This window comes from Toxotes jaculatrix, chromosome 20 (genome assembly GCF_017976425.1).
Source record: "Toxotes jaculatrix isolate fToxJac2 chromosome 20, fToxJac2.pri, whole genome shotgun sequence".
Classification (NCBI taxonomy): domain Eukaryota; kingdom Metazoa; phylum Chordata; class Actinopteri; family Toxotidae; genus Toxotes; species Toxotes jaculatrix.
In genome coordinates this window covers 4,639,803-4,783,981 of record NC_054413.1, presented here as the reverse complement: position 1 = coordinate 4,783,981, position 144,179 = coordinate 4,639,803, and the positions used below count along the sequence as shown (strand labels likewise).

Here is a 144,179-nt window from a genome sequence, read left to right as displayed (position 1 = left end):
CAATCCTTTTTGTAACTCTCTCCAATTTCGTTTGGATGTTGCTGCATCAATGATAGATTCATTTTGAGTTATTTTCCAGTTATTATCCTAAATTTCTCTTCTTTTACACCCTATTGCCCTAATCTTGCCACTTTGACCTACTTTTCCACTCCTTGCATTTCCCAGGCGCTCAAGGAGCAAGCTGTTGCACTCCCACTCACACGCATACCTCTCAAGAGAATTATTTATATTGCCCAGGTCTGGGACCAGTCTAATTTGGGTAGAACTATAGAGTACACAAACCTCTGGTCTGACATTTCTCTTGCTGAAGGCAGGCGAACTGTGAACGCTGCTGAGAGAGACAGAGAATAAAACATGGTGCTGCAGCGGCCTTTGATCTTCCTTTCCCTCCTTTTCTCTTTTTCAAAGGGCCAGTGAGGAGTCGTCCAGCTGATGCCGCAGCAGGGGCCCCATTTCTCTGCCACCAACAGGCACCCCAGAATGGACGAACAGACGATTATTTATTTTTATTTTTGTCCTGTGTGAGAGCAAGAAAATGGAGACAGTCTTCCTGGAGTTTTGTTTCATGCTGGGTAATTGCAGAAATAAATATTCACCTACACGCATAAATAGCCAAGGACTTAGTCCCCGGTTGGCTTAGAGCTAAGCTTATATTTCAACTCATTTCTCAGCCACAGTTCTAGATAGAAGAGCATATTATGCTTGAGGTGAATGTCTGAAACCCCAGCAGAAAGATATACCTAAAGCACATTTTTATGTCTCCGTGCCGGCCATAGCCAAGGCCGGAGGCACTGTGTTTTCGGGATGTCAGTTCATCTGTACCGGATTCTTCCATGCACGGTATCTCATGAATGCTTTGAGGTCTCCATGTCAAACTTGACTTTTCTTGGCCGATATTGAAGGCATACAATACTATGACGTTTTTTTATGACATTTTGAGGCCATACTAACGTATGACTTTTTTTGGCTGATTTTGAAGCTATTTTGAAGCTACATAGTATAGTAAGGCTTTTTTTTTTTAAATAAAAAAAATAACAGTATAGTAAGTCATACTTTATTATGGCCTCAAAATGTCATAAAAAACGTAATAGTATAGTAAGGCGTCAAAATCGGCCAAAAAAAGTCAAAAAATTTTTTGACCTCAAAATGTCATAAAAAACGTCATAGTATAGTAAAGCGTCAAAATCGGCCAAAAAAGGTCAAAACATTTTTTGACCTCAAAATGTCATAAAAAACGTCATAGTATAGTATGCCGTTTTTTTTCGGGCAAAAAAAGTCACAATTTTTTTCGACCTCAAAATATCATAAAAAACGTCATAGTATAGTAAGGTAACAAAATCGGCCAAAAAAAAGTCAAAATTTTTTTCGACCTCAAAATGTCATAAAAAACGTCATAGTATAGTGTGGCGTTTTTTTCGGCCAAAAAAAGTCAAAACTTTTTTCGCCCTCAAAATGTCATAAAAAACGTCATAGTATAGTAAGGTAACAAAATCGGCCAAAAAAAGTCAAAATTTTTTTCGACCTCAAAATGTCATAAAAAACGTCATAGTATAGTATGGCGTTTTTTTCGGCCAAAAAATTTCAAAATTTTTTTCGACCTCAAAATGTCATAAAAAACGTCATAGTATAGTATGGCGTTTTTTTCGGGCAAAAAAAGTCAAAATTTTTTTCGACCTCAAAATGTCATAAAAAACGTCATAGTATAGTATGGCGTTTTTTTCGGACAAAAAATTTCAAAATTTTTTTCGACCTCAAAATGTCATAAAAAAGGTCATAGTATAGTACGGCGTTTTTTTCGGGAAAAAAAAGTCAAATTTTTTTCGACCTCAAAATGTCATAAAAAACGTCATAGTATAGTATGGCGTTTTTTTCGGGCAAAAAAAGTCACAATTTTTTTCGACCTCAAAATGTCATAAAAAACGTCATAGTATAGTATGGCGTTTTTTTCGGCCAAAAAAAGTCAAAATTTTTTTCGACCTCAAAATGTCATAAAAAACGTCATAGTATAGTATGGCGTTTTTTTCGGCCAAAAAAAGTCACAATTTTTTTCGACCTCAAAATGTCATAAAAAACGTCATAGTATAGTATGGCGTTTTTTTCGGACAAAAACAGTCAAAATTTTTTTCGACCTCAAAATGTCATAAAAAACGTCATAGTATAGTATGGCGTTTTTTTCGGCCAAAAAAAGTCTAAATTTTTTTCGACCTCAAAATGTCATAAAAAAGTCATAGTATAGTATGCCGTTTTTTTCGGCCAAAAACAGTCACAATTTTTTGTGACATCAAAATGTCATAAAAAACGTCATAGTATAGTATGGCGTTTTTTTCGGGCAAAAAAAGTCAAAATTTTTTTCGACCTCAAAATGTCATAAAAAACGTCATAGTATATTATGGCGTTTTTTTCGGGCAAATAAAGTCAAAATTTTTTTCGACCTCAAAATGTCATAAAAAACGTCATAGTATAGTATGGCGTTTTTTTCGGCCAAAAACAGTCACAATTTTTTTCGACCTCAAAATGTCATAAAAAACGTCATAGTATAGTATGGCGTTTTTTTCGGCCAAAAAATTTCAAAATTTTTTTCGACCTCAAAATGTCATAAAAAACGTCATAGTATAGTATGGCGTTTTTTTCGGCCAAAAAAAGTCTACATTTTTTTCGACCTCAAAATGTCATAAAAAACGTCATAGTATAGTATGGCGTTTTTTTCGGGCAAAAAAAGTCTAAATTTTTTTCGACCTCAAAATGTCATAAAAAACGTCATAGTATAGTATGGCGTTTTTTTCGGCCAAAAAAAGTCAAAAATTTTTTCGACCTCAAAATGTCATAAAAAACGTCATAGTATAGTATGGCGTTTTTTTCGGCCAAAAACAGTCACAATTTTTTTCGACCTCAAAATGTCATAAAAAACGTCATAGTATAGTATGGCGTTTTTTTCGGCCAAAAAAAGTCACAATTTTTTTCGACCTCAAAATGTCATAAAAAACGTCATAGTATAGTATGGCGTTTTTTTCGGGCAAAAAATTTCAAAATTTTTTTCGACCTCAAAATGTCATAAAAAAGGTCATAGTATAGTATGGCGTTTTTTTCGGGCAAAAAATTTCAAAATTTTTTTCGACCTCAAAATGTCATAAAAAACGTCATAGTATAGTATGGCGTTTTTTTCGGCCAAAAAAAGTCAAAATTTTTTTCGACCTCAAAATGTCATAAAAAACGTCATAGTATAGTATGGCGTTTTTTTCGGCCAAAAAAAGTCACAATTTTTTTCGACCTCAAAATGTCATAAAAAACGTCATAGTATAGTATGGCGTTTTTTTCGGGCAAAAAATTTCAAAATTTTTTTCGACCTCAAAATGTCATAAAAAAGGTCATAGTATAGTATGGCGTTTTTTTCGGGCAAAAAATTTCAAAATTTTTTTCGACCTCAAAATGTCATAAAAAACGTCATAGTATAGTATGGCGTTTTTTTCGGCCAAAAAAAGTCAAAATTTTTTTCGACCTCAAAATGTCATAAAAAACGTCATAGTATAGTATGGCGTTTTTTTCGGCCAAAAAAAGTCTAAATTTTTTTCGACCTCAAAATGTCATAAAAAACGTCATAGTATAGTATGGCGTTTTTTTCGGGCAAAAAATTTCAAAATTTTTTTCGACCTCAAAATGTCATAAAAAACGTCATAGTATAGTATGGCGTTTTTTTCGGGCAAAAAAAGTCAAAATTTTTTTCGACCTCAAAATGTCATAAAAAAAAAGTCAAATTTTTTTTCGACCTCAAAATGTCATAAAAAACGTCATAGTATAGTATGGCGTTTTTTTCGGGAAAAAAAAGTCAAAATTTTTTTCGACCTCAAAATGTCATAAAAAACGTCATAGTATAGTATGGCGTTTTTTTCGGCCAAAAAAAGTCAAAATTTTTTTCGACCTCAAAATGTCATAAAAAACGTCATAGTATAGTATGGCGTTTTTTTCGGCCAAAAACAGTCAAAATTTTTTTCGACCTCAAAATGTCATAAAAAACGTCATAGTATAGTATGGCGTTTTTTTCGGCCAAAAAAAGTCAACATTTTTTTCGACCTCAAAATGTCATAAAAAATGTCATAGTATAGTATGGCGTTTTTTTCGGCCAAAAAAAGTCAAAATTTTTTTCGACCTCAAAATGTCATAAAAAACGTCATAGTATAGTATGGCGTTTTTTTCGGCCAAAAAAAGTCTAAATTTTTTTCGACCTCAAAATGTCATAAAAAACGTCATAGTATAGTATGGCGTTTTTTTCGGGCAAAAAATTTCAAAATTTTTTTCGACCTCAAAATGTCATAAAAAACGTCATAGTATAGTATGGCGTTTTTTTCGGCCAAAAAAAGTCAAAATTTTTTTCGACCTCAAAATGTCATAAAAAAAAAGTCAAATTTTTTTTCGACCTCAAAATGTCATAAAAAACGTCATAGTATAGTATGGCGTTTTTTTCGGGAAAAAAAAGTCAAAATTTTTTTCGACCTCAAAATGTCATAAAAAACGTCATAGTATAGTATGGCGTTTTTTTCGGCCAAAAAAAGTCAAAATTTTTTTCGACCTCAAAATGTCATAAAAAACGTCATAGTATAGTATGGCGTTTTTTTCGGCCAAAAAAAGTCAACATTTTTTTCGACCTCAAAATGTCATAAAAAATGTCATAGTATAGTATGGCGTTTTTTTCGGCCAAAAACAGTCACAATTTTTTTCGACCTCAAAATGTCATAAAAAACGTCATAGTATAGTATGGCGTTTTTTTCGGCCAAAAAATTTCAAAATTTTTTTCGACCTCAAAATGTCATAAAAAACGTCATAGTATAGTATGGCGTTTTTTTCGGCCAAAAAAAGTCTACATTTTTTTCGACCTCAAAATGTCATAAAAAACGTCATAGTATAGTATGGCGTTTTTTTCGGGCAAAAAAAGTCTAAATTTTTTTCGACCTCAAAATGTCATAAAAAACGTCATAGTATAGTATGGCGTTTTTTTCGGGGAAAGAAAGTCAAAATTTTTTTCGACCTCAAAATGTCATAAAAAACGTCATAGTATAGTATGGCGTTTTTTTCGGGAAAAAAAAGTCAAATTTTTTTTCGACCTCAAAATGTCATAAAAAACATCATAGTATAGTATGGCGTTTTTTTCGGCCAAAAATTTTCAAAATTTTTTTCGACCTCAAAATGTCATAAAAAACGTCATAGTATAGTATGGCGTTTTTTTCGGGGAAAGAAAGTCAAAATTTTTTTCGACCTCAAAATGTCATAAAAAACGTCATAGTATAGTATGGCGTTTTTTTCGGCCAAAAAAAGTCACAATTTTTTTCGACCTCAAAATGTCATAAAAAACGTCATAGTATAGTATGCCGTTTTTTTCGGCCAAAAACAGTCACAATTTTTTTCGACCTCAAAATGTCATAAAAAACGTCATAGTATAGTATGGCGTTTTTTTCGGGCAAAAAAAGTCACAATTTTTTTCGACCTCAAAATGTCATAAAAAACGTCATAGTATAGTATGGCGTTTTTTTCGGCCAAAAAAAGTCTACATTTTTTTCGACCTCAAAATGTCATAAAAAACGTCATAGTATAGTATGGCGTTTTTTTCGGGCAAAAAAAGTCAACGTTTTTTTCGACCTCAAAATGTCATAAAAAACGTCATAGTATAGTATGGCGTTTTTTTAGGCCAAAAAAAGTCAAAATTTTTTTCGACCTCAAAATGTCATAAAAAACGTCATAGTATAGTATGGCGTTTTTTTCGGGCAAAAAATTTCAAAATTTTTTTCGACCTCAAAATGTCATAAAAAACGTCATAGTATAGTATGGCCTTTTTTTCGGCCAAAAAAAGTCACAATTTTTTTCGACCTCAAAATGTCATAAAAAACATCATAGTATAGTATGCCGTTTTTTTCGGACAAAAAAAGTCTAAATTTTTTTCGACCTCAAAATGTCATAAAAAACGTCATAGTATAGTATGGCGTTTTTTTCGGCCAAAAACAGTCACAATTTTTTTCGACCTCAAAATGTCATAAAAAACGTCATAGTATAGTATGGCGTTTTTTTTCGGCCAAAAACAGTCACAATTTTTTTCGACCTCAAAATGTCATAAAAAACGTCATAGTATAGTATGGCGTTTTTTTCGGCCAAAAACAGTCACAATTTTTTTCGACCTCAAAATGTCATAAAAAACGTCATAGTATAGTATGGCGTTTTTTTCGGACAAAAAAAGTCTAAATTTTTTTCGACCTCAAAATGTCATAAAAAACGTCATAGTATAGTATGGCGTTTTTTTCGGCCAAAAAAAGTCAAAATTTTTTTCGACCTCAAAATGTCATAAAAAACGTCATAGTATAGTATGGCGTTTTTTTCGGCCAAAAAATTTCAAAATTTTTTTCGACCTCAAAATGTCATAAAAAACGTCATAGTATAGTATGGCGTTTTTTTCGGGCAAAAAAAGTCACAATTTTTTTCGACCTCAAAATGTCATAAAAAACGTCATAGTATAGTATGGCGTTTTTTTCGGACAAAAAAAGTCTAAATTTTTTTCGACCTCAAAATGTCATAAAAAACGTCATAGTATAGTATGGCGTTTTTTTCGGCCAAAAAAAGTCAAAATTTTTTTCGACCTCAAAATGTCATAAAAAACGTCATAGTATAGTATGGCGTTTTTTTCGGCCAAAAAAAGTCAAAATTTTTTTCGACCTCAAAATGTCATAAAAAACGTCATAGTATAGTATGGCGTTTTTATCGGCCAAAAAATGTCAAAATTTTTTTCGACCTCAAAATGTCATAAAAAACGTCATAGTATAGTATGGCGTTTTTTTAGGCCAAAAAAAGTCAACATTTTTTTCGACCTCAAAATGTCATAAAAAACGTCATAGTATAGTATGGCGTTATTTTCGGACAAAAAATGTCAAAATTTTTTTCGACCTCAAAATGTCATAAAAAAGGTCATAGTATAGTATGGCGTTTTTTTCGGCCAAAAAAAGTCAAAATTTTTTTCGACCTCAAAATGTCATAAAAAACGTCATAGTATAGTATGGCGTTTTTTTCGGCCAAAAACAGTCAAAATTTTTTTCGACCTCAAAATGTCATAAAAAACGTCATAGTATAGTATGGCGTTTTTTTCGGACAAAAAATTTAAAAATTTTTTTCGACCTCAAAATGTCATAAAAAAGGTCATAGTATAGTATGGCGTTTTTTTCGGGCAAAAAAAGGCACAATTTTTTTCGACCTCAAAATGTCATAAAAAACGTCATAGTATAGTATGGCGTTTTTTTCGGCCAAAAAAAGTCAAAATTTTTTTCGACCTCAAAATGTCATAAAAAACGTCATAGTATAGTATGCCGTTTTTTTCGGCCAAAAAATTTCAAAATTTTTTTCGACCTCAAAATGTCATAAAAAACGTCATAGTATAGTATGGCGTTTTTTTCGGACAAAAAATTTCAAAATTTTTTTCGACCTCAAAATGTCATAAAAAACGTCATAGTATAGTATGGCGTTTTTTTCGGGCAAAAAAAGTCAACATTTTTTTCGACCTCAAAATGTCATAAAAAACGTCATAGTATAGTATGGCGTTTTTTTAGGCCAAAAAAAGTCAAAATTTTTTTGCACCTCAAAATATCATAAAAAACGTCATAGTATAGTATGGCGTTTTTTTCGGGGAAAGAAAGTCAAAAATTTTTTCGACCTCAAAATGTCATAAAAAACGTCATAGTATAGTATGGCGTTTTTTTCTGGCAAAAAAAGTCTAAATTTTTTTCGACCTCAAAATGTCATAAAAAACGTCATAGTATAGTATGGCGTTTTTTTCGGCCAAATAATTTCAAAATTTTTTTCGACCTCAAAATGTCATAAAAAACGTCATAGTATAGTATGGCGTTTTTTTCGGCCAAAAAATTTCAAAAATTTTTTCGACCTCAAAATGTCATAAAAAACGTCATAGTATAGTATGGCGTTTTTTTCGGGCAAAAAAAGTCACAATTTTTTTCGACCTCAAAATGTCATAAAAAACGTCATAGTATAGTATGGCGTTTTTTTCGGGCAAAAAAAGTCAATTTTTTTCGACCTCAAAATGTCATAAAAAACGTCATAGTATAGTATGGCGTTTTTTTTCGGGCAAAAAAAGTCAACATTTTTTTCGACCTCAAAATGTCATAAAAAACGTCATAGTATAGTATGGCGTCATTTTCGGGCAAAAAATTTCAAAAATTTTTTCGACCTCAAAATGTCATAAAAAACGTCATAGTATAGTATGGCGTTTTTTTCGGGCAAAAAATTTCAAAATTTTTTTCGACCTCAAAATGTAAAAAAAAACGTCATAGTATAGTATGGCGTTTTTTTCGGGCAAAAATTTTCAAAAATTTTTTTCGACCTCAAAATGTCATAAAAAACGTCATAGTATAGTATGGCGTTTTTTTCGGGGAAAGAAAGTCAAAATTTTTTTCGACCTCAAAATGTCATAAAAAACGTCATAGTATAGTATGGCGTTTTTTTCGGGCAAAAAAAGTCAAAATTTTTTTCGACCTCAAAATGTCATAAAAAACGTCATAGTATAGTATGGCGTTTTTTTCAGCCAAAAAATTTCAAAATTTTTTTCGACCTCAAAATGTCATAAAAAACGTCATAGTATAGTATGGCGTTTTTTTCAGCCAAAAAAAGTCACAATTTTTTTCGACCTCAAAATGTCATAAAAAACGTCATAGTATAGTATGGCGTTTTTTTCAGCCAAAAAATTTCAAAATTTTTTTCGACCTCAAAATGTCATAAAAAACGTCATAGTATAGTATGGCGTTTTTTTCGGGCAAAAAAAGTCACAATTTTTTTCGACCTCAAAATGTCATAAAAAACGTCATAGTATAGTATGGCGTTTTTTTCGGCCAAAAAAAGTCAAATTTTTTTTCGACCTCAAAATGTCATAAAAAACGTCATAGTATAGTATGGCGTTTTTTTCGGCCAAAAATTTTCAAAAATTTTTTTCGACCTCAAAATGTCATAAAAAACGTCATAGTATAGTATGGCGTTTTTTTCGGGGAAAGAAAGTCAAAATTTTTTTCGACCTCAAAATGTCATAAAAAACGTCATAGTATAGTATGGCGTTTTTTTCGGGCAAAAAAAGTCAAAATTTTTTTCGACCTCAAAATGTCATAAAAAACGTCATAGTATAGTATGGCGTTTTTTTCGGGCAAAAAATTTCAAAATTTTTTTCGACCTCAAAATGTCATAAAAAACGTCATAGTATAGTATGGCGTTTTTTTCGGCCAAAAACAGTCACAATTTTTTTCGACCTCAAAATGTCATAAAAAACGTCATAGTATAGTATGCCGTTTTTTTCGGCCAAAAACAGTCACAATTTTTTTCGACCTCAAAATGTCATAAAAAACGTCATAGTATAGTATGGCGTTTTTTTCGGACAAAAAAAGTCTAAATTTTTTTCGACCTCAAAATGTCATAAAAAACGTCATAGTATAGTATGGCGTTTTTTTCGGGCAAAAAAAGTCAAAATTTTTTTCGACCTCAAAATGTCATAAAAAACGTCATAGTATAGTATGGCGTTTTTTTCGGCCAAAAAATTTCAAAATTTTTTTCGACCTCAAAATGTCATAAAAAACGTCATAGTATAGTATGGCGTTTTTTTCGGGCAAAAAAAGTCACAATTTTTTTCGACCTCAAAATGTCATAAAAAACGTCATAGTATAGTATGGCGTTTTTTTCGGACAAAAAAAGTCACAATTTTTTTCGACCTCAAAATGTCATAAAAAACGTCATAGTATAGTATGGCGTTTTTTTCGGACAAAAAATTTCAAAATTTTTTTCGACCTCAAAATGTCATAAAAAACGTCATAGTATAGTATGGCGTTTTTTTCGGGCAAAAAAAGTCAACATTTTTTTCGACCTCAAAATGTCATAAAAAACGTCATAGTATAGTATGGCGTTTTTTTAGGCCAAAAATTTTCAAAATTTTTTTCGACCTCAAAATATCATAAAAAACGTCATAGTATAGTATGGCGTTTTTTTCGGGAAAAAAAAGTCAAATTTTTTTTCGACCTCAAAATGTCATAAAAAACGTCATAGTATAGTATGGCGTTTTTTTCGGGCAAAAAAAGTCAAATTTTTTTTCGACCTCAAAATGTCATAAAAAACGTCATAGTATAGTATGGCGTTTTTTTCGGCCAAAAATTTTCAAAATTTTTTTCGACCTCAAAATGTCATAAAAAACGTCATAGTATAGTATGGCGTTTTTTTCGGGGAAAGAAAGTCAAAATTTTTTTCGACCTCAAAATGTCATAAAAAACGTCATAGTATAGTATGGCGTTTTTTTCGGGCAAAAAAAGTCAAAATTTTTTTCGACCTCAAAATGTCATAAAAAACGTCATAGTATAGTATGGCGTTTTTTTCGGCCAAAAAATTTCAAAATTTTTTTCGACCTCAAAATGTCATAAAAAACGTCATAGTATAGTATGGCGTTTTTTTTCGGCCAAAAAATTTCAAAAATTTTTTCGACCTCAAAATGTCATAAAAAACGTCATAGTATAGTATGGCGTTTTTTTCGGGCAAAAAAAGTCACAATTTTTTTCGACCTCAAAATGTCATAAAAAACGTCATAGTATAGTATGGCGTTTTTTTCGGGCAAAAAAAGTCACAATTTTTTTCGACCTCAAAATGTCATAAAAAACGTCATAGTATAGTATGGCGTTTTTTTCGGGCAAAAAAAGTCAACATTTTTTTCGACCTCAAAATGTCATAAAAAACGTCATAGTATAGTATGGCGTCATTTTCGGACAAAAAATTTCAAAAATTTTTTCGACCTCAAAATGTCATAAAAAACGTCATAGTATAGTATGGCGTTTTTTTCGGGCAAAAAATTTCAAAATTTTTTTCGACCTCAAAATGTAAAAAAAAAACGTCATAGTATAGTATGGCGTTTTTTTCGGGCAAAAATTTTCAAAAATTTTTTTCGACCTCAAAATGTCATAAAAAACGTCATAGTATAGTATGGCGTTTTTTTCGGGGAAAGAAAGTCAAAATTTTTTTCGACCTCAAAATGTCATAAAAAACGTCATAGTATAGTATGGCGTTTTTTTCGGGCAAAAAAAGTCAAAATTTTTTTCGACCTCAAAATGTCATAAAAAACGTCATAGTATAGTATGGCGTTTTTTTCGGGGAAAGAAAGTCAAAATTTTTTTCGACCTCAAAATGTCATAAAAAACGTCATAGTATAGTATGGCGTTTTTTTCGGCCAAAAAAAGTCAAAATTTTTTTCGACCTCAAAATGTCATAAAAAACGTCATAGTATAGTATGGCGTTTTTTTCGGACAAAAAATTTAAAAATTTTTTTCGACCTCAAAATGTCATAAAAAAGGTCATAGTATAGTATGGCGTTTTTTTCTGGCAAAAAAAGTCAATTTTTTTCGACCTCAAAATGTCATAAAAAACGTCATAGTATAGTATGGCGTTTTTTTTCGGCCAAAAAAAGTCAAAATTTTTTTCGACCTCAAAATGTCATAAAAAACGTCATAGTATAGTATGGCGTTTTTTTCGGGCAAAAAAAGTCACAATTTTTTTCGACCTCAAAATGTCATAAAAAACGTCATAGTATAGTATGGCGTTTTTTTCGGGCAAAAAAAGTCAACATTTTTTTCGACCTCAAAATGTCATAAAAAACGTCATAGTATAGTATGGCGTTTTTTTCGGGCAAAAAAAGTCAACATTTTTTTCGACCTCAAAATGTCATAAAAAACGTCATAGTATAGTATGGCGTCATTTTCGGACAAAAAATTTCAAAAATTTTTTCGACCTCAAAATGTCATAAAAAACGTCATAGTATAGTATGGCGTTTTTTTCGGCCAAAAAAAGTCACAATTTTTTTCGACCTCAAAATGTCATAAAAAACGTCATAGTATAGTATGGCGTTTTTTTCGGACAAAAAATTTAAAAATTTTTTTCGACCTCAAAATGTCATAAAAAAGGTCATAGTATAGTATGGCGTTTTTTTCGGGCAAAAAAAGTCACAATTTTTTTCGACCTCAAAATGTCATAAAAAACGTCATAGTATAGTATGGCGTTTTTTTCGGCCAAAAAAAGTCAAAATTTTTTTCGACCTCAAAATGTCATAAAAAACGTCATAGTATAGTATGGCGTTTTTTTCGGACAAAAAATTTAAAAATTTTTTTCGACCTCAAAATGTCATAAAAAAGGTCATAGTATAGTATGGCGTTTTTTTCGGGCAAAAAAAGTCACAATTTTTTTCGACCTCAAAATGTCATAAAAAACGTCATAGTATAGTATGGCGTTTTTTTCGGCCAAAAAAAGTCAAAATTTTTTTCGACCTCAAAATGTCATAAAAAACGTCATAGTATAGTATGGCGTTTTTTTCGGCCAAAAACAGTCACAATTTTTTTCGACCTCAAAATGTCATAAAAAACGTCATAGTATAGTATGGCGTTTTTTTCGGCCAAAAACAGTCACAATTTTTTTCGACCTCAAAATGTCATAAAAAACGTCATAGTATAGTATGGCGTTTTTTTCGGACAAAAAAAGTCTAAATTTTTTTCGACCTCAAAATGTCATAAAAAACGTCATAGTATAGTATGGCGTTTTTTTCGGCCAAAAAAAGTCAAAATTTTTTTCGACCTCAAAATGTCATAAAAAACGTCATAGTATAGTATGGCGTTTTTTTCGGCCAAAAAAAGTCAAAATTTTTTTCGACCTCAAAATGTCATAAAAAACGTCATAGTATAGTATGGCGTTTTTATCGGCCAAAAAATTTCAAAATTTTTTTCGACCTCAAAATGTCATAAAAAACGTCATAGTATAGTATGGCGTTTTTTTCGGGCAAAAAAAGTCAACATTTTTTTCGACCTCAAAATGTCATAAAAAACGTCATAGTATAGTATGGCGTTATTTTCGGACAAAAAATGTCAAAATTTTTTTCGACCTCAAAATGTCATAAAAAATGTCATAGTATAGTATGGCGTTTTTTTCGGCCAAAAACAGTCACAATTTTTTTCGACCTCAAAATGTCATAAAAAACGTCATAGTATAGTATGGCGTTTTTTTCGGCCAAAAAAAGTCAAAATTTTTTTCGACCTCAAAATGTCATAAAAAACGTCATAGTATAGTATGGCGTTTTTTTCGGCCAAAAACAGTCAAAATTTTTTTCGACCTCAAAATGTCATAAAAAACGTCATAGTATAGTATGGCGTTTTTTTCGGGCAAAAAAAGTCAAAATTTTTTTCGACCTCAAAATGTCATAAAAAACGTCATAGTATAGTATGGCGTTTTTTTCGGCCAAAAAAAGTCAAAATTTTTTTCGACCTCAAAATGTCATAAAAAACGTCATAGTATAGTATGGCGTTTTTTTCGGACAAAAAATTTCAAAATTTTTTTCGACCTCAAAATGTCATAAAAAAGGTCATAGTATAGTATGGCGTTTTTTTCGGGCAAAAAAAGTCAATTTTTTTCGACCTCAAAATGTCATAAAAAACGTCATAGTATAGTATGGCGTTTTTTTCGGCCAAAAAAAGTCAAAATTTTTTTCGACCTCAAAATGTCATAAAAAACGTCATAGTATAGTATGGCGTTTTTTTCGGGCAAAAAAAGTCACAATTTTTTTCGACCTCAAAATGTCATAAAAAACGTCATAGTATAGTATGGCGTTTTTTTCGGGCAAAAAAAGTCAACATTTTTTTCGACCTCAAAATGTCATAAAAAACGTCATAGTATAGTATGGCGTTTTTTTCGGGCAAAAAAAGTCAACATTTTTTTCGACCTCAAAATGTCATAAAAAACGTCATAGTATAGTATGGCGTCATTTTCGGACAAAAAATTTCAAAAATTTTTTCGACCTCAAAATGTCATAAAAAACGTCATAGTATAGTATGGCGTTTTTTTCGGCCAAAAAAAGTCAAAATTTTTTTCGACCTCAAAATGTCATAAAAAACGTCATAGTATAGTATGGCGTTTTTTTCGGACAAAAAATTTCAAAATTTTTTTCGACCTCAAAATGTCATAAAAAAGGTCATAGTATAGTATGGCGTTTTTTTCGGGCAAAAAAAGTCACAATTTTTTTCGACCTCAAAATGTCATAAAAAACGTCATAGTATAGTATGGCGTTTTTTTCGGCCAAAAAAAGTCAAAATTTTTTTCGACCTCAAAATGTCATAAAAAACGTCATAGTATAGTATGCCGTTTTTTTCGGCCAAAAAAATTCAAAATTTTTTTCGACCTCAAAATGTCATAAAAAACGTCATAGTATAGTATGGCGTTTTTTTCGGACAAAAAATTTCAAAATTTTTTTCGACCTCAAAATGTCATAAAAAACGTCATAGTATAGTATGGCGTTTTTTTTCGGGCAAAAAAAGTCAACATTTTTTTCGACCTCAAAATGTCATAAAAAACGTCATAGTATAGTATGGCGTTTTTTTAGGCCAAAAAAAGTCAAAATTTTTTTGCACCTCAAAATATCATAAAAAACGTCATAGTATAGTATGGCGTTTTTTTCGGGAAAAAAAAGTCACATTTTTTTTCGACCTCAAAATGTCATAAAAAACGTCATAGTATAGTATGGCGTTTTTTTCGGCCAAAAATTTTCAAAAATTTTTTTCGACCTCAAAATGTCATAAAAAACGTCATAGTATAGTATGGCGTTTTTTTCGGGGAAAGAAAGTCAAAATTTTTTTCGACCTCAAAATGTCATAAAAAACGTCATAGTATAGTATGGCGTTTTTTTCGGGCAAAAAATTTCAAAATTTTTTTCGACCTCAAAATGTCATAAAAAACGTCATAGTATAGTATGCCGTTTTTTTCGGACAAAAAAAGTCTAAATTTTTTTCGACCTCAAAATGTCATAAAAAACGTCATAGTATAGTATGGCGTTTTTTTCGGCCAAAAACAGTCACAATTTTTTTCGACCTCAAAATGTCATAAAAAACGTCATAGTATAGTATGGTGTTTTTTTCGGCCAAAAACAATCACAATTTTTTTCGACCTCAAAATGTCATAAAAAACGTCATAGTATAGTATGGCGTTTTTTTCGGCCAAAAACAGTCACAATTTTTTTCGACCTCAAAATGTCATAAAAAACGTCATAGTATAGTATGGCGTTTTTTTCGGACAAAAAAAGTCAAAATTTTTTTCGACCTCAAAATGTCATAAAAAACGTCATAGTATAGTATGGCGTTTTTTTCGGCCAAAAAAAGTCAAAATTTTTTTCGACCTCAAAATGTCATAAAAAACGTCATAGTATAGTATGGCGTTTTTTTCGGCCAAAAAATTTCAAAATTTTTTTCGACCTCAAAATGTCATAAAAAACGTCATAGTATAGTATGGCGTTTTTTTCGGGCAAAAAAAGTCACAATTTTTTTCGACCTCAAAATGTCATAAAAAACGTCATAGTATAGTATGGCGTTTTTTTCGGACAAAAAAAGTCTAAATTTTTTTCGACCTCAAAATGTCATAAAAAACGTCATAGTATAGTATGGCGTTTTTTTTCGGCCAAAAAAAGTCAAAATTTTTTTCGACCTCAAAATGTCATAAAAAACGTCATAGTATAGTATGGCGTTTTTTTCGGCCAAAAAAAGTCAAAATTTTTTTCGACCTCAAAATGTCATAAAAAACGTCATAGTATAGTATGGCGTTTTTATCGGCCAAAAAATTTCAAAATTTTTTTCGACCTCAAAATGTCATAAAAAACGTCATAGTATAGTATGGCGTTTTTTTCGGGCAAAAAAAGTCAACATTTTTTTCGACCTCAAAATGTCATAAAAAACGTCATAGTATAGTATGGCGTTATTTTCGGACAAAAAATGTCAAAATTTTTTTCGACCTCAAAATGTCATAAAAAACGTCATAGTATAGTATGGCGTTTTTTTCGGACAAAAAATTTAAAAATTTTTTTCGACCTCAAAATGTCATAAAAAAGGTCATAGTATAGTATGGCGTTTTTTTCGGGCAAAAAAAGTCACAATTTTTTTCGACCTCAAAATGTCATAAAAAACGTCATAGTATAGTATGGCGTTTTTTTCGGCCAAAAAAATTCAAAATTTTTTTCGACCTCAAAATGTCATAAAAAACGTCATAGTATAGTATGGCGTTTTTTTCGGACAAAAAATTTCAAAAATTTTTTCGACCTCAAAATGTCATAAAAAACGTCATAGTATAGTATGGCGTTTTTTTCGGGCAAAAAAAGTCAACATTTTTTTCGACCTCAAAATGTCATAAAAAACGTCATAGTATAGTATGGCGTTTTTTTAGGCCAAAAAAAGTCAAAATTTTTTTGCACCTCAAAATATTATAAAAAACGTCATAGTATAGTATGGCGTTTTTTTCGGGAAAAAAAAGTCAAATTTTTTTTCGACCTCAAAATGTCATAAAAAACGTCATAGTATAGTATGGCGTTTTTTTCGGGCAAAAAAAGTCAAAATTTCTTTCGACCTCAAAATGTCATAAAAAACGTCATAGTATAGTATGGCGTTTTTTTCGGACAAAAAAAGTCTAAATTTTTTTCGACCTCAAAATGTCATAAAAAACGTCATAGTATAGTATGGCGTTTTTTTCGGCCAAAAAAAGTCAAAATTTTTTTCGACCTCAAAATGTCATAAAAAACGTCATAGTATAGTATGGCGTTTTTTTCGGCCAAAAAATTTCAAAATTTTTTTCGACCTCAAAATGTCATAAAAAACGTCATAGTATAGTATGGCGTTTTTTTCGGGCAAAAAAAGTCTAAATTTTTTTCGACCTCAAAATGTCATAAAAAACGTCATAGTATAGTATGGCGTTTTTTTCGGACAAAAAAAGTCACAATTTTTTTCGACCTCAAAATGTCATAAAAAACGTCATAGTATAGTATGGCGTTTTTTTCGGACAAAAAATTTCAAAATTTTTTTCGACCTCAAAATGTCATAAAAAACGTCATAGTATAGTATGGCGTTTTTTTCGGGCAAAAAAAGTCAACATTTTTTTCGACCTCAAAATGTCATAAAAAACGTCATAGTATAGTATGGCGTTTTTTTAGGCCAAAAATTTTCAAAATTTTTTTCGACCTCAAAATATCATAAAAAACGTCATAGTATAGTATGGCGTTTTTTTCGGGAAAAAAAAGTCAAATTTTTTTTCGACCTCAAAATGTCATAAAAAACGTCATAGTATAGTATGGCGTTTTTTTCGGGCAAAAAAAGTCAAAATTTTTTTCGACCTCAAAATGTCATAAAAAACGTCATAGTATAGTATGGCGTTTTTTTCGGCCAAAAATTTTCAAAATTTTTTTCGACCTCAAAATGTCATAAAAAACGTCATAGTATAGTATGGCGTTTTTTTCGGGGAAAGAAAGTCAAAATTTTTTTCGACCTCAAAATGTCATAAAAAACGTCATAGTATAGTATGGCGTTTTTTTCGGGCAAAAAAAGTCAAAATTTTTTTCGACCTCAAAATGTCATAAAAAACGTCATAGTATAGTATGGCGTTTTTTTCGGCCAAAAAATTTCAAAATTTTTTTCGACCTCAAAATGTCATAAAAAACGTCATAGTATAGTATGGCGTTTTTTTCGGCCAGAAAATTTCAAAAATTTTTTCGACCTCAAAATGTCATAAAAAACGTCATAGTATAGTATGGCGTTTTTTTCGGGCAAAAAAAGTCACAATTTTTTTCGACCTCAAAATGTCATAAAAAACGTCATAGTATAGTATGGCGTTTTTTTCGGGCAAAAAAAGTCACAATTTTTTTCGACCTCAAAATGTCATAAAAAACGTCATAGTATAGTATGGCGTTTTTTTCGGGCAAAAAAAGTCAACATTTTTTTCGACCTCAAAATGTCATAAAAAACGTCATAGTATAGTATGGCGTCATTTTCGGACAAAAAATTTCAAAAATTTTTTCGACCTCAAAATGTCATAAAAAACGTCATAGTATAGTATGGCGTTTTTTTCGGGCAAAAAATTTCAAAATTTTTTTCGACCTCAAAATGTAAAAAAAAAACGTCATAGTATAGTATGGCGTTTTTTTCGGGCAAAAATTTTCAAAAATTTTTTTCGACCTCAAAATGTCATAAAAAACGTCATAGTATAGTATGGCGTTTTTTTCGGGGAAAGAAAGTCAAAATTTTTTTCGACCTCAAAATGTCATAAAAAACGTCATAGTATAGTATGGCGTTTTTTTCGGGCAAAAAAAGTCAAAATTTTTTTCGACCTCAAAATGTCATAAAAAACGTCATAGTATAGTATGGCGTTTTTTTCGGCCAAAAAAAGTCAAAATTTTTTTCGACCTCAAAATGTCATAAAAAACGTCATAGTATAGTATGGCGTTTTTTTCGGCCAAAAAAAGTCAAAATTTTTTTCGACCTCAAAATGTCATAAAAAACGTCATAGTATAGTATGGCGTTTTTTTCGGCCAAAAAAAGTCAAAATTTTTTTCGACCTCAAAATGTCATAAAAAACGTCATAGTATAGTATGGCGTTTTTTTCGGGCAAAAAAAGTCACAATTTTTTTCGACCTCAAAATGTCATAAAAAACGTCATAGTATAGTATGGCGTTTTTTTCGGGCAAAAAAAGTCAACATTTTTTTCGACCTCAAAATGTCATAAAAAACGTCATAGTATAGTATGGCGTTTTTTTCGGGCAAAAAATTTCAAAATTTTTTTCGACCTCAAAATGTCATAAAAAACGTCATAGTATAGTATGGCGTTTTTTTCGGGCAAAAAAAGTCACAATTTTTTTCGACCTCAAAATGTCATAAAAAACGTCATAGTATAGTATGCCGTTTTTTTCGGACAAAAAAAGTCTAAATTTTTTTCGACCTCAAAATGTCATAAAAAACGTCATAGTATAGTATGGCGTTTTTTTCGGCCAAAAACAGTCACAATTTTTTTCGACCTCAAAATGTCATAAAAAACGTCATAGTATAGTATGGCGTTTTTTTCGGCCAAAAACAGTCACAATTTTTTTCGACCTCAAAATGTCATAAAAAACGTCATAGTATAGTATGGCGTTTTTTTCGGCCAAAAACAGTCACAATTTTTTTCGACCTCAAAATGTCATAAAAAACGTCATAGTATAGTATGGCGTTTTTTTCGGACAAAAAAAGTCTAAATTTTTTTCGACCTCAAAATGTCATAAAAAACGTCATAGTATAGTATGGCGTTTTTTTCGGACAAAAAAAGTCACAATTTTTTTCGACCTCAAAATGTCATAAAAAACGTCATAGTATAGTATGGCGTTTTTTTCGGACAAAAAATTTCAAAATTTTTTTCGACCTCAAAATGTCATAAAAAACGTCATAGTATAGTATGGCGTTTTTTTCGGGCAAAAAAAGTCAACATTTTTTTCGACCTCAAAATGTCATAAAAAACGTCATAGTATAGTATGGCGTTTTTTTAGGCCAAAAATTTTCAAAATTTTTTTCGACCTCAAAATATCATAAAAAACGTCATAGTATAGTATGGCGTTTTTTTCGGGAAAAAAAAGTCAAATTTTTTTTCGACCTCAAAATGTCATAAAAAACGTCATAGTATAGTATGGCGTTTTTTTCGGGCAAAAAAAGTCAAAATTTTTTTCGACCTCAAAATGTCATAAAAAACGTCATAGTATAGTATGGCTTTTTTTTCGGCCAAAAATTTTCAAAATTTTTTTCGACCTCAAAATGTCATAAAAAACGTCATAGTATAGTATGGCGTTTTTTTCGGGGAAAGAAAGTCAAAATTTTTTTCGACCTCAAAATGTCATAAAAAACGTCATAGTATAGTATGGCGTTTTTTTCGGGCAAAAAAAGTCAAAATTTTTTTCGACCTCAAAATGTCATAAAAAACGTCATAGTATAGTATGGCGTTTTTTTCGGCCAAAAAATTTCAAAATTTTTTTCGACCTCAAAATGTCATAAAAAACGTCATAGTATAGTATGGCGTTTTTTTCGGCCAAAAAATTTCAAAAATTTTTTCGACCTCAAAATGTCATAAAAAACGTCATAGTATAGTATGGCGTTTTTTTCGGGCAAAAAAAGTCACAATTTTTTTCGACCTCAAAATGTCATAAAAAACGTCATAGTATAGTATGGCGTTTTTTTCGGGCAAAAAAAGTCACAATTTTTTTCGACCTCAAAATGTCATAAAAAACGTCATAGTATAGTATGGCGTTTTTTTCGGGCAAAAAAAGTCAACATTTTTTTCGACCTCAAAATGTCATAAAAAACGTCATAGTATAGTATGGCGTCATTTTCGGACAAAAAATTTCAAAAATTTTTTCGACCTCAAAATGTCATAAAAAACGTCATAGTATAGTATGGCGTTTTTTTCGGGCAAAAAATTTCAAAATTTTTTTCGACCTCAAAATGTAAAAAAAAACGTCATAGTATAGTATGGCGTTTTTTTCGGGCAAAAATTTTCAAAAATTTTTTTCGACCTCAAAATGTCATAAAAAACGTCATAGTATAGTATGGCGTTTTTTTCGGGGAAAGAAAGTCAAAATTTTTTTCGACCTCAAAATGTCATAAAAAACGTCATAGTATAGTATGGCGTTTTTTTCGGGCAAAAAAAGTCAAAATTTTTTTCGACCTCAAAATGTCATAAAAAACGTCATAGTATAGTATGGCGTTTTTTTCGGCCAAAAAAAGTCAAAATTTTTTTCGACCTCAAAATGTCATAAAAAACGTCATAGTATAGTATGGCGTTTTTTTCGGCCAAAAAAAGTCAAAATTTTTTTCGACCTCAAAATGTCATAAAAAACGTCATAGTATAGTATGGCGTTTTTTTCGGCCAAAAAAAGTCAAAATTTTTTTCGACCTCAAAATGTCATAAAAAACGTCATAGTATAGTATGGCGTTTTTTTCGGGCAAAAAAAGTCACAATTTTTTTCGACCTCAAAATGTCATAAAAAACGTCATAGTATAGTATGGCGTTTTTTTCGGGCAAAAAAAGTCAACATTTTTTTCGACCTCAAAATGTCATAAAAAACGTCATAGTATAGTATGGCGTTTTTTTCGGGCAAAAAATTTCAAAATTTTTTTCGACCTCAAAATGTCATAAAAAACGTCATAGTATAGTATGGCGTTTTTTTCGGGCAAAAAAAGTCACAATTTTTTTCGACCTCAAAATGTCATAAAAAACGTCATAGTATAGTATGCCGTTTTTTTCGGACAAAAAAAGTCTAAATTTTTTTCGACCTCAAAATGTCATAAAAAACGTCATAGTATAGTATGGCGTTTTTTTCGGCCAAAAACAGTCACAATTTTTTTCGACCTCAAAATGTCATAAAAAACGTCATAGTATAGTATGGCGTTTTTTTCGGCCAAAAACAGTCACAATTTTTTTCGACCTCAAAATGTCATAAAAAACGTCATAGTATAGTATGGCGTTTTTTTCGGCCAAAAACAGTCACAATTTTTTTCGACCTCAAAATGTCATAAAAAACGTCATAGTATAGTATGGCGTTTTTTTCGGACAAAAAAAGTCTAAATTTTTTTCGACCTCAAAATGTCATAAAAAACGTCATAGTATAGTATGGCGTTTTTTTCGGACAAAAAAAGTCAAAATTTTTTTCGACCTCAAAATGTCATAAAAAACGTCATAGTATAGTATGGCGTTTTTTTCGGCCAAAAAATTTCAAAATTTTTTTCGACCTCAAAATGTCATAAAAAACGTCATAGTATAGTATGGCGTTTTTTTCGGGCAAAAAAAGTCACAATTTTTTTCGACCTCAAAATGTCATAAAAAACGTCATAGTATAGTATGGCGTTTTTTTCGGACAAAAAAAGTCTAAATTTTTTTCGACCTCAAAATGTCATAAAAAACGTCATAGTATAGTATGGCGTTTTTTTCGGCCAAAAAAAGTCAAAATTTTTTTCGACCTCAAAATGTCATAAAAAACGTCATAGTATAGTATGGCGTTTTTTTCGGCCAAAAAAAGTCAAAATTTTTTTCGACCTCAAAATGTCATAAAAAACGTCATAGTATAGTATGGCGTTTTTTTCGGGCAAAAAAAGTCAACATTTTTTTCGACCTCAAAATGTCATAAAAAACGTCATAGTATAGTATGGCGTTTTTTTCGGGCAAAAAAAGTCAAAATTTTTTTCGACCTCAAAATGTCATAAAAAACGTCATAGTATAGTATGCCGTTTTTTTCGGCCAAAAAAATTCAAAATTTTTTTCGACCTCAAAATGTCATAAAAAACATCATAGTATAGTATGGCGTTTTTTTCGGACAAAAAATTTCAAAATTTTTTTCGACCTCAAAATGTCATAAAAAACGTCATAGTATAGTATGGCGTTTTTTTCGGGCAAAAAAAGTCAACATTTTTTTCGACCTCAAAATGTCATAAAAAACGTCATAGTATAGTATGGCGTTTTTTTAGGCCAAAAATTTTCAAAATTTTTTTCGACCTCAAAATATCATAAAAAACGTCATAGTATAGTATGGCGTTTTTTTCGGGAAAAAAAAGTCAAATTTTTTTTCGACCTCAAAATGTCATAAAAAACGTCATAGTATAGTATGGCGTTTTTTTCGGGCAAAAAAAGTCAAAATTTTTTTCGACCTCAAAATGTCATAAAAAACGTCATAGTATAGTATGGCGTTTTTTTCGGGCAAAAAAAGTCAACATTTTTTTCGACCTCAAAATGTCATAAAAAACGTCATAGTATAGTATGGCGTTTTTTTCGGGCAAAAAAAGTCAACATTTTTTTCGACCTCAAAATGTCATAAAAAACGTCATAGTATAGTATGGCGTCATTTTCGGACAAAAAATTTCAAAAATTTTTTCGACCTCAAAATGTCATAAAAAACGTCATAGTATAGTATGGCGTTTTTTTCGGCCAAAAAAAGTCACAATTTTTTTCGACCTCAAAATGTCATAAAAAACGTCATAGTATAGTATGGCGTTTTTTTCGGACAAAAAATTTAAAAATTTTTTTCGACCTCAAAATGTCATAAAAAAGGTCATAGTATAGTATGGCGTTTTTTTCGGGCAAAAAAAGTCACAATTTTTTTCGACCTCAAAATGTCATAAAAAACGTCATAGTATAGTATGGCGTTTTTTTCGGCCAAAAAAAGTCAAAATTTTTTTCGACCTCAAAATGTCATAAAAAACGTCATAGTATAGTATGGCGTTTTTTTCGGACAAAAAATTTAAAAATTTTTTTCGACCTCAAAATGTCATAAAAAAGGTCATAGTATAGTATGGCGTTTTTTTCGGGCAAAAAAAGTCACAATTTTTTTCGACCTCAAAATGTCATAAAAAACGTCATAGTATAGTATGGCGTTTTTTTCGGGAAAAAAAAGTCACATTTTTTTTCGACCTCAAAATGTCATAAAAAACGTCATAGTATAGTATGGCGTTTTTTTCGGCCAAAAATTTTCAAAAATTTTTTTCGACCTCAAAATGTCATAAAAAACGTCATAGTATAGTATGGCGTTTTTTTCGGGGAAAGAAAGTCAAAATTTTTTTCGACCTCAAAATGTCATAAAAAACGTCATAGTATAGTATGGCGTTTTTTTCGGGCAAAAAATTTCAAAATTTTTTTCGACCTCAAAATGTCATAAAAAACGTCATAGTATAGTATGCCGTTTTTTTCGGACAAAAAAAGTCTAAATTTTTTTCGACCTCAAAATGTCATAAAAAACGTCATAGTATAGTATGGCGTTTTTTTCGGCCAAAAACAGTCACAATTTTTTTCGACCTCAAAATGTCATAAAAAACGTCATAGTATAGTATGGTGTTTTTTTCGGCCAAAAACAATCACAATTTTTTTCGACCTCAAAATGTCATAAAAAACGTCATAGTATAGTATGGCGTTTTTTTCGGCCAAAAACAGTCACAATTTTTTTCGACCTCAAAATGTCATAAAAAACGTCATAGTATAGTATGGCGTTTTTTTCGGACAAAAAAAGTCAAAATTTTTTTCGACCTCAAAATGTCATAAAAAACGTCATAGTATAGTATGGCGTTTTTTTCGGCCAAAAAAAGTCAAAATTTTTTTCGACCTCAAAATGTCATAAAAAACGTCATAGTATAGTATGGCGTTTTTTTCGGCCAAAAAATTTCAAAATTTTTTTCGACCTCAAAATGTCATAAAAAACGTCATAGTATAGTATGGCGTTTTTTTCGGGCAAAAAAAGTCACAATTTTTTTCGACCTCAAAATGTCATAAAAAACGTCATAGTATAGTATGGCGTTTTTTTCGGACAAAAAAAGTCTAAATTTTTTTCGACCTCAAAATGTCATAAAAAACGTCATAGTATAGTATGGCGTTTTTTTCGGCCAAAAAAAGTCAAAATTTTTTTCGACCTCAAAATGTCATAAAAAACGTCATAGTATAGTATGGCGTTTTTTTCGGCCAAAAAAAGTCAAAATTTTTTTCGACCTCAAAATGTCATAAAAAACGTCATAGTATAGTATGGCGTTTTTATCGGCCAAAAAATTTCAAAATTTTTTTCGACCTCAAAATGTCATAAAAAACGTCATAGTATAGTATGGCGTTTTTTTCGGGCAAAAAAAGTCAACATTTTTTTCGACCTCAAAATGTCATAAAAAACGTCATAGTATAGTATGGCGTTATTTTCGGACAAAAAATGTCAAAATTTTTTTCGACCTCAAAATGTCATAAAAAACGTCATAGTATAGTATGGCGTTTTTTTCGGACAAAAAATTTAAAAATTTTTTTCGACCTCAAAATGTCATAAAAAACGTCATAGTATAGTATGGCGTTTTTTTCGGGCAAAAAAAGTCAACATTTTTTTCGACCTCAAAATGTCATAAAAAACGTCATAGTATAGTATGGCGTTTTTTTAGGCCAAAAAAAGTCAAAATTTTTTTGCACCTCAAAATATCATAAAAAACGTCATAGTATAGTATGGCGTTTTTTTCGGGAAAAAAAAGTCAAATTTTTTTTCGACCTCAAAATGTCATAAAAAACGTCATAGTATAGTATGGCGTTTTTTTCGGGCAAAAAAAGTCAAAATTTCTTTCGACCTCAAAATGTCATAAAAAACGTCATAGTATAGTATGGCGTTTTTTTCGGCCAAAAAAAGTCAAAATTTTTTTCGACCTCAAAATGTCATAAAAAACGTCATAGTATAGTATGGCGTTTTTTTCGGCCAAAAAAAGTCAAAATTTTTTTCGACCTCAAAATGTCATAAAAAACGTCATAGTATAGTATGGCGTTTTTTTCGGCCAAAAAATTTCAAAATTTTTTTCGACCTCAAAATGTCATAAAAAACGTCATAGTATAGTATGGCGTTTTTTTCGGGCAAAAAAAGTCACAATTTTTTTCGACCTCAAAATGTCATAAAAAACGTCATAGTATAGTATGGCGTTTTTTTCGGACAAAAAAAGTCTAAATTTTTTTCGACCTCAAAATGTCATAAAAAACGTCATAGTATAGTATGGCGTTTTTTTCGGCCAAAAAAAGTCAAAATTTTTTTCGACCTCAAAATGTCATAAAAAACGTCATAGTATAGTATGGCGTTTTTTTCGGCCAAAAAAAGTCAAAATTTTTTTCGACCTCAAAATGTCATAAAAAACGTCATAGTATAGTATGGCGTTTTTATCGGCCAAAAAATTTCAAAATTTTTTTCGACCTCAAAATGTCATAAAAAACGTCATAGTATAGTATGGCGTTTTTTTCGGGCAAAAAAAGTCAACATTTTTTTCGACCTCAAAATGTCATAAAAAACGTCATAGTATAGTATGGCGTTATTTTCGGACAAAAAATGTCAAAATTTTTTTCGACCTCAAAATGTCATAAAAAACGTCATAGTATAGTATGGCGTTTTTTTCGGACAAAAAATTTAAAAATTTTTTTCGACCTCAAAATGTCATAAAAAAGGTCATAGTATAGTATGGCGTTTTTTTCGGGCAAAAAAAGTCACAATTTTTTTCGACCTCAAAATGTCATAAAAAACGTCATAGTATAGTATGGCGTTTTTTTCGGGCAAAAAAAGTCAACATTTTTTTCGACCTCAAAATGTCATAAAAAACGTCATAGTATAGTATGGCGTCATTTTCGGGCAAAAAAAGTCAACATTTTTTTCGACCTCAAAATGTCATAAAAAACGTCATAGTATAGTATGGCGTCATTTTCGGACAAAAAATTTCAAAAATTTTTTCGACCTCAAAATGTCATAAAAAACGTCATAGTATAGTATGGCGTTTTTTTCGGCCAAAAAAAGTCAAAATTTTTTTCGACCTCAAAATGTCATAAAAAACGTCATAGTATAGTATGGCGTTTTTTTCGGACAAAAAATTTCAAAATTTTTTTCGACCTCAAAATGTCATAAAAAACGTCATAGTATAGTATGGCGTTTTTTTCGGGCAAAAAAAGTCAACATTTTTTTCGACCTCAAAATGTCATAAAAAACGTCATAGTATAGTATGGCGTTTTTTTAGGCCAAAAAAAGTCAAAATTTTTTTGCACCTCAAAATATCATAAAAAACGTCATAGTATAGTATGGCGTTTTTTTCGGGCAAAAAAAGTCACAATTTTTTTCGACCTCAAAATGTCATAAAAAACGTCATAGTATAGTATGGCGTTTTTTTCGGCCAAAAAAATTCAAAATTTTTTTCGACCTCAAAATGTCATAAAAAACGTCATAGTATAGTATGGCGTTTTTTTCGGACAAAAAATTTCAAAAATTTTTTCGACCTCAAAATGTCATAAAAAACGTCATAGTATAGTATGGCGTTTTTTTCGGGCAAAAAAAGTCAACATTTTTTTCGACCTCAAAATGTCATAAAAAACGTCATAGTATAGTATGGCGTTTTTTTAGGCCAAAAAAAGTCAAAATTTTTTTGCACCTCAAAATATCATAAAAAACGTCATAGTATAGTATGGCGTTTTTTTCGGGAAAAAAAAGTCAAATTTTTTTTCGACCTCAAAATGTCATAAAAAACGTCATAGTATAGTATGGCGTTTTTTTCGGGCAAAAAAAGTCAAAATTTTTTTCGACCTCAAAATGTCATAAAAAACGTCATAGTATAGTATGGCGTTTTTTTCGGCCAAAAAAAGTCAAAATTTTTTTCGACCTCAAAATGTCATAAAAAACGTCATAGTATAGTATGGCGTTTTTTTCGGCCAAAAAAAGTCAAAATTTTTTTCGACCTCAAAATGTCATAAAAAACGTCATAGTATAGTATGGCGTTTTTTTCGGCCAAAAAATTTCAAAATTTTTTTCGACCTCAAAATGTCATAAAAAACGTCATAGTATAGTATGGCGTTTTTTTCGGGCAAAAAAAGTCACAATTTTTTTCGACCTCAAAATGTCATAAAAAACGTCATAGTATAGTATGGCGTTTTTTTCGGACAAAAAAAGTCTAAATTTTTTTCGACCTCAAAATGTCATAAAAAACGTCATAGTATAGTATGGCGTTTTTTTCGGCCAAAAAAAGTCAAAATTTTTTTCGACCTCAAAATGTCATAAAAAACGTCATAGTATAGTATGGCGTTTTTTTCGGCCAAAAAAAGTCAAAATTTTTTTCGACCTCAAAATGTCATAAAAAACGTCATAGTATAGTATGGCGTTTTTTTCGGCCAAAAACAGTCACAATTTTTTTCGACCTCAAAATGTCATAAAAAACGTCATAGTATAGTATGGCGTTTTTTTCGGCCAAAAAAAGTCAAAATTTTTTTCGACCTCAAAATGTCATAAAAAACGTCATAGTATAGTATGGCGTTTTTTTCGGCCAAAAACAGTCAAAATTTTTTTCGACCTCAAAATGTCATAAAAAACGTCATAGTATAGTATGGCGTTTTTTTCGGGCAAAAAAAGTCAAAATTTTTTTCGACCTCAAAATGTCATAAAAAACGTCATAGTATAGTATGGCGTTTTTTTCGGCCAAAAAAAGTCAAAATTTTTTTCGACCTCAAAATGTCATAAAAAACGTCATAGTATAGTATGGCGTTTTTTTCGGACAAAAAATTTCAAAATTTTTTTCGACCTCAAAATGTCATAAAAAAGGTCATAGTATAGTATGGCGTTTTTTTCGGGCAAAAAAAGTCAATTTTTTTCGACCTCAAAATGTCATAAAAAACGTCATAGTATAGTATGGCGTTTTTTTCGGCCAAAAAAAGTCAAAATTTTTTTCGACCTCAAAATGTCATAAAAAACGTCATAGTATAGTATGGCGTTTTTTTCGGGCAAAAAAAGTCACAATTTTTTTCGACCTCAAAATGTCATAAAAAACGTCATAGTATAGTATGGCGTTTTTTTCGGGCAAAAAAAGTCAACATTTTTTTCGACCTCAAAATGTCATAAAAAACGTCATAGTATAGTATGGCGTTTTTTTCGGGCAAAAAAAGTCAAAATTTTTTTCGACCTCAAAATGTCATAAAAAACGTCATAGTATAGTATGGCGTTTTTTTCGGACAAAAAATTTCAAAATTTTTTTCGACCTCAAAATGTCATAAAAAAGGTCATAGTATAGTATGGCGTTTTTTTCGGGCAAAAAAAGTCACAATTTTTTTCGACCTCAAAATGTCATAAAAAACGTCATAGTATAGTATGGCGTTTTTTTCGGCCAAAAAAAGTCAAAATTTTTTTCGACCTCAAAATGTCATAAAAAACGTCATAGTATAGTATGCCGTTTTTTTCGGCCAAAAAAATTCAAAATTTTTTTCGACCTCAAAATGTCATAAAAAACGTCATAGTATAGTATGGCGTTTTTTTCGGACAAAAAATTTCAAAATTTTTTTCGACCTCAAAATGTCATAAAAAACGTCATAGTATAGTATGGCGTTTTTTTCGGGCAAAAAAAGTCAACATTTTTTTCGACCTCAAAATGTCATAAAAAACGTCATAGTATAGTATGGCGTTTTTTTAGGCCAAAAAAAGTCAAAATTTTTTTGCACCTCAAAATATCATAAAAAACGTCATAGTATAGTATGGCGTTTTTTTCGGGAAAAAAAAGTCACATTTTTTTTCGACCTCAAAATGTCATAAAAAACGTCATAGTATAGTATGGCGTTTTTTTCGGCCAAAAATTTTCAAAAATTTTTTTCGACCTCAAAATGTCATAAAAAACGTCATAGTATAGTATGGCGTTTTTTTCGGGGAAAGAAAGTCAAAATTTTTTTCGACCTCAAAATGTCATAAAAAACGTCATAGTATAGTATGGCGTTTTTTTCGGGCAAAAAATTTCAAAATTTTTTTCGACCTCAAAATGTCATAAAAAACGTCATAGTATAGTATGCCGTTTTTTTCGGACAAAAAAAGTCTAAATTTTTTTCGACCTCAAAATGTCATAAAAAACGTCATAGTATAGTATGGCGTTTTTTTCGGCCAAAAACAGTCACAATTTTTTTCGACCTCAAAATGTCATAAAAAACGTCATAGTATAGTATGGTGTTTTTTTCGGCCAAAAACAATCACAATTTTTTTCGACCTCAAAATGTCATAAAAAACGTCATAGTATAGTATGGCGTTTTTTTCGGCCAAAAACAGTCACAATTTTTTTCGACCTCAAAATGTCATAAAAAACGTCATAGTATAGTATGGCGTTTTTTTCGGACAAAAAAAGTCAAAATTTTTTTCGACCTCAAAATGTCATAAAAAACGTCATAGTATAGTATGGCGTTTTTTTCGGCCAAAAAAAGTCAAAATTTTTTTCGACCTCAAAATGTCATAAAAAACGTCATAGTATAGTATGGCGTTTTTTTCGGCCAAAAAATTTCAAAATTTTTTTCGACCTCAAAATGTCATAAAAAACGTCATAGTATAGTATGGCGTTTTTTTCGGGCAAAAAAAGTCACAATTTTTTTCGACCTCAAAATGTCATAAAAAACGTCATAGTATAGTATGGCGTTTTTTTCGGACAAAAAAAGTCTAAATTTTTTTCGACCTCAAAATGTCATAAAAAACGTCATAGTATAGTATGGCGTTTTTTTCGGCCAAAAAAAGTCAAAATTTTTTTCGACCTCAAAATGTCATAAAAAACGTCATAGTATAGTATGGCGTTTTTTTTCGGCCAAAAAAAGTCAAAATTTTTTTCGACCTCAAAATGTCATAAAAAACGTCATAGTATAGTATGGCGTTTTTATCGGCCAAAAAATTTCAAAATTTTTTTCGACCTCAAAATGTCATAAAAAACGTCATAGTATAGTATGGCGTTTTTTTCGGGCAAAAAAAGTCAACATTTTTTTCGACCTCAAAATGTCATAAAAAACGTCATAGTATAGTATGGCGTTATTTTCGGACAAAAAATGTCAAAATTTTTTTCGACCTCAAAATGTCATAAAAAACGTCATAGTATAGTATGGCGTTTTTTTCGGACAAAAAATTTAAAAATTTTTTTCGACCTCAAAATGTCATAAAAAAGGTCATAGTATAGTATGGCGTTTTTTTCGGGCAAAAAAAGTCACAATTTTTTTCGACCTCAAAATGTCATAAAAAACGTCATAGTATAGTATGGCGTTTTTTTCGGCCAAAAAAATTCAAAATTTTTTTCGACCTCAAAATGTCATAAAAAACGTCATAGTATAGTATGGCGTTTTTTTCGGACAAAAAATTTCAAAAATTTTTTCGACCTCAAAATGTCATAAAAAACGTCATAGTATAGTATGGCGTTTTTTTCGGGCAAAAAAAGTCAACATTTTTTTCGACCTCAAAATGTCATAAAAAACGTCATAGTATAGTATGGCGTTTTTTTAGGCCAAAAAAAGTCAAAATTTTTTTGCACCTCAAAATATCATAAAAAACGTCATAGTATAGTATGGCGTTTTTTTCGGGAAAAAAAAGTCAAATTTTTTTTCGACCTCAAAATGTCATAAAAAACGTCATAGTATAGTATGGCGTTTTTTTCGGGCAAAAAAAGTCAAAATTTCTTTCGACCTCAAAATGTCATAAAAAACGTCATAGTATAGTATGGCGTTTTTTTCGGACAAAAAAAGTCTAAATTTTTTTCGACCTCAAAATGTCATAAAAAACGTCATAGTATAGTATGGCGTTTTTTTCGGCCAAAAAAAGTCAAAATTTTTTTCGACCTCAAAATGTCATAAAAAACGTCATAGTATAGTATGGCGTTTTTTTCGGCCAAAAAATTTCAAAATTTTTTTCGACCTCAAAATGTCATAAAAAACGTCATAGTATAGTATGGCGTTTTTTTCGGGCAAAAAAAGTCACAATTTTTTTCGACCTCAAAATGTCATAAAAAACGTCATAGTATAGTATGGCGTTTTTTTCGGACAAAAAAAGTCACAATTTTTTTCGACCTCAAAATGTCATAAAAAACGTCATAGTATAGTATGGCGTTTTTTTCGGACAAAAAATTTCAAAATTTTTTTCGACCTCAAAATGTCATAAAAAACGTCATAGTATAGTATGGCGTTTTTTTCGGGCAAAAAAAGTCAACATTTTTTTCGACCTCAAAATGTCATAAAAAACGTCATAGTATAGTATGGCGTTTTTTTAGGCCAAAAATTTTCAAAATTTTTTTCGACCTCAAAATATCATAAAAAACGTCATAGTATAGTATGGCGTTTTTTTCGGGAAAAAAAAGTCAAATTTTTTTTCGACCTCAAAATGTCATAAAAAACGTCATAGTATAGTATGGCGTTTTTTTCGGGCAAAAAAAGTCAACATTTTTTTCGACCTCAAAATGTCATAAAAAACGTCATAGTATAGTATGGCGTTTTTTTCGGCCAAAAATTTTCAAAATTTTTTTCGACCTCAAAATGTCATAAAAAACGTCATAGTATAGTATGGCGTTTTTTTCGGGGAAAGAAAGTCAAAATTTTTTTCGACCTCAAAATGTCATAAAAAACGTCATAGTATAGTATGGCGTTTTTTTCGGGCAAAAAAAGTCAAAATTTTTTTCGACCTCAAAATGTCATAAAAAACGTCATAGTATAGTATGGCGTTTTTTTCGGCCAAAAAATTTCAAAATTTTTTTCGACCTCAAAATGTCATAAAAAACGTCATAGTATAGTATGGCGTTTTTTTCGGCCAAAAAATTTCAAAAATTTTTTCGACCTCAAAATGTCATAAAAAACGTCATAGTATAGTATGGCGTTTTTTTCGGGCAAAAAAAGTCACAATTTTTTTCGACCTCAAAATGTCATAAAAAACGTCATAGTATAGTATGGCGTTTTTTTCGGGCAAAAAAAGTCACAATTTTTTTCGACCTCAAAATGTCATAAAAAACGTCATAGTATAGTATGGCGTTTTTTTCGGGCAAAAAAAGTCAACATTTTTTTCGACCTCAAAATGTCATAAAAAACGTCATAGTATAGTATGGCGTCATTTTCGGACAAAAAATTTCAAAAATTTTTTCGACCTCAAAATGTCATAAAAAACGTCATAGTATAGTATGGCGTTTTTTTCGGGCAAAAAATTTCAAAATTTTTTTCGACCTCAAAATGTAAAAAAAAACGTCATAGTATAGTATGGCGTTTTTTTCGGGCAAAAATTTTCAAAAATTTTTTTCGACCTCAAAATGTCATAAAAAACGTCATAGTATAGTATGGCGTTTTTTTCGGGGAAAGAAAGTCAAAATTTTTTTCGACCTCAAAATGTCATAAAAAACGTCATAGTATAGTATGGCGTTTTTTTCGGGCAAAAAAAGTCAAAATTTTTTTCGACCTCAAAATGTCATAAAAAACGTCATAGTATAGTATGGCGTTTTTTTCGGCCAAAAAAAGTCAAAATTTTTTTCGACCTCAAAATGTCATAAAAAACGTCATAGTATAGTATGGCGTTTTTTTCGGCCAAAAAAAGTCAAAATTTTTTTCGACCTCAAAATGTCATAAAAAACGTCATAGTATAGTATGGCGTTTTTTTCGGCCAAAAAAAGTCAAAATTTTTTTCGACCTCAAAATGTCATAAAAAACGTCATAGTATAGTATGGCGTTTTTTTCGGGCAAAAAAAGTCACAATTTTTTTCGACCTCAAAATGTCATAAAAAACGTCATAGTATAGTATGGCGTTTTTTTCGGGCAAAAAAAGTCAACATTTTTTTCGACCTCAAAATGTCATAAAAAACGTCATAGTATAGTATGGCGTTTTTTTCGGGCAAAAAATTTCAAAATTTTTTTCGACCTCAAAATGTCATAAAAAACGTCATAGTATAGTATGGCGTTTTTTTCGGGCAAAAAAAGTCACAATTTTTTTCGACCTCAAAATGTCATAAAAAACGTCATAGTATAGTATGCCGTTTTTTTCGGACAAAAAAAGTCTAAATTTTTTTCGACCTCAAAATGTCATAAAAAACGTCATAGTATAGTATGGCGTTTTTTTCGGCCAAAAACAGTCACAATTTTTTTCGACCTCAAAATGTCATAAAAAACGTCATAGTATAGTATGGCGTTTTTTTCGGCCAAAAACAGTCACAATTTTTTTCGACCTCAAAATGTCATAAAAAACGTCATAGTATAGTATGGCGTTTTTTTCGGCCAAAAACAGTCACAATTTTTTTCGACCTCAAAATGTCATAAAAAACGTCATAGTATAGTATGGCGTTTTTTTCGGACAAAAAAAGTCTAAATTTTTTTCGACCTCAAAATGTCATAAAAAACGTCATAGTATAGTATGGCGTTTTTTTCGGACAAAAAAAGTCAAAATTTTTTTCGACCTCAAAATGTCATAAAAAACGTCATAGTATAGTATGGCGTTTTTTTCGGCCAAAAAATTTCAAAATTTTTTTCGACCTCAAAATGTCATAAAAAACGTCATAGTATAGTATGGCGTTTTTTTCGGGCAAAAAAAGTCACAATTTTTTTCGACCTCAAAATGTCATAAAAAACGTCATAGTATAGTATGGCGTTTTTTTCGGACAAAAAAAGTCTAAATTTTTTTCGACCTCAAAATGTCATAAAAAACGTCATAGTATAGTATGGCGTTTTTTTCGGCCAAAAAAAGTCAAAATTTTTTTCGACCTCAAAATGTCATAAAAAACGTCATAGTATAGTATGGCGTTTTTTTCGGCCAAAAAAAGTCAAAATTTTTTTCGACCTCAAAATGTCATAAAAAACGTCATAGTATAGTATGGCGTTTTTTTCGGGCAAAAAAAGTCAACATTTTTTTCGACCTCAAAATGTCATAAAAAACGTCATAGTATAGTATGGCGTTTTTTTCGGGCAAAAAAAGTCAAAATTTTTTTCGACCTCAAAATGTCATAAAAAACGTCATAGTATAGTATGCCGTTTTTTTCGGCCAAAAAAATTCAAAATTTTTTTCGACCTCAAAATGTCATAAAAAACATCATAGTATAGTATGGCGTTTTTTTCGGACAAAAAATTTCAAAATTTTTTTCGACCTCAAAATGTCATAAAAAACGTCATAGTATAGTATGGCGTTTTTTTCGGGCAAAAAAAGTCAACATTTTTTTCGACCTCAAAATGTCATAAAAAACGTCATAGTATAGTATGGCGTTTTTTTAGGCCAAAAATTTTCAAAATTTTTTTCGACCTCAAAATATCATAAAAAACGTCATAGTATAGTATGGCGTTTTTTTCGGGAAAAAAAAGTCAAATTTTTTTTCGACCTCAAAATGTCATAAAAAACGTCATAGTATAGTATGGCGTTTTTTTCGGGCAAAAAAAGTCAAAATTTTTTTCGACCTCAAAATGTCATAAAAAACGTCATAGTATAGTATGGCGTTTTTTTCGGGCAAAAAAAGTCAACATTTTTTTCGACCTCAAAATGTCATAAAAAACGTCATAGTATAGTATGGCGTTTTTTTCGGGCAAAAAAAGTCAACATTTTTTTCGACCTCAAAATGTCATAAAAAACGTCATAGTATAGTATGGCGTCATTTTCGGACAAAAAATTTCAAAAATTTTTTCGACCTCAAAATGTCATAAAAAACGTCATAGTATAGTATGGCGTTTTTTTCGGCCAAAAAAAGTCACAATTTTTTTCGACCTCAAAATGTCATAAAAAACGTCATAGTATAGTATGGCGTTTTTTTCGGACAAAAAATTTAAAAATTTTTTTCGACCTCAAAATGTCATAAAAAAGGTCATAGTATAGTATGGCGTTTTTTTCGGGCAAAAAAAGTCACAATTTTTTTCGACCTCAAAATGTCATAAAAAACGTCATAGTATAGTATGGCGTTTTTTTCGGCCAAAAAAAGTCAAAATTTTTTTCGACCTCAAAATGTCATAAAAAACGTCATAGTATAGTATGGCGTTTTTTTCGGACAAAAAATTTAAAAATTTTTTTCGACCTCAAAATGTCATAAAAAAGGTCATAGTATAGTATGGCGTTTTTTTCGGGCAAAAAAAGTCACAATTTTTTTCGACCTCAAAATGTCATAAAAAACGTCATAGTATAGTATGGCGTTTTTTTCGGCCAAAAAAAGTCAAAATTTTTTTCGACCTCAAAATGTCATAAAAAACGTCATAGTATAGTATGGCGTTTTTTTCGGCCAAAAACAGTCACAATTTTTTTCGACCTCAAAATGTCATAAAAAACGTCATAGTATAGTATGGCGTTTTTTTCGGCCAAAAACAGTCACAATTTTTTTCGACCTCAAAATGTCATAAAAAACGTCATAGTATAGTATGGCGTTTTTTTCGGACAAAAAAAGTCTAAATTTTTTTCGACCTCAAAATGTCATAAAAAACGTCATAGTATAGTATGGCGTTTTTTTCGGCCAAAAAAAGTCAAAATTTTTTTCGACCTCAAAATGTCATAAAAAACGTCATAGTATAGTATGGCGTTTTTTTCGGCCAAAAAAAGTCAAAATTTTTTTCGACCTCAAAATGTCATAAAAAACGTCATAGTATAGTATGGCGTTTTTATCGGCCAAAAAATTTCAAAATTTTTTTCGACCTCAAAATGTCATAAAAAACGTCATAGTATAGTATGGCGTTTTTTTCGGGCAAAAAAAGTCAACATTTTTTTCGACCTCAAAATGTCATAAAAAACGTCATAGTATAGTATGGCGTTATTTTCGGACAAAAAATGTCAAAATTTTTTTCGACCTCAAAATGTCATAAAAAATGTCATAGTATAGTATGGCGTTTTTTTCGGCCAAAAACAGTCACAATTTTTTTCGACCTCAAAATGTCATAAAAAACGTCATAGTATAGTATGGCGTTTTTTTCGGCCAAAAAAAGTCAAAATTTTTTTCGACCTCAAAATGTCATAAAAAACGTCATAGTATAGTATGGCGTTTTTTTCGGCCAAAAACAGTCAAAATTTTTTTCGACCTCAAAATGTCATAAAAAACGTCATAGTATAGTATGGCGTTTTTTTCGGGCAAAAAAAGTCAAAATTTTTTTCGACCTCAAAATGTCATAAAAAACGTCATAGTATAGTATGGCGTTTTTTTTCGGCCAAAAAAAGTCAAAATTTTTTTCGACCTCAAAATGTCATAAAAAACGTCATAGTATAGTATGGCGTTTTTTTCGGACAAAAAATTTCAAAATTTTTTTCGACCTCAAAATGTCATAAAAAAGGTCATAGTATAGTATGGCGTTTTTTTCGGGCAAAAAAAGTCAATTTTTTTCGACCTCAAAATGTCATAAAAAACGTCATAGTATAGTATGGCGTTTTTTTCGGCCAAAAAAAGTCAAAATTTTTTTCGACCTCAAAATGTCATAAAAAACGTCATAGTATAGTATGGCGTTTTTTTCGGGCAAAAAAAGTCACAATTTTTTTCGACCTCAAAATGTCATAAAAAACGTCATAGTATAGTATGGCGTTTTTTTCGGGCAAAAAAAGTCAACATTTTTTTCGACCTCAAAATGTCATAAAAAACGTCATAGTATAGTATGGCGTTTTTTTCGGGCAAAAAAAGTCAACATTTTTTTCGACCTCAAAATGTCATAAAAAAACGTCATAGTATAGTATGGCGTCATTTTCGGACAAAAAATTTCAAAAATTTTTTCGACCTCAAAATGTCATAAAAAACGTCATAGTATAGTATGGCGTTTTTTTCGGCCAAAAAAAGTCAAAATTTTTTTCGACCTCAAAATGTCATAAAAAACGTCATAGTATAGTATGGCGTTTTTTTCGGACAAAAAATTTCAAAATTTTTTTCGACCTCAAAATGTCATAAAAAAGGTCATAGTATAGTATGGCGTTTTTTTCGGGCAAAAAAAGTCACAATTTTTTTCGACCTCAAAATGTCATAAAAAACGTCATAGTATAGTATGGCGTTTTTTTCGGCCAAAAAAAGTCAAAATTTTTTTCGACCTCAAAATGTCATAAAAAACGTCATAGTATAGTATGCCGTTTTTTTCGGCCAAAAAATTCAAAATTTTTTTCGACCTCAAAATGTCATAAAAAACGTCATAGTATAGTATGGCGTTTTTTTCGGACAAAAAATTTCAAAATTTTTTTCGACCTCAAAATGTCATAAAAAACGTCATAGTATAGTATGGCGTTTTTTTCGGGCAAAAAAAGTCAACATTTTTTTCGACCTCAAAATGTCATAAAAAACGTCATAGTATAGTATGGCGTTTTTTTAGGCCAAAAAAAGTCAAAAATTTTTTTGCACCTCAAAATATCATAAAAAACGTCATAGTATAGTATGGCGTTTTTTTCGGGAAAAAAAAGTCACATTTTTTTTCGACCTCAAAATGTCATAAAAAACGTCATAGTATAGTATGGCGTTTTTTTTCGGCCAAAAATTTTCAAAAAATTTTTTTCGACCTCAAAATGTCATAAAAAACGTCATAGTATAGTATGGCGTTTTTTTTCGGGGAAAGAAAGTCAAAATTTTTTTCGACCTCAAAATGTCATAAAAAACGTCATAGTATAGTATGGCGTTTTTTTCGGGCAAAAAATTTCAAAATTTTTTTCGACCTCAAAATGTCATAAAAAACGTCATAGTATAGTATGCCGTTTTTTTCGGACAAAAAAAGTCTAAATTTTTTTTCGACCTCAAAATGTCATAAAAAACGTCATAGTATAGTATGGCGTTTTTTTCGGCCAAAAACAGTCACAATTTTTTTCGACCTCAAAATGTCATAAAAAACGTCATAGTATAGTATGGTGTTTTTTTCGGCCAAAAACAATCACAATTTTTTCGACCTCAAAATGTCATAAAAAACGTCATAGTATAGTATGGCGTTTTTTTCGGCCAAAAACAGTCACAATTTTTTTCGACCTCAAAATGTCATAAAAAACGTCATAGTATAGTATGGCGTTTTTTTCGGACAAAAAAAGTCAAAATTTTTTTCGACCTCAAAATGTCATAAAAAACGTCATAGTATAGTATGGCGTTTTTTTCGGCCAAAAAAAGTCAAAATTTTTTTCGACCTCAAAATGTCATAAAAAACGTCATAGTATAGTATGGCGTTTTTTTCGGCCAAAAAATTTCAAAATTTTTTTCGACCTCAAAAATGTCATAAAAAACGTCATAGTATAGTATGGCGTTTTTTTCGGGCAAAAAAAGTCACAATTTTTTTCGACCTCAAAATGTCATAAAAAACGTCATAGTATAGTATGGCGTTTTTTTCGGACAAAAAAAGTCTAAATTTTTTTCGACCTCAAAATGTCATAAAAAACGTCATAGTATAGTATGGCGTTTTTTTCGGCCAAAAAAAGTCAAAATTTTTTTCGACCTCAAAATGTCATAAAAAACGTCATAGTATAGTATGGCGTTTTTTTTCGGCCAAAAAAAGTCAAAATTTTTTTCGACCTCATCATAAAAAACGTCATAGTATAGTATGGCGTTTTTATCGGCCAAAAAATTTCAAAATTTTTTTCGACCTCAAAATGTCATAAAAAACGTCATAGTATAGTATGGCGTTTTTTTCGGGCAAAAAAAGTCAACATTTTTTTCGACCTCAAAATGTCATAAAAAACGTCATAGTATAGTATGGCGTTATTTTCGGACAAAAAATGTCAAAATTTTTTTCGACCTCAAAATGTCATAAAAAACGTCATAGTATAGTATGGCGTTTTTTTCGGACAAAAAATTTAAAAATTTTTTTCGACCTCAAAATGTCATAAAAAAGGTCATAGTATAGTATGGCGTTTTTTTCGGGCAAAAAAAGTCACAATTTTTTTCGACCTCAAAATGTCATAAAAAACGTCATAGTATAGTATGGCGTTTTTTTCGGCCAAAAAAATTCAAAATTTTTTTCGACCTCAAAATGTCATAAAAAACGTCATAGTATAGTATGGCGTTTTTTTCGGACAAAAAATTTCAAAAATTTTTTCGACCTCAAAATGTCATAAAAAACGTCATAGTATAGTATGGCGTTTTTTTCGGGCAAAAAAAGTCAACATTTTTTTCGACCTCAAAATGTCATAAAAAACGTCATAGTATAGTATGGCGTTTTTTTAGGCCAAAAAAAGTCAAAATTTTTTTGCACCTCAAAATATCATAAAAAACGTCATAGTATAGTATGGCGTTTTTTTCGGGAAAAAAAAGTCAAATTTTTTTTCGACCTCAAAATGTCATAAAAAACGTCATAGTATAGTATGGCGTTTTTTTCGGGCAAAAAAAGTCAAAATTTCTTTCGACCTCAAAATGTCATAAAAAACGTCATAGTATAGTATGGCGTTTTTTTCGGCCAAAAAAAGTCAAAATTTTTTTCGACCTCAAAATGTCATAAAAAACGTCATAGTATAGTATGGCGTTTTTTTCGGCCAAAAAAAGTCAAAATTTTTTTCGACCTCAAAATGTCATAAAAAACGTCATAGTATAGTATGGCGTTTTTTTCGGCCAAAAAATTTCAAAATTTTTTTCGACCTCAAAATGTCATAAAAAACGTCATAGTATAGTATGGCGTTTTTTTCGGGCAAAAAAAGTCACAATTTTTTTCGACCTCAAAATGTCATAAAAAACGTCATAGTATAGTATGGCGTTTTTTTCGGACAAAAAAAGTCTAAATTTTTTTCGACCTCAAAATGTCATAAAAAACGTCATAGTATAGTATGGCGTTTTTTTCGGCCAAAAAAAGTCAAAATTTTTTTCGACCTCAAAATGTCATAAAAAACGTCATAGTATAGTATGGCGTTTTTTTCGGCCAAAAAAAGTCAAAATTTTTTTCGACCTCAAAATGTCATAAAAAACGTCATAGTATAGTATGGCGTTTTTATCGGCCAAAAAATTTCAAAATTTTTTTCGACCTCAAAATGTCATAAAAAACGTCATAGTATAGTATGGCGTTTTTTTCGGGCAAAAAAAGTCAACATTTTTTTCGACCTCAAAATGTCATAAAAAACGTCATAGTATAGTATGGCGTTATTTTCGGACAAAAAATGTCAAAATTTTTTTCGACCTCAAAATGTCATAAAAAACGTCATAGTATAGTATGGCGTTTTTTTCGGACAAAAAATTTAAAAATTTTTTTCGACCTCAAAATGTCATAAAAAAGGTCATAGTATAGTATGGCGTTTTTTTCGGGCAAAAAAAGTCACAATTTTTTTCGACCTCAAAATGTCATAAAAAACGTCATAGTATAGTATGGCGTTTTTTTCGGGCAAAAAAAGTCAACATTTTTTTCGACCTCAAAATGTCATAAAAAACGTCATAGTATAGTATGGCGTCATTTTCGGGCAAAAAAAGTCAACATTTTTTTCGACCTCAAAATGTCATAAAAAACGTCATAGTATAGTATGGCGTCATTTTCGGACAAAAAATTTCAAAAATTTTTTCGACCTCAAAATGTCATAAAAAACGTCATAGTATAGTATGGCGTTTTTTTCGGCCAAAAAAAGTCAAAATTTTTTTCGACCTCAAAATGTCATAAAAAACGTCATAGTATAGTATGGCGTTTTTTTCGGACAAAAAATTTCAAAATTTTTTTCGACCTCAAAATGTCATAAAAAACGTCATAGTATAGTATGGCGTTTTTTTCGGGCAAAAAAAGTCAACATTTTTTTCGACCTCAAAATGTCATAAAAAACGTCATAGTATAGTATGGCGTTTTTTTAGGCCAAAAAAAGTCAAAATTTTTTTGCACCTCAAAATATCATAAAAAACGTCATAGTATAGTATGGCGTTTTTTTCGGGCAAAAAAAGTCACAATTTTTTTCGACCTCAAAATGTCATAAAAAACGTCATAGTATAGTATGGCGTTTTTTTCGGCCAAAAAAATTCAAAATTTTTTTCGACCTCAAAATGTCATAAAAAACGTCATAGTATAGTATGGCGTTTTTTTCGGACAAAAAATTTCAAAAATTTTTTCGACCTCAAAATGTCATAAAAAACGTCATAGTATAGTATGGCGTTTTTTTCGGGCAAAAAAAGTCAACATTTTTTTCGACCTCAAAATGTCATAAAAAACGTCATAGTATAGTATGGCGTTTTTTTAGGCCAAAAAAAGTCAAAATTTTTTTGCACCTCAAAATATCATAAAAAACGTCATAGTATAGTATGGCGTTTTTTTCGGGAAAAAAAAGTCAAATTTTTTTTCGACCTCAAAATGTCATAAAAAACGTCATAGTATAGTATGGCGTTTTTTTCGGGCAAAAAAAGTCAACATTTTTTTCGACCTCAAAATGTCATAAAAAACGTCATAGTATAGTATGGCGTTTTTTTCGGCCAAAAAAAGTCAAAATTTTTTTCGACCTCAAAATGTCATAAAAAACGTCATAGTATAGTATGGCGTTTTTTTCGGCCAAAAAAAGTCAAAATTTTTTTCGACCTCAAAATGTCATAAAAAACGTCATAGTATAGTATGGCGTTTTTTTCGGCCAAAAAATTTCAAAATTTTTTTCGACCTCAAAATGTCATAAAAAACGTCATAGTATAGTATGGCGTTTTTTTCGGGCAAAAAAAGTCACAATTTTTTTCGACCTCAAAATGTCATAAAAAACGTCATAGTATAGTATGGCGTTTTTTTCGGACAAAAAAAGTCTAAATTTTTTTCGACCTCAAAATGTCATAAAAAACGTCATAGTATAGTATGGCGTTTTTTTCGGCCAAAAAAAGTCAAAATTTTTTTCGACCTCAAAATGTCATAAAAAACGTCATAGTATAGTATGGCGTTTTTTTCGGCCAAAAAAAGTCAAAATTTTTTTCGACCTCAAAATGTCATAAAAAACGTCATAGTATAGTATGGCGTTTTTATCGGCCAAAAAATTTCAAAATTTTTTTCGACCTCAAAATGTCATAAAAAACGTCATAGTATAGTATGGCGTTTTTTTCGGGCAAAAAAAGTCAACATTTTTTTCGACCTCAAAATGTCATAAAAAACGTCATAGTATAGTATGGCGTTATTTTCGGACAAAAAATGTCAAAATTTTTTTCGACCTCAAAATGTCATAAAAAACGTCATAGTATAGTATGGCGTTTTTTTCGGACAAAAAATTTAAAAATTTTTTTCGACCTCAAAATGTCATAAAAAAGGTCATAGTATAGTATGGCGTTTTTTTCGGGCAAAAAAAGTCACAATTTTTTTCGACCTCAAAATGTCATAAAAAACGTCATAGTATAGTATGGCGTTTTTTTCGGGCAAAAAAAGTCAACATTTTTTTCGACCTCAAAATGTCATAAAAAACGTCATAGTATAGTATGGCGTCATTTTCGGGCAAAAAAAGTCAACATTTTTTTCGACCTCAAAATGTCATAAAAAACGTCATAGTATAGTATGGCGTCATTTTCGGACAAAAAATTTCAAAAATTTTTTCGACCTCAAAATGTCATAAAAAACGTCATAGTATAGTATGGCGTTTTTTTCGGCCAAAAAAAGTCAAAATTTTTTTCGACCTCAAAATGTCATAAAAAACGTCATAGTATAGTATGGCGTTTTTTTCGGACAAAAAATTTCAAAATTTTTTTCGACCTCAAAATGTCATAAAAAACGTCATAGTATAGTATGGCGTTTTTTTCGGGCAAAAAAAGTCAACATTTTTTTCGACCTCAAAATGTCATAAAAAACGTCATAGTATAGTATGGCGTTTTTTTAGGCCAAAAAAAGTCAAAATTTTTTTGCACCTCAAAATATCATAAAAAACGTCATAGTATAGTATGGCGTTTTTTTCGGGCAAAAAAAGTCACAATTTTTTTCGACCTCAAAATGTCATAAAAAACGTCATAGTATAGTATGGCGTTTTTTTCGGACAAAAAAAGTCTAAATTTTTTTCGACCTCAAAATGTCATAAAAAACGTCATAGTATAGTATGGCGTTTTTTTCGGCCAAAAAAAGTCAAAATTTTTTTCGACCTCAAAATGTCATAAAAAACGTCATAGTATAGTATGGCGTTTTTTTCGGCCAAAAAAAGTCAAAAATTTTTTCGACCTCAAAATGTCATAAAAAACGTCATAGTATAGTATGGCGTTTTTATCGGCCAAAAAATTTCAAAATTTTTTTCGACCTCAAAATGTCATAAAAAACGTCATAGTATAGTATGGCGTTTTTTTCGGGCAAAAAAAGTCAACATTTTTTTCGACCTCAAAATGTCATAAAAAACGTCATAGTATAGTATGGCGTTATTTTCGGCCAAAAAAAGTCAAAATTTTTTTCGACCTCAAAATGTCATAAAAAACGTCATAGTATAGTATGGCGTTTTTTTCGGACAAAAAATTTCAAAATTTTTTTCGACCTCAAAATGTCATAAAAAACGTCATAGTATAGTATGGCGTTTTTTTCGGGCAAAAAAAGTCAACATTTTTTTCGACCTCAAAATGTCATAAAAAACGTCATAGTATAGTATGGCGTTTTTTTAGGCCAAAAAAAGTCAAAATTTTTTTGCACCTCAAAATATCATAAAAAACGTCATAGTATAGTATGGCGTTTTTTTCGGGCAAAAAAAGTCACAATTTTTTTCGACCTCAAAATGTCATAAAAAACGTCATAGTATAGTATGGCGTTTTTTTCGGACAAAAAAAGTCTAAATTTTTTTCGACCTCAAAATGTCATAAAAAACGTCATAGTATAGTATGGCGTTTTTTTCGGCCAAAAAAAGTCAAAATTTTTTTCGACCTCAAAATGTCATAAAAAACGTCATAGTATAGTATGGCGTTTTTTTCGGCCAAAAAAAGTCAAAATTTTTTTCGACCTCAAAATGTCATAAAAAACGTCATAGTATAGTATGGCGTTTTTTTCGGACAAAAAATTTAAAAATTTTTTTCGACGTCAAAATGTCATAAAAAAGGTCATAGTATAGTATGGCGTTTTTTTCGGGCAAAAAAAGTCACAATTTTTTTCGACCTCAAAATGTCATAAAAAACGTCATAGTATAGTATGGCGTTTTTTTCGGCCAAAAAAAGTCAATTTTTTTCGACCTCAAAATGTCATAAAAAACGTCATAGTATAGTATGGCGTTTTTTTCGGGCAAAAAAAGTCACAATTTTTTTCGACCTCAAAATGTCATAAAAAACGTCATAGTATAGTATGGCGTTTTTTTCGGACAAAAAAAGTCTAAATTTTTTTCGACCTCAAAATGTCATAAAAAACGTCATAGTATAGTATGGCGTTTTTTTCGGACAAAAAATTTAAAAATTTTTTTCGACCTCAAAATGTCATAAAAAAGGTCATAGTATAGTATGGCGTTTTTTTCGGGCAAAAAAAGTCACAATTTTTTTCGACCTCAAAATGTCATAAAAAACGTCATAGTATAGTATGGCGTTTTTTTCGGCCAAAAAAAGTCAACATTTTTTTCGACCTCAAAATGTCATAAAAAACGTCATAGTATAGTATGGCGTTTTTTTAGGCCAAAAAAAGTCAAAATTTTTTTGCACCTCAAAATATCATAAAAAACGTCATAGTATAGTATGGCGTTTTTTTCGGGAAAAAAAAGTCAAATTTTTTTTCGACCTCAAAATGTCATAAAAAACGTCATAGTATAGTATGGCGTTTTTTTCGGGCAAAAAAAGTCAAAATTTTTTTCGACCTCAAAATGTCATAAAAAACGTCATAGTATAGTATGGCGTTTTTTTCGGCCAAAAATTTTCAAAATTTTTTTCGACCTCAAAATGTCATAAAAAACGTCATAGTATAGTATGGCGTTTTTTTCGGGGAAAGAAAGTCAAAATTTTTTTCGACCTCAAAATGTCATAAAAAACGTCATAGTATAGTATGGCGTTTTTTTCGGGCAAAAAAAGTCACAATTTTTTTCGACCTCAAAATGTCATAAAAAACGTCATAGTATAGTATGGCGTTTTTTTCGGACAAAAAATTTCAAAATTTTTTTCGACCTCAAAATGTCATAAAAAACGTCATAGTATAGTATGGCGTTTTTTTCGGCCAAAAAATTTCAAAAATTTTTTCGACCTCAAAATGTCATAAAAAACGTCATAGTATAGTATGGCGTTTTTTTCGGGCAAAAAAAGTCAACATTTTTTTCGACCTCAAAATGTCATAAAAAACGTCATAGTATAGTATGGCGTTTTTTTCGGGCAAAAAAAGTCACAATTTTTTTCGACCTCAAAATGTCATAAAAAACGTCATAGTATAGTATGGCGTTTTTTTCGGGCAAAAAAAGTCAACATTTTTTTCGACCTCAAAATGTCATAAAAAACGTCATAGTATAGTATGGCGTCATTTTCGGACAAAAAATTTCAAAAATTTTTTCGACCTCAAAATGTCATAAAAAACGTCATAGTATAGTATGGCGTTTTTTTCGGGCAAAAAATTTCAAAATTTTTTTCGACCTCAAAATGTAAAAAAAAACGTCATAGTATAGTATGGCGTTTTTTTCGGCCAAAAATTTTCAAAAATTTTTTTCGACCTCAAAATGTCATAAAAAACGTCATAGTATAGTATAGTATAGTATGGCGTTTTTTTCGGCCAAAAAAATTCAAAATTTTTTTCGACCTCAAAATGTCATAAAAAACGTCATAGTATAGTATGGCGTTTTTTTCGGACAAAAAATTTCAAAATTTTTTTCGACCTCAAAATGTCATAAAAAACGTCATAGTATAGTATGGCGTTTTTTTCGGGCAAAAAAAGTCAACATTTTTTTCGACCTCAAAATGTCATAAAAAACGTCATAGTATAGTATGGCGTTTTTTTAGGCCAAAAAAAGTCAAAATTTTTTTGCACCTCAAAATATCATAAAAAACGTCATAGTATAGTATGGCGTTTTTTTCGGGAAAAAAAAGTCAAATTTTTTTTCGACCTCAAAATGTCATAAAAAACGTCATAGTATAGTATGGCGTTTTTTTCGGGCAAAAAAAGTCAAAATTTTTTTCGACCTCAAAATGTCATAAAAAACGTCATAGTATAGTATGGCGTTTTTTTCGGCCAAAAAAAGTCAAAATTTTTTTCGACCTCAAAATGTCATAAAAAACGTCATAGTATAGTATGGCGTTTTTTTCGGGGAAAGAAAGTCAAAATTTTTTTCGACCTCAAAATGTCATAAAAAACGTCATAGTATAGTATGGCGTTTTTTTCGGGCAAAAAAAGTCAAAATTTTTTTCGACCTCAAAATGTCATAAAAAACGTCATAGTATAGTATGGCGTTTTTTTCGGACAAAAAATTTCAAAATTTTTTTCGACCTCAAAATGTCATAAAAAACGTCATAGTATAGTATGGCTTTTTTTTCGGGCAAAAAAAGTCACAATTTTTTTCGACCTCAAAATGTCATAAAAAACGTCATAGTATAGTATGGCGTTTTTTTCGGACAAAAAAAGTCTAAATTTTTTTCGACCTCAAAATGTCATAAAAAACGTCATAGTATAGTATGGCGTTTTTTTCGGACAAAAAAAGTCAAAATTTTTTTCGACCTCAAAATGTCATAAAAAACGTCATAGTATAGTATGGCGTTTTTTTCGGACAAAAAATTTAAAAATTTTTTTCGACCTCAAAATGTCATAAAAAAGGTCATAGTATAGTATGGCGTTTTTTTCGGGCAAAAAAAGTCAAAATTTTTTTCGACCTCAAAATGTAAAAAAAAACGTCATAGTATAGTATGGCGTTTTTTTCGGCCAAAAATTTTCAAAAATTTTTTTCGACCTCAAAATGTCATAAAAAACGTCATAGTATAGTATAGTATAGTATGGCGTTTTTTTCGGCCAAAAAAATTCAAAATTTTTTTCGACCTCAAAATGTCATAAAAAACGTCATAGTATAGTATGGCGTTTTTTTCGGACAAAAAATTTCAAAATTTTTTTCGACCTCAAAATGTCATAAAAAACGTCATAGTATAGTATGGCGTTTTTTTCGGGCAAAAAAAGTCAACATTTTTTTCGACCTCAAAATGTCATAAAAAACGTCATAGTATAGTATGGCGTTTTTTTAGGCCAAAAAAAGTCAAAATTTTTTTGCACCTCAAAATATCATAAAAAACGTCATAGTATAGTATGGCGTTTTTTTCGGGAAAAAAAAGTCAAATTTTTTTTCGACCTCAAAATGTCATAAAAAACGTCATAGTATAGTATGGCGTTTTTTTCGGGCAAAAAAAGTCAAAAATTTTTTCGACCTCAAAATGTCATAAAAAACGTCATAGTATAGTATGGCGTTTTTTTCGGGGAAAGAAAGTCAAAATTTTTTTCGACCTCAAAATGTCATAAAAAACGTCATAGTATAGTATGGCGTTTTTTTCGGGCAAAAAAAGTCAAAATTTTTTTCGACCTCAAAATGTCATAAAAAACGTCATAGTATAGTATGGCGTTTTTTTCGGACAAAAAATTTCAAAATTTTTTTCGACCTCAAAATGTCATAAAAAACGTCATAGTATAGTATGGCTTTTTTTTCGGGCAAAAAAAGTCACAATTTTTTTCGACCTCAAAATGTCATAAAAAACGTCATAGTATAGTATGGCGTTTTTTTCGGACAAAAAAAGTCTAAATTTTTTTCGACCTCAAAATGTCATAAAAAACGTCATAGTATAGTATGGCGTTTTTTTCGGCCAAAAAATGTCAAAATTTTTTTCGACCTCAAAATGTCATAAAAAACGTCATAGTATAGTATGGCGTTTTTTTCGGACAAAAAATTTAAAAATTTTTTTCGACCTCAAAATGTCATAAAAAAGGTCATAGTATAGTATGGCGTTTTTTTCGGGCAAAAAAAGTCACAATTTTTTTCGACCTCAAAATGTCATAAAAAACGTCATAGTATAGTATGGCGTTTTTTTCGGCCAAAAAAAGTCAAAATTTTTTTCGACCTCAAAATGTCATAAAAAACGTCATAGTATAGTATGGCGTTTTTTTCGGCCAAAAAAAGTCAACATTTTTTTCGACCTCAAAATGTCATAAAAAACGTCATAGTATAGTATGGCGTTTTTTTAGGCCAAAAAAAGTCAAAATTTTTTTCGACCTCAAAATGTCATAAAAAACGTCATAGTATAGTATGGCGTTTTTTTCGGCCAAAAACAGTCAAAATTTTTTTCGACCTCAAAATGTCATAAAAAACGTCATAGTATAGTATGGCGTTTTTTTCGGGCAAAAAAAGTCAAAATTTTTTTCGACCTCAAAATGTCATAAAAAACGTCATAGTATAGTATGGCGTTTTTTTCGGCCAAAAAAAGTCAAAATTTTTTTCGACCTCAAAATGTCATAAAAAACGTCATAGTATAGTATGGCGTTTTTTTCGGGGAAAGAAAGTCAAAATTTTTTTCGACCTCAAAATGTCATAAAAAACGTCATAGTATAGTATGGCGTTTTTTTCGGCCAAAAATTTTCAAAAATTTTTTTCGACCTCAAAATGTCATAAAAAACGTCATAGTATAGTATGGCGTTTTTTTCGGGGAAAGAAAGTCAAAATTTTTTTCGACCTCAAAATGTCATAAAAAACGTCATAGTATAGTATGGCGTTTTTTTCGGGCAAAAAAAGTCAAAATTTTTTTCGACCTCAAAATGTCATAAAAAACGTCATAGTATAGTATGGCGTTTTTTTCGGACAAAAAATTTCAAAATTTTTTTCGACCTCAAAATGTCATAAAAAACGTCATAGTATAGTATGGCGTTTTTTTCGGGCAAAAAAAGTCACAATTTTTTTCGACCTCAAAATGTCATAAAAAACGTCATAGTATAGTATGGCGTTTTTTTCGGACAAAAAAAGTCTAAATTTTTTTCGACCTCAAAATGTCATAAAAAACGTCATAGTATAGTATGGCGTTTTTTTCGGCCAAAAAAAGTCAAAATTTTTTTCGACCTCAAAATGTCATAAAAAAGGTCATAGTATAGTATGGCGTTTTTTTCGGGCAAAAAATTTCAAAATTTTTTTCGACCTCAAAATGTCATAAAAAAGGTCATAGTATAGTATGGCGTTTTTTTCGGGCAAAAAAAGTCACAATTTTTTTCGACCTCAAAATGTCATAAAAAACGTCATAGTATAGTATGGCGTTTTTTTCGGCCAAAAACAGTCAAAATTTTTTTCGACCTCAAAATGTCATAAAAAACGTCATAGTATAGTATGGCGTTTTTTTCGGGCAAAAAAAGTCAAAATTTTTTTCGACCTCAAAATGTCATAAAAAACGTCATAGTATAGTATGGCGTTTTTTTCGGCCAAAAAAAGTCAAAATTTTTTTCGACCTCAAAATGTCATAAAAAACGTCATAGTATAGTATGGCGTTTTTTTCGGACAAAAAATTTAAAAATTTTTTTCGACCTCAAAATGTCATAAAAAAGGTCATAGTATAGTATGGCGTTTTTATCGGCCAAAAAATTTCAAAATTTTTTTCGACCTCAAAATGTCATAAAAAACGTCATAGTATAGTATGGCGTTTTTTTCGGGCAAAAAAAGTCAACATTTTTTTCGACCTCAAAATGTCATAAAAAACGTCATAGTATAGTATGGCGTTATTTTCGGACAAAAAATGTCAAAATTTTTTTCGACCTCAAAATGTCATAAAAAACGTCATAGTATAGTATGGCGTTTTTTTCGGCCAAAAACAGTCACAATTTTTTTCGACCTCAAAATGTCATAAAAAACGTCATAGTATAGTATGGCGTTTTTTTCGGCCAAAAAAAGTCAAAATTTTTTTCGACCTCAAAATGTCATAAAAAACGTCATAGTATAGTATGGCGTTTTTTTCGGCCAAAAACAGTCAAAATTTTTTTCGACCTCAAAATGTCATAAAAAACGTCATAGTATAGTATGGCGTTTTTTTCGGGCAAAAAAAGTCAAAATTTTTTTCGACCTCAAAATGTCATAAAAAACGTCATAGTATAGTATGGCGTTTTTTTCGGGCAAAAAAAGTCACAATTTTTTTCGACCTCAAAATGTCATTAAAAACGTCATAGTATAGTATGGCGTTTTTTTCGGGCAAAAAAAGTCAACATTTTTTTCGACCTCAAAATGTCATAAAAAACGTCATAGTATAGTATGGCGTCATTTTCGGACAAAAAATTTCAAAAATTTTTTCGACCTCAAAATGTCATAAAAAACGTCATAGTATAGTATGGCGTTTTTTTCGGCCAAAAAAAGTCAAAATTTTTTTCGACCTCAAAATGTCATAAAAAACGTCATAGTATAGTATGGCGTTTTTTTCGGCCAAAAAAAGTCAAAATTTTTTTCGACCTCAAAATGTCATAAAAAACGTCATAGTATAGTATGGCGTTTTTATCGGCCAAAAAATTTCAAAATTTTTTTCGACCTCAAAATGTCATAAAAAACGTCATAGTATAGTATGGCGTTTTTTTCGGGCAAAAAAAGTCAACATTTTTTTCGACCTCAAAATGTCATAAAAAACGTCATAGTATAGTATGGCGTTATTTTCGGACAAAAAATGTCAAAATTTTTTTCGACCTCAAAATGTCATAAAAAACGTCATAGTATAGTATGGCGTTTTTTTCGGCCAAAAACAGTCAAAATTTTTTTCGACCTCAAAATGTCATAAAAAACGTCATAGTATAGTATGGCGTTTTTTTCGGGCAAAAAAAGTCAAAATTTTTTTCGACCTCAAAATGTCATAAAAAACGTCATAGTATAGTATGGCGTTATTTTCGGACAAAAAATTTCAAAATTTTTTTCGACCTCAAAATGTCATAAAAAACGTCATAGTATAGTATGGCGTTTTTTTCGGACAAAAAATTTCAAAAATTTTTTCGACCTCAAAATGTCATAAAAAACGTCATAGTATAGTATGGCGTTTTTTTCGGGCAAAAAAAGTCACAATTTTTTTCGACCTCAAAATGTCATAAAAAACGTCATAGTATAGTATGGCGTTTTTTTCGGGCAAAAAAAGTCAACATTTTTTTCGACCTCAAAATGTCATAAAAAACGTCATAGTATAGTATGGCGTCATTTTCGGACAAAAAATTTCAAAAATTTTTTCGACCTCAAAAAGTCATAAAAAATGTCATAGTATAGTATGGCGTTTTTTTCGGGCAAAAAATTTCAAAATTTTTTTCGACCTCAAAATGTCATAAAAAACGTCATAGTATAGTATGCCGTTTTTTTCGACCAAAAAAAGTCAAATTTTTTTTCGACCTCAAAATGTCATAAAAAACGTCATAGTATAGTATGGCGTTTTTTTCGGCCAAAAATTTTCAAAAATTTTTTTCGACCTCAAAATGTCATAAAAAACGTCATAGTATAGTATGGCGTTTTTTTCGGGGAAAGAAAGTCAAAATTTTTTTCGACCTCAAAATGTCATAAAAAACGTCATAGTATAGTAAGGCGTTTTTTTCGGCCAAAAAAAGTCAAAATTTTTTTCGACCTCAAAATGTCATAAAAAACGTCATAGTATAGTATGGCGTTTTTTTCGGCCAAAAAAAGTCAAAATTTTTTTCGACCTCAAAATGTCATAAAAAACGTCATAGTATAGTATGGCGTTTTTTTCGGACAAAAAATTTAAAAATTTTTTTCGACCTCAAAATGTCATAAAAAAGGTCATAGTATAGTATGGCGTTTTTTTCGGGCAAAAAAAGTCAATTTTTTTCGACCTCAAAATGTCATAAAAAACGTCATAGTATAGTATGGCGTTTTTTTCGGCCAAAAAAAGTCAAAATTTTTTTCGACCTCAAAATGTCATAAAAAACGTCATAGTATAGTATGGCGTTTTTTTCGGGCAAAAAAAGTCACAATTTTTTTCGACCTCAAAATGTCATAAAAAACGTCATAGTATAGTATGGCGTTTTTTTCGGGCAAAAAAAGTCAACATTTTTTTCGACCTCAAAATGTCATAAAAAACGTCATAGTATAGTATGGCGTTTTTTTCGGGCAAAAAAAGTCAACATTTTTTTCAACCTCAAAATGTCATAAAAAACGTCATAGTATAGTATGGCGTCATTTTCGGACAAAAAATTTCAAAAATTTTTTCGACCTCAAAATGTCATAAAAAAACGTCATAGTATAGTATGGCGTTTTTTTCGGCCAAAAAAAGTCAAAATTTTTTTCGACCTCAAAATGTCATAAAAAACGTCATAGTATAGTATGGCATTTTTTTCGGACAAAAAATTTAAAAATTTTTTTCGACCTCAAAATGTCATAAAAAAGGTCATAGTATAGTATGGCGTTTTTTTCGGGCAAAAAAAGTCACAATTTTTTTCGACCTCAAAATGTCATAAAAAACGTCATAGTATAGTATGGCGTTTTTTTCGGCCAAAAAAAGTCAAAATTTTTTTCGACCTCAAAATGTCATAAAAAACGTCATAGTATAGTATGCCGTTTTTTTCGGCCAAAAAAATTCAAAATTTTTTTCGACCTCAAAATGTCATAAAAAACGTCATAGTATAGTATGGCGTTTTTTTCGGACAAAAAATTTCAAAATTTTTTTCGACCTCAAAATGTCATAAAAAACGTCATAGTATAGTATGGCGTTTTTTTCGGGCAAAAAAAGTCAACATTTTTTTCGACCTCAAAATGTCATAAAAAACGTCATAGTATAGTATGGCGTTTTTTTAGGCCAAAAAAAGTCAAAATTTTTTTGCACCTCAAAATATCATAAAAAACGTCATAGTATAGTATGGCGTTTTTTTCGGGAAAAAAAAGTCACATTTTTTTTCGACCTCAAAATGTCATAAAAAACGTCATAGTATAGTATGGCGTTTTTTTCGGCCAAAAATTTTCAAAAATTTTTTTCGACCTCAAAATGTCATAAAAAACGTCATAGTATAGTATGGCGTTTTTTTCGGGGAAAGAAAGTCAAAATTTTTTTCGACCTCAAAATGTCATAAAAAACGTCATAGTATAGTATGGCGTTTTTTTCGGGCAAAAAAAGTCAAAATTTTTTTCGACCTCAAAATGTCATAAAAAACGTCATAGTATAGTATGGCGTTTTTTTCGGGCAAAAAATTTCAAAATTTTTTTCGACCTCAAAATGTCATAAAAAACGTCATAGTATAGTATGCCGTTTTTTTCGGACAAAAAAAGTCTAAATTTTTTTCGACCTCAAAATGTCATAAAAAACGTCATAGTATAGTATGGCGTTTTTTTCGGCCAAAAACAGTCACAATTTTTTTCGACCTCAAAATGTCATAAAAAACGTCATAGTATAGTATGGTGTTTTTTTCGGCCAAAAACAATCACAATTTTTTTCGACCTCAAAATGTCATAAAAAACGTCATAGTATAGTATGGCGTTTTTTTCGGCCAAAAACAGTCACAATTTTTTTCGACCTCAAAATGTCATAAAAAACGTCATAGTATAGTATGGCGTTTTTTTCGGACAAAAAAAGTCAAAATTTTTTTCGACCTCAAAATGTCATAAAAAACGTCATAGTATAGTATGGCGTTTTTTTCGGCCAAAAAAAGTCAAAATTTTTTTCGACCTCAAAATGTCATAAAAAACGTCATAGTATAGTATGGCGTTTTTTTCGGCCAAAAAATTTCAAAATTTTTTTCGACCTCAAAATGTCATAAAAAACGTCATAGTATAGTATGGCGTTTTTTTCGGGCAAAAAAAGTCACAATTTTTTTCGACCTCAAAATGTCATAAAAAACGTCATAGTATAGTATGGCGTTTTTTTCGGACAAAAAAAGTCTAAATTTTTTTCGACCTCAAAATGTCATAAAAAACGTCATAGTATAGTATGGCGTTTTTTTCGGCCAAAAAAAGTCAAAATTTTTTTCGACCTCAAAATGTCATAAAAAACGTCATAGTATAGTATGGCGTTTTTTTCGGCCAAAAAAAGTCAAAATTTTTTTCGACCTCAAAATGTCATAAAAAACGTCATAGTATAGTATGGCGTTTTTATCGGCCAAAAAATTTCAAAATTTTTTTCGACCTCAAAATGTCATAAAAAACGTCATAGTATAGTATGGCGTTTTTTTCGGGCAAAAAAAGTCAACATTTTTTTCGACCTCAAAATGTCATAAAAAACGTCATAGTATAGTATGGCGTTATTTTCGGACAAAAAATGTCAAAATTTTTTTCGACCTCAAAATGTCATAAAAAACGTCATAGTATAGTATGGCGTTTTTTTCGGCCAAAAACAGTCACAATTTTTTTCGACCTCAAAATGTCATAAAAAACGTCATAGTATAGTATGGCGTTTTTTTCGGCCAAAAAAAGTCAAAATTTTTTTCGACCTCAAAATGTCATAAAAAACGTCATAGTATAGTATGGCGTTTTTTTCGGGGAAAGAAAGTCAAAATTTTTTTCGACCTCAAAATGTCATAAAAAACGTCATAGTATAGTATGGCGTTTTTTTCGGGCAAAAAAAGTCACAATTTTTTTCGACCTCAAAATGTCATAAAAAACGTCATAGTATAGTATGGCGTTTTTTTCGGCCAAAAAAAGTCAAAATTTTTTTCGACCTCAAAATGTCATAAAAAACGTCATAGTATAGTATGGCGTTTTTTTCGGGCAAAAAAAGTCAACATTTTTTTCGACCTCAAAATGTCATAAAAAACGTCATAGTATAGTATGGCGTTATTTTCGGACAAAAAATGTCAAAATTTTTTTCGACCTCAAAATGTCATAAAAAACGTCATAGTATAGTATGGCGTTTTTTTCGGCCAAAAACAGTCACAATTTTTTTCGACCTCAAAATGTCATAAAAAACGTCATAGTATAGTATGGCGTTTTTTTCGGCCAAAAAAAGTCAAAATTTTTTTCGACCTCAAAATGTCATAAAAAACGTCATAGTATAGTATGGCGTTTTTTTCGGGGAAAGAAAGTCAAAATTTTTTTCGACCTCAAAATGTCATAAAAAACGTCATAGTATAGCATGGCGTTTTTTTCGGGCAAAAAAAGTCTAAATTTTTTTCGACCTCAAAATGTCATAAAAAACGTCATAGTATAGTATGGCGTTTTTTTCGGCCAAAAAAAGTCAAAAAATTTTTCGACCTCAAAATGTCATAAAAAACGTCATAGTATAGTAAGGCGTCAAAATCGGCCAAAAAAAGTCAAAATTTTTTTTGACCTCAAAATGTCATAAAAAATGTCATAGTATAGTAAGGCGTCAAAATCGGTCAAAAATGTCATACTTTAGAACGGCCTCAAAATGTCCTCAAAATGTTCATAGTATAGTAAGGCGTCAAAATCGACCAAAAAAAGTCATACTTTAGTATGACCTCAAAATGTCATAAAGCATTCAAAGATCAAGGCCACCGAGATCTTTTCTAAGTTTTGCTTGTGAACATCCAACACTAACCTTCCTAAACATTGCTATTATCACTACAAAACACCCATAACCTCTACCTCTACATCTGCTACTAACAGGCACCCATGCCACCACCATGCTGTACGTCTAGTTTCACCTTAATAGTGCTATTGATTTCTTCTCACAATTAACTATCTACACTTAAAAATACTTATGTTTACAGTTGTTTATTCAATGCATGATATTCTGTCACAAACAGAAACATCAGATTCTCATTTATTTTTTACCTTTCTTAGAATTTAATGTTACAAAAAATACATCAGAATTTTAAAATTCTGCTGTTAATTGCTTGAAAATATGAACATTGCTGTTATTAACATAACACTGTACAGAGGGAGAGTAATTGTATGATAAATGATCTCAGACACCTGAGTTGCATGTGCAGCCAGAAGGCTACTGTAAAGAATGATTCCTTTAACAGGCATCCAAGAGGTCAAACTCTATTAGCGATGTTCCAGGGAACAATCTGAGGAAAAGAGTGTTCCTCATCTCACTGAGAGTCTCTGAAAATGGGCACCTCTTTGTCAGGGCAATTTGTTGATGATGCATGGTTATGATAAGAATTGAGTGAAGTGCTTGTAGTCGCCCAGGGCCTCCCCAGCCAAGGCGCCGGGGCCAACATGAGTAATCAACCAAGGTCCAGATTGAGCCCCTGATAGCAGAAGGTCCCTGATTGCTCATAAGTACCCCCAAGCACCAGGCATTTAAAGACACTTTCTGCTGATTTTGATAGACAGCTGGTCAATCAAAATGAACATCTGGTCGCAGCCACTATCGGCGCTGGACCAGAGATGTCTGTATTCGAGCCACTGTCTATCCCCTTATATAACTGATATCTTATGAACTCAATGTCATCTACAAGCTGTTTGCTATATCACTAAAACCTGTATTGCGTTTACTTGTGTTCCTTCTTCATAAAACTCTGAAAACACATGGCTTCAGAGGAAATAGAGGAGAATTATGTTTTGAGTTTTAAGTATTTAAGTTTCAAAGCGAGGCTATGTAATTTTTGCTGAACTGCAGCTAACGTGGCTGCAAGTGACAGGGTTAATGCTTAATGCTAAACTCAGACGAATAATATTGTTAGAGGGGGACAAATGGAATGTCAGTATTGCATTTTAAGAGTACGTAAGTTTTAAAGTAAGACTACGTAGGCTTTGAACAACTTCTGAATAGTGACAGTAATGAGATAATGCTAAAGGCTGTTCTGCATTAACTAAAATGTTGAAGTACTCTTACAAAAGCAAATTGAGCTTTAAACAGTTTTAAAGTGTATTAGTTTTAAAGTGACACTGTACATTTCCCTTTTCAGTGCTTTTTTCCCTCACGGCTAACACCTTAAAACCTCAGCAAGAAATAATTGTATATTTTAACTTCACCTGATTGCATGTCCATCAATTGTACAAGAGTTTTTCATCTATTGATTTCCACAAGAACCCTTCTCTTTTCTGTCTTGCCCTCACAAATGATCCTTGTGGCTATGAATATGTGATGCAAAAGGCTATCATGTATGTAAACCGTGAATGTGTAAGGAAGAACACTCAGCACGTCTCCTCCTGTAGATTTGTGTGAACTGCATCATAATGAGCAGACATGGTGACCTTGGTTACTCCTGATCCACACTTAAAAAATCTCAGATGTTTTGTTTTTGCCAGGTTCAAAGCTTTGGAAACTATGTCAATACCTGTAAGGAGACGACATATTTACCAAGCAAAAATGCATAACAAGTTCCTTGCAATCTCTTGCATCACCGTGAATTATACTGTCAGTTGTATTCATGAAACTCTGAGTGCTGTCGAGATGCAACAACAGCAAGAGACGCTGGTCGGCTACTGTTTTTAACTACAAGTTTACACTGTGTGGGTCACTGACACAAATAACAAAATGGAAAAACAAGTGTGATTTTATTCTGAATTGAGTAAGGACTCTTTTTTTTAAACATGTCATCTGATTTAATTCAGGGCAATCAAAGTTAAATACAAACATACCGTTAGGCGGTCTGTGTCCAAAAATGGTACCATGTCAACCAATGACAAAGCAAGACAAAGATATATGAGCCAATTTTTCTAATATTTTTTGTAGGTTTTTTTCCTAATTTTCTCCTAATTTGGAATTTCCAATCTCCTTCTCAGAATGTAGGCCAGAGCCCTCACTGGCTTCCCACCAGGGGCCTCAAATATTGTCAAAGACCACAATCTCTGTCGTCTTGCTGTTGTTGCAATCATCAACAAAAATGCTACAGAAATTGCTTTGGGGAGCAATCAGCAGGAAGATTATGAGTGGACCAAAACTAGAGAAACAGCTCTAACAGCTGCTTGTACTTAAACAGTGTACATCCACATGTTCTATGTTGTGATGTCTTAATGCAAGTGTAGTACACCCACAGAATTAAGGCTAGTTTTTAGAATTCTTAAATTATCATTTTTTAGGCCATAGTAAGGCGGTAAGGTGGTAAAATTTATATAATAATACAAATAATTCAACAATTTAATAACTATATAAAATGTAAAAAAAGAAAAAGAAAAAGTAATATTAAACATTTAACAGACATTTTTACTGTCATAGACATGTCTTTGATATGATTAAGGCTGTGTTTTTGTTAATATTTTTTCATTTAGCTGTTTCAAAGTCAAATTAAGGCCTTTAAAACAGCATTTACTACACTGTGGAAAGGTCACATTTACAGAAAATATAATTTATGCATACATACATGCACACTATGTATGTGTTGGCTTTGTCAGTTCTCACAACATGCAGTATTTGAACACACCTATAATGTAGCTTTCTCCGAATGCACAGCGCAGGCCCGGCCAACTTGCAAAAGGCTTCTCAGATGGCTGACGGTGAGCCTCGAAGTCATCACACATGCCTCGGTGGAGTGTCACTGCTTTGTCTTGATCAGGCCTTTCAACTACAAAAGCCTCATCAAAAAGAGACATGAAAAAAAGAAGGTTATCTTCTCTCCTCCTCCCTTTCCAACCCCCTCACTGGCTCCTTGAGTTCCCTAAATGCACAGAGAATGAGGCATCACCTTTTGAAATCATCGATCATTATTGTCAGATGCTTGCTGTAGTTTATTGTTAGAAATAACCTCTTTTTACTTACTTACTTCTCTCCCCGTGTTCAGATGGACTGAAAGAAATCCCTTCAGTCTTTTAAGGAACTGAATGTCAATTTTATTTTCAGCAAAAGGATAAAAACATCATTTGCACAATTCTGCCTCTTCAAATTAAATAATAGTACATATCGGTTGTACATGTCGACACCCAATTTTAACATAATTTGTTTAAGCTGGAAAAAAAATTGGCACAATATGATTATCATACAGTGTGTCCTTTCACCGTCAATAAACAAACCATGAACATTATTGGTTTCATTTCTGAATGACAATATATGCTGGACTCTGCAAACTACAGAAGCAAAATTCATTTACTTACAAACTGTAACGTCACGCAGGTAAGGACTGTCACTGTTCAGAAAGGAATTCTTTTTTCTAGTCTAGGTGGTGTGAATTTCGCAATCAAGCACAACGAGGATGGATCCTTCAGCAAAGCTTTCTGATGTAGCAGATGTCCCCCACCCCCAGTCCCCCCAGCTCAGAAATCATACATTGGACTTGGCAATAGAAAGGCGGAAGAAAAAACAGACTCAGACAAACACTACATTGCAACATCTGCAAAATGTATTGTTAGGAGAATAAGAGAAATTATATGCTTTCCTGTTTCACCCAGTGGAGACATCAAACTGACAAGATAGTCATTCTTATTATATGCACAACTTATGTCTTCACATCACTTCCGTAGCACATCTACTACTTGTTAATACTGTATGTGTGCAGTTGCACTTTTCATATAGTGTTGAGAGGTATGACTGAGTCCATGAATAATGTGGCTCTGTATCGTATGTTTATGAAAATCAGCCCCTCATTACCCTGCCCCACCAACCCGAAAAGGAAAAAAGAAAACCCATAGAAATTGTTGTCAAATTTCATATGAACTGTCAAGTGACCACTGATTAGCCACCAGGGACGCAGCATTTCATGAGAAACTTTTATGTTTTTTTTTTAGCACAAAGATAGCAAAGGAATGCATCAAAGCAAGAGTGCTGGGCCCGTGCCCATCGCTGGAATGAAAGGACGGGAGCCTCCCCGTAAAAATGCTCCAACATGTATGCATTCTGCAGTCAATGGTTGGACTCAAGCCCAAAATCTGAAACCTTTAATGTCTTTTGCACACAAGGTTTCCTCCTCGCTCAAGCCACTTTTGAAGTCTGTGTCAAAACTCACCATGGCACGCTTTTGAAAATCCATACAAGGAGGTAAACAAACCAAAAACCTTTGAAGTCAAAGTGTTTATCTTTCAGTCTCTCTTGTGCTGTCTTTGAATATTTTCCTCCTGTGCACTAAGGCAGGCAAAATCATTTTCTCTGACAATAAATTACTCCTATTTAAATGTTAAGAGAGACATTTAGGGGCTATGAGAAGACACTGGTGCCGTCGCTGTTGCCGTACAGATCGGCCAGCTTTTTGAAGCGTGGTCCCCAGTTGCTAAGATAGTCATAGTTCTGATCTGAGTCTGTACTTAGTGATTCCAGTGAGCTTAGTGACTCTGCTACTGAGCCGCTGCCTTCAAAAGCATATGTCTGCAGAGAGTCGTATGGGGGAGCTGATGGATCCACATCAGCATCCTTAAGTCGCTCCCAAATAAACTCTCGAAAGACCACATTGTCCGGCAGGGACTTATAGGACGGGCGACTTGCTGATGGGTAGTGGAAGAAGGTAGGTGTATCTGGTGTGACATCTCGCCGCACGTTGGGATCTCTGATGACGTTTAGGTTGCGGAGTGCAACCATGTCAAAAGCCTCTGTGTCCTCCTCTCCCCCACCCTCATCGTCGTAACGGACAATGTTCTCTCTGATGTCCCTCTCCTCCTCGAGAATCAGTGGCTCCTTCCTCCTCCGACGCATTGTCACAATTAGCAGAACCATTACTGAAGAGAAAGGGAGAGATGTCTGAGTCAATATTGACTGACAACAACCACACTTTCTGTGCCAGTCAGCTGAAAAAATGCAGAGATGTGTGGCTTTCCGAAGAGCTGAATACATTATGACAGGGATTCTCAACCAGGGAAAACTTGTAATGCAGAGGGTACGTGCACACTGGGTTGACTAAATGGACAAAATGTAAATTACACACTATATGCTGCATAGAAACATATAGTGTGTAATTTAAAATCTAGTTAAGTGAACACAGAGGTCTAAATAGTTAGCTAAGAGTGATGGGTAAACAGTTGAAATAGCTAAGAGTAATGGATAAATGGCTGAGACATCCACCTTCAGCCACCCATAGACAGTTTAAACGTAATTGCAGGCTGACAATATCCACCATTACATAATTAATGGTGTTAAATAACATCCAGTTAAAAAACAGTTAAAATGTAGACATTTAGAACATAACATAAAATGTCAGTGAAGGGGTCTTGAGTTCATCTGGCAGGGCTGATAAAAAAACGTTAAGAACCACTGCTCTATGAATCGAGTGAAGGTGCTCTGCAAATTCTGTCAGAGTTTACTAAACTAAACCTGCAATGTAATATATTGTGCCCCTCTGTGGTTTCTACCACCTACATTTCGCTTCAAGACTTGAACAAAACTCAACCAAACTAGAATTCGTGGCCCTCTGAGATCTTACCAGAAACCCTCCTCCAGACCGTGCTCCCTCTCCCATACATTATTGCTGAAAATAACTCTACGCCCAAGCAAACTGGCAAATGTCTAATGATCCTCTATCCATCAATGTCAAGCCGGTGCCAGTGAAATATCGTTCCGTGGGCCCATATTTCTTTTCCTTCTCGGCGTTGAGCTACTGCAGGCAGCAGAGAAAGAGGCCCAGGAACCAAATTCAAACACCACTTCACACTCTCTAATAAGGGAGCAAATGGAAGAGATGGAAGGGAGGAAAGTGTCACATGGAAAGGCTGCAGGAGATGAATGGGCAGCTCTCTGCTGGCTATTTGGTGACTGCTGGTACCCTTCAACAGAAGCACTAGTATCACCGCTCAACAGTTTTTTGTGGAATACTAGGAATGGTCCCTCCAGTCTAAATGCACTACTAATATCCATGACAATTTTTTTTGGTGCTTTGAGACAGAACACCAAATATTTCTGTGGAAGATTGTTTCCTCTGATTTCGGGAACTAGAGTCACTCTGAATTTTTTTCAATTCAGCGAGGCTGCTACAAAGTGAATTACAATGTGGCACGATGAGATGGAATATTCTCTGTGCTTTTCAGCAAAGCTCTTTAGGGTTTAATGCCTAGAAGGCAGCCGCGGTGCGTCGCAGACTGGAAACGGGCCAACATCCAATCACATCCTACGAGGATGAGCAGGTGGATGGTCGAGCATACAAATAATCAATCTATGTCAGGTACCAAGGGTCCTGTAAGAAATGATTTCCAGCCCAGACAGTTTAGCAAACAGAAAAGCATGATACGGCAGGAGTCCCCACTCTTCATAACACACTTACTGATGATGTACACTAAATGAAAAGCAGAAGGGAAGAAGATCAGTTTAGTGTTGCAAAGGCTTTTGCTGTAATTGAATTGTTTAAATGATCTACCTCGCACAATCGATAGTGAACGAGGTGAGTTTTCTGTGCTGCCCTTTTCATACCAGCATGCATCATTGAATGCACTTTCTCATTAGAGTATTTTTTCATGCGCTGTTTGATTCTGGTGAACCTGGGACTGATTATTCACTCATTTTGTCACCCACACGCTTCCTATGTCTTTGTGCTGCGGTGCCATTTCAAAGAGAGGTCTTAATCAGCAGCTGTAATGTTGTCTGAAGTGAAAAGAGGTTTTATGTTTAAATACATATTCCTGGGAGAGAGATCATGTTTAAAAGGCCCTAAAACCTATTTCCTTAATCAGCTTTGAGTATGTGTGATAATTGGTCCTACATAAACACAATGTTTTGCCAAATTTGGAACAGTTTTTGGTATTTTATTTGACTATGACTACTTCCAAAAACCTGTTGGGATTTAGTAACATTTATATTCACTTTTGTGTAGTTGCTCCCTCCTCCTAACAGGGGCTTCGTCAGTCTTTACACTATATCACCTTCTTTGCTCCCATCATAATTACTATGGCCACCAGAGGTCGTCTAACAATTAAACGTAACTGTGAGTCATAATAAGCTGCTTGCACAGATGAAGTATGGGGTCGTTTTTTTTCTTACATTGTGTTCTTGTGGATATGAATGACTTGTGAATATCCTTTTGCTTCTTTGTCTTCACTGCCCTTTAAAAGATTTGAGGCTACCATAGTGATTTGTAACCAAAACGATCTTATCTAATGTCCCTAGAGGGCCCTATTGTATAATTTAAGCCAATTTTCTCTAATACTGGCATATTTATTATTTATGTTTACAATTGTAAGAGCTCAGCATCGCTTTTGTTTTTGTAATTGAAGAACTCATTGACCTTAATTTGTATGCATACCAGAAAGTGTTGCTAGCGTCCTCTAATTGGCAGATTTTTCGTGGGTGAAAGCCAGTTGCCTTTGCCGTGTGTGGTGCTGTTTGCATAGTGCTGTTTGTCTGTATGAATTTCTGCTTGATAAAGGTCTGAGGACCAAAGTGTTGGACAGTGTGTGGGATTCTTTGGTTTTCTTTTCAAGTCAGGAGCTTTTGATCCTATGCACCTGTCACTAAGACTTTAAAATATGCAAGAACTTTTCTGAATGTCGACCTCAAAGTGCAACGGAGAACAAGAAGTATGGAGGAGAGCATGTACTGCAAGAAAATAAAGGTATCTGGACAAATTAACATGTGGCTCCTCAACAGCATGAGAGTTATCAGTCTCCTGCACGGATGACATTGTGCACCATGACTTGATAAAGGGCACAGAAACAACAAGAATCAGAATCACAAAACCTCCATGTCACTCTCTACATTTTATTCTTTATCAGTGATGCTGTATGTTTGCTTCATGATTCAAAGAGATGTTATGGCATCTTTGTTGTTGCTGATGTTATCTGTCACACCGTTAACTGTGTGTCTAGTTTATGTCCCTGTTTACCTTATCAGCATTTCTTTTTTTATTTTCTCTGTATCCTTCTGCCAGCTGTTAGCATTTTTCTCCCTGTTCCTTTACAATAGGTCTTTTTAGCTTTTGCCAGACTGTCATCATGAAGAAAAATCTGCTTTTAATTGACTTGTTCAGTTAAAAAACAAAAGGCTGATTTCCTTTTCTTCTTCTGTTTGATTTTTTTAGCACATCAACCAGTTGTAGTGATAGCAAATAATTACGCATTTCAAACACACAAATCCGATGCGGCCATTCTCAGATTACAATGTGCACAGTCGAGCTTAAAGATCAGATCTGAAGAAGAAACTGTCTGCTGTCTGAATACAGAGGCATAAATAAAGACACAGACGGGGTGCTAACATAGGAAACAGACAGTAAAATAAGAGACAGATGAATGGACATGGCGATTTATAGAATGTGTCTGATAAGCAACAGTCAGACAGAAATAAGTGTCTGGAGAATTGGGGGCTACGTAATGTCTCCTAATTGGCTCTCTGGAGGATTGAGCAATACCTGGCGTGTACCGGGGGAAAAAAGGGTCTGGGTCTTAATGAAATAATGATCATCTCAGTGGTTTGGATGTATCGTCCAAATGTGACTGGTGTCATTAAAAAAAAGCTTTTAAGTGACATTTACACACAAAAAAAAAAAGAGAAAAAAAAACTTGTGCCCAGGCATTTTCAGGAATATTACTGCAAGGAGAAGAGGACAAGCTCAGTAATTAAATCTAAAAATATCAACCTGTGATTAATGACCACTTAGCTCATGAGTATGTAGAGCCAAAGCTAACATGCACACAGCACTGTGTGTTTTAAAGGCAGGCAGGTGGAAACTGCACACTTTCTATCAACTGTTGTTCTCAGTAGAAGAGTGGCACTCTGACGAGTTCTCCACAAGCAGCATGCATTGTAGTTATTAGACAGATAACTAGAATCAGTGTTGCTGGTGGGAGTGTGTGTTCCTCTCATCTGATGAGAAGATGAGAGACTGATGGAGGACGGGGGGAAAAAGAATATGGAGTAGATCTAAGACTGACAGCACCTGAGGATGACAGCAGTGAGACGCAGCTCGGGTCTTATTCCGGCTCATGTCTCATCCAAAACAATACAATCACACGCAATCACAGCCTCAATTGCTACCTACAGATTGAAAGAGGTCTTGATGGAAGACCATCAAGGAAGATCAGAATAAAGGATTGCGCAGGGGCTGTTAATACAAGGGAAGAAGGAGGGGCTCTGAGGGGGGATCGAATATGCACAAAGAAGAAACAGAGAAAAGAAGCAAAGAGGCTGATCCGATTGAACAAAACAGACTGATGGGGACAGCTAAGGACACACTCACACACACACAGAGACAAGGCAACGTGGAGGTATATTAAACTGGAGGCCATTAGTTCTAAGCCTGTGGCCTGAGGCCATGCCGAGCAGAGTAGAGCCAGCTTTCATTAGCGATGCCGGGTTCAGGGTTGCGCAGCCACGTATTCCCCCCTGTTGCTCTTCTGAAGTTTTCATTTATCACTAAAAGTATTCTCTGTCGCAATAAAAGGAAGGCAAACTTCAAGGGGACTGGAATAAAAACCAAAGTTTGACCCCATCAAAGAACTCATTTCAGTTATTGTATATGCTGCTTAGATCCACCTCAGCTTTCAATGAAGATCATCTAAGCGTTAAACTATGACTCTGCCCTGATGGGGTAATGCTTTGTCTGTGGGTTTTATGAGCAATAATGCAGCCTGGAGGTGATGGCTCAGTGCTGCATCATCTTTAAGGGTATGCTAATGAATTCTCATTTACAAGTGTCTTTACTTACACCTTAACATATGGTGTAAAGCTAGAAAACAGAAGCAGCGTCTGTCCTTCAAACCCAGTATTCCATACAGTACTTATCTCTATGACCTCCATAAAATATTATAATTAAGTTAATAAAATACACTGACACGTAGCTTCGTGAGAAGGGAAAACAATGGAAAATCTAAATTCTCGTCACTGACTCAGGTTGCCTTCAGGCACTGCTTTCTCTCAATGAAAATGCATATCGCTGCACTCTGTTCTTTAGTACAGTATTCTCAAACACAGGAGGGGCTGGCTGTCATATAAATGACACATAATCATAACTGGCAACAAAGGGTTTTAAAAAAGTTGCTGGAGATTTAAACGTGAAATACAAGTACTTTGCGGGAGAAAACGGGAAAGACTCTTATGGTTATTTATGTGTCCAATTAAATGCATCAGAAATGTATAAATATCAAAAACAGATATTTTATATACAGTAATGCCATCACAGCCTGAGTGTCTCCTGAACAAACAATTTTACATCCCAGTGAGGTTAGACAAACAGAATTAAATATCTGACATGAAGTTAACTTAACAGCCTTGGGTGACCGCTTCCTATCAGCTCTTCTTAGAGAACAAGCCACAGAATGAATTTTACAATCCAATGGGTGCACTGAACACTCACAAAATAAAAATACTCCAAAATTTACCCAAAACCCAGCATTCCGACTGTAATTAATTGATCCCGCTGGAAGAATTTCAGAGGTATTTAACTTGTAAACATCCCTGCTGCTATTCAGAGCTGGCTGACCTAGGTCACGTGTATTTACCAAAGAGGAAATATGAGGGGAAGATATCTCCCCCCAGGTTTGACCTGTGCAAGACCTAAAGATGCAGATGTGTTTTAGCGAAGCTTCCCTCAGCTGCCCAACTGCTCAAAGCATGCAGAGCAGCTACGATAAGTCTGAATGGGTTATAAAACCTCCATTTAAATCTGAACTTATATTTGAACTGCACAAAGAGTGTGTTAACCCAAATACATCTTTGCTGAATCAATGAAAAAAAAAAACAACGACAAAAAAATGGAAAATGGAAAACAACAATGTAAAAATAGTAAAATGAAATGGAAATAGTCAAGTAAAGTAAAAGTACCTTAAAATTATACTTAAGTACAGAAACTGGCTAAATGTCACTGACATACTCTATGCCTTACAAGATATTTCTGGAACATCTTTTGCAATAAACTGGTTGTTTTAAGCTGTCAGTTCTGTGCTCACTGTGTTGATCTGCTAATGTCACGCAGCTGCTGCTGCAACACTGATTTGTTAACCCATATATAACACTGCTGCTGGTTATATATTCAACAACTCACATGCAAACAGTTTGATCATAACAATTGAAAATAGCTTTGTGTGTTGCGCTTTATGCTTCTACTTTCCTGCATTCAGTCATATTAGCAGTTACGGCTAATCGACTTGGCCACAAACACAAATTTCAAACTGAGAGCGTATCTTCTCTGCTCTGTTGTCAGATGCTTGTGACTGCAGTGACTCTTCACTGAGATGCCATGGATCACTGATTCACTTCACCAAGTTAAATATTTGCTGCTCGTGCTAATATGTACTTCGACAGTCAATGTCTTGGCTCTGCTCGGTTTGTGTTTGTGCACTTGGCAACATCAGTAGCTATTAGCTGCTGATACTGCTGCTTGTTTTATTGCTTTCCTGCAGATCTGCTTTTTGGATGAGATCTCTTTGCTTTTGCTTGGTGCTAATTTCTGCTTATATGCTGCTCCCATCTAAATGCAGACATTATTTGTGAACTCACTTTTTGTAGTCAGCTGAGGTCATTTTATTTTAGTTGTTAGTTAATTGCTGAGATCTGAGGACGTGGCATATTAGTTATTTGTTAGAACGGCATATTTGTTAGAACGGGCAGTGCGTAGTGGTGGATTGTAACTAAATGCATTTACTCATGCACTATAGTAACTTACTTGAGTATTACCATTATATACTACTCGATATTCAATACTACTTCATCACGTCTTGAGAGAAATATAATTTAAGTGCATTCAGCAGATGACACTTCTTTTACTTTAGTACAATTAGGAACGCAGGACTTTCACTTGTAATGGAGTATTTTTACATGGCTGTTTAGCTACTTTTGTCCAAGTAAAGACTCTAAATACTTTTTTTGCTGTAAACAAACCCTCATTTATATTGGTGAATAAACACAATTAAACAGTTAAATAAAATGTCATATCTAATAGGAAGAGTGACCAAAGCTGCAAAAATAAAATCCAGGTTATAAAAACTGCAGCGTCGCTGACCTCTACAAAAATGACAGACATCACTCTGAGCTTTATACCAATCTCTTCAGCTACAAAAAAAAAAAAATATCACTTGTTAGATGCACTTGCGTCTCTGACACTTCGGTCATATGGATCTTACCCAGAAGTGTGATGATGCAGCCTAAAATAGCCAGGAGGGCACCAGTGCTCAGGCCAGTCGCCGTGTAGGCCACAGCTCCGCAAGACACGGCCACGCCATCAGAGTCACAGTCACACACACGCACTGAGAGGGTGTTAGTGCTGCTGAGGGCAGGACTTCCACTGTCCACAATCAACACGGGCAGCCGATAAACAGGCTGCTCCCGCCTCCTGAAACCACCCCGCTTTGTCAGTATGGAAGCTGTGTTGTCTGCAAAATAGAGTAAACACACACATCGGTCAGACCTGAGAGAAAAAGCCTGAATTTAATTTGCATATCAACTTTATTGGCTTCAAATGAACAATGAACAATGATTTGCAGGAGGATTAACTTCTGTTCTGTAATGATGGCTGTACTTTGGTTGTGTAGCTTGAAATGATTTTACAGTATTATAAGCAGAAATGCCAACAGATGGTGTCATTAACACAATTCATTACATGACACACTGTGGCGTCTCTGCCTGGTCTTGACCACCTGTTGGCTAATAACAGCTTTGGTTTGATGGTAAGATCTTATATGAAATTTCAGCGTATGAGGCAGCCAGAGGAGAACAATGTGCCATTACAGCAGCTAAAAAAAGCTATTTCATGACAACTATATCAATAGATTGAAATGCACTTTCAAATTGAGCAGTCACAATTGAAATGTAGATTTCGCCTTGAAGGACAACTCCTTTGTTTTTCTGAGCGCTATTCAGATTGCTCTCAGAAGTCTAAGAACAAGATGAAAATGAATATAGAGATGGGTTCTTTTGTAAATGCCACATTAGTAAAATCAGCAAAATGTTCTTACGGGTGAAAAAACACACACACAGTTGGTTGATCACAGCTGCGGTGGGTTTCAAAATAAAACATTTAAAATGTTAAATAAATATGTTCTTGTACTAAGTGTGAGATATTTGGTTGTGCCTGTTATTTGTCCTCAAGGGACGTCTCTGTGCAGCAGAGCAGTAAACACATACAAGTAAAAATTAGACATTAAGACATTAAGCTACATGGTAAAAATACATAAGCACCAGAAAATAAACCTTATGTGACTGCTAAATAATTAACTCCAAAACCATGGGCTGGTGTAAATGCCTCCACTCTTCTGGTTTCAGGCTTTCCATAAGATTTTGGACACTGGCTGCAGGGATTTGCTCCGTAACTGTTTCTTTAAGGGATAGTTTGACATTTTTTGAAATACCTGTATTTGCTTTCTTGCACTGAGTTATATATGAAGGTGGTGCAGGGACTAAGCTAGCCAGTTCCCGGTTGTAGCTTCATACCAAACTGACAGATACAAGAGTGGTATTAATCTTCTCATCTAACTCTCGGCAAGAGCTATTTCCCAAAATGTTGAACTGTTCCTTTACTTCTAACAAAGTGTTTCAGTAGCCTAAACTTAATCACACTGTTGTTGACATGTGCCAATATTGCAGATAACTTTGAAAACACTAGCCTCAAATCGACACCACCAAACATAATCACAATGAGTACATTGCTGCCTGCTGATAGGGGTAAATATACAAACATACACATACTCAAACACAAGGTAGTGCATGTTCACAGAGAACCTTTCCTCGACAAAGTAATCAGAAACTGTCTTCCAGCCAAGTTGCTCTTAATCTGCTGAGAGGTTACCTAAAACATCCAGTACATCACGTAACACAGGTCTGCACTCGCATGGATTACTGTGGCAAAACCAGACTCTTCTTGCTACCTCTGAAATGTAACATGGCAGCCTTAACCGAACTCCCACATGTGTGAACAAAACACTAAGCATGGGGTATTACTTCAGAGAGTGTATCAGCTCTGCACATGTTTTTAAGGCACCGGGCATTCATTTAAGTAAGTGATGATGGAGTCAGGCACAATTTTCTTGTGTCTTTAAAGCTATATGCCAAACACTTAAGTTCTCCTATGGGAGAAGCTAATTTTCTTCATCCACCCACTGCTTTGAATGTAGGTGGTGAGCAAATCATTATAGTACAGAGGCTGTTTTCAGTTTGTGTTCTAAGGTTAAGTTATTCTGTGATCTAGTTCTCAGAGACCCCGCACTAAGCAGAACAAGGCTGTGACGTAGTGGGTTGATTCTCAGATATGCTCCAGTTGCAGAAGAAAGTTTGTTTTTGCATTCAGTTTTGATGAACAATTACCAAAAACAAGTGTAGAGCGGGAACTGTCATAGCAGAATTATGGTTTCATTTGGCAAAGCAGGGCACGCCGGGAGGCACCGGTTACTCTGCACTTCTTCTCCAGAGTCAGATTGCAGAGAAGATTGTGGCCAGATGCAGGGCAGATATAGAGAGACGGCGCGGGCAATGGCCAAAGTGTCAATTGCATTGCTGCCAGGCTCAATTCGAAGGAACTAAGCAGCAAATATACCGTATCTAACTTGACCGACACCTTTTACAGACTCCGAGGGCCACTGGCTTTTTTCTCAAGGTGGGGTTTGACTTAGCAGCTGCATGCAACAGGGCTGATCAGATTCTTGGAGATTTGACAAGAATGTATACGTTTAGTATAAGTTTAAATTAGTGAATAACTTCAGGGCTTCTGCATGGTTCACCAAGTTAAATTTAAGTCTCCATCCATCCATACTGTCCAACATACGTAAGTACTTAAGCTTTTTGCTAGAACTAACACTTGCTCACCAAGAAACTACAATGAGCTTCCTAGCTTTTGTAGCAAGCACTGAATAAACCAACTGAAACAATCTCACTTTTAGTTTATAGGTGTATAATATCTCTCGGCAGTCCACAATCTAACTAAACCAAACCGTCAAACCATTTTATAAGTGACATCACTTTTTGATTAAACTTTAGTCAAAGCATTGTGTTCCAGACCTGCAAATACCCCAGACTTTCAGACTTCTGTGTGAATATAGCTGAGAGACACTTCCATATAACCACAGATAATCTCAAAATATCAGTAAGAAAAGGCAGCCTGAAGACAGTATTAAAGCATGACATAAGGGTGTTGCACCTTTGTTATCTCGCAGGGTGAAGTTGAGGTTCCCAGCAACAGGTGCAGCAAGGGCGAAATAAAAGCGGTGACCACTCAGAGGTTCGTCCTTATCCACCGCACTGATGGTCTGGATCACCTGAACACAACAGGAACACAAAAAGACTTTCAAGATTAGTTACCATCCTGATCTTTATCCGATCTCACTGGCTGATTAGGTGTTAACTCAAGCTGTAAATTGTTTAATGTGTGCATGCAGTAAGAACTGGCTGTGATTGCCCCTCATGGTATCGCTTTGAGGAAAGCACTGTCGTCAAGCCTTTTGTATATGCATCACTTTTCACTCTGTCATAGATTTATATACACAGAGGTATAAATCTTTCTTAAAAGGCCAAGCAACAGTGTGAGTAAACTGGAGAAAATCAGCTTGATTTTGATTGATGGAAAAGATCTTATTTATAATGTTTGGCTGTGGTTTTCTGTCGTTTATCTCTTGAAGTACAGTAAGTGCTTATTTGGCAAGGGCTTGGAAACCTCTTAGGGATGAAGTGTTTTCTTTTGGGAAGTGATTTCTTCAAAACAAATCATTGTCCACTGGTTATGCTCTCAGTCCTAGTACCTAGACCATAACATGTATTTTCACCAAGGAAATGCAAACAGCAAAGTGAAAAAAAAATACACTTTTGAGTTATACATCTCTTTTTATGCTTTATTTAGGGGGTTTTAGTATGTGAACGAAAGCTTTAAAAAGAAAAATATAACATGTAAAAATGAAATATTTTTAAATAAAATGAATAATAGTCTTTTGGGGCAATGGATTCTCTTTTTCTGGCAAATATACACTATACACTTCAATCTGGACACACCCTTTGGCAGACTTTTGTTTTACTGAATCTTTATTACCATTATTACCACTATCACCCAGTAATTTAATTCATCGTTCCAGACAGCTTTTTAATCACCAGGAAATGACAGGATGTGGTCTGTTATGGACATGGACATGGTCAACAGGAGAAAGCCAAAAGCATTCCAAAGAGGGCATGGGAAAGTTTAAGTGGAGACACATAGAAAAAAATACTATGAATCTCAGTCAAAAATCACACTCCGTCATAACTCAGTCAAATCTGAACACACTGACATGAAACACATATTGATATCATTCACTCTGACATACACTTCCTGGGGATATCATTATCTCTGATAACCATCTTGAGTAAATGTCCATAAACCCTCTTAGAAATGACAGAAAAAAAAAAAAAGACTGCAGTTGTCACAGTGGTTTCTAAAAAGGCCAGTTCTGTATGTTGGTGTTAGAACGTTTCCAGATTAACAAAAACACGTCTCGTACATTTTCTCACAAAAGTCAATTTTACACTGACCTTATTAAATAAAGAAAAGAACAAGCAGCTCTTCCCATGGAAAAAAAAAAAAAAACTATTTTAAAATACAAGTATGCCACTCTGACTGGGGTTTAGATTACAGAAGGACCAGCAGGTTTGCTGAAAAACAGTAAGTAATTGCAGCTGTAATTATTACCGGGGTGAGAGTGAAAAAATAAATTTACTGACCAGGGCAGGTCAGAATCACCCCGCTTCCTCTAGTGAAATAAATCATGTCTGAATGGGGTTTAAGAGTGATTTTTCTACTGCTAACTTCTTGGAATGAAGTCACCTGAAAAGGTCTGGAAAACTGCTGTACACCCTGGGAATCTTTTGGCGTAACATGCTTCAATCAAGTGCTAGAGAGTTAGATTCCACAGCTCAAAAGGCACCGTGCTAAACATCTGAGAAGAAAGAACATTAAAGGGCTAATGCTTGTATTACACACATTATTCTTATCCTAATATCTAAAATCAGAGCTGCCTGCTTTGACCATATAAAAAATATATTCAGTGTCAGGTCAGTCCACTGAATGTTACACTGATGCTATTCAAAATAAATGCATATGTTATGCAGTGAGGCATTCCTACTTCATTATTACAAGTATGAAAATGACTCATGATAAGAACTGCTCTTGCTTGAGGCAATACAAGACAAGCATTCATATCTGTGAGTTAAAAAAGTGAATGCTATTTGTTTCGGCCCACTTTATTTTTCCCCTGCACCCAGGACTAAACAGAATCTTACTCCCTTTATTATATAGCAGTGTTGACAAATATAAATAATGCAGAAAATCAAATTACCAAATAAACCAATTTATTTACACCCACCAGCATGTGCTGTAATGATTTTTTTATTCATACAAACACGTTATCTGAAAATCAAGTTATCTCTTTTCAGCAAAAAAAAAAAAAGAAAAAAAATCCCTGAGCTTTAATTTCAGCGTCTTCTGTGCAGCAGCACTTGGCTGGAGCAAGAAAAAAAAAAGAGAAATCTCACTCAGTACATGCTGTACAGGAGAAGCATATCACACACAAACATGCCATATGGACGACAAATGATAGCCAACACGACGGCCATCAAAGTGGGTGTTACTGCAGCAGTGTCCTTATAAATTTAGATCAAGCTTCCTGAGTCCTTTGTAGGCAATCTAGAAACTCAACCCTGAGACAACTCACACCCGTGGACGGGATCCAAGAGATTCTTAAAAGAAATTCACACTAAATTATCACATATCCCAGCCCCAAACAGCTCTGTCTAACATCAAGACAAAAACAAAGTTAAAAAAATAAAAAAAGGGCAAGGAAGAAGGAAAAAAATAAAAGCCAATTATCTATCAGTGCTGAGACATGGATTATCAGTTGTCAGCTGTGATTAAATGCTGCTGGTTACAAGCTGTCAGGTATTAGGGGTTGGTGTAGGTGGTAAACGACATCCTGCCAATTATTAAAACTGGCAGGCGGGGTGAAAATTCATGAATATTTTACTCTGTTTCTTAACAAAATTAAAATAGTTGCTCTTTCATCAGCAAAAGTAATCACAAAGTATGTTTTTTTTTTTTTTTTGTTTACTGTTTGATATTGCAGCGCAAGGGAAATTTATATGGAGAGCGGAAATGCAAAAAGGTTATCTGCTCTAGTTCAAGAACATTTGGGATATCTTGTGTGTATAGAGACAGTGATGTTTGTGTCAGCTCAGATCAGTGACAGGTAGAAGCAACAATTGAGCACCTAAACATGCAGCGTACGCATGCTCGGCTGCCTATCATGAAAGCTGCCATTGATTCCGGGATCATAATAACTCACATGCCTCTCACTCTGTTATGGAAATTTCTCATCTGATAGAAACCTTTCTCTGCGGTTCTTACACCGATGATGAATCCTATACACAATTTGAACCCTTTGATGTCCTTTGAATATTGCAGATGGTTTTGGAGCTTATCTCTTTCCATTCCTCGCTGCTGAGGGAAAGGACTGTAAATCATCCTTAAATCAAACACTTTGTAATGTATAATGCCTTTCATTAGTGTGGCTCTGATGCAAGGCGTTCCAGAGAACCTTTGGTGGGGAATTCTCTAATGGTTTGAGTAGGGGACAGGAGGAGAGAGGCATGACTGTAGACATAAATTCTTGCTGAAAGACATTAACAGTGGCAGCAGACTGGTGCCTGTCGCAAGGCAAGACTGAGGAGGCCTATGAATCACAGAATTAAAGGTTTTTTGAGTTTACACACAGCGGTGTGTCAGATCAAAGAGGATATAAAAGGACAAAGGTGTCTCTATTTGTAGCTTTGGTGAGGGAAGAGGAGAACGTGCAAACAACAGAGGCATGCATACACACACACATTCCCATACACACTGACTGGCACAGCATTGATTGAAAACTCTGCAGAAGAATTAAGCCACTATGCAATGACAGTGGGCCCAACATTTCAACTTTTCACTCAGGATTTTTTTTTGTGTGTAAACAGATGTATTAAAGTTTCATTTCTTCAATTTAGACCATTTCTTTATTAATCTGTCTCTAAAAAAAAAAAAAAAACCCTTTATGTACACGACATACTAAAGCACTGGAGGAAACCTCTGAGGTAAAACTGAGAATCATTCACAAACCAACGTTCATGGCATTTCCAATGAACCTGAAACTAATGACATATGGTACTACCCAAATAAGACATGACAGGACAGTCCCATAAACCTGTAAATACAGGGAAACAAAACCCAAGCAAAAACTCAACAGACTGTGAAACAGAACTTTTCACAAACTCAAACTGCAACAAAAGGTCGCAGAGCCTTCACCTCGTAGTCATCAGCTAACGTGCACGATGAAGTGATGACTAATTTTAATGAAGTGATGACTATAGAAGACACTGACATTGCCAACTGGATAGGTGACACCTCACAAACAGTTATTAACACTTCTCACTGGCTTTCTAATTGGGGTAAATGCGCCATTTTTAATGTTGTGCCACACCACATAATGCGGATGCATATAATGCTATGAATAATTAAACATGAATACTTAAACACTTCTCATGGTGTGTATCTCAGATACATGTAGGGCTTTCAAAACAAAAATGTATTCCAACTGAAATAAGTACAAAGCATAGAAAAAGTGTTAAAAGTTGGCATGAAAAACATTACTTGGACAAAATCTCAGTCCTGTTTATTTTTTTAAAATGAGATATTTCCTGACCTAGAAGGATTTTTGTAGAGCTGTTTTTATATATTCGGTACTGCTAGTGATGTGAGCTAACGTAGCATGGCTTTCACTGAGGCTTTGGTGGGTGAAAAAATCGGAGCGATAACGAGCTTGAATAACACTTTCCTCATTTTGACACCAGCAGAGTAAACAGTACACTGGATTTTGAAATCTATTCCTTTAGTTCTTTAAAATCTGAAGTCTAGTTCCAAATGCTATATTTTTCTTGAAAGTGTCACAATTATCAGATTGTAAACTGGATATGACTAAATTTTTCATTTAATCCACTGAAAGCCCTGCTGGCAGATGAGTCACACAATAAGATCAAGCCAGTCACTTGAAAGTTGAACTAAGAGTATAAATAAGCATTGCATCAAATAGGTGGCACTCGTTGCCATGGCGATATGACAGCTGTCACCAGGGGTTGTGTTGATGAAGGAAATGGTGGGCCTGCGGTTTTCACACCCCTCACTCTCCGCTGCGCCGCCATGGCTTCCTATGACATAGACGCCCCAAACATCACCCGCATGTGACACCCGTAACTTTGTTCACCGAAAGATCAACAGCACCCGCTCACACATCCCACCCTGCTGTCATCACATGAACACAAACACACACACACACACACATACACATATATCAATTCTAATGGCAATCAATATGTGCCACACAACAAATGTCATCTTTCAGTCTCTTCTCATCTTTTTCTAAGTCGGATCTCTCGTTTCACATTGATTATCTGAATCGTTCGCTGAGACTGATCTGGTCACAAGCATGTTTGCTGGCATGATCCTGACAAGCCGGAACTGCTGAGGCTAAAGTGATCTCCTAGTGAGATCTGAGATTAAATTTGCTCCATGTTCTGTCTTTTTATAGAGCAGACAGAATGCTGCCACACACTAATGCTTTCTGCGTCCCTTGCGCCTTGACATATCTGTTTTCATCTCATACCTTGATGCAACACCTCTAATGACAACTGGCGGTGTGAAGATATTTTTTGTTGTTTGTGTGATGGATGCGACAGTTGAGGCAGTAGTTAAGAGCCGGTAAGTAAGGCAGTTTTGAACTGGGGGGAGGGGGGCTCAAATTATAACCCCGTAGGCCTCCCTTCAGACAAAACTGAGATAACTGTCGCCCATACCCAAACTGCAACTCTAATTTTAATTGAGGTTTTTGTCTGCACGTTCACAGGAGAAAGATGGCTATATTTTTTTTTTGTCTTTGTCTTGGGTGATAATCATGCTTTAAGTTGTAGAACTATAATGACCGTAATGTTTTGGGCAAGGAAAACAGGCAGTACAATCGTACCAATATAAAAATATGCCAAGTTAGCTATCAGCAGTTTCTGTTTGCAGTGTACCCATGGCTGTACAGGCAAGTATCACTGAATTACTTTCATACTGAATGAATCCTAAAAACAAGATGATTTTGAGGCAAGTTTGGGAGTTACAAGTTGAGTCTTTTTACTGAGATTTCTAACCAGATTTATGAATGTTTATTCAGCTGGGGGTGTGAAAATATTTTTTGTTCTTGGTGTGATTGATGTGACACTTGAGGCAAAAGGTAAGAAGTGGCAAGTAAAGCAGTTGTGATTGGAACCGAAAAAAGAAAAAAAAAACACTAGAAATGTTCAAGACCAGGGATTTTCAGAGTCTGACACTGTGGGCCTTCCTTCAGACAAAATCGAAACAACTATTCAAAATGGACATCAGAGATATTGATATCCTCGGGAAGTGTAAGTTACACTGAATCTGCGGCAGGCATTCAGGCACTGAAGATTTATCTCACCTAAAATTCTGAAAACCTCTGTTCTTGAGTACCAAACATTCACAAATGTTTAGGGGATGCTGAGCCTCCTCTGGGATGCTGCTGGAGTGCAGGGAGGGGCAGGGGAGCAGATTGGGGGCAGCAGAATGCCAAGTCCACTCATGTATGTAATGGTTACACTGAAGTGATTGTACAACGTGACCCCCCCCCCCCCCACCCCACCGTCCCCATTGCCCCTGCCCCCTCCACCCCATCATAATATCAGTTAATATTATGGCAGAAGACAGACGCACCGATGATCCGTAACAAGTGGCATCTCTGGAGAGAACCGGTGCCATGAGACGGCCTTAATTAGGCCTGAAAAATGGCAAGTTATTCCATCCCTGCACTCTCTGTTAATCTGTGCTACAGAGCCACAGAGTCAACTCTGGCCCCAACTGGCAAATATTATTTCATCTTTGTCGCAGCTGTGAATAAGCCAATGGGCGTGACAGCCAGTGGGCGGCCTAAGATTTTTAACAAAGCTTACAGGGAAGCAGACGCCGCTAGTACAACCAACTGTTCGCTGCTACTGCCGGACATACAGTCCACAACAGGAGCATTTTAATTAATTAGGAATCAGGGAGGTGGTGGAGCACACATCTGACAGGTTACAAGTCCACCCAGTCTGCCTGCTAACAGACAGCCGACACCTAGTTGTAATTCAAACAGTGTTTTCGTATTCAAATGTCAACCCCTCTCTTTCTCTTTGCTCTGTATGTGTTTTTGGGTGTAAATTTCATCATGAAATTTTCATTTTGCCTGCCTTCATTATTCAGTCTGAAGGTGAAATCCCACTGGTACACTTCAGTGTTGCCTAAATAGAAGACTGTATTTGAATGGGATTGAATAGAAATTGGAATTAGCTGAAAATAAAAATAAGCCTGGAGTAGTCATTCACTCTAACACAAAGGTGAAGAATATGAGAAAAAAACAAAGTCCCACTTGTGTGTGTGTGTGTGATTTTTTTTTTTTTTGGCCTTTTATTTTTGTATTTAACCATATAATAAGATATATACATGATTTTCAAATATTCCACAGGTGAAATATAAGAAATCACATATGAGTACAACACTTTCATGTACATGTAAATACCTCTTTGGGCAATAAGAGGAAGCATTTATCTACCTTCATCATTCAAAAAATTCTTTGGAACATTTCACTGCAGTTGAATTGAAGTGCAGGTAAAAACATTTCCACACACACAGTATTATGTATGTTGGAAGTGTCTTGACTGTTAGCACGGTAAAACATGCTCCGAGCTATAGCAGCCCATTGATGACTGCACCACTTTAAGACTATATGGACAGAATTTGAATGCAGCACGTCGGCTCTCCGGGTGCATGAGGACAGAGGCCTCCGTCACCAGAAGCTCCTCGCTTTACAGCAGAGTAGCTCCTAGCTACACCTGGGGGGGACCTCACAGCTCAGCTATCACTGGCATTGAGTAAGCAATCTGTCTGCTTCAGCTGAGTAATTACAGATTTGCTGTACCTTTTCCTGCTGATGATGCTGTCATGGGCCATGGCTGTTGCTATCTCCTGGGGGGCGGTTTGACTGTTGGGGAATGGCTTTGTTTCAGTATTGTCATAGTCTCTTTGCCATAATTTATCAGGCACTAGTGCGGAGAAACATACAAATTATCTGCTGAATTTGAAAGTCAGGGTATATTGATGGGTGATAGATAGTTGCTCTAAATTTGATGTCACTGAGCAACAACAATCATCTGAGGATAAGTCGCGGGATCATTAACCAAAAATAGACATTCTGTTGTGGAAGAATGCATTCTTCAATAACTAATAATATAGAGGTACTGTTTATTCCAGCAAATATTCTGTACCCTAAGGCTAAAATCTGATCAATTAAATTTGAATTTAGCAATATCTCAAAATACCTCAAGGTAGGTTGAATTTTATGTACTGAACTTCACTTTTTTTTTTCTTATTTTCACAAAACAAATGCATGGCAAACATGAACATACTTCAAACACTCAACACACAGCAAACAAATACCTGTTAGGAACTGAGAAGAAAGACCCACACTGTGGTCAAGCATCATGCACACAGTAAAAAAATAAATGCACACATGAAATATAGTCTCTCATTTTTGCAAATGAAATCATTTGCTATTTTTGTTCACCCTACCGTGAGCACAGTGACAAACAACCACGAAATATGAATGCAAATAACATATTTAAAAGGGCCTAATAGCCATTTCCAAAACAATGCATCATTCTGATCAATTGTACTTATTCAGGTCTACACGCCTCCTTTACCCTTCGCCTCTGATTGTATTTTCCAAATGCCAAGAGCAGACAAATCGCAGCCGGAGACACACAAGTCATTTAGTAACAATGAGGCCAAATGCTAAACACAGGGAAAATGCAATGCATGGCCACAGCTTCTTTTCCTGGACCAAATCTCCCAGGTTCCCTTTCTCATGATATTGTGATGCATTTAATACCCTTCTGCTCTCCGTGGTGATCATCTAATTACAAAGGGCTTCGGAACGGAAAGTCAAACCAAGGCAGAACACCACTACGTCACAACATGAGATATCACATTATGCTGTGATATTATTGTGGATTAAGACCACAGGCAGAGTGAGGCACTATCATTAATTTAGCTGGCTTTGACAATATGGAATGAGAGTAACATCTCTAATGAACGATAACACCTACAAAACCTGCTATTAAATCATAAGGATGTGTCTCATACTAATGATACCGTCTCCCTGGAATGACCTCGAGCTGTGGATTGAGTATATGCACAGTGGACTTATTTTGAGGAACAAGAAAGACTTTTAATGGCTTTGAGAGTCAGCAGGCTGTCTTTGTGAGTCAAACCTCAAGCAAGTGTGGGGAGAGAAAAAAGGAAGAAAAGCTGGACCAACTGCAGGGACATTTCAGAGTCTTACCTGTCCTGGTATGGCATTTTCACAGAGGAGAGTTTCATAGTCTATGGCAAAGACCGGGGCATTATCATTTATGTCCAGCACTGTAATGAGAGCGATTCCTTTTCCAATTTGGGTTGGGTCCTCTGAAAGAAAAAGAGAAAACAGCCCCTGTTTATGTCAAAGCCTTGAGAAAACTTTCTTTTACACACTTTAATTCTGCCTTAACTTCACGTTGATGCACTTGGCCAAATTATGGAATATTGATCTTTCTCATGTTTTTTAATTAATCACAAAGGAGGAGAAAAAAAAGTGCTGCTGTAATGAAATATGCAGTGTTCTTCCAACAGCTGGCATCCTTACCCTTTCTGCTGTGGATAAGCCAAAGTGATTTCACTCGGTTCAGGCTTGTTGTCGGGGAAGGCTGCGTGTGTGAACAGTGGGCTTCACGCCTCTGTCTGCCTGACACGCACTGATGGCTAAATGGCTGCGTCTGAGTGCAAGATGATGATTTAGCCTGGCGTCGCCGCCATGCCAGCCAGAGATGACGCGCTGACATTCGGGCCGGCTGATTTGATGGTGATAAAAAGGACGTAGGGAGCCTCGGGCCACAGACTTGTTGTCATTGGCGTGGTCCGGGCAGAGCGGATGAAATGTGAGTGACTGCAGCTCAAATGCACAACATCCCTCAACCAAAGAGTCCCTGCACCCTCTTCAGTTACAAAGAACCCATTTACTATAAATACTGTCATAAGGCGTACAGGGCAGTGGATTTCGTTGCCAGTCCATGAACTTGAAGATGTTCTCAGCTGAAAACAGCGCCCGAGTGTCACTATGTGTCAGAAGCTAGTACCTCATGCATGAGGGACTGTTGTGACATTTCATATGGCTATTATTATGTGCTGCCTTCTCTTTGTTGCTATATCAGGCAAGCGCTCACATTCGGGAATCAACCGAGTAGTGTGTCTGTGCGCCGTTAGATGTAAATAAAAACACATCTTTGAAGCAAAGAGTGATAAAAAGATTCTGAAAAAAAATGAATACCCTTTTTCACACTGTTCAGTCTGAAGATGTGAAAGCAGAGGAACTGACAGGCTGGTTGTCTTTTTCAACTTATACTGATGTGATGCAGCTGTCTAGAGCAGTCAGCAGATCATGTGCTGATGATTGTTGTCCATTGTGTTTGTGTGATGGCGGTGGAATGATAGGAACACTGGGAGAAAAAAAAAAAAGAAAATGCACTCGTGTCCTTGGAGCCATTGAGAGATGAACAAAAAGGCATGCGGCAATTCTTCACATCACATTAACATAGTTCACCCGTGGGTGAGATAGCCCACCCTTAGTCAGCATCTCGGCCCCACTCAGGGAGACATGGAGGTCAAAATGACCGTCCTGTGCGTGAATTAACATTCCCCGACAGCCCTACAACAACCCCAACAATTGTGTTGTCCACAGCAGAGAAGGCTTTGGGATATTATGAAGAGGATAATAGCACAGAGAGGACCTAAGGTTTATACTGGTGACAAGCTAACAAGCTAATTGACCATTCGCTAAACCCCAGTGGCAGATTTACCACTCAAAATTCTTTCTTTTTGAAACAATGGGTCCCTGATTTCAGACAGAGGTACACAAAAGCAGTCTTCTCATTTCTAAACAGTGGCCATCAGTTCCAATTAAAATGACAACTGTCAGTGGCAGATTTTTTATGTTTCTATCCAATAAAAGGCTTACAAATGAACTTGATGGCTACACATATATCTTACTATAATAAAGCTGAGGCTAAAGCTAACAGGTTCCAAAAAGTCAGCATCCTTACCAGCTGATGATCCATGCAGAAGACATGAAAATAAGGAAACAGCATTGTTTACGTATTGGTGTGCAGAACCAGTTTGTCATATCATATATGACAAAAGTTTCAAACACTATACACCTTAACAATATGATTTAACTTTAAAATAAGGAATAACCATTATGTTTGGTGAGTATAACACTGGATAAGAAAAATCTGATCAATTTGGAAAGGCTAAAAATGATCACCCTCCACACCCTTTAAAAGTATCATCTTACTTAAGGTTGTTTAGCTATGACTGAACAGTCAATGTTGGGCAGATGGGTTTAGCGAACAGTCAATTCTGACCAGTCTTGCAGATTTCAGAGTGTTTGCTGTAAGTAAGCTTACGGCTCTCAATGGCAAAGATGGTGAGGTTGTGGACTGAGTTGGCCTCTCGGTCCAGAGGCTTGGCTGTGCTGATGACCCCACTTAAGGCGTCCACATTAAAGAAGCGCTCCAAGTCTGTGTTCCTGTCTATGGAGTACCTGCACACAAACACACAACCACACACATAACCATCATACTTTTAAAAATTGCTTTTGAACAATGGTATTGATCTTACATTTTAGCGTTCTTCTAAGTAAAAATTATAATAGTTTTCTTCCATCAAACTACAACTCTTTCTGTTGATACATTTCAAGCTTTTTATCAATTATCAATGAACCATGTTCACACTTTATATAACATGTAAGATTTTTCTTTTATCAGTGCCATAAAAGTGCAGATAATTAACACAAATGCAGAGATTACTTGAAATTCAGCATGCAACAGGCGCCAGGAACTTTTTACCACGAGTGAAACAAAACCCTATTAAATTTTGATAAAACTGAAGGCTGTCTACTTGTCCCTCAGCACACAACGCTGATCAAATCCTTTCAATACACAGCAACTCGTATTTCTAGAGAAAATTACAACTTCAATTAGCCTACATCCAAAGGGTATTATTGCAATGTAATTTGACTCTTGTGGCTGCATTAGTTCCACAATAATTTTAATTTCAACAGATGTAGTGAAATATATTGCAGACACTAATAACAGTCACAGGAGCAAAAAGAGGCAATTTACAGCTACAATGGTGCAGTAATTTGATTTTCTGATTAAGATTACTAACAATCCTAACAGACCAAGAATACCATACAATATTCATTCAATTAATGCAAAATAGGTAGGAATCTTGAGAGTGACACAGCACAGATTGGCAACGTGAGTGCTTGTTTTGAGTCATAAATGCCACGGCACAAGTGTTGAGCCTTGACCCTCCTGCAGGAATGCCCTTCTCTTGTTCAAGATGGCATTTCACTTTTGCAAATGCTGCAGTCCTTGGCCACCCCACCATCTGGCACTGTCTCTGTGACAGCCACACGGGGACTTCCGAGGGTCTGCAGATTCTTTGTGATTGTAGATAATGTGGAGCAGTTGACTGGTTTAGCCCATTAGTCTTCTTTTCTTTACTGCTTCGTTTTATTAGGATCCTTTGGGAATCTCAGAGTCCCTTTATTCTATAACAAACAGATCTAGAAAAATAGTCTCATCAAAGGGGCTGAGAGAGCATATAGATTTAAAGTTGCGTAATAGCATGTGAGCAAATCGTTAGTACCTGATGGCACTGTTGGAGGTGTCTGGGTCATGGGCAGAGACCCTCCCGATTGAGGTGCCCACTTTGGCGTCCTCCGAAACAACCATCTTGCTAAGTGGTGCGGAAAAGATGGGTGGCTCGTTCACATCTTCCACCGTCACCTTGACTGATGTTGTGTCGCTAAATGGGCCTAGGCTCAAGAAGTTGGAGTCAATATTCCTGTTTGTGGCTTCGATTCTCAGAGAAAAGCTGCTTTTAGTTTCGAAATCTAGGGGCTGGAGGAGACACACAGGAAGGATACACAACATAAGAGAGACATCTTCACTTTTCTTGTCAAAATAAGAGAGGTAAGCTATGAGATAGCACAGACGTTTTGTATTGGAAATGTAAGGACTGCACCGCTATACCTACTCCACATTTTCAGGCAGTTAAGAGTGAAGGAACAGTTTATATATGTATGTAAATCTGTAAATCATCCATAAAAAGCTGAGATATTGATCCCAATTAAGGATGTGGACACTAAAGACCCATTACAATTTAAAATGCAGTCAGACTTAAACAAAGTCATTTGCTGATGGATTATAGCTAGTTTGTGCTGTGAAAGCAATTATATTGATTTTTAAAAAAGGCACAACATATTGTGAAAAGTGTTGTGAAATGAATGCTTTTGAAACATTTTGTCATTTTGTCTGGCTTATTGAACTCCTCATTGCAACATGTAATATACTGCAGGAGAACATTGATTTGACTCTTTCACCGTTGGTGACTCTCCCCAATGTTGTAATTGTCAGACTTTGCTGCAAAACAAAGGATCAAATCGGCCCATCTGACAAGTATTGCTAGTGCCCAACAATGGCTCTCTCTCTCCTACAAAAGAGCTGCAGCAATGAACTGTCACATCCATGTGGCCTGAGGAGACCATTTCAAGTCCTCTGACACCCTGAAAATGTGAAGTAAGACCCATGAGCTCTGAAGCGTCCAAAAATGAGGCAAGAAAGTGCAACAAGTTTCCTGAATAAATGAATAAGTGGCTTTGTTACACGCTTAACTAGGAAGTTTTTATTTATTTATGTAGGTGGGTGTCAGTGAGATTATTTATAGCATCTTGGTTCCCATGGTGAGAGGACTGTTTTTTAAGCATTAAAATCTCTCTGTTCCTTTCATCAATCACTACAGCAATCTCTGAGATGTCTGTTGGTTCTGTAGATAGTGCAAGTCTGGAGCTGTTGTGGTAGTAAATCTTTGAGTGACCATGGGGTGTTTACTTCGATCAAAGGTGTTGGAGATAGTCAATTTTGATTTGTCATTAGTGATTATCACTTAATACAAAGGTGCAGAAGACATTTTGAAACACAGTGACACAGATGAAGAGGATGAGAGGGAACCTGGGAGAGGCAGTTAGACTAATATCCTCCAGTAAACAAGCATATGCTGCCTGGTGGGTACAGATCACAGTGGATCTAGAAACAACTGTGAAATGGTACCAACATTTTTACATTATTCCTGATTATTACAAATAACAAGAACAACAACAAAATTGTTCAGCTAAATGGCATTGTGTAGGATTCAAATACAACGATTTTGAATTTAAAAAAAGGTACATTATTGGACCTAAACCAAAGATGTTAGTCCATCTTGACTTCACCATGTTTATGGCTCTCAGCTCCAAGCCCATTATTCCCTGTTGAATCTTCAGAAATGGCCACAAATATACAATTTTATTTTTACAAAGGGCTCAGACAGTTTTCTTTGGTTTCTTTTGAACAGTTGCACAATGTAGTTTTCTAGAAAACAGTAGTAAATAGCACATTTGTTGGGGACCATTTTTAGCTGTGGATTGATATGCATTTGGTGATCTTGTGTGTATTTACAGCAGCAGGATGGTGTATGTGGTACTGACTTAGAAACTACAGAGCCCATGTTCATCGTAATGAAGTTACATGTCATCTAGTATGTGCCTCCCTGATGTCTTTTTAATAGTTTTTGGCCAACAATGGAGGTTTATTGCACAGGGGAATGAGCTACTATATATTAGGTTTTCTGTAAATATAACTTTTACAGTAAGTCGACAAAGTTGGTGATGTTGTGATGTTGGTGATTCATCCAAGATTTTAGAATTGTTGAGTATATGTAATACTAAAGATTTGACATCCAGTAAGATTTGTGTATCCAGCACAGCAGTACTGTAAATGTTGTGATAGTAGGTGGTAGCAGGTGGGAAAAATTGAGCACTTTGATGTTGTATATTTTTCAGGTAGAAAAAGGAACAGAGTTAACTGCAGATGCATAGTCACACCACTCCAATCTATATTCTAAGAAACATTTAATGCCATACCAGCTGCTCACACACAGGGATTTAGCCAACAGCCTGAAAATTTTCCCCTATGTCTCACTGACTTTCAGAAGTGAGGGTTCAGTGTCATTTATGGGCAGAAAGTCATGGTACAAATATTTTAGTTTCTGACAAAAATATTCACCACAGGCTCTATTCACAGTCTGACTGAACAGGGATTCTTAATTCCTTACTGGTGTATTTCTGTTGTGTTATAAAAACTAGCCTGTTTTTCATGCTGTACCTTTAGCAGAATGATGACCCCCTCTTGTGTATCCTCATCCGTTGTTATGTTGAACATGCCAGGCCCGTCTCCGTCCATGATCCTGTAGTCCATCTCCGCGTTAGAGCCTATATCGGCATCCGCCGCTTTAATTCTGGCCACCACAGATTGCACCGGCAGCGATTCCAGCACTGTGTACTGATAGCTCTCTGGAAAAGGATGGACAGGAGTGGATGCTAGTAATGGATGTGCTTATTTCGCTACCAACTCACCTTCAAGCATCTCAGCTTTTGTTATACCCCTTCAACTTTGATTTGGCTGTGTGGCTCCTCAAATTCAAGCTGCATAACACAGACAGGCAGCAGTAGTGACACATATGGAATAAAGCACTTTACTTTAACTTCAACTTCATACTGCAGCATAGCTAGTGGAGACTGCAATGGAAAAGTAAAATATACAGTTAACAAAGCAAAGACCCATTTCTCGTTTTCACATTTCTGCAACTTCTACAGCTGGAAGAGTATATATAGCAAACTACAGAACTTCCTAAATATTTTCTGGATGTAATGGATTATCTCTTCAACCAAAAAAAGACAAAGTAAGAAAAAAAAAAAAAACAGGAGTCATAGTTAGATTCCTTTGGTACCTTTCAGAGGATGAAATGTCCACTCGAAGATTCTATTACTCTGAAACTCTCCATTGTGTTCCCTGAGCTTTTGTCTGACACTTTTTATTTAAAGTACTCTTAGAATAAAGAGGGGAATCATATTCATAATCATAATCTCCCCAATCACCATGGCAGAGCTCATTACCAGACCTTTCTGTGTTCCTCACAGTGTCTCCCTCAGCCACCGTCTAAATGCTAATCTGCCTGACATTGTTTGCCGCCATGTAATCTTTATAATGGCTTTTTAATTTGCCGTGGAATAGCAGCTCTTTAAAAGACCAAAAAATTGCTTTCCTCCCTCCGTTTTGCCCCTACACCTACCTCTTTTCGCTTCTCCCCCCACACTCCCCCTAGCCTGTCCTCTCATGCAGCTAACCTTGGCTTCTTTCCCTTCGCCTCTTCCAAGGACTAGCAACAGCTCCTGGATTCTATCAGCTCTGATGCTCCATAATGGTCTATCGATTCTGACCCATGACCCTGTGAGTGCGACAGCAGGAGCAAAACCCAGAACTCCTCCAAAGTCTCTTTCTTCCCAGTGTGACAGCACTGGGTTAAAATGGCACTGATGACTTGTTGTGCAAACTTGAACCTTTCTTTCCCCCCAGGGGCCAGCAAATTCATGGCAGTCCAATGGTGAGTGCACCAGCCAGACAGTGTTTGGGCTATCAGCGGTAAACCGATTGCCGGAGCTTCGGATTATCATGAGAAGCACTGCATGCCTTTGAATCCTAAAGCTCGGCCTGGAACCCATTAACAGCCCGTGAAATAGGCCGACAACAAAAAACGGAGCCTGATTGATCCTGGTATCCAACGCTGAAGCAGCCCCCAGCTCTGATGAAGAGTAAAGCAGGGAGGTGCACACCTTGCAGGAAGGCCGTTTTTTAATTTGGTCATAAAAAGTCCAAATGTTTGCTGAAAACACAAATCCAGGGAAGTTACAAAGATAAAGAGCGAATGGGGTTAGGAATCCGCTTAACATAATCTTAGAAAAAGTTTAATGACAAGGATTTAATGAGTGTGTTTTGCTTCTAAGATTTGTGAGTATTTTCTGTTCAACTTTATTCTGCTGGACATTAGAGGAAAAATAATGCTGCAGTGTTGTTACAGATAATATAGAAAATTTAGTATTTTCCAGTTACTTCTTTTCAAGGGTGGAATAACAGTCCAGCCTTTTCTGTGCCACTGCATTCATTGTATACACAGTATGCCCTCATTTGGTCCTCTGAGTTCAAGTGGTTTTTCAGCAATAACAGATCTTTAAAGGCCCATTTGGCTGGATCGTAAACACTGCAAATGGAGCAAGAAGGTGGTGGTTTTATTCTGATTGCTGAGCAGCTGGTGAAAAAAAATGGAATGTACTGTACATGACAAGCTTAATTGACCTTATAGGGACAAGAGAGTCTTACTCTGAGTGAACCGAGGCGGGTTGTCGTTGACATCAGTGAGCGTGACAGTGACAGAGGTGGTGCCGGACAGGCCACCCATCTGTCCGACCATGTCTTTGGCCTGGATGACAAGCACATACTGGTCCCTCGTCTCCCGGTCCATGTTTGGCAGAGCTGTTCTGATGACACCTGAAAAGAGAGACAGAGAGGAAGAAAAATATGCTTTTAGTGGTTCAGAAAAGACGTACACCCGCAGTCCTGTCAAGATATCAGCTCAGGTACCTCTTCATCAGCACTACCTGTCATGTTCCAAATTGTGTGATCTGAATTGCCTTTAAAGTAGATGTTCCAAAAGCAGATAGCCTACAATAATGTTTTCATATGAACTAAAGCGCTTGGTATATTTGGTAAACTTTACATTTGAACTAATACCTTTCGAAGTGGCAGAATTTGGATGTTTCAACCATTTCCTTTTTTGCTTTTACTTATCAAATAGTAATTTCTATTTCAGAATTAGTTTTTCCACATGTCTGCTGTTAACTGCAGAAGTACCTCCTGGGGTACAAGCACCCCAGGTTGAGAATCACTACTTTAGGTGACAAGAAGAAAATATGTTTGATAAATAGGTTATGTTCCTGTTGTTTTCATCTGTATTTTGCTAGTTTTTCTTCCTTCAAGAAGACTGATTGTTGTCAGAACTTCCCCATAGAGCTTTAAATGCCTCTAGCTTGCTGCAAGTGTTGGGTTTTACAAAAGCATAAAAAAATCTTGAACACCATCAAACAAAAAGTGACTAAAAGACATCAACAAAATTGCATTTAATGCTCTGAAATTATTTAAACTACCAAGCTGGCTGGCCAGTAGAACACTCAGGGACTGTAAGGCTCTATTCATGTCAAAATGTATGAACTGTATGTATAAAAATATGGATTCAGACAGGAAAAACCTGTTCAAATCAACCCTTCAAGTAGCAATTACAGGAAAACATGACTTGGGGTTAATGGGGGATGTCCATAATGGCTGGTAGCTTGTTTACACAACAGCAATGAATTCTGACTCTTCTGTGCCCTCAAACGTGCTGTCACTCCAAACAGTTTAGCAGTCTGACATATGATGAGGTTAATGTTAAGACGCTGTCAGAAAAAAGAGCACATGCAAGGGGACATTTTAGCTGCCAGGGGAGACATTATCTGTCTGTCCCCCTGTCATGATTGATCTGTATCAGAAAAGCATCAGAGATGCGACAACACTGGCATCAAATGACTGGCATTTGTCTGTAGTTGTCTGTTTGCACCTGAGCTGCTGCATATAACAGCTACTGTTAAGCCAAGTTGTGGTACACATGCACAAAATACTGAAAAGCCTGAAGAGAAATCGTTTCATTAATGACATTTTTCTAATCTCAACTTTATCTCTTGACTACAAAGATGATAATTCCACAAAAATTAACGCCACGCATTTAAATGCAAAGAAAAATGTCCTAATCCTTCAAAAGCAATCACTGTTGCTTTCAAAGTTAATGACTTACCACACAATGTGTTTCATTCATTAAATGGCACTTATTAAAGATTCCTACAGAACATGGAAGATTACTCATTAAGAACCTCACAAAGCCACAGCACACAGTTCCCGAATGAATGAATCATTTTTAGTTGCTTTATCGTATTCACAGCCTGATGAAGCAGATCAAAGGGGGGGGGGCTCTTGCTTAGAGTTTGCACCTGAAGAATTTCTCATAATCCTTTAAATTACACAGAAATTTGACATGTAATTGAGGTCCACTCTCACGAGGAAGAAAAAAAAGCTGTGCCCTTGACGAGGACTGTGTTGTTTCTAGACATGACATTACCACGAATGTTTGGAGGTTTCAGTGACAGATTTGAAGAAGCAGAAGTATTTTTTTTTTTTTTTTTTTTTTTGTTTTACACAAAGCTTCATCAATCACCATTTTTCTATGGACAAAAGATCAAATTACATATTGTGGAAGGTGTATCTTATCAGTGCATATTACAGACAATTATCATCCAACTGTGTTTTTGTGTTCCAGTTGCTTTATGATTACAGACACAACTTCACTGTTTTGACATAACAATAACCTTGTTTCTAGTCAGGGCAGACAGCTGTTTTCTGTGAAAAACCTCTAATAAACCCAGTGTAAACTACCAGACCAGCCTCAAATGGCAGTCAGTGTTAGTAACTAGCTGGTGAACAACATGGAGCATTGAGCTGCTGCAAAGCCAGATATTTGCTGCAGGAGCTGGTGCAAACCAAAAGCAGAGAAAAAGGGAGGATGAATATTGGACTTAAATTCATCAGATCGCAAGATAAACAACTCAACAAATGAATGTTCATGTGGTTCCGTATCTGCAGCTTGCTAATTGGAAAGACTTCATAACATGACATTATATAAACAGTAATACCATATGATTTTATGCCCAGTGCATCAGTTGGTCCGATAAGGGTTAATGTAACATGTTATTCACACAAACCTTTCCTCCCTAACCCAAAACCACAAACCGCATCACTGCATGCCTCAAATAACCCCTGTTCTTCCTTTAACCTGAGCAAGGATTTAAAGTCTGGTTCTCGTTGGAATAGAGGTACAAGCACAGATACACTCTCTCTCTCTCTCTCTCTCTCTCTCTCTCTCTCTCTCTCTCTCTCTCACACACACACACACACACACACACACACACGTAGAATTCACAATTAAGCTCAATCCAGGAAACAAAGGAGGGAGGACAAACAAAACAAGAAAAGTGGGTCAAAAGACTTCAAGAGAAAAATGAAGATGCCTTTTGACCGTCAATTGTGGCTGTACGTGAAAATAAACAATTCCATTAGGTGTTTAAATTTTCTCTCCCTGCCATCCTTTATTCATGTCATTACAGTCCCTCTAGCTGAAAACTGTTAATGGCTGCTTTAACTAAATGGCTCAGTTAGCTAAATTATAGTGAGCTGTCCACTTCTTTTCTCCAAAGTCCCTGCCAGTGGGCTTACAGTGGGATGACTGTGGTCAATAAAGCAGTAATCTGTTGCTGTAGCACTACAAAACATGCCATTTCAGGCCTGCATCAAATAATGAACTGTGGGATGTTCTCATTGAGCGCAGAGGGAGAACACGGCTGCTTTTCTCTCCTTTGGTTAAGCCTCAACGACAAAGTCAAAACATGTCATGTTTTTTTTTTTTTTTTATAGGAACGCCTAATGCCTTTATGCTGAGAATTTAGGCCTCTGTCTGTGTGCTGTGGACATTCACCCATCTGCTCTGTTTATCCCTTACATCCTTCCTTCATCCATCCATTCATCACTTTTCTGTTGCTTCTTCCACAGTGTAGCCTCATAGCCAATTAAAGAGCACCACCACTGCTCTGGTGCTTCCTGTAGTGACACCTGTGAACCCTGTTTACTGAGTTGCATCAGGAAGGTTACTTCTAGCCTTCAATCCAGCAAGGCTCCCTTAATACTAGCTAGACACAAACAGAACAAAACTTTTCTGTTATCTACTCCATACAACACCACCACAGGGACAAAGTGTGTATGTCTACACTTGAAAGAGGTATTTTTAAACGTTCGGGAGCGGTAAAGCTGAGGAGGAAGCTGGATAATGGTTGGATTATAATAACAGCTGCAACGGATGGCTCCTGAAAGGTGAAATAAAAAGATGTTAAGTTTATGCAGCCAGCAGTGAGACAAATGAATGCTTTCACTAAACCATAGATAGGCTTCACACACAATTGATATACTTATTTAATATCAGCTTGGTGTGTTGGAGCCTGAGAGATATTGGCTGTGGTTAATGATGCCATGAATCCTGATTTCAACCCACAAAAAAAAAAAGAGAAGAAAAGAAAAAAAAGAGCGTCATGTTTCTCCTCCCGCCTGGCCAGAAGCACACACTTCTCACCGAGCGACACTGCTAATCCACACAGTGATGTTGCAAGGCTGTTGTTTGTCTGCTGGGTGCCAGCCCCCTCACTCTCTATCTCTGTTACCCCGTGCGGCGCTGGTGTCATTCCTGGGGAGCTGGGATGATTAAAATCCTTCTGTCGCTATCGTGGCACGGCCTCGCATTGCGCCGTGACTCCTTGCCTCCGGTGCAAGCCAGACGCATTGTAGCCATGCATTTATCTAGCTGTCTCCACACCACTGGCGGCAGACGGGTGGGCCATGCTCCCTGCTAAAGCCCAGATACTTGACATTTGTCTTGGGAAGACAAAATAAAAGTGCAGACTTTGGAGGGAGCCTCTGGCTCTGCGTGCAGCTATGAGAGGTACTGATGAAGGTGATGAACACTTAAACATGACGGGTGCAGTATGTGATTTGCTGAACCCTCAGGCGGTCCACATACAAGGGATAGATCCCATAACACAAAAACAGGCCATACAAACAGGGAATAAAACCTCCAGCCCAGGTAGTTTATTACTGAGTGACATTCAAGGATCATGCTCTAATCATGGGTCACAGGGAAGCACGAGTGTGAAGGGACCCCATGATGATACAGTACAAAGGATCCAAGTGTCATTGAAAGACATCATTATGTCGAGCATGTTATAGAACGTAAGATCCATTCATTTGTAATGTTAAGCTGAAATGGAAGTGTGTTCATCTGTGCACACATCCCAGTGTGTGTTGTTTTGTGATTGGAATTAAAAAATTGCACCCCCTTCTCTATATTACCTGCCTGAACAGCAGGAGGCAGCCAGATTTATATCTAGCCTTCAGCTGTAATGTTCTCGATTTGGTGCAGCCGCCACAACAAGAGTCTTGCAAAGAGGCACAACGACACACAGCTTTAAAGATGAAGCTAAAGAAAAGCACGCCTGATTTTAAAAAAGGCCATTCTAATATCTTAATCACATGCTGATCACAGCGAGCTCGTCTCCTCTTGACCTCAGCGTCGCAATTTCACATGTGAAGAGCCAGAGAGGCTATAGAGTACACAAGGATTGGACCTGGCCTTTTTCTTTATTTGAGCTTTTCAGTTTAATTAGATTCTCAGGCAGACACAAAGCTCGGTCTGTCCAGGCTTCCATCACCTGAGTACCTGTCATATTCAGATGTCATACTCGTGTCGCTTTGAGAGGCAAGCCATGTCTCATCTTAAATAACCCCTTCAGAATGTAATTAATCCTCTCATTCAGGCACCTGGCATTTCCTACTAACTAAATTCTTCTTTTGTTATTCCAGCCATTGAGGTTTGCGAGCATGCATGCATACTTAGCAGTGCTAATGTGCGTGGATAATTGTCTCTGAAGGACTTGCCATATCACCAAGGTGTATGGAGCTGGAGGCAGCTGTTCAAACCTCCTTGAGCCTGCCATCAATTAGAACGCAGTCCTTAACAGCATTACCATTTCAGCTTCACCTTCAAACTAAACTACAAGCTATCAATCAATATATATTACAAAATGCTGTCTTAACTGAGCACTTTTAGGTGCTGCAACTTATGTAATTTGCCGACATTATGCATTGCTTGGAAGTTATTGGAGCTATTCAGGATTAAGTACTTTTCCCAAGGGCACCTTGTAGATTCAATTTGGGATTAAGAACCAGAGTAAAGAGACTTGTTAGACGAAAGAGAGCCAGGATGCTACCCACCTAACACTGGGTCAGATGCATCCTCCTCCCCCTCTGACCATTAGCCCTCTGCCACTTAATCGCTAGTGCAGTATTGCAGTGTGGAGCTTAGAGTGTATTTCAGCCCAGGCACTTTGTCAAAGTCACCCTCTGCTATGGCCCAGGCGTGTGCTGCAAATGGGACTAATTAGTAACTTGCTAAGACAGAAGCACAACGCTCATCCCACAGCACTCAATCCTGGGTTGCTGTCTAAAAGCTAGTGCCTCTCCCCCTGAGTGTATTCTGTAAGATACATGGTATTGACAATATGTTAAAAACTAACAGTTAACACAAACAACACAGACCTCTTTCACAGCCAGTACTGAAGGCGGTCGCAATATTTAACACCTGTAGAATATAATGGCATTTAAAGTAAGACTATGAAAGAAAAAAATGACACAGTTCTCCTCTTAGAAAAGTTAAATTCATGATCAATAAAATGCACCTTGACTCAGTTCAAAATGCACCTTGACTCATTAAGGCCATATTTGTTCTGGTATGACCAGTAACAATGCTAGCATGTCTTTTATGCCCACAGTTGACGGATTCCATGACGAACTCTTTAGGGCCACTGACAGCTTAATACAAAACACACGATGTAAGCAGACTGGCATTATTTGATGACATCTGTGTATCATGTCTCACCCTCCTCCTTGCTTCCAGTGTGCAGTAGGGCATGTAGCAGAAATTAATTCTGGTTAGCATCACAATCGACTGTAAGAGAACACAGGCCACTCACAGTGAGCAATTATAACCCATTAAAGCTTTTGAAATATATGTGTAACCTTGGGATTTAAAGAATCCACTTAGCTTAATGAAAAACACGTCACCAGCTCAGGCTGTGAAAGTATGAGCTCTGGTCATTGAGCTGAATGGGTCTAAGAAAAACATGATATGAGAGTAATGGGGACTTTATGGGGCAGACAAGCTGTTTGAACATCACTTAAGTAAATATCTGCTCTCGCTCTAATTGGTATTGGTGTCATGAAGTGTCACTTGAGACTCATCGATGGGTTCAAGTGTTCTCGCAAACTTTGTTAAAGATCACTGAACGCCCAGGGCCAGGTGGTCAAATCTCCATCAGTCTTGTACCAGTTTTAGAAATTTCTGCTGGACAGTACATGATGAATGAGGCCCCTTTTTTCAAGGTCTTCATGATCAAAATCTTAACTTTCTTCTAAAATAAGAAGTAGCAGAACTTAGTATGTATTATCTTACACCCAATTACAAACGTTCAAATAAATATTTCCAAGTGCGATAAGTTGGTGGCAAGTTTGTAAAAGGTGCAGCAGTGTTAAAAGTTGATGACACAACAGGATCTTGGTTTTTACAGGAAACCAGCAGAGCATTTTCAGTAGCATAAATTTTTATTTCCCCAAGGTAGTTCTCCTTGAAAGGCAACTAAATGAAGATGAAGATGAAGGTAACTGAGTGAACACTTTCTAATATTTCTCTCAATTATAGTGGGATCTCGTACTTTTTCAGGGAGCAATATATTGGGAAAAATCTAAAAAAAATAAAATAAAATTATGAAACCTCTATAAATCAAAAGAGACTTGTAGAAAGTAACAATGCTGATATAAAGGCCTGCAGCATTTCCCCCTTGACACACAAGTTACTGTTGTATAAGCAGGCTTTTTATACAAGGTTGTATTAACGTTATCCCTGTCAAACAAGAGGGCATGTCTTCATGCTTCCCTGCGTCAAGTCCCACATGGAGTCACACCTCTCTGACGGCCATCCATGCTATTCAATTCTGACACCAATATTGTATCTCATAACCATGAGATCCAATCACCTTCTACGCGGATGGAAAGAGAGCCAAGTATAATCAGTCGTGGTCAGGCGGAGATGGGCAGCAGACAGCCGAGGCGCTGGCAGGGGCCCAAGGGCTGTATATGGGTGCACATTTAGGTGTGTGTGTGTGTCTGTATGTGTGTGCTTGTGTGACAGGTTAATAAACCCGCCATTGTCCTACAGAAAGAGTACCAATGTGGGATTTATCTGTGTGCTTAAAGTTTTAAGCTTAAAAGCTGCACTAAGCAACTTCTGACACTTAAATCTAAAAATCACTTGGCAGACACCATTTTTACTTTTCCCTTCATATTCTCATCGGGATCATTTAAGGGTTTCAATTTAAGTTCCTTGCTCATGGATGCTTCGACATGCGGGCAGGAAGAGCCAGGAATCAAACCACCAATTAATGGGGGAGCCGCTCAGTTTCCAGATTCACCAGAGAGCTGTTTTTAGGAGCATTCTCACTGCAAGAACAGGACCAACTTTCTAGGAACTCACTTTCCCTACCTGAGATTGCCACTGTAGAACCAGGGACTAAATTAAATTCCAGGGACGTAGTTTTACACCAAAAAAACCTCAGGAGAGGGTGTCTAAACCAAACACACGACTGTGTCAGGAGAAACTGAGCACTTTAGACATTTAGTTGAATTTAGACAAACTCCCAGGCACATATAACTGAAGATGAATGAGGATGAAGAGGGAATTTAAAAAAATCTTGGAAATCAGTTATTAAAGGACACATATTTTAAGAAATTACTCAAGGGATTACTTAAGCATGTTTAAACTGTTCTACAATGTTAATTAAACTGGGTGATATTACAATTTAAACATGAGGCTGTACAAAATACCCATACAGTATGGACTGAGATGGTCCATCATTTGGACTAATCCGGTGCTTGATCACCAGTTGAATTCATCACAGAAAAGGAAATGAGGCAAAACACTGCCGTACAAATTTACAAGTTACATACCTAACCCATCTCAGTGAAGGTGATCCCAGCATTTTAACACATTGATTGGCCCACAGAAGTTTTAGCTTCTTAGGAACCAAGAAGAGTCCCTCACTTAAAATCAAAGATGTACAGCCTCAGAGAGGTCCCAGTGGACCCGTCGGAGCTTAAAGAATATCCATGAGGAATTTTTTTTTCCATTTAGAGTGTATAAAACATGTAAATGTTAGCCCTAAAACATGGAAACATGGAAATGTTCCCTAATGAAAGCTGCAGTGGGAGGCTTCATTAGTCGAAGGTCTCTACAAAGTGAAAAACAGCATAGAATTCCTGTGATACTGTGCTTCACAGCTAAATGGGTTGAAATTTTGATGCTCACAACATCTTTAACTCCTCTGACAAATATCCATAATGCCAGAACAGTATGGAGTCATTTCCTTTCTTCTGAGATACATTAATTTTTTTCTTGAATGTTCCATTTTCTTCCAGTGGTTAGGCTTGCTGAATGTTTACAGTGAACCTTACAGGTCACGGTGGAGTGTTCTTGTCGAGCATCTCTCTTATTTCTGTGTCTGCCTGAGTGTGAAAAATAAACGACATAAATCCCTGCATTGCAGTGGCTTTCACCAGTTCATGAATTAGAACTACATTCATAAAATCCCAGCATGTGTGTATGTGTTGCTCTCAAAGCAGAGGATGAAGCCTAATATTATGGGATGGCCCATATTTTTCTGTTTTCTCGCAAGAGTGCTTTGCATGAAGTAGCCCAGCCTCGGCAGGGCAGTGGCTAATGAGCCAGCTATGAAGATGTAGCGAGGACTGCCGCTGCACTTCTCAGGAAAAAACAGCCCACATCCTCAAATCTTATCCTGCAGGTTATTTTATCACTTTTATTAGGGATTTTAAACTATTATCTAATTTGATTGCTGCTATTTCTACAACACAAAGTGACAATACTTAATAGAATTTGGTTGTCAGCTGCACATGCAAATAAATTATTGATTGCAAAATTAAAATAAGCATTAAAGGTCTAGCATAACACACCTGAATCTCCAACTTAACTGCCAGCACTTGCATTGTGGGTAATGTAGGATCCAGGTTTTGACAGGTAAGGAGAATTTGTGGAATAAAAAAAAATAATATCTCATTAAAAAAAAAAAGACAATATATCTGGTTCTGCTGCATCAATTATGGAGTGCAATGTTCAGTGTATGAACTACTCTTTTAAGTATTTCTCAATAGGATTAAATATTCATGGCTAAAAAAGCAGAAATTAAAGTTGAAAAATTGAAAGTGGCCTGGAAACAGTTCCAACTTTGTAACAAAATCATGTGTTCATTTAGTACCCCATCGCTCTTTCTAAAAATCTGATGGAGAGAGTGTTTTCAGGGCGTTTAAATGACAAATCTGTGCATTAAATCACCACCTCTCACGCCTGAGACATGTTACACCCACCTGTCTTGGGCTCCACTGAGAAGTACGGCTGTCCGTGGATGATGCTGTAGACCACCCTGGCACTGTTCCCATATGTTGGGTCATCTGCATCTGTGGCTGCCACTTGCACTACCATGGTTCCTGTGGGCAGACAGCCCTTCATTAGTTTCCAAGACAACATCCAGAAGCCAAGTCAAACAGAGCTAAATGTGGAAAGAGTCATCATATCAACTGAGTGCGTGACAAATCCTACTTGAAAGGGGGAAAAAAAAGGGACAAAGCAAAGAAAATGTAACTTCTGAGGCAGTAAATAATCTCATTAGTCATTAGCCTTTGTTGAGACTGGTGTCTTGTTTTGTACTGAGTTTAATTTTTATACATAATGTCTGAGTTTAAAGCAGTTTTTCACTGAAACCAGCAGCAGCAAAAGATCTGACATGTGCTCTTGGCCTCAAACGCTGCTAAACAAACAACACTTTCAGTTGTTGCCATCATTTGCAGTGATTCTGCTGCAGGATTAAAGTGTAACTCCTATCCTTTCGAGATCATTTTGTTGCCGTTGTTCCCATTTGCCTCCCGCAGATCAGTTAGCGGCGTCTTCTCCGGAAACTTCAATCTGTTGATTCTAATTCAGCAGCCAAATGGGTTCTGCAACCCATCTGTGCATGTTAAAGAGGCACTTCACCCACACCAAAAAAGACAAGGCTAAATTATTATGTGTCTCATATCATTGCTGATCCCAAAACTGCAACTTTTTTTGGTTTCAGAAGAGTCAAAGAGTTTGAATTTGTCCTCCAGCGATGTCATAGGAGGACACTGTATCTTTGTGTTGTACAAATTGAGCTGAATAAAACTCACTGGAACAAAGTTTTAGAAAAAGACACACTTGAGGAAACATTTTTTTCTTTCTTTTCTTCCTTTTTTTTTTTCTTTAGTACACTTAGCATTCTATTTTCAACTTTAAATCTTTGTTCACATGAACAGATGGTAACCCATCCAGTTACTGATTAAAGGTTCACAAACAGCTCCTGTTTGTGAAGATGTTGATCTGCAGAAGAGAAAATGTAACCATGAACACAAAATGATATCTGAAGGCGAGAGACAGGTTTGCAGTCTTGTAGCACAAACATCTTAAGTGTTGTATATTTAGGATGCTCTGTTGAATTTTGGTGCTGGTAGTGAAAGGTAGGAGATCTGCTTTAATGAAGTGTTCCAGTTGGATGAATGAATTGTACAGCTTTTTTTAGAAGAGTGAAATTCAATTGGATTTAACCAAAAACAATGCAGAAAACACAAATGCTGAAAACACATCATAACCACGGATTAAGGTATTTGGTGTGCTTCTCCATTAATTTGAAAGAACATCTTAATTTGAAAAGCCCTTGATTTATGGGATATAAGGCTTTCATTTTAACTTACACATTAATTTGGAAACACTTTAAGGTGTTACTAAGATACACAAAGGGTTTCTAGAGGCAGTTGAAGACTCATTTCTATTAATAATATACCTTAGTCTTGGGAAAATACTGATCTTACGCAGTGGAGGGCTGTGGATAAAGTTGCAAAACACAAGATATAAAACCTGATTTTGTTTTAGTGGCCAGCAGTGCTCCAAAATCCCAAAACTTCCCTCCAGCTTACAAGAAGGAAATTTGTTCTCAAACTCGACTGAGAACTCTGCTGACAACTGACAACTGTTGTTTCTACGTGCAGTGGAGTATTGTCCTCTCCCACTCTTCCTCCAAGGCAGAAAAGAAGACATCAGTCATGACTCCTTTTGCATTTCTCTTTAAATGTACCGACTGAACATGGTTGATGTGACTTGAGATGACAGCCGTGGCTCAGAAGGTAAGGCAGAAAAGCATTTGAAGATTTCACAGAGAAAACATAATCAGTGACAATCAGTGCCAATTAATTTCAATAGGTTAAGGTATAAATGAGCCCTGTTGTTCCAACTGGGCTCATTTCACGTTTTTTTTTTTTTCAGGGAAAGTAATTTTAGGTAAAAGAATTGTTATTGGTCTGATAATAGAGAGGAAAAGCCATGTAATAAATTTTTAAATGATCACAAACAACCATTATGGTGCTGGCTATTTTTTGCTGTTAGACTATACGTCAGTGATGGTCTTAAAGCTGACGCCTTCAGCAGTCTCATACTTGGCAGCGGTGAAATCATCAACAACAGGCATTGTTGAAATAACCTTGAAAATGAAGAAACACCATTTTCCACGAGTGTGTCTTTTCCAGGTGGACAGATGAATAACCCGGTTTATGCTTGAATATTTCACTTTAATGGCCAGCAGCGCATACCGTATCTGGCTCAGCTTGAGCTTATATTGTCGCATCTGACAGAAAGTGCTGTCTTACAAGTTGGGTATATTTTACTTTGAAGCAAACATCCTAATAAAAATCTCACTTTCTAACATGAGATGTATTTTACAGGCTTTTACAGAATGAAGTGATCATGGAAATTGAAGATTAGAGTCCTCCATTCTGGTTGTAAAGCAGAATTAACAGGCTCTGGCCCTGGATGTGAACAATATAATGGAAAAAAAACGCTTGGTGAAGCTGGAGAAGTTATCACCAGGCTGGTTGTAGAAGGACACCTAGATTATATCATCACCTCTTAGTCATGACAGGTTATATTACAGGTAGTTTAAAACACCAAGGTCAAAGAATGACTGTATGAAAGAGAACTCAGGCGACGTCTAAATCTCTATTACAGGTTGATAGTTAAAATCACTTCACACACGGCGCAGCAGACGAGGCTGTAAATTAACATTCAATATGGACTCGGATGGAGCACAGCTTTTAAAGGTTTATTTTTTTTTAGCTCTTTTTCTACAGGTTGCCCTCTGAATCCAACACACATCCTGTTCTAACAGTAATATCAGAATGAAAGCTAATACCAGCCGGGTGAGCTGGAGGTAAAAAAAAAAAAAAAGACCAAAAAAAAAAAAAAACGAACAGTCTGAAATTTGAATAGATTCTTTCTGCTCCACAAGGTTGTCATCTGCTACTCAATTTGCCCTGTCTGTGTCCCTTCAATATTTGTCCATCTTCATTGACGTGATGGATCAGATCTTCACATTTTTTATTTATTCCCCGCAGCTGTGTACAAAACAGGTTTCCTAATCAATTCTGTATCTTGGGTGAGCCACTGTCATCTGCCAGTAATGAAAATAAATGTGGCAAGCTTAATCTGAATGGGAGACAGGTATTCTTCAGCCACTTGTATATAAAATCTGCATTCGACTGTCAAGTACAATATGTATTTTCTGAGTGCGCACTCACAATGCAGCTATGTTTGTTTTTGAGGAATGCGACCCAGAATGTAATGTGTAACTTGTCCATCTTCTGCATGCAGAAATACGAATCATTTTTCGTGTGACTAAAGGTGAACAAATTTGAAACCAAGTGTGTGACTTGAAAATTGATCTGCAACGCACATGTATTTAAAAAAGTAAATAAATATATAAATATTAAAGCGTTTCGTTTAAGCCCAGTAATTTTGCAATGCCTTCATGAGTATTCAAAGAAGGCAACGTTGATTAAGTTGATTATATTCATGCACATTCACACCTGCTCCCCACTGTTTCAGATAAGCAGGGATTATTGCTTAGAGTTCAATTCACATTCATTTGCATTGGAAAAGCAAAAATGAATTACAACACTTTTAAAGAAAGTTACCTTCTTCCTGCTGTTTTCTATGTGTTTTAACATCTCAGCGTCCACTGTATTAGGCGCACTGCCCTGACATCTTATTTTTTGATGCTTGTAATGTTTAGATTTTTTGCCCACCTCATGTATGTAAACTCTCACCTCTCAATAAAATGTAGTCCAGTACAACACCACCTTTAACCAAGAGCTGATCATTATTAGCTTTAACACAGATATTAAGGCAGGGCTGTTGTATTAGATCACTTTAGACTGTAGATAATAAAGTGGCCACAGAGTGTATATTGATAACCCATGGTGCAAAGAATCACCATCATCATCTCTCTTTAAACCGGAATAAAAATTTCCAGAATCAAACGACTATTCCATCCTTGATCTCCGCTCTCATGAATTAGACAGGAACAATGACAGCTGGCTATAGGACTGGTGAGTAGTAAATTCAAAAGCTGTGGCCTTGAGTTGACATTACATTCTCTATGCTTGTAATGAGCCCTCAAACGGCTCCTTTGGCCCTTTGCTGTGCAGCGGGACAGAGCCAAGGCTTGCGATTGTCACACCTCCAACTGTCCTCAAGCTCTCTTGTCTTTTATTTGACATCCCTGCCGTGATTAAGACAAAAGCCTTCAGAGATCCTGGGGCCATAAGGTCTCCGTGTGTATGGACGAGCACTGCCTCTAATTACTTTAATTAATTAAATTCATGATTTCCTCTAAATTGAACCCATTCATCAGCAGTGCAGAGCTGTGACCATTAATGATTTAAAGACATCTATAAAGGAATTATTGAGGACAAGAGGTGCTTGGCCCTTCCTTGTTCTTTACGGCACTGATAATTGCTTTGAGCAGATATTTACAAAGAGGGGCAATGCATGATTCTCCTGTTGTTCTCACAACTTGTGATGAAGACCTTCACAGCAACTGGCAGAGTAAATAAAGTGGCAAGGGTGACCCAGCACTCGTGGTGTGAACGCATCCTCCTCTGTGGTTGATGTACCGAGTTGCCGTCTTATCTCGGGTTGGACACGAGACTCCAAGCCCTTGTACTCTAATCCTCTGGTTCCTTAAGCCTGAGCTCTGTACCCCCCGTTGACAGTCGGCTGTGTAATCCTTCAGAGATCTCCGTGCCTGTGTTGTAAGCAAAGCGCTGCTTCCCTTGGAATGACTCCCACTCCCACTGTATGTCTGCTGAAATTTCCCCTTTGACTTTGAAGGTTCTAAAAAGGCCATAAACACCTTTGTTTTCACTAATTTGCATCTGTACGGTACCACGCATGTTTGAGGTACTGAGGCAACGCTGAGACGCAGTTTTCTACTTTCACAGTTTATGGGTATATGAAGTGCAATACGCTTGCATATATGCTATTGTTAGAGCCCTGAAACTTAAAGCAGCTATGATTATTAACAACTGATCACATACTGTTTGTGTGAAAGGCGTCACACACAGTGATTAACCCACAGAGAACTATCACCTGATTTTGCAGCTCCCCTCAGCTGTATAGCCTTTAACAGCTGAGGGGAGGCATTGTTTTTGGTTTCTGGCCCACAACTTTACGGTTTTGCTTCACTCCCACAGCTCTCATTGTATCATTTCCAACTGCAGCAGGCAGCTGTTTTCAGTTCAGCACCGAGCAGCTGACAGACAAAGTTAGAAACTAGGTGGTGAACATAGTGGAGCATTTAAGAGCTAAAGAAGCATATTTCCCTCTGGAGTTAGTGGGGATCAAAACAGATCTAAAAGGAGAGTGAATATTGGACTCTCACATGCCAGGTGGCCTGACAAACTGAAATGCTAATGTTGGTCTGCATCTGCTGGATGTGTAACGAAAAAGTTTGTCGTATCAGCTCAAAAGGTGATAATTTGTCAGTGTCATGTTCACAACTTGTTTCCAGTGCCCCAGAGTAGGCAAAGACATCCGTTTATAGGATGGCCACTAACACTCTAACTCTCTTCCTTTAAATTACAACAGTACGTAAACACACTTTTATAAACTCTCAATGATGCAAAAGGCAACATCATCAATTTTCTCTAAAAAAGAAAAAAAAAACTGCCACTGTAGTTTACCCAATAGACTGATATGAGACTATGTTGCTAGTATAAAGAACTGACTGTACATTTAATTTATTACTTCAAAAAAGCCGATATATTCTTAGGTCTTAGTTACTTTTTAAAGATATTTTCAGGTACCTGCTAATGATGCCCGTTGTACCTTCTCTTGCATATTTTAATAAAGTCATGCTGATTGTGTCATGAATTTGACATAATTTGAGGAGCAAATCTACATCTTTTCAGCAGCCTGAGAGGACTGATTGCTAGGCCCTGGTACTGATAATGAACTATTATACAGGCTGCAGATTGCACTGCCGAACAGAGTTCATTTGTGTTTGTGTACAGGATCTGTATCAAAGACTTGAAAAAGCATGTCTTATTTCCTGTTATCTCAAGAGGATGTAAGGTGCCACGGCACTTTGCATTTTGACTATGAAAGTTAATGACCTGAAGAAGTTTTAACAAATAATCAATAACTGGAACACCTCAAGAGAAAATAAATGGGATTCATCATTCACATAATCTCTAGGTTTGAAGTTATCTCAGTCTCTGTGCTTGTGTTTTTTGTAAATCCAAAGAAAAGGCCATATCACCTTTTTCTGTGTATTGACAGTCAAATTCATTTCTGTCTCCATCCCATCAGTCACAGCTCACTTGTGATTAGACCACAGCCCCCAGCATGCCTTGGAGCACCTTGGGAACCCCTAGGAGAAGCTGGGGGAAGGTAAGGATGTCTGTGCTGCTCTGCCTACTGTGTTGCAACTGTGAAGTGGCAAGATAATGGATGGATAGAAATGTATTTGTCTGTATCAGACATTTTTCAGACACATTTTCAGCAGGCATGTACCTGTAAGTACTGGCCAGAATGAACTCTGAGCCCAATTTGTGGACAGAATGCCTATGGCCTTCAAGGCTGATTCAGACCTTAAGTTTGCTTGACTCAGTATTTAAACATGCGTCATTCATCAGCATTTCTAAGCCTGGAGGTCTATGCTGGCATATGTGAGATGATAAATATGTAAATTAAGATGCATCAGACTTCACATTACAGTACACTGAGTCTGGCCAACTAAAACCACCATGAAACAGCATATTTAAAGCATTTTTATGTTCAGCACCACCCATTTCATGTTCACAAAAATGTAGAATTTTAGTTATTTTTAGGAAGCAAAAACAAACCCTTAAAAAAAAAGAAAAACCTAAACCAGCTCTGGTAAACTGATGAAATAGCTTAAATGCCTTGTTAGGATCTCAATATAAGGTGCACAGACCATGGCTTATCAATATGGAGGCCTCTCTTCCTCACTCCAGCTGTGTTTCCCATACACCTGCTAAACTGAAAGTCCTCAGGATGTTGTCGTTGCTCATTTGCATTTACTCACATTTTGAGCTTGAGCGTGACCCATTCAAAACCTTGGAAACCTTGACTGTCCAGGCAGTCAAAGACAGGGTTTGATATGGTGACTTCCTCCAGCAGTGCATTTAAAAGAGACAGATAAAAGAAATATCTGCAAAATGCTAATGTGATCAGCGACATATGACCTGATGACTCCTTTGGACCTTTCAGGTTATCTGCCACTCGTCTCTTTAATGTTAGACTCAAAGCAGCTGTGGTGAAGCTGCTTTCAGCTATTGTACTGCACATATCTGAAAACTAAAATAGTAGAGTTACTACTTTTAAATCAAGACTAAAAACTTATGTAGTAAAGTATGCAGTAAACCTGCATACTCTGGCTAAGAGATGCCCACATCCAAGTGGTTTAACTTGTACCTCAGTTGATGCAGAGCTCATGTTCAAGAGGAACTTCATGCAGTTTAAAGTGTACCCAGCATGATTTGAACGAACTGCATCCTACAAAGAGAACACCCTGGATTCAAATTAAAATTACAAACTTCCCAATTCCCCCCATGACCTAAAGACTGAGCGAGATGAAGACAAATTCAGTGAGGTGGAAAATTATCAAATGCAGATGCTGGAGCGAGGGCACGTCAAAGAGAAAGTCAAGAGTATGAGAGAGAGCTGAGAAGAAGGATAAAGTGCAAGGATTGAGAGCATATAGGAAAAAAGGAGGAGCTGTTATGAGATTATATTTAAGACAAATGGGGAAGCTTACCTAAGGGTGACATCTCTGGTACCCCTGCCAAATACGGTCCATCAAGAAACTTAGGCTCATTATCATTGATGTCCTGGACCTTGACCACAAATTCAGACTTGGGCTCTACGGGTAAATTAGTGAGTCGGTCTACAGCTTGAGCTTGGAGGGTATAGTAGGCTTGTGCCTCCCGATCAAGCCGCTTTGTGGCGTGGATGTCTCCCGTGTTCTCATCGATGGTGAAGATGGAGGTGGCGCCCTCGCCAGATAAGACGTACTTCACTTTGCCATCTCCTTTGTCCACATCTGAGTGTAGCTGTTGGAAGAAAAGACAGCATCAGTGTCTGGGGGGGACATATAAAGCAGTAAATAATCTATTGAAACAAAAACAACCTAAATATATTAGTGACGGTACTAGACTTAGCAAAGAATGGCTTGAGGGCTTCTGTCTTAAAGCATTGTTCCACTAGCAATTATTAATAATGACTACACAAATGAGGTAGTTCACATTACCTATTCAGAGATAACAAGCTGGTACTGATTGAACTGGAATTTAATCTTGGCTTTATTTAAGTGTATTTCATGTGACTAATCTTATTTAATAAAATGTTTAAATATCTTATATTAAATACCACTTGAATATGTAAATGCTGTATAAAATATTTAATATTTACACCATGTGAATTTCCTCTTCCGTGTCAGGCACTTATGTACAGTGCATAAAACAGCACAAGCAAATACATATCATGTGCATTAGACAAACATCGAAACTAGATCAAAGATCAAAACATGCACCACTTATGCATGAATGAATTTTGTTACAAAATCCCATCATGATTTGCATTTGGCTACAAATAATGGAATGAAGCGAAATGCTGTCACTTACGGTAATGCCGCTGTGATTTGCAAACTAATGTAATGGTCATTGCAAATGATCAAACTAACAATTTTTCCATTAAAATCTGCAGCAATAGCGAGCTCATCTCACATAAAAAAAACATACTACAGCTATTACAAAATGTGTTTGAATCTATAAAACAATGATTGATGTTTCACCAAATGGACCTTTGTATTTCTCTTTTTCTGGCCAGAAATCCGTCATTAGTAATGTCAAGGTAAAATGAGTCCCCCCGGGAAACATTTATCATGCACATTTTTGCCAAAGTTTTATTGCAAAGCTTTTATAATGTGCTTCATAAAGCTGCCCTGTGAAACCTTTGAAGAAAATATACGTATGCCACAGTGGAGACCCTCTAATGCATATTTGACCTCTTTGCTTAAATGATACTGGTGTCAAGTATAGTTACTTCTTAGGCATTGATGAATCCACTATTCAAACCACCACTTCAAAAGCAGTGAGTGAATGTTCGTTTGAGTGAAAGCTAGACTCAGTGTTCCATGTTGCACTTATTTTCATCCATTTTCTGCCCTCTGGAATAAAAGGAGCTGAGATGGTTTGACAGACGTGAATGTTCCGTGTGCAGTTTCTCAGTGACATACTGTATTACATGACGTGCATATTAAAGCTCAAATATTTTCAGCAGTTCCCTCTCATTGCCATTAAGAGCAGTCAACATGCAAAGTGCAGCTTCACATTTATCCACCACTGATTGCAGAAACGACTCCGTAGCCTTTTGCCTTCTCAGGACCAATAATAAGTACCAAGTATCGAGAGCCATCCTGTTAGATCAGTACTTTCTCGATGGCCATTCAAACCATGCTTCATATCTTAAGATCAAATCTTTTTCAATTCAAAGAATGTGGGCTACCGATATAAAAGTCAAGTTTTTTTTAAAGTATCTAGAATATGCAAAAATATTAATAGAAGTTGTTCTCATGATCTATATAAAGACATACAGGTCTACAAAGAAGTCAGACAAGCTACATTTTTATCAGTGAACTTTTGCAGTCACTACAACAACCCCATGCTTATGACAGGGGTTTAATTTCAGAAGAACAAGTCACGAGCTTAAAGACGACTTCAAGACCTCTGCTCAAAGAACAACTGCAAAAAATAATCCTTGAACATCTCTAAAGAAAGAAGACTCGAAACTCTTGCAGCATTAAAATTACCATGACAAGTAAGCAACCTTGAATAATCCTTTTTGAAGTCAAAGCTGTCTGATGGCCATCAATCCCTTCAATGTGCTGAATATCAGAGTGAACACAGAAACTGTCATATATCTTAGGGGAAGGCCGTTGTTGGTATTTAAAGATGGACAGATGGACCCTTTTTAACTGTCAGCATTTAGCAGAGTGCATATTTCTGTCTTTACTCTATCACCTTGAACATGACAAATCACCTCAATTAAAAGCAAAGCATGCAGAGCAAGCTTTTAGTGGATATTTCCAGGGAATGTTTTTCATGATTCTCAACATTTGGTGTGAAATATGTACAGAATAAAGCCTCAATTGAAGCTGTGATATCTACACTTCAATACTGTTCTCAGTCAACCAAGTGTTTTGAATTTTGCTGCCTCCATACCAGTGATATTAGGAAAGACCAGACTGAGTGTTTCCATCTGTCTGTCTGGTAAAATTGCTCTTTCAAGTTACTTGTTTTCCCTACTTCCTCGCAAGCCAAGCTCTCTCCAGCCTGTTGCACGCAGACAAATGGTTTCTGTTAAGTATCAGTACACCCCGCCAATAATCACAGTGAAAACATTGCAAACTTAAAGGGGTTCTCTGGTGATTAAGTATTGCACTTCCATTAAGCTGGAAGACTCACATGAAATAGATTACAAAGTATTATCTGAACTGATGGTGCAGAGGCCGAAATATCCTAACTTTGAATCCCAAACATGGGTCATCAACTGAACCATATTTCTCCTCCTGAAACTGAGTCAGTCGGCTGGAATCTCCTTGTTAACACTCTTGTCAGACCGGTCGATGTTTCCTAAAGCAGCCTGAGGTGCGGTTCCTGAACTCTAAGTGACACTGAAGAGGCATGTTGCCAGTGACATCCCGAAAGCAGCCAGAGCCTTTTGCGTCTCTAGGCGAATTTCCTCCACGCCCGGCACCTTTCAACTGTGGCGTATTGTAACTGCTACTAACCTCTGACAGGGAGATGGCTGAGGCTTAGAACAAGTCTGCAGACAGGTCTTCATCATGGACAACATGTCATTTGGGTTCAGGGGTTCTTTGCTGTATTCCTACCACTGCATGATCCCCAGCTGAGGTCAGCAGCTAACTATCGCAGACGAACGATCCCTTCTAGAGTCTGATGGTTCACAATAACCTCTATGACGCTTCATGATTTTTAATATCCTTACCACGCCAGACCCAGTGCCTAAGAGGACGAAAAGTATAGGTCCTGCGTTACACCATGCAGAAATGGTTTGTAGAAAAGACTATATTTGAGCAATTAATTATTTTTTTATTATTATGTTTTGGGTTTTTTTTACCATCAAAATGGAACAAAATGAGTGAGCATGTGCAAATTGTGTGAAGTGCTTTTCAATTAAGTACTGTTCCCTCTTTTGTTTATTGTGTAGAGCAACAAAGAGTATTTCTTTTTATAATACAATGTAGTCAGTCAGGATTATTGTTGAAACTCTTCTTTCAATTTATCTGTAAATGTCAACATCTCATTATGGGATAAATAACAATGGTATTTCAGGTTCCAAGCCCACGCTGCAGGGGTGGAGAATGATTAGGTCAATATTACATCGGTAGCGCTGAAGGAGTACATACTGAACAGAGGATACAACACCAAAGGTCTTTTATTAATGGAATCCATCAGACGGCTGATGGATGCCACGTTAGGTGCACGATGATTGCATTGGTTGTGTCCTCAAGCCTCAGCTTGCATATGCCACCTCTCTTTTGGAGCTCACCGTGTTTATTCACCATCTCCTGCTGTCAGGAGCAAACTTGGGGTAAACTGTGAGTCGTGGTGAGAGTCAACATTTAATCTTGAGGAAGCCATCCGTGGCGGTTTGTTTCCGGTAAATGCCATGGACAAGGAGGACAAAGCTGACAGGCCACAAAGCATGCAAGCCGGGTCAGGGGTCAAGCACACTATGTGGTCTTTTCAGTGAAGTGTTTGGTTTGCTCCATTTCCCACTCTCTTTCTGGCTGAAGGAGGACACACAGCAGTGCAGAAACTGGGTTCACGCATTCCATCTCTAAATCTCATCAACATTGAGGTTTGCATAAAATATGTATAGCTTGGTAGAGCTTATTAAAAGTATACCCTGGCCAAATCCTTTTCTCTCTCATTAATCTAACCCATTTTAAAACTGTCACAGCTCATTTTCAGGTGTTTTTTGAAGCTTCAACTCTTATTACTTCTGGTGAACAACATAGTTGCTTCACTTGCAAAAATGTAAAAACTCCTCTGTAATTCCTTTCTTTGCTTCCCTTGAGGTGAGTGTAACACAGCATGCTGCTGTAGCTCAAAGGCACTCCCAGGGATTGTGAAGGTGGGGTGGGATCTGAACACGAACCCTTCTGAAATCAGTGCTGACACTTATCATCACTTTGTATGCAGGCAGTTCTCCAGGGACCAGCCTGTTAGCTTTGTGTTTTCTTGTTTACCTTGTAGCAAGGGAGAGGCGTAAAAAGCATAAAAGAACCCATAACAAGCCACTGATACATGCTCACCAGAACTACTGCACAATGTGTTCAGATTGTTCTAGTATCTGAATTTTCATTTTTGCCGTTCTGTGCTACATGAAAACTCATGATGGATGGTGTGTAATTCTATTTTGTTCCTGTTTACGCCCATTTGACTTGGCTCTGCACAACACTGGAAGTAGAAAAATACAGAGGCCTCAAATAAGATAAGAAGTAATTGTACATAAAAAGGCTGAAACCCCAAAACACACACTTTGAGCTTTGTAATTGTCGTCTCTCTCGAGGAGAGTACAATTTCTTCTATTCAATGGAGCGTGCACAATCCAAAATGGATACAAAAGTCCATACCTACAGGCGACCTGTGAGCGATCCTGGATCCTGGAGTACACTAAAACAGCCTCTGCCGCTGCTCAAGAGCCCTTAATCAACAATCGCCCTCAAGATATTTCACAGAGCAGCTTGACCGGCAGTCTCTACAAGCAAGGTTGCGCAGTATGTATCACAAACAACCTAAAAATAAAATGTCAAACCATGACAATGACGACATTGCACAAGAAACCTGAACATAATAATCCATAAATCATAAACCACAGTTAATTTATTATGTCCCGCTGAGATCACTATCAATAAAGGTTATTACTGGACATATAATATGTGCCATATGTAAAGCCAGCAGGGGGCTCATACTCATTAAATAACATACACGAAGCGCAAATTTAAAAAAAAAGGAGAAGAGAAGGGGCAAAGAAGGGTCAATCGGCAACAAAAAAAAAGAGCTTCAGTGCAGCTGTCACTGACATCAGCTCCCGACATGCTTGGCTTTTCATCTATTCACTCGGCCATGTTCTGGTGAGTAGCCATGGTACTGTGCACTGAGAGAGGCTCAGTGGCTCAGACTCTCCTCTTTCATTTCAAGCTGGGAGGTGGGGAATTAGCAATCACCGTGGAGAAACTGTTAGCTATCACGCAGTGATGTGCAGACGTATGGGAGCTGTACACATAGGTTTTTTCTTATTCTTGACATTTAGTTACTTTGCTATATTAGCTCTTTAAGTCCGCCCTCATCTTTTATTCTCTTTATGTTCTGTGTTTGTTTGCGTTTAATATTAACGGTTTGATTGTGCAGGTGTTTGGCGCTATGCTTTGAAAGATTTTCATTGTCATATCCAGTCCAATCAGACATTAAATATGCACACATATACATACGTACAAGCACACGCACATACATCTGACATGACGTGATCATGGCATTAGTTTGGATTAGTGCCATATAAAGTTCACTAATTAAGATGAGGCACATACACTGATGATCCCTTTAAATAGGAAAAGATTTTTGTTTTCCAACGAAAGAGCAACACATTTTTTACCGAACAAAACTGAATAAAGAGGAATTCTGTTTTCTAACCAAAACAAGCTGATTAAAAAGGAGTCACAAAGGAAGTTTAATAGACCTAAATTTGCACAAAAAGATGTGTGTGATAGCTTGACAGCAGGTACAAAGCAAGTGTGGACAGATCTTTTTTTGGGATAAATATGAAAATGCAGAGAGGCAGCTTTCAGCAGAGCTCACTGCTTTCTCTCTGACGTGGCGACTGTTCACATAAGAGAATCGGCTTTCAATCAAAGTCAAAAATGATTCTTTTTAGGATTCTGACTGTCATCTATGCACTTTGTCTCCATCAGACAACGGCAGCTCATGCTGGCTGAATAATAACACCAAAGAGATAATGGCTCTTCTTCCATGTGGGGAAAATGAATTTGTGTTTTCACAGAAATAGGCCTAAACAATTTTCGTCAAGAGCGCTAATGCAAAAAAAAAAAAAAAAAGCTCAATATACACATTCAAGTTTCAATACGAGAATGTATTCAATCAGTCATTCATGTTTCTGTCTGTGTTTTCACATTAAATCAAAAGCTGACATGAATGTGGGTATCAGTTACATGCACTCGTGCATTGGTGTGTGCTTAATATAACCCTGAAACATAATGCACTCATAGCCTGCAGTGCATAAGAGGCTCTGCTTCAGAAACAATCAGATCTGACAGGAAACAATGGAGCAGCCTGTGTGTTGTACTGGTAAGAGTAACAGAGCCAAAAAACAGGCTGCTCTCCTTCTAAAACCAGAGACGTGGTTTTAGAAGGAATAATTGACAGTATTTTGATTAATGATTAATGATCGTTTGATACAGTGAAAGACAGCAGATGCAAAAGGGCATTAAAAGTATCATTTGTGCGATCAGAATTCAGTTTCTGATGCTGAACAGAAGTACTGAGCAGCTGCATCTATGACAACATGAAGCCTACAAACAGTGTAGAACCAGTGCAACTAACAAAATACTACTATACATGCTGCATACACACAAACACACATTTTACAGCAAGAAATGAAGTATCCTTCACATCAAAGGTGCTGATCTACTGCGCGACAAGAACTTTTAAATTCATTTTAAACGTGACTAAAATGTTCCTCATTTACTTCAGCACAGTAAGACCATGTTTGCAGCTGCCCTCAACACACACATGTTAATTAAAGACTTGCAGGAGTGCTTCCCAGGCCTTTCAGTCTGGTGCCCCGCTGCCTTTTCTGGTTTGCCAGCCTTGCCACCATGCCGATTTGTCATCCACATCAATGAAAGTAATCAAGCTAGCAATCAGGGCAAGCTTTCACTTTATTTTTTTTTTTTTTTTTTTTTTTGTGTGTGTGTGTGTGTGTGTGCGTGTGGGGCATTCGGCGGCCTTCATCACAGCGATGAACATAAACGGAAGACAGGAACAGGCATCCCTTTCAAAGTACTATGGGGGAGGGAATCAAAGCTCTTTTGTCACAAAAAAAGGATCCTTAGATGCTATCGTTGTGAGGGCTGTTTTTTTTTTTTGTTTTGTTTTTTATGTGCATGTGAGTACAGGCTGGGACTGAGAGTCTATTGATGGATGGACGGTGAGAAGGAAAGTGTATTTCCATATCAGGTGGTGTCAATACAAAAAAAATCATCACTGCATGCAGCACGTATAACAGTTGCTGTTTCTCGTCTGCAGGTTTAAGCAAAGTGAAACACGACAAAGACAAAAAACTGGACAAACGAAAAAAAAAATCTGTAAAAATCCTGATGAGGCCAAAAATCTTTGGCATTGTCGTACTACTAGAGAAATTTGACTGGGTGACATTGCTACATGCACACATACTGCACAACGACAAAACCACAGTCAAACAAGGTAAAGTGACAAAAAGACCTAATTTCTACTGCTCGGGACAAGTGCAGAAAATACAGTTCAGCACAAGAGACTACAGTGGACTATAAATATCACCTGACATACTGTTCTGAACCTCTGATTCAAAGCTCCGAGATTCAGGCTCCAACTCTGCCCATGCAGAGTTACCCACTGAATTCACTGCAACACTGTGTGTCCATAACATTCCCACTATGCTCCTAGGTCTTTAATTATGAATATTTTTTTTTATTAATTTATGACAATTTGACACAAGAATTTCAACATCATGATTGCCTACTTCAAATGTAAAGCTGAGAATTAATCTATAATATTTGCTCAGCACTTTGGTCCACTCATCTGCCTTCAAACGTGTTTGAATAACACATTTCACTGGTGCTCTTCTGGGCACGTGTTTCAGTCGAGTTAGAATTAGACAAAATTGGGCCAACGTCTAGCTATTGTGGAAGATTCAAGACACAAGTTTCAGTGGTTTTTATTTGTCAAATGCTCATAGACTGTGTGCATTGAAATGCAGAGTAGCATACTCTTCAGGCTGTACTAAAAGGCTAGAGTGCAATAAAAAGTAATTGGAAACTGATAAATTGGAAATAATTGGAGTGAAAATAAGAATTAGAAAAAGAAACAAAAAGGATCAGAATTCCAAAGAAGAAAAAAGTATTAAAATGCAAATGTATGTACACTGGCTTTGTGTGTATGTGTCCTTATTTACCACAAAGGCAGAAAGAACCAGGTCTCTATATCACAGACAGGCTTTTATTTCCATTTTTTCCCCCTGCATCCTACTTAATGCAAACACAAAATGTCCTGTTGCCTTGATAAATTCTGTATTACGTACATTTCCACAACTCTGTTTCTGTCAATGCAAAAACATCACGTCACACTAACCACTCTGCTGTTTTCAGTTTCTCTAACAGAAATGCTGTTTTTATTCACCAGTTAATTCCAGTCCTTTGAGACTGGCCAAGTCTCAAACATTTCATAGATCAGGAATAACAGAGGAAAAACTCCAGTATTCATATGGTGGCTATATGGAGTGAAAAAAATGTTCACTTTTACACAAGTTGTCTGGTAGACAAGTGCACACAAAGGAAGAATCTAAAAGAAAAATCTATGTCAAACATGAATGTAGACAAAGATGGCAGCCTTGTGGAGTTAGTGATCTAATCAAGATACACATCTTGATTTTTTCCAAATAGCATTTTGAGCATTTCTTTATTTATGTACATGTCTGTTGTGTCAGCCTACATTATATCCTAACCACATACTGAGGGCTTTCTATAGACCCAGCTCACTCTTCTCCCCTCTGCAGTGACTCACTTTGCACTGATTCTTTCCTGAAAATGCTGCAAATGTCTCATTTTTTTCTATAGAAAAATTTCTGTTATCTAAAGGAACTGAAGGTTTTACAGAGTCAGATCCAATTCTAGCTAGAAAAGCAGAAAGAACACAGACGTTAAAAACGTAATAAACACTACATGTGCCCTGGAGTAAGGTTAGCCTCATTTTGGTCTGGCTCTCTATAGAAAACATTTTCTTTATCAATCATATGTTGTGCAAAAAGTATGAAAAAGTGACTAACAAAAGGTGTTCAGCAGTCAAAGAATCACCACAGCAGAACGTCTCAGCGCCAAAGCAACAGCTACACACTTCTCTGCCTTGTTTTTCCATCCTTGATCTTACTGTAATGTGACAACTGTGTCAGGTGAAAACCATAACTCTTCTTCCTCCGCTCACAACAGCAGCTCACAGTCCACTTTGTGTGGTCTCTTCTAAAAAGTTAAAATGTTCGACAACTTTAGAAAGCGTTCCACTCTGCCAACAAAGATGACAGTCCCTTCCAAAGTGGCTGCTTTCCATCTGTCTTGCAGCCGCTCCCCATTGGCTGTCAAATGAAAAAGGCCCTGGCAGTTTGTTAAAAACCCCTTAAAACTGCTTTTTGGAAACTAAATCTGTAGATCTACTTTTTGTACAACTGCACTGGCCTTGTTATACATATATTTTTTGTGCATCTGTATTTGCTGTTAGTCTCCCAAGTCATTTGAAAGGCGTCATCAGTTCTATTGACTGATAATCATGGGGAGTTCCTAGACATTTAAACCCCTGCAGGTGGTTTGGGGTCGTTGAGATCACACGTGAGGTCGCGTGGCACTCTTGAGAGCCATCGGATTCACGTTAATTAAACTGTGAAGTGGTGTGCAACTGTGTGGGAAGGGATTTCGGGACAACGCTTCAGGTAGTTGGTAATCACAGAACGCATCTGTGCAGGGACGACAGATTCATCCAGTAGATTTTTAGTCATGCCAGCAGATGGCTGTGGGAATGGCAGTGTTGGTCACAGGACAATGTCCTCTGTCCAGACTGAAATATCTCAACAATCGTTCAATTAATTAGCATGAAATTCTGCACAGACATGCATTGTCCCCAGAGGACGACTCTTCATCACGACTCATTGGTGATTTTTCCTCTAGCACCACCATGAGGTTGAAGGTTTTTGATTTTTAGTAAAACATTTCAACAGCTATTGGAGGAAATGCCACAACATTTGGATAAAATACAGACATTCATGAAGCCCAGAGGATGAATCCTAATGACTTTAGTGATTTCTGTTTTTTTCATGTGTGTACAAACATACTTGGACTACTTTTTTTTTTATTCACAAGAAAAAATAAATTCTAACAATAAAACGATCACATACAGTTCCCTCAACATCATTTAAATTACTCTACTAACCTCATGTCATTCATACATTTTTTTGTGAATATGAATGCTTGTGGGAAGCATAATTGCCCATGTTTGTTTACTCTTCTCTTTCCCATGCACTCAGGCTCTCCACAGCAAACAGGTTTTGATGGTGTCTGACACACATTATTTTGATTAAAAACCTGTTCAGTGAAGAGTACTCACCGCTGGGAGCACTCTGAGGTGGCCGCCTGATGACAGTGACATCAATAATCTCTTCTCAGGCACCAGTCACCCACAATATGTGGATGAAGATGACCGACAAGGACAATGAACAATACAAATATTGGAGATGTGGATCAGGAGAATGATAACCACCTAATTATTACCAATAAATCAGACCATTTCTAGAACTGGGGACTGATATTACTTAACCATTTCTGACTCTTAACAGACAAAACTTTCTTTGGGCCGTTCACACCTATATGGCCTCTGGGGTTGGAACACTGGCCATGTTGTCGTTGTCTGGCCTGGGACCTTTGTTGCATGTCATCTCCCATTTTATTCTCCTGTCATTTTTTGTCACCTCTCAACTGTCTACTTTCTAATTTAAAAAAGTCCAAACGCTAACAAATGAATAAAAGTGTGGAAAAGTAATGATACATAAAAAGATGACAAACTCTTACACTGCACATCTCGTGGTCTTTGGATTGAAAGTAAGAAAAAGATGTTGTCTGGCTGTAGACACCAGAATTCATAATCTTATTTATTTATTTAATATTGAACTCACTGGGTCTCCACACACTTGATTGCAATCAATGTTTATTATTTATTATTCTATTATTATATTCTCTACAACCACCTATCACTGCTAGTAGTATAATAACGACATACACATAAAATATCACATTCTACTTTTGCACTAATACCAAACATTAAGTGCGTGATAGGCCACAACAATAATGTCAGATCAGACAAATTTAGATATAATTTTCCTCTCTTTGCTTGCCAGGGAACCATTCATACTTCTTTGCATTTCTTTCTTTTTGTGAGTGTTGTAAGAGCTTCTGTTTGTAGTACTGAAGAAAAAAAAACACCCCGTTGCTCACTCATAACTCATAACTGATGCAATCTTTTCATTTTAAATTCTGTGGAAAATTGAGTTGGCAAGTCGTGCCACAAAGTTTGAGCCACAGAAAGACTTCACAAGTTATGAGTGTGCTGCGCTGTGCTCTTTGTCACCAGAGTGAAACAACTCCTCATCAGTGATGGGACATGGTGGGGAGGGGTCCACCGTTTGGATGAGCGGGGCATGAAGTGAAAGGGCAGGCCTCCTCAGTGGTGGGAATAAATACTGCCGTCACCAGTGGGAAATGCTCCATTTGTTTAATGTGCCATTTTCGAAGTGGAACCCTTGTAATCCTACAGACATGGCAACCTCACCATGTATACCACCCCTCTGAAATTTGATCAGAGCTAAAACTGTTTACCAATGTTTGGAGCCTGACATTTATTGAAAGTGGCCTTTAGTAAAAGTCATAGCTAAAGCGTGAAGAGGTTTTCTGATGAGCCCGTGAAGTTTCTCCATCTTCTGGGCCAATAAGCCAGACGCCGGTGTGTTAATAAAGCAATATATCAGTCACATCAGCTGAGAAACAGGCGCTCTCAGAGGGCTCAACTTCCAAACACTTATATCTGTATTTGTTTAGACATGTGCAAATCAGCAGTGCAGTAAATTCAGACAGAAATGGGGGTCCTACTTAGGGCTTGGGATTGCACTGGGACTTTCAGGAAGTTGTCAATTAGAAGTGCTTGAGGAGGATGAAAAAATATATTGAAGTGTTTGCGCATATCTGTGTTTTTGTGTGTTTCTAGCCATGCTAGCAGTGACGCTAGAGCAACAACACAATGCAACATAATGTTGGTTGGTTGGCTCACCACATAAATTAATTAATATGGCCAGTCCAATGTTTTAATCCTTACATAACCAACTGTAATCATACAAACATCTTGATGATGTGAAAGCTCACATATCGCTAACGTGGGAATCTTTCTCACCTCTGCCGTTCATGTCATAAGGTACACACATGGCATTAGTACAGTCTCCAATTCACTGATTCACTGTGCAGCTTAAACCTAAAACCTTTGCCACTACACTTGAAGGAAACACTGAGCTGAGCAGACACCCGGGACATTCATGCAGTAGATGGGTTTCCTTTGTGTGTAAATATGGTATTATGGACTACTGTGCTCCATCTGTTGCTCACATGACACTTGGGAATCTCACTGTCAAGAACACGTCAACTTTGATTTCATCTGCCGCTTGTGGAAAACCGATGTGTTGTTCCTGTCGCTCTGCCATTGCCCTAAGTACCCCAGACAGCACCAAGGTGAGCTTGACATCTCTGCTGTATATGCCACCGTCTGCTGAAAAGACCCCGAGGCCAAGAGATGAAGAGTCAGCGAAAGTTTGGGCAAATCGGGGATGTCATGACTTCTTGTTGTTCGTGACTATAATTCACACCAGAACTGCACGACTTGGCAACGTGTACCTAAATCTTATCACTTATCTGAAACAGGGTGACTCAGACACAGTCTCGCTAAAAGGAAATAATCTTTTTTTATGTAAAAAAAATTAACCTCTCGGTGGTCTCACCCAGCACAAAGCAATGCGAAATAATATTTTTTGCATTTGCTAGTTCCTAGTAACTTTAGACTCACATTTCACCCCTTAATTACCAAATACCAAATCAAATAATCTCTGCCAAACTATATAAGGCCAGCTCATCTGTGTGGTGGTGAAAAAGCAAAAGGGCTGCTACTAACTGTTATTTTACTGTCGACCAATCTGATGAGTGTTTCGTCTATTTTGATCCAGAAAATAGTTTTAAAATAGTTTTAAAACTCAAGGTGATTCCATCAAATTGCAAGCTCTGTCTGAATAAAACCAAATAAACATAAAAATATTATGACAAAAAGCAAAGAAAAGCAGGAAACCTTCACAACTGAGATGCTCAAATGGTTGTACAAGTTGGTATTTTAGCTTCAAACTGACTTAGACAAAATAAATATTGGTCATTCCAAAATCTCTCTTTTTTTTAAAAATCATTATTGTGTCCCCAAAATGACTGAATCTGCAACAGCTTTTTCCAAAAAACTGCAGAAACAACTAAACTAAACTAAAAGTTTTTGCAATTGCAATTAAGTTAAAAAATTACAAAAAAAAAAAACTATGTAAACCTATGTCCACCTAATCTGAGGGGTCACAAGATAGATGTTTCTTGAGACCACAGGGTTGCAATTTTTTGAGGGACTGCAAAAACTGGCCACTGATTAAATCCACACTCTACCATGAGACACTCAAGGACTGCAGTTGTGTGCCGTGAGCTTCTTCACTTGATTAACTGGACTACAACCTTGACTACATGTATATTCCTGTTACAGAAAACATTACCTTGTCCCAGCTTTCCATTTACTATCCATTTCCTGTGCAGCACCTTCATTCCATAACCAACAAACATGTCCGTCGCCCACCACTGGCACTGAAGTATATAATAAGATTCCTGAGCCCTGTGACTCAAACCTTCCTTTAGTTCTTTGGGGAAAGAATGAAAAAGCCCACCTGGATTACAAAATGTAACCGAAGCCCAGTACTGACGAGAAAGAAAAGAAAACACGAGGATAATGCCATCTCTTTTACACTACCAACTGTGGTGCTACGATCCAAAGGGATTATAAACAACTCAAACAAGCAGTACTACTTCAAACAATAAAATACCTTATTAAACCCCAACATGAGAGGGCCTTTGGGAAGGAAGACTTTTGATGTGTACACAATCCCTGCAGTAGTGAATATATTTAGTCTCGCACAAAGAAAAAGAGCAAATCACTCTCCTGACTCCATTCTTCATTCTGAGGGATATCAGGAGCCAAATTCAATAACAACCTTAGATCATACCCCAATCCATCTCTGAATCATCTCATAGTCTTTGCATAGCCTTAGCCCTTCGGCATAATTTAACACTGTCAGACTATGAACTCATCTCCTCCATAGAAAATGAATGGGCTGGGTTCCAAGAACAGGATATCTTCACAGAAATCCTTCAAACTTCTCTGGAGCCACTAAATTTAACTGAATTTCAGCTGTGTCAAAGTGATATCTTCTGGCAGGGAAAAAAAATGGACTGAAATGGAATGAGATTTGGTCTGAATGGAGGGAAAATAATTTGTCCTGCACCTTTAGTTTACATTGTACATACTGTAAGACATGACCGATTGCCAGCTTAAGGCTATGGTCCTTTTGAGGTAGTAAAGTTGAATATATCTCTGCAGAAAGTTACAGTGTAAGAAAAATGAGAAGAAAAGAAAAAAGAAAAGGAAAAGAAAGGGAAAAAGTAGAAGAGGGATCATAACATGTTTTGTTGTTAGTTATGAGCATGCCGTATAAATGAAAATTCAAATGACATGGTTAATAAGAAAATGTCCTTGGTTTATAATGACCATGAAAAAACAAACCAAAAAATTATACAGTCCAGTACGAGAAAGCAGTAGTATTATTATGACCAGCCAAGATCCACGAATCTTTGTTGTCCCTGAAATTGAATGAATGCTTTGCAGTAAGAGAATGAAAAGAAACAGAAATTGATTTAGCCACCAGCTCTTTTCAATACTGTTACTGCGGTCATGTTTTTATGAATTAGCCTTGGGCTCCTGAAGTCTGATCCTAACTGGATCAAATTTCCAAAATCAGTCATGTGGAGTCAGTAATGAGGAGGGTTAGTTTTGTTCACTGGACCATCCAAGTTCTGAATCGAATAATTATACTTTTACAGCCACGCCTGTACCTCAGATGAGGAGGGAGAGCAGCAAAGGTCACTTCTTGCATTCTGATTATTTACTAGAACATTTGGCCGATAAGCTCAGCCCAGCTTCCCTGGCTAGATTTTGATAATCCAGTGTCATTTAGTTAATAGATGAATACTTTTTAACCATACTAGCAGCATGACTCTAGCTAGTTAGATCATGATCATATGGCACAAACCCTGTCATGGTTCCCAGAGGATGTATTCTCTGAGACAATGAAATATATACAGATCCATAAAGTCCACTTGGAGTCACAGATTAAGGTGTTGAAAGGCTTATCAGTTGCCAAAATGCTACATAATGGGATGTAATGTTCACACACAAGATTCTACATTTTCAGTGGCAAGAATTTGAAAACTTCTTTTGTCACAGCAATCGCAAGAAGTTGAAGTGCCACCTAACTCTGCCTCTTCCAATCAGCTTAAGTAAGACTGTAAGCAAGCAAAAAGTGTGGGAGTAGATAGCGAGTCCTCCCTCGTAAAAAAGGGATTTATTGCTTCTCTTGATCTGGGACACAGCCTGTTTGATGGCAGCTCACCAGGCCCACATAACTACTTTGTTTATTAAGATCGCAATAACTATGGGGCAGAATGGAGAGCAAGTATGCCAATTCATACCAGATTTAAACGCAGAGACCCACTGATTGATTGTCATTCTCCAGATAATGTATCCAGATACAGATATACATGTTAACACCAGGTATAAATGGAGTCTTAGACACACAGTACAGGAGAGAATATGTTATTTAAAAAAAAAAAAAAAAACACCATCCAATCTGCCCAGATGAAAACCTGTTTTCCAGCATCACGTGACTGACAGGCCCATTAGTAAGGAAGAATACGAGCTTGAATTAAAAGCAGAAATTTTATATTCTATGATGCAATTAGTGACTATGTGCAATTAAGTACAAAAAAGACTGGAATGAATTCAACGCAATAATTTATACACACGAAAAACAAAGATAGAAATCGTAATTAACCAACTTCCCCACATTGCAACCCGGGGCACCATTTCTTCTCTATCTGTGGCCATTCAAAACAGCAAAAACAAAGTACACATTATCTGTGTGTTCTCCTGCTGCCAAGTATATTTTTTACACAATGAACCAGTGACAGTATCTTGGGCTGCTACCAACATGGTCTGCAAATGATAAAATACACCTCCAAGAGCAAAGGTACAGAGGCACCATTGTGAATCACCAACATTAGTCTGATGACTGGCTCATATAATACCCTAATTGCCTCGTGTTACTATGCACAGATTCTTCTCTACAGAGCAATGAGCCGTTGCGCATCACATTGCTATTCAAGTCACAAAACATTAACTGAAAACAAAAAGTAAAAAAAACCAACAAAAAAAACAAGACTTGACCACATTATTAAGAAATACTCACAAACTGTGACATGACTTGCTGTGAATCTTTTGAAGCTGCTACCTGATTTTGTTAACTACACCATGTGTGATGTATTCACGTAAATGAACAGCACTTATATGGAAATAAGCGCATCGCACCAGTCATTTACTTTCATCACAGCTCAAAGTGAGTTTTGTGCGTGTTTGTCATACTTTCAGAGTGGATGCCGAGTAAGAAAGCATATAGCAGAAAGGCTATACAAAGAGCTTTTCCAGTACATGTAGGTCATTTCTCCTCCCTGTGGAAATATAGCCTGTTTTAGGATTAGGGGCTATGATTCATTATGACTGAATTTAATTACAGTGAGAGGTGGCCAATGCATCCCCGGTTTTAGCATATTAGGGTCCCTTCATCCATTGGATGGTAAAGGAGGAGAGCGTGGGGGGCTGGGTAGGATAAAAAGTGTATGTGTGTGTGTGTGTGCGTGTGTGTGAGTGTGTGTGTGGATAGAGAGGATGGTGGGGGAGAGGAGGTAGAAGGCTTCAGGTTACTTTAGCAGAGCTCCAATTTGGACACATTTACATGGACACACGCACACACTCATAAAACCAGATTACTGAGTGTAATCAGGTTAAGGTGAGAAAGTCAGATAACTTGTTTATGTATTCCCCTCTATCCTTACCTAAAAATGCTCTGACGTCAGAACAACCCTCAGTGCACAGCTGCAAATAAAGAGAGTGCAAGTACCCCGTCATCTACACCGACCATTATTAACATTAGAATCATGCAAGAAGTAATGAACAGTTTTCTTCAGTTCCTCAGGAAATAGTGTTTAGGTCCTGATGTGAAAAATAAGACATATTTGTGGTGTTGAGATTTATAAATTTGTACAAGTTGGGGCAGATCCTGATTAAAAAAACAAAAAAACAAAACCCAGATCTGGTGGAAGAAAATGCTGAATCCATATCCCACACAGAGTTGTACTCACTGTTTTATTACAAATAAATCATTTATGTTATCAGACTATTTCCTTTTTCCTTTTAATTTTCTATTATAAGAGATAGACAGACATTGTAGGATTGGCCTTAATATGTGCTCTACTGAGTACTGAGGGTTTTTTCTTTTTCTTTTTTTTTAACAAAAGACATAATGATCCTGGAGCTACTAATGGTAGCCCCTGATTACTGCATAAGTGCCTCCTTGAGTACAAGTATCCCTGAACTACAACCATTGGCGTACTGTGTAACTTCAGTGCAAAATGACGTTAAATGCAACAATGCCAAGGAAGCAGGATATGGTTATACTGTACATGGCTAAGCAATCAGGTTTCACTTTCACAAATTTAGCCGGTTAACCAGATTATTCTTCCTCCTGTAACCTGAAAAAGGAAACCTGGTTTCTCACTCAGATGGATGTTTCTGAAATTAGACTACTGCTGAAAGTGGGGAATAATCAGATTACTATGGTGCTTTGGTGTTTGTTAAGAGTCAAAGTCAATGGCGTTTTGATAGACTTTGAAACTGGGGTCCCATAAGCAGCAGAGGGTAATACATAATGAATCAATCTCAAAACACTCGACACAATGAGCAGCTCTCTGAAGGTATCTGGAGTAAAGGAGAAATAACAGAGATGGGGAAACTCAATATCTCGGTAATCTTAAGGAAACATTTGGAATGCCTCAATCTCTTGTCTGCTGGTATATCGGACTGTATGAAAGCCCATTTCAGATACACTGAGATCAAACTGCTTTAATTTCATTCAGATATCCATGTGAAATGTAATTAGTCAGTCTGTGAAAAACGAGCGCTGCTCCATAATGCCTCATTACGTTTTGAGGAGAAGTAGCCTCTGCACACAGACGCCTGACCAACGTCTCTCTCGTGTGCCTCTCATATCATGTCTTCCTTCCTCTTTCCAACTGACTAAATATGTTTCTATATTTCAGCAAAGTTAAACGGTCTTCTCACCTCGTCTCTAAGCCGCAAAACCTCCTAGGAGGAACAAGTGGCACACATTAAACCAACTTCTTTGTAATGCATGAACTGCCTGTATGCAGTTGAGCCCTGCCATGCTTCCATTACTCACTGAAGTGGAGAAGAATGCTCGAATCCACCGTTATACCAAACACAATAGTCTCACCTGTTATCCACTTTGTAGAGGAAAAATAGAGAGATCTAACAACGTGACTTTTTGTGCGTATTCATAGTATGCCTATTCTCTCAGCACAGGCTGTGGACCTCTCCTGAATTATTCAAGATCAAACCTGTTGGGGATGTCGAAAATTCAATACATCAGCACTTCAGGAAACTTCGGCAACCAAATATTCAGACAAAAAAGGGTACATAAAAGAGGAAACAGAAAAACATAAAATAAAATACACATCTCAAAACTACCTCACAACTCTCTTTGCTCACTATATCCCTTAATATTTAATTACGTTGGAATATTACTCACTACAAGAAAGAAGGTTTATCTTATACAGTACATCCAAATGTCTAAATGATGTACCTCTGATTTTACCAAGCCATCATCAGACCAACATAAATTTGAAGAACCTCGCCGAGGGGTGAGAGAAAGGGAGAGTGAGTTAATCTATGCTTTAAGTAATAACTTAAATTTGGCAAAAAGACAAACAGCTTCTGTAATAAGTGCAAACACACGAAAGGTAAATCACTGTAAAAGACCAAGACTAATTTTTTTCAAGATGTCTGGCATCGCTTTGTCTCTTGCAAAGGCTACTGTGTTTAAAATGTCAGGCTGTACTTCATTTCATGCTCCGTATCTGAAGGACAACATTTTCATTTACAGATTGATCAAATTTACACCCACAGTCTAACCTCTTATTGTTTTCACTATTGTTGGTTAGCTGGACCTTCCACAGGACTTTGTGGGCGTCTACAAACAAACAAATTACACCTTTATCATTCTTAGTACATATAGTTTGGCATCGTCATGTAATTCCCAGCTTAGCTCCACCAAACTTCCACCTGACTGGAGGTCTATTCAGCCACTGTAATGGAGAACACCTGTGTTTGTTTATCTAACAACTACTGACTCCTTATAGCAATAGTGACCTGGCATAAGATAAAGAGTAATTCTTTGACCAAACCTGTCTTTTCATTTAATTTCCAAAAACCTGTTCAGCTCTGAATCAGCTTGTCTTGTCACAAAATTTGAAAATCTTTAGTGTAGTCTGATGGTGTGCTGCGGGACAAAGCAGGATGATTGGACACTGCTTTATTTGCAAACACAAATGCACCAACCAAATATTGCACCAAAACATTTGTCAGATGAATGGGCATCAGTAGAAATGAATTAGAGGTTTGACTTGTGCCCTTAGCTTGATATTTACTCCAGTAAATCCCTTTGCAGTAATTAGTCGGATATGGCGGGTAGACTGCAGACACATAAACAGACCTACTTCTCTGCTGAAACTCTTACACATTTACAGTATCTGGAAGAAATGTAGTTTATTGCCTGTGTTGGTCTTGAATCTGTCTCAGTTTACGCTTGACTTTGTCTTGACCTCCTTCTCGACTTAAGCTTGAACTTTACTGGACTTCATCTAAAAATTGCCCTGCAGATGTCGACTCCAGCCCTGGCCCTGTATGAGAGAGAGAGAGTCCAAGTGTAAACAATGTTCCTCTTCTGTTCTTCCCCCTACCCTGCTGATAACTACCCTCTACTCTACGCTGCTGTTTTCATCTTCTCTGATTCCCTGGCTCAGATAAAGGCTTTCCCACCATCCCAGAGGCCCCTAGGATGCCTCATAAGTTCTCCCCTCTGTGAGATCCTGTCCCTGGGTACCATGTGTATATGATGTCCCCCCACACCCTCCATCAGTTTAAATCACCCTCCTCTCCAGCTCAACATGCTGCTCTTACCTCTCCCCAGCTGTGCCGACGTGTTTGCGGCACTGGCGAATGTGAGCAGATGCTACTGAGACTGACCTTTACAGCAACGCCCTGTGCTCTATGATTCTAACCCATTTGACAGTGGACGTCTAATAGAATGCTAATGAAGTAGCTTGCATAGTAGCGTGTTATGTTTGCTCGGCCGTAATTATCTGTGGGACTATCCCTGATCCCCGTGATGAATAATTTTTGATTATTAAACTGAATTACTGTCAAGCACAACACCAGGTTCTTGCTACCAGGTCAGAAATGACTCATGATGCACGCTCACAAAAATGTCTGACAGTTGTTGCAATAACTATGATCAAACCGTATCACTTGTTGCACAGGAGGAAAAAAACATTTCTTGTTTTCTATGCCCCAATGTTTGAGACAAGCGATTTCCTTTTTTTTTTTTTTTTTTAGTCACACTTGAAGATTTGACAGAAAGCTATAAGAGATTCTTCCATCAAGAGATGTTTTCCATTTTCCTGCTCCTCATTGAGGCTCTTTTATTTGCACTGGAAGAAATCCCACTGTGAGTGTAGCAGGAGAGCCCGGGCTAGTACCGCCTGAATGCAGCCTGAATTATAAGGTGAAATAAGTCCATCCATTACTCGGATGGTTAGTCAGACTGCCAATTTTGAAGACATCATTATAAATAAGTGGGATTCAGCATAAGGGCTGTGTCTGTGTGCTTGTACCTCCCGTGATGTGAAGCAGCACTCTGCCTCAAAGGCTGTGAATTTCTCCAGTCACTTGAACGTAAACAGATCTATGAAAAAAAAAACCTTATAGCATGTAGCAGTTGCTTAGCAAAAGTCACTGAATAGAAGAAAAACTATCCCAAAGTCTAAAGCGGGGAGAGCTGGCACCTTAACAAAGCCAAGATCTAAATATCGATTTGCCACCTATGCTTGGTACAAAAAGGCACACCTGCTAACATCGCTTACTCAGCAGAAGCCACAGATTGGTACGTTTCAACACTTGCAAATATTTGGTCACATGAAGACCCTGCAGAAATTATTAATCGCATCATGTTTACCAGTAAGTGTTTGTTAAGTGGATGAGCCGCTCCAGTGTTTTCGCTTGTTTAAATATGTGCGCCACCGATTTGCGGCAGGGGCTGTGTGGTTTGAGGTTCTTAAATGTATGTTTCCACTGGCTTGATGTGACTGCAGCTGATTCCAGGCCAGTACAATTACCCGAGGCAGAGTGCCAAGGCATAATGAGACATTTGGTTGTGAAATTCAGAATCTGACAGAATGCATTAAAGCCAAGCAGACTGCAGATGCAAAGGGAACAGCCAGGCCAAAGTGATGACTTCCCATTTCCTACTGACTATATCATATTTCCCTTTGCCCTCAGCCAAACAAATGACCAAATTGTGCAGTGACTGTGGCTTTGTTTGGACACAGATTCCTATTGTTTGCCATGTTTTGTCATATTAGATTCCCGGATGCATCTGACAAAAGAAATTACTGGCCATGTCACTCTGGTGTTTTTGCCTATAACCTGCTAAAAATTTTAGAGCTGAGTATGAGAAACTAGATCTGGCTGCATCTGGGTTTTTTTTTCAGCTTTTATTATTTATTTACTTCGTTTTTTCTATTGCAGAAGCTATGTAAAGAATTAATTTCTAGTAAGGTCATTTTGTTGACATGACTGGACCTTCCATGTCACTCACACTGAGTCACAAGGTCAGGGTGTCCCGCCCAGACTTTTTACAGCAGCAGCATGCCCTTGTGATACCAAACAAACACACACTATGTGACAACTATGATCTAAGGGAACAAATAATGTGACAGCTTCTCAAGCTCCCAGGCAGCCTGCTCTGCCCGCAGGGAGTAAATGAATCTGATTTTTCATACTTCTGAAAGGGTTAGACTGAGCTTGGGCATGAGGTCAGATGTAAAGATGTAGCCAGTCTGACTTTTTACATGCCTGCTGCTATGTTTGCCCTACACAGTTAATACTGCCACTATAAAGTCATAAATAACAAGCAAAATAAAAGATCAATCAATGTATTTATATATATATAAAAAAAAAAAAAAACTTCCTGTTCGAAAGGGGCAAGCAAAGGAGTTTGTGTATATTCCACGTGGATAAGCAGATCTCTACACATCTATGAATAAGTAATCAGTCTGTTCACGTCCTGTGGGATTTACTAACAAGAAAAGCAATCAGACTCGAGCATGTGTAAAAGAAAAGAAGCACTCGAAAATCTACTGTACTGGCCTCTTCTTTAACTTTCAAATGGGCAACACAGGACAAGGACAAAGCATCTGAATCAGATCCAGAGAACACGGTACAGATGTTCACAAGCAAAAAAAATACTCGTCAGATATACGAGATGTCCCAAGGTATTTTAAGATACCACGGACACTCGGACAAGAAATGACCTTTAGCTGAACTCCAGCAATGTCACAAATACGCTCATTCTGATTTAGATGCTTTCCTCCAACATCCCTCTGGCAAAAGTAGAGAGGAGAACAATAGGACAGTCAAATGTATCCTAATTCCAGCTGGAGACGATAATCCAGTTCAGAGACAGCAAGGAAATGGGCTTGTGAGAGCAGACCTGGCAAATACATGCAGATGAGAATGATTATCCCGCAGATGAGCGGAAAGATGAAAACTAATTTAATAATAAGACCAGAAAATTCTCCAAGATAACAGGGATCTAGAGACCAATCCAAGACCCATCTGGCCTGCACTGCACACGCTAGAGCCATTTTCCAAGCAGGAGCTGTCCATTTACACCGTGGTGCTGAAACGTTTGTGCACACAAACCCTGTGATGTAAACCAACAATTTTACAACTGGCAACTTCAACATTAGTTTTTCCTATTAAAAAAAAAAAAAAAAAAAAAAAAGATAGACGTTGTGGCTCTTAAGTAGATTTACATTAGAGTTTTGAGGTATTTTACTGGAATATGACCATTTTAGGCTACTTTATACTTATACTCCACTGTATTTCAGTTTACCATTTAATTGACAGTTATAATTTCTAGTTACCTCCAGTAGTGAAATGTAACCCAAGTGCATTTATTCGGTTTCTGTACTGTCCAATCCAAAAATATAGCAATCCATCATTTTTGATACGTTTAACCTATATATATTAAGTGGTCAGAATACTTTTTATATACAAAAAATATGATCAGCTTATAAAATATGAAGCATTGCTGAAGGTTAAACTACCCAGCTGTCTATAAAGTAGCCTTGTCTAGTTAAATTATACTCTAAAATGTGCTTTTCAGCACAGTGTGTACTTTAGAAACACTTTTAAACCCCCATTTAACATTTACAGGCAGCATATAAACACTCATCCTAACGCTAATGGTTTATAACACACTACAGTGTAGCTGTACACACGTATAGGTACATGGAAATGTAATCCATAACAGAATAGCACTGTTACCATATCTCATAAATGCATGATTAGTCACTTTCTCAGTGTACCTTCACATTAACTATGACTTTTCTGTCTTGCTTTAAAATGTTATTGGGAGGGTTTCATACTTCATACTTTCATATGTTTGCTCGATCTGATTGTACCTTGGTAGAACACCTACGGTTCAAAGACACATTTGAGTGATAAATACCTTTTCTGCGGACTGATTAGAATGCAAATTACCGTATCACGTCGTACACCGGCCTCTAAACTAAAACTGCACATTTGTACAAGCACATAATTCAGCCTGTCTGGAATAAAATACTGAATGCCTTCCCACACTGTCTGAGCTTTGTCTTTTCATTTGTTTAACATTATATAGGGCACTAGGAATATGTACAACTCTGTAAAACTGCTGTGTCCCAGATTTTGCAGGTCATTATGGTAAGAGGTTATTGATATGTGTATTTGCTGTACAGGTGCACTAAACCTGGTGCCAGATCTGCAAAAATGGGGTACGTGGGGATGTGTGGATCAGTTTATCACGTCTTTTTTTTTTTTTTCTCTAGGAATTGGTTCAGTCAGAAATTATTGTTTCTGCAAATGCACTCTCTTGTGCTCTGTTAAGACATGCTAATGCTGACCCATTAACAGCCACAGATCACTTACCTTGCCAACATAGAGTGGTTCATTTCCTGTGTACTCTTCCAATACGAAGAACTGGTTCCATACCCAGCTGCGTTTGTGCCTGTGCAGGATCTCCCAGGGGTCTGGATCAGAGTGTGGGGACTTCTCCAGATCCCCAGAGCTGGGATTCAGCCCCCAGCAGCCCCTTTCCCGCAAGGGAAACAGGAGTGCCAGGAGAGCCAGGGCTCTGCATATGTCTGAGCAACACCACCCCATCATCTGGGCCCCCCTCCAAAAAGCACTGAGGTCAGAAGAGGAGCAAAAATTAAAAAAAAAAAAAAAAAAAAAAAAATACAAGAACAAAAAAAAAAAGCAGAAAAGCTGAAATGTCAAAACCCTCAGGGTTTTATCCACACAGTCCTGACCCTGTGTTTCACCAGAAAGCAAGAGCAGTCAGACCCTGAAAAGAGTGCTTGGGTTGAAAAAGAGTCAAGCTCTGCATTTTGCTGTGTTGCTCTTCTTTTTTCCTCATTGGAGACTAAAAGTGGGGTAATTCCCTCCACTTTGAAGCCCGGGAGTTGACATTAAAGCTGGCTAACAGGGTCAATGGCGAGCGGGGAGGCTTCAACACAGAGGCTGTATAATTGGCACCTATCAGAACAGACAGAGGGAGAAAAAAAGAGAGAGACAAAGACACAGAGGAGAGAAGAGAGAAAGTACTGTCAGCAAAATTGCCTGTGTGACCGCTGTCGCTTTAGACAGCAAGTGATCTGCCTGCTGATGCAACGATAATGACATTTTTCACCAATCATAAAGAAATTGGTCAAAAATGAATAGACAGTAAATGCAATCAACGTAACGTCCTTCGCATACACACTCTCACCTACACACACACGCAGAGGCAAAATTGGGTGAGGTCAAAATGTTAATAAGGGGAAGATGGAGGGGAAAATGACCCGGCTTTTCAATGCACATAAGCAAAGAGATTTCACAGCGACTGAAACAACAGTAGCTGCGTGGAATAACAATCAAACGCCATTCAGCTGGCTCGCAATTATTTGGGCTTTACCTCACCAAGGTCATTATTTTGTCACATTTTCTTCGTATAAGATCACGTCGTAATGGTGGCAGGGCTCGCCACTCAACACTAACAAGCCACATGATCTGTGTGGCGAGCTCTCATCACCGAGATTGAAAATAAATCTGAGCTGTCAGCAGCGTGATGGCCCGAGCGCTCCTGACCTCTACTCCGAGCAGTTTGTTTGCCGGCCTGAGCACATGCAAGGGGATCTGTCTCCCTGCCATCGTCATGCTGTGACAGATCCCCCAAGATGCCAGAACATGAAGACTTGTCAGAGCAGAGAAAAGCATCAGCTCCTGACAGATAATGTTCCTCGTGTCACAAAACATCCTGGCAGACTTGAGTAGTTAAGCAATTACACAAACTTCATAATATCACTGGTATTATCCGTCTAATTTGACATATTACAACGACTTTAACAAATTCCCTTAATAAATATTTTGAAGGAGGATCGTGAAAGCTCTCCACACATGAACTCAGTGAAGATGATGTGCAGCAGAGCTCGCTGGCAAATTTATGCAATATCTTGGGATGATACTGGCTCAGAAATGCCATTTAAACTTCAGGAGGTCTTCTGAAAGCAGACGTTTAGAAAACTGAGAGCTTGACCGAGCGTATATTTATTTCTTTGCTGACCTCTCTTTCCCTCTCCTCAACGCAGAATATTGGCAGGGTCCTGGACGAGGAAGGTAATTGCTTTGGCATACAGTGACCTCTTTCTTCCCACACAGATTCTCCAGTTCTCATTTTACTTCCTCTCTGTTCCCCCTAGCAAGAATAAAAACAGCACACCACACATCCTGTGGGAGTGATTTGCTGTACTTCTCCATGGCAAAGTCATTACCCAGTGCTAATAATTAACGCGGAAATAAATAACAACAGCATGATTGTCACCTCTGCAGACATGCTTGTGAGAAGCATCCTGATCAGGTGAGAATTTATTTCACCTCCAAATGTTCATATTCTCGATGAAAGAGTCAAAGAGCAAAAAGAGCATAACCCCTATTAAGGAAACAATCATACTGAGTTGCTTTTGCTTCTAATATGAACATAGCTGAAAATATTTGTCAAGTGATCAGGACAAAACAGTGAGATGCCAAATCTTCTCGGATTCCAGCCTCTAAAATGAGAGAATTTCCTGCTTTTCTATATCATTGGAAACTAAATGTTTTCGGTATTCTGACTTTGGGTCGAACAAAACAAGACAACTGAAGACGTCGCTTTCAGCTGCGAGAAGTTATCTCAAAGATCAATCAAAAAAATAATCTGCAGATAAATCAGTGATGAAAATAGTAGCTAGCTGCAGCTCTACATATCAATCAGAACAGAGCAAGAACACACACTCGATCCTATGCAGAAGTATAAACCGGCCTTAAGGCTGCAACACATGAATGTGCACGCACACGCACAGACACATTTACACACAGATTCAAAGTCACTGCCTCTGCATGACAATTTAATGGTAGAGGTGGAAAGTGGAGCAGATCTGGCTGCAGGGCAGCACGAGTTGTGAAGGCAGGTTGCAGCGGTGGTATTGTGGGAAGAGAAGATCGGCGCAGGGTCAGTTTGAGACAAGTGGCCAAGTTACTGCTTCTCATTTCACTAAACCCTGAACACTGGAAGAGATGGGAGTCACACAGTGATAGTGAGGATAACACTAATGTAGTTGTGGGATGCAGTCGTGTGCTCCATAAGACAGATATTGGCTTTTCACTAAACAGGTTTTTGCTGATTTACCATCCATTTGATTAGTTCAAATTATTAGGCAGTTCATGCTGCAGAGAAATCAATTTTTTAATACATTTTAATAGTTTATCATTTAAAAAATTAAAACGCGCAGCGTCAAATCTAGCTTGAAATTAGCTGCTCTACTGGCAAACAAAGAGATGGATGTGACAGGGGTGTTTCATGAGACTACTTTGCCATTTCTTCATCCTGTTGGTGTCAGGAGATTGACGGTAAGCAGGGCGTAACGCAGCGCTGATATGAAAACACTCAACTCCAGCACAACCAAACTTTAGAGGAGGCCAAATGAAGGGGTCCTGTTTACTGTGATCAACTATCTCAATTGGTGGGAGTTGTGTTTCGTACTGCAGAGAAGTAAAAACCATTCCTGATGTGTCCAAGTGTGCCGACTAACTATGCAGCCAAAAAGCGGGAAAGTCTAAAGAAGAAGGCCAACCTTGAGGATTGGCACAAATACGAGAAAACAGAGGGAATACGGTTTTACTAAAATATACCAAACTGTCTATTATTCTTCCTTTAAAAGGCAGTTTTACCCTTCTGTTGAATAGCTGGCCTGAAAGCACTGGCAGTGTTATGGTGCCAACTGTTCTAAATGCTTCAGTTGGTTTTCCACCCTGCAGAGAAAAAACACTGGTGCTTTTTCTTATCATTTAAAAATATTCAGATATCAACACAAAACATCACCGTTTGGCCGATTCAGACTTTCAAAATGGTCAAAGTCCATCTTGGAGTTCCTGTTGGGGGGGGGGGGGGGGGTAGACTTATTGTTGGTTGGCCAGTGTCAAAGTGATGACGCTAAATTAAGTGAAAATGTGAGAGCCGTGAATGTAAAGCCTCCCAGTCATCCCCCGGCTCTGTTTCTCTTTACACACAGTGTCCTAATCCCATTTGCCAGTCTCACAACAGGATTACCAGTGCTACAGCGCTCAGTAACCAATCACATGCTTCCTCTGATCCATATTCTCCTCCATCATTGTGCACAGTGTGTAGAACAGAACAGACAACACAAACGGCTGTGAACTAATGTTAATTATGGTTTGAAACACTTTATAAAGGCAATTTATGGGGTCGTTTAAGTGTATTGTATACTCCTCTTAATTTTGCGTAATCACTGCACGTGGATCAACTTTTCATTGTGTTTCATTTGACATTTGAAACTCTGTTTGCAATGTAAAATAAAGGCAGGACGTGAGCAATTTTCATTGAAATAATAGGAAAGTTGCACTGCATTGTTTTCCTGGGATCTTCCCTCTTGGTCTCTTTCTGCGGAAACTAGAGCAGAAGGTCAACTACTGCATAGAGAGACAATAACAAGAGATGGTGGGTCTACAGTGTTTCGGCCAAGGACACTTGGAGTACACACGGACTGCATGCTTGCTGACGCAGGAGCTTGAACCTGAGGTTGAAGGGTGGTCTCCCTACTCACAGATTTCTAATACCTCATCTCGCGTTCATTTGAATTCGTCTCGCATCCTTCACCAGTAGATCTGAAGCTGGCTGACACTGAGTACGTTTCACATGCCGTGCGGAAAAAGCCACATTGCAACATCTGTAAAGAGACGTGTAGTTGTAGATGGCAGCGATTCTTCTGCTGATAAGAGTTTAACTGAGCATATACATGGTAAGAAAAACAGAAATTTGCCTTTTTCTTGATGTTAAATCAATCCTGAAAATATGCTAGAGTTGCAGAATAAAGCACTGTCTTTCTCCAAAACAGCAAGTGGATAACTGATAAATTAAAAAGGTCATTATTTTTTTTTATTAATTTTCCTGTGGTAAAAAGCTAAAACCATGTCTGTTGAATGAAGGTTTTCTTTTCTTTTTTTTTTTTTTTACAAGGGCTGCTGGAATAATGTTTTCAAAAAGTCCTTAAACTGAGACAAAAAAAAATGTCCTTGCAACAACATGATAATTTTTCAAAACATGTTGAGCACTGCTGATGGGTTGTGCAAAATAGTATACCGTACTGTAGAGTCCACTCGGTGTGATGACTATAGGGCTTTACAGGCTACAGACAGCACAAGTAAAACATTTTGCACAGTCTGAGATCCCAAAACATTTGATGCGTGTTACTGAAAATAAACTTGTACTTGCAAAAAAAAAAAATGTCCATGTTCATGAGACATTTTAACGTGTACACGCTTCCGCGTAAAGCATCCCCACTGCAGTTATTAGTTTCATGAATTTCCTGAAACGTGGTTCATCTCACCGTGAAAAGGGGGCGGAATATTTCATATTAGAAAATTCTTAATTCCTGATCTGATAGGAAATAAGTTCATGTTCTACCTTGGTTGCAGTTTTTCACTAGTTCACAATAAAAGAATAATAAATAAATAAATAAATAAATGGGAAGAGGAAAATTTTGCAGCTCAGTTCCGCACTCAGAGACTCTTTGACATGGACTCTTTGCAGACTAAATCAGCAGGTACCCCTCCGGTCGGCCTTGCGCAGTAGTGTGACCTGACTGCTTTAACCCTGCTGTTAAGTATCAATCATTGCGCATTAGCTGTCAACACCTGCAGGATGCAGAAAAAGTTCGCAGGGCGCACCTGTTCCCGGATCGATAAGAGACCTGTTCCCAATAAAAAAAAATAAAAAAAAAAGCAGCTCGCATCATTAACGCAGATCGATTAAACATCTCAACAACTTCAGGGTTTAGAGGAATAAAGCAGAAGAGGACGGAGGACGGTGGCAAATAAGCACATGATAGGAATCGGGTAGCACGAAAACACTGACAGTAAACATCTCTGTGAGCGACCGCCGCAGGAAACCTGTGTCCACGGAATACTAATTACAGAATAAGCGACGGGACAAAAATGCACAGAATACCTAAGCAGACCATAAATTAACTGAGACGTATTGTGGGAGTGAAAAACTCGACACACGACTGCAACTGTCCACACTCAGCTGAGAAATCTATGGGAAATTACTCACCGAAAGAGGATGGAATAACTTCACCGCCGCACAGATGGTGTCTGGTGCTAAAAGTTGAGCTTTTCCTCTGCACGCACCACACGGACAAAAACAGCTTATGTCAAAATAAAGAGCTTAAAAGTTTTCATGATGAAATTAGTCCTGATGGCAGAGCAGGGCTGCTGGAGATCGGCTACTGGATCGCGCGTAAATGCTCACCCTTGGCAGGGATGTGGCAAGTCTGATTTTCTCTCTCTTCCTCTCTCTCCCTTTCGCTCCCTCTCTCTCTCTCCCTCCGTATATCCTGCGCAGTGCTGCCTCTGTGCAGAGAGACCCCAGCTGCAGGGTTTTGGGTTTGTATCTATCTCTCCCTTACACAGGCAACTGGGGACGCGCAGCAGCAAGGAGTCTGAGCACCGGACGAGACAGGAAACGCTCTCGTCTGAGCCAAATCCTCGCTGACTGGAGTGGAGAGAGCCCATCGAAATAGTTTGACCAAAATAAGTTGGCGAGGAGGGAGCCAGAAACACACGCAGCGTTTTTGGCAGAGGGAATGAAGAACCGAATTTTCAAACCTGCCAAGTTTTTGGCAGCAGATGGCTTGTGTGCTGTTAAATGATTGCCTTGCTGGTGAAAAGAAAATCAATACAAAATTCTTGACACCTTCAACCAATGAGGGGAATTTAGCATTCACACCCCCCACCCCCAAACCCCAACTCCCATTCACCTTGAGAATTAATTAAATCCTGAGAGAAATCAAGGAAATGTTGAAATAACAGAATTAAATTTGATGTTTTTACAAAAAAAAAAGTTGCATCTTGTGTTTATTCTCATTCAAGGTACTATTTGACATCTGTCCTTAATTTTGTTGTTCCTGCATAATGCACATTTTCCAGATTGAATTTTTAAATATCCATCTATCCATTTTTTTTTTTTTTTGTGCATTTCCGCAAAGATATCTGGGCTCGCATTTCTATTCAGAGTTATGTTTTTCTTCCAATTAGCTGCAAACCGAGCTCCTGTGGTGAGAGAAGAATGCAGCATGAGGCCGCCCTCTCTAAACTACTGCACCTCTACGCTCACAGACCACTGAAACCAGCCAGTATTACTTACATTCCTAATTAGTGACAGTAAACATACAGTGTGCACCAGCGTCTCTGGTTCAGAACACATGCATTTGCAAAGAATATCCTTTTCAAGCCCTGTCAGGGTAAACAGTTTGAACTCGTTTGTTTCTGCGCAGGTGGTTTGCACTTTTTCAAAGTGTGTACACCTGCTTTCACATTATATTTCACTTTAAACACAAACCAGGGCATTAGTCACAAATGCATTATGCAGTCTTTGTATTGTTCTCTGAGCTCTTTGCATTTTTGAGACAGAATACATTACAATAATGTTGCTCTTTTTGTCTTCTCTGCTCTGTCAATTAGGAAGGGAGCACTGACCCAAACTAATAGAAAGAGCAGCCTCTGTCTGTCATACCTGGAAGAGCAGTTAGCAAAGCTGAAGTCAGACACACTGCACAATGCACAGGTAAAACTAAGCTACAGTAAACTCGAGTAGACTAAAAGGAAAAATAATGTTGTTGGAGGGAAAAGGAAAGGTGCTAAAGAGAGGGAAGTTAAGGGTGGGCAACACCAAGATAAAAAGGAGAGCATAAAAAGCTGGACTAAGGAAGAACTCAACTTAAAGGATGTATGGAGACAGAGTGCAGAGGGAGAGTGGGTGTGTGATAATAGAGGGAGAGGTGAAAGGGAGGAGAAAGGGGAGGTTTATCGGAGTAGGAGGGGAGCGGCGGCGGGGGGTGGGGGGCAGCAGTTCAGCGGTGAGAGTTATTTAATTGGAGAGTGACATTGGGAGCTTGGCTCGTCAGCTCTTCCCCATCAATCAGGCGCGGTCAGAAGATGCCTGAGGTGATGTGGCCCGCGTCCCGCTCCCTCCGGATCCCACGGCCGGCCCCGGCATTTAACCGCCATGCCTCCATTACATCTCCTCCACTCTTATCCCCCCCTCCTCCCCCTATCCCCTCCCCCATCAGGATGCTCTGACCTCCCCTCACCTAGCCTACCCTTATCTGCTCCCCTGTGACACACCACTTGATGGGTCTTTTTGTTCACAGACTAACAAGAGAAGCGGTGTTGGGATAGCGTAGCAGTTTATGGGCCAATAATATAATATGACCTCCAAGGAAATTCAGGTCTGATCTTTGCATGATATTTGTCACCATGTACCACATCTCAACAGCTGCAGAAGTTCAACCTGGTTGGATGTTCCTGCTCTAAGTGAAGTATAAGACATGGATATGTGTGGACTGAAAATCATAACAGGAAAATAAGTGGATAAACTGATCAGGGATGTTAATTACCGGTCAATGTCTGACCTGCTATCAGACAGTTGACATTATAATTCCAGTTACTGCCGTTCGCTGTCATTGGAAACAGATGATTGTAACATTGACTGGCCAATTTCAGCTCTAAACAAGGTATTGATTTCCCCAGTGGACATTTAAAGAAAACATGTTGTTGTGCTCACAGCTAAAGAGCTGTCATAACATATGTTAGCTTTTTCGAACATCTCTGTTCAGACAGCGCACCAAACAGAGTTGGGCACAGTGAACAAGGGAAGGATAATAATGATGAAATAGCCACACATGATGTGGTTCTTCTTATTATGCAGATGCAGATAAGAAAATCCACAGTGAAATATGGAAATGTCCTTACACTCGCAGTTTAATTAATTTTGATTCAAGTTTTTTTAAGTTTATGAAAATAGAATTCACCACACTGCGTCAGCCTTCGGCTTCTTTAGTGCTGGTGGAGCAATGATTCAAAGCAAGTGACCTTTTTCACACCATGATCTTGACAGTGGGATCCTGATTTATCCTCAAACTGAATTCCATTTAGTGGTTGTTCTAATTCATCTTTGACTCCTTCTCCGCTCCATAACTGCAACGAGACATTTGCACACAAGTTGAAATGCCTGCTTAATTGTTTTTTTAATTTTATTATTTTATTTTAATTCTTTTAGTTGATTGATTTTTTTTTTTTTACTGTTAAGCTCAGGCACATCAGGAGCAGCCAGTGTGGGTTATGCATATCACACAGTATGTGAACATGCATTTTACCACATGGAGTTCACAGGGCTGCAAAGAGCCAGGGATCAGAGGCAGCAGAGGGGCCTTGATGTTCAAGGGACAAGGCTGGGGAGTTGATGTCCCCCCTGACTCCGCTACCATGACCAAAATACAAAAGCCCAGCTTATTTGCATATGCCGCATCAAAACATTCCTGTTCCTCCTCTGTGAGAAGCAGGGATTTGGACTAATCATCCAGCAAGTATTGAGTGATTACATTTTCATCAGATGCAATGTAAGAGGGTCGAAAGATCAAGTGAACTAATGGATGACCTAATCATGGTGGATTGGCTGTATCGATTCAGATGGTCATATCCTCATTGTCTGTCAGGCCGCAGGAGCTAGAGGCGGATACAATCCCTCACTGGCTGAAACCACCATATTCAAGAAACCCTCATTCAGATTACACTAATTTAGCCCATACCTCTCCTGTTCCCCTGAGGGTTAAATAGATTACGGGGGAGGAATGGCAATCTTGCTGAGTTGCAGCTTAGAACTTGTCTTCCAGAGGGTTAGACTTCGAATAATTTACTGTAACAGGTTTTTATCAACCCTACTCCCTTTTTAGGCATTTTATTTTTTTCTCATATTTCCTCATGAGGTGGTACTGCAGAGCATGGTACTGCTGCACGCACCCTCCATATATAAATTGTCTTAATCCTCATTGATATACAGTGTGTTGCAAATGTTGTCATGCTTGCAGATGCAATTTTGCACGCAAGCAAAATTATGACTTGGTGGTTGGTGACACTGGCTGCCAACACTGCAGAGACAGTCATTCTTCAAGGACAATCTTCTGCATCTATGTGAATAATCAATGTTACTGAAAGTTTATCATGAACTCGTGGCATCTTTCATATAGCATCAAGCGATATCACATCTGCAAAGTACATCTAGAAGTAAAGTGACATTCATTCTTCCCCAAGAAAACCGAGACTGAGAAGGCTTAAAGAGAAAAAAAAAATCTAGGTAAATACTTGAGATTGAGAAGAGGTCTAGATAACAGACAAGTACAGAGGTCATTCTCAGCAATTTCCCTCCAGACGCGTCACAGCAGGTTCTGAAAGAGAAACGTCTCACTGCAGACAGACATGTTCATTCACCTCCGTTTGTGTCGACGGAGACAGCATCCTGATCCGAATCCTAATGACACACCAACTTCCCAGCATTCAGTGGTCTGTGTGTCACAGAGCGGTAGAGCCGTGGCAGCTCGGGCTGCGCTCTCAATTCACGCTCAGATCTGCACCTACAAAACCTCTAGAAAAGGGAAATAAGGCTGTCAGCTGAGATCCTCCTTGTCAACACAGCCACAATAAATACTGTAATATTCAGTGCACTGAGGTGAGGATTCAGGCACCAAGGGTTAAAATTCTACTGGCTGTCATTCATTTTCTCACTGACCCAAAATAATATGAAATATGTGAAGCAGAAACCCACAGAGAATTATCACCCAACTCCGTGGAGCTTTACAACCTCTTTTAGCTCACAGTTTTAGCTGCCCACAAATTTGGCTCTCATAAACCTCACAAAACCGCAGACTGACAAGGTTAGCAAATGGCTGGTGAACATTGTAGAGCATTAAGCTGCTCAAACGTCAGATGTTCTTATAAGCTAAAGCTAAATTTCTAAAACCACTCAGAGCAGCTGTCTATCTTTATGCTCAGTAGGTTCCCGACTGGACTGCGCATGGCAGGACTTTCTCGTGCGGTGTTGCAAAAAGCAGACAGGACAGGAAACAGCTATGTGAATGCGATCACAGCGTGGGCGAGACTAGAGCTGTTCTACCCCAAAAAAAAGCAGGAGGCAGGTTATAATGAAAGCTTGAGAGCGTCTTCCATGTGCACTGAGATAAAAGTGTGTTTAGCCATTTTAAGTGTTACTATGGACACTGAGCATACAAGATGAAAAAGATTTCGCCGTAGAAGTTGTTTCTATTGATGTCTAAATTTTTCGTTTTTTTCCTTTTTAAACCTAGATTCCTTTTATCCAATATAACTTGTGTAAATCCAAGGTGACTACAGCCGCTACCATCTGAAGAGGCTACAACTTACACATACTTTCTAATTCCACTTCAAGTCTACATGTCTACAGGGGATGAGTGTTTTATACACAGAGGATGGATATTATTGGACTTTTACAATTCAGATTCTCAGGTGAAATTCTGTTTTTCTTCTTATTCAGACACACAATAATTTTAGAAAGCTGCTGGTTACATATCAGATCACATCTGTATTCCTTTCAGGTTTATTTGTTGTATCTCCAGAGTCAGGATTTTCAATTAGAATTTCCTTGAAAGGTGGCAAATATTCTAAGCTTTGACAGCCAGCCTTGGCTACATATCACCCACATGCTTTTTTTTTCCAGTTTGAAAAAAGAGGGTAAATAATGTCACCTTGTGTTATGTACAATGGGAAAGACATAAAGAAAGAGCCAAACAGAGAGCAAGCACAAACAAGGCAGAAATGGGGACAGAATGAGACAGAGACATAGATGAGGAGCAGGAAAGGACAGTACAAAAAAAGAAGAGGCAAAGGCATTGCCTTTGTCATGACAGTCTCCTCTCCCATGGTGGGGAAGATGTGTGTTCACATGCTCCAGTAGTCAGGCTGAAAAACCCAGGCCTGTTGCATTCACTCCAGCAGAGCAATCGCACTCATGGTTGCCTGGCTGGCAAAGAGCTTGTTATCCCCCCATCCCCTCATCTGCTTGTGCCTCTTCTCTCCACATCGCTTTTTCCCACACCACAAGCATCTGCATTCTGTTTGCTTCAACAAGCCCCCGTGTTTCCTGGCCACCATGTAAAAAGGAAACAAGCAGCGCCTTTTTATTTTTCTTGAAAGACACAGGTGAAGACAAACAGCACGGCCAACAACCCAGGTGGTGTTTTCGTCAGGTGAAGCGCCCTGATCCTGAAAATCAAATGCAGTCCTGTCAAGCCAGATCTGGTGCTCCCATTGTGCCTGAACTGTCCTGCTGGTGACAGAAGTGAGTCCCCAATCTCAAGAGAAGGAAATGAACAGAGATAATCTAATGGACTCAATCAACCAACAAGTGTCAGATGGGAATACACAGGCACGCATGAGGAACTGGGTTGACTGAATACACTGGGTAATGATTGCCAGTGGAAAACTGAGAAGTATAACAGGTCTTCTTATCGGGCATATTTCAAATGTTTCTCATTAACTCCAGGAGTTTCTATTCTCCCCATTAAATTTTCTTTCCGTTTTTATGTGAATGGGTTTGCATGAGCCAAGAACACTTGCTGAGTCAGTGGGCGGAGGGCAAACAGAACAAAATACATTACCAATCTTTTTTTTTTTCCACAAGTACTTCTTGAACAGAAAGTGAATATAAAGTAAGTCGTTGTTTTTAAAAGGCACAAAGTAAAAAACTGACTTTACAGCAGGAGCAGGAGATCATGTTCAAAATTGGCAAATAAGGACAAATACTTGCTGTTAGCTGTTAAAATGAGGCTGCTTCCAAATGTTGCCTCATAATGGAATAAACTTTCAGGAGCAAAAAGCACAATTATAAAACTCATTATAATTTCCCTTGTGGCCACTAAACGACTGTTAGCTTTACACCTACCTCTAACAGTGATTGTCAAATTATAACTAACCTTAACCTGGAGAGGGCAGGCCTCTCAAGCTTTGTATATCTCCACTTGTTGAAGTGGTGTTCATGGGAGCTGTATTAAAAGCAATATTTAAAGAGTCTTTTTTTTTTTCTTTAATAATCTACATAATACCATAGTCAAACATACAAGAGCAAAAGTGTAAGGAATGGGTTAAACAATGTGTTCATCTGCTCTAAAGTAACATTAGCATGTTTGGCTAACTAGCTTAGTAGTAAATACTGGTAATCTAATTCAGCGTTACTTCCGGATAAGGAGCATTTCATACTACATTGTTTTTTGTGGGCTTTCCAAAACCAGAAACCAAAATTAGAATAGCGGGGTTAAACAGTGTGTTAACTTATCTAATGTCCGGCTAACTAGTTTACGTGTAGGAAACAAATCCAGCATGACGTCTACAGCCAGGAAGCATTTATGACTTGCAAGCTTTCTTTTTTCATCCTCAGCTATAACCTGAACAATCATGGTTTGTAAAATAAAAAGCTATAGTTGTCCGTTTGAAAATGTCAACAAAGGTCCACATCTAAATGAGATTCAACTCACATAGAACAAAAGAAAGAGGAAATAAAAAAATAAAAGGAGGATAACAAATGGTGATTAAATCCATTGTCTGAAAAATGGCTGCAATCAGTGTATGAAATAAAGATTAAGCAACAATGAGCGCTGTTGATTGTCAGTAGCTGTGGTTACATGCACACGTTTTTTTTTTTCATTCTGATTGAAATAACTCTGATTGAAGATTTTGGGTCAAATGTTTTCATGGGATGTGATTTAATATGTTCTGGTGTTTACACGTGCGGATGCATTTAAACTCAGCTGTGTGACGTGCGCAAAAAGTGATGAATATGTCTGAATATATTTGTGGAAAAAGTGTACGTCCCCACGCATTTACGTCAAGACAGAAGGCACGTAAAGAACTAGAAAGTAATCAGATTAAATCTTTGACATTGTCCAATTTTTCTTTTGATTGGTTTATGAAAAGGTTACTACCCCTCTGCAACCAATTTAATTCTGTCTGGGCTTTTAAACTGATTATAATCTGAATATTAGGTTCCATGTAAACATACCTAATGTGACCAGGAAGAAAGTCTTACAATTCACACCACAAAATATCTCAGCTCTCTGTCAGTTCATTGTTTCTCTCTTTCACTTAATTTTCCTCTGTTTCTAACTTTTAACACTTTGATTTCTCATGTGAGAACAAAACTACATTTGAAATGACATAAGTTCTCCACTGGTGCAGCAGCAAAGCTCAGTCCAGAGTGGCACAAGTTGATTGAGCTGATGGTGTGAGTGTCTGAAGCCCTGTAAGCCTTTTCGAGAAAGGCCCCATGGGTTTTCCATGGTTCAGGAGCTGGCTTCAGCTGACAGGACCCCCCTCAGGTCTCGGCAGCTGCCAGGATGAAGAGAATGCATCGTGGACACACGGTGACAGGAGCTGATGTGGTCGTCCGCGTCCGTCACAGCTTTCATTTCCTACACTATGCCATTGATTCCCTGGCTGAGTGACATTAGTGACACTCTCTTTTAATCTGTTGCAAAGAGCTTGACC

General features: G+C 36.4%; 1 protein-coding gene across 2 annotated transcripts; it reads right to left on the bottom strand.

Annotated features, from left to right (window-relative positions):
• Positions 1-58,516: 58,516 nt before the first annotated feature.
• LOC121200274 (cadherin-7-like) lies at positions 58,517-130,400 on the bottom strand. 2 transcript variants are annotated; one of them, XM_041065458.1, is made up of 11 exons: positions 130,164-130,400; positions 105,524-105,818; positions 97,707-97,826; positions 87,906-88,073; positions 85,854-86,041; positions 83,299-83,552; positions 82,050-82,186; positions 79,895-80,016; positions 70,615-70,732; positions 67,610-67,858; positions 58,517-60,289 (listed from the first exon to the last, which is right to left on the bottom strand). In XM_041065458.1, the coding sequence occupies exons 1-11, from the start codon at positions 130,398-130,400 to the stop codon at positions 59,775-59,777; spliced, it is 2,403 nt and encodes an 800-aa protein (XP_040921392.1). In that variant the 3' UTR covers positions 58,517-59,774. The 2 variants fall into 2 exon arrangements, with proteins under 2 accessions (XP_040921392.1, XP_040921393.1); XM_041065459.1 differs by lacking the exons at positions 97,707-97,826; positions 130,164-130,400 and having other exon boundaries at positions 105,524-105,551.
• Positions 130,401-144,179: the final 13,779 nt, after the last annotated feature.

Excerpts from the sequence above, each read along its gene's own strand:
- LOC121200274 (XM_041065458.1), bottom strand. The coding sequence starts at position 130,400 with ATGATGGGGTGGTGTTGCTCAGACATATGCAGAGCCCTGGCTCTCCTG. Across the intron at positions 88,074-97,706 it reads CTCAGTGGAGCCCAAGACAG|GTGTCATCAGAACAGCTCTG; the intron begins GTGGGTGTAACA and ends CTCTCTTTTCAG. Across the intron at positions 82,187-83,298 it reads ACCTCCAACAGTGCCATCAG|GTACTCCATAGACAGGAACA; the intron begins GTACTAACGATT and ends GTTTGTGTGCAG.